This window comes from Thunnus thynnus, chromosome 19 (genome assembly GCF_963924715.1).
Source record: "Thunnus thynnus chromosome 19, fThuThy2.1, whole genome shotgun sequence".
NCBI lineage: Eukaryota > Metazoa > Chordata > Actinopteri > Scombriformes > Scombridae > Thunnus > Thunnus thynnus.
In genome coordinates this window covers 6,445,996-6,581,806 of record NC_089535.1, presented here as the reverse complement: position 1 = coordinate 6,581,806, position 135,811 = coordinate 6,445,996, and the positions used below count along the sequence as shown (strand labels likewise).

At 38.7% G+C, this 135,811-nt stretch overlaps 4 protein-coding genes across 6 annotated transcripts; 3 read left to right on the top strand and 1 right to left on the bottom strand.

The window, feature by feature from the left end:
* The first annotated feature begins 25,998 nt into the window (after positions 1-25,998).
* On the top strand, positions 25,999-42,454 carry tbca (tubulin cofactor a). Its single transcript, XM_067573887.1, has 4 exons — positions 25,999-26,171; positions 34,888-34,993; positions 39,765-39,851; positions 41,862-42,454. The coding sequence occupies exons 1-4, from the start codon at positions 26,119-26,121 to the stop codon at positions 41,940-41,942; spliced, it is 327 nt and encodes a 108-aa protein (XP_067429988.1). The 5' UTR covers positions 25,999-26,118; the 3' UTR covers positions 41,943-42,454.
* An 8,157-nt stretch (positions 42,455-50,611) lies between these two features.
* On the top strand, positions 50,612-56,222 carry otpa (orthopedia homeobox a). 2 transcript variants are annotated; one of them, XM_067574105.1, is made up of 3 exons: positions 50,612-50,850; positions 51,384-51,802; positions 54,311-56,222. In XM_067574105.1, exons 1-3 carry the CDS (start codon positions 50,814-50,816, stop codon positions 54,830-54,832), a joined length of 978 nt encoding a protein of 325 aa, XP_067430206.1. In that variant the 5' UTR covers positions 50,612-50,813; the 3' UTR covers positions 54,833-56,222. The 2 variants fall into 2 exon arrangements, with proteins under 2 accessions (XP_067430206.1, XP_067430207.1); XM_067574106.1 differs by having other exon boundaries at positions 50,612-50,889.
* Positions 56,223-68,791: 12,569 nt separating this feature from the next.
* Positions 68,792-80,179, top strand: wdr41 (WD repeat domain 41). Its single transcript, XM_067573643.1, has 14 exons — positions 68,792-68,926; positions 69,067-69,149; positions 70,475-70,590; positions 71,470-71,518; positions 71,611-71,739; positions 71,856-71,918; positions 73,984-74,095; positions 74,226-74,288; positions 74,404-74,508; positions 74,601-74,785; positions 74,865-74,986; positions 76,051-76,136; positions 78,041-78,174; positions 78,253-80,179. Exons 2-14 carry the CDS (start codon positions 69,102-69,104, stop codon positions 78,391-78,393), a joined length of 1,353 nt encoding a protein of 450 aa, XP_067429744.1. The 5' UTR covers positions 68,792-68,926; positions 69,067-69,101; the 3' UTR covers positions 78,394-80,179.
* pde8b (phosphodiesterase 8B) lies at positions 79,246-134,210 on the bottom strand. 2 transcript variants are annotated; one of them, XM_067573642.1, is made up of 22 exons: positions 133,983-134,210; positions 115,509-115,565; positions 109,232-109,422; positions 106,457-106,516; positions 105,096-105,153; positions 104,705-104,793; positions 104,510-104,588; positions 103,469-103,609; positions 103,289-103,377; positions 103,142-103,196; positions 99,127-99,178; positions 97,420-97,497; positions 96,636-96,712; positions 93,195-93,359; positions 91,523-91,568; positions 89,527-89,656; positions 88,382-88,580; positions 86,722-86,939; positions 86,487-86,625; positions 86,169-86,336; positions 85,824-85,953; positions 79,246-82,556 (listed from the first exon to the last, which is right to left on the bottom strand). In XM_067573642.1, exons 1-22 carry the CDS (start codon positions 134,031-134,033, stop codon positions 82,447-82,449), a joined length of 2,382 nt encoding a protein of 793 aa, XP_067429743.1. In that variant the 5' UTR covers positions 134,034-134,210; the 3' UTR covers positions 79,246-82,446. The 2 variants fall into 2 exon arrangements, with proteins under 2 accessions (XP_067429743.1, XP_067429742.1); XM_067573641.1 differs by lacking the exon at positions 133,983-134,210 and adding an exon at positions 129,763-130,646.
* Between the last annotated feature and the right edge of the window lie 1,601 nt (positions 134,211-135,811).

Sequence of the window (135,811 nt, the reverse complement as noted above, 5' to 3'; positions counted from 1 at the left end):
TGCTTTTTTGTATAATTTCCAGTATTTATTAAGGTTTACAGAGCACAATAGCAGGAGTCTGCTTTGTGCTAAGAGCCTCCTCAGCCATTTTTAAACCCTCAAATGTTCATTTAGCTCTACAAATCGAATCAGCACTAGTGATAAGTCATTCATTCGCCTTTTAAACGTGCTCTCAGTCGATTAGACACAATCTAAAAGCTAAACTGGACAGGGACCTGTGGGCTCTTCCTTGATTGGTCTGCGATTTACATCCCTTTCTGCAGCCTGTACTGTACACAATATGCACCATGGGGACCTGCCATCGATGGTATTGTGCTTGATGTTTTGTTGCACCTTGTATATTTTCAGGTTTGGGTAATAACAGTATAATAATAGTATGAAAGTATGCTGCCAGTATCAAGTAGGGCTACAACATTATTTTCCATTATTTGCTCATTTATACATAACTTTCTCCATTCGTGTTTATCCTTGTTGATAAATTGTGAAAAAAATACCCATTACAGTTTCTCAGAGTCTTGGAATTGCTTGTTTTGTTTGACACACAGTCCAAAACTCAAAGATACTGCAATTTACTATCATATATAACAGAGAAAAGCAGAAAATCCTCACATTTCAGGGGGTGTTTGCTTTAAAAAATGACTGAAACAATTCATCAGTTATCAAGATAGTTGCTGTCAACTAATTGGTTAATTGACAACTTTAATATCAAGTCAGTTTATTATTTATTTAGCCCAATATCACAAATCACAAATTTTCCTCACAGGAGCTTTACAATCTGTACAGCAATACAACATCCTCTATACTCAGACTCTTGATTCAAATAAGGAAAAAAAAACCTTTAACAGGGAAAAACTAGAAGAAACCAAAACTGTAGATGTTGTGTTTACAGAATAGACCGAGATAGTAAAAGTATGGAAAAACTGGATACAATTATAGATAAATTGACATTTTTGCTACCGTCTGTTTGTGCATTTCCCCCAAATCACACTTTTTACTGACTTTATTCCAGTAAATGTCAAAACTACAATTCAGGGAATAATACGCTTCTCATTTCTCTTCAAAGTTGCTGCAGTGTTTTTAGGAAGTGCTGCTGAATCTGTCGTCCCCCCCCCACCCATCCCGCCAACTCCCAACTCCCCATCCCCCCACCTCAAGGCCACTGTCCCCCCCTGAGGTGACGCTCATTGTATGTGACTCCTCAATTTCGCTGCTTCCCTGCATTTACAGCACATTTCTGCCGCTGTATTACCGCGCTATGAACTATCTGGACAACCGGTGTTTGCACCAGGTAATGGATTGTTTTTTTTTTTTTTTCATCCACTGCTGATGTGCTGAGAAGCCATTTCTACCGCAGAAACCCTCCGTCCCCCATAAAAGACCAAACATTATTCTATTTGTTCATTTTCTTGCTGTAGGAATTCACGTCCTTTGTACTGTCCTAAGTGGCACTGTGTAAAAAATTAGTCTCACTGCGGTGTTGATTCTATCACAACAATGACCCATTACAGGATAACTGAAAAACTAACCCAGATAATTGTTTATAGTGGCCTTAATTAATGCAGTAATGACTGCATTTCATGCCTCCTAATGAAAATAAAGTATATTTTCAAGCATATAAAGTTTGTGGCCAATAGGGCGAGTAATTGTCATAATATCTTCTTATTGATATTTATGTAAATAAGCAACTTTCTCTAATCAAACCATTTGAATCAGGTGAAAATGCAGAGATTCATTTACAGCGCGCATGCGGAGAATCTGCACTTACGGCTGAGGACGTATTGGCCAATTTGCATCTAAAACGACTCTGTCAAACATGTTTTGGTAATGCGTTTATGAATGTTATTCAAGCATTAGTGCCTGGGATAAAGAGCGATATTAAGGTGGATTATTTTCCCTCATAACACATGCTACAGTTAAATAGTCTGGACTGGAAGACTGTTGTTAAGTAGCTACTCTTAAAGGGCCTAAAGTTAAAGACTAACACTGACAAACAGGATAATATCACTGCATTGGCACCCAAAAAATAAGATTAAATTAAGACTTTTTAACATAATAGTCCTGTTGGATCTATGCTGAGCTCTCAGGCTTTGCAACACAAATCAGAAAACACAGCAGGTGATCTGTTTTTCTTCCTCTGGAATGATTATAAGCAGTTTTTTTGGGGGGGGGTGGGAACAGGTGGCGTTAATTAAGAAAAGAGTGAAAAATGTAGACATTCCTATCCATTCAGCGACTTTTATGTCAGACAGCACAATTTAATGGCGGCGTCAATGTCCAGAAAATGAATGCTTGCTTTAACTATCACTTTCATCTCCCTGACAAATTGGTTTCTTTTGCCTAACATGCCTCCCATGGCTGCCACTTACGCCCTCCCGGGAAGTAGACTCTGTTTTTCATTTTTCACTTTTCATCACCACTGCAGCAGCTTCCATCATCAGCCTTTCTTCTTCATCAGGCTCCTAATACTGAATTACTGTAAGTGTTCCTTACTGTCTCATCTCATATTTACAGAGCAGGGCCTTCTGTTTATGGTGTGAAAGGACGTATGTGACAAAACTGATGGTAGATTAGTCTTTTATGTAGGTATATGCAGTAGTAGAATGTAACTAAGTACAAAGAAGAAGTACTGTACTTACAATTTTGGTATACTTTACTTGAGTATTTACATTTTATGCAACTTTGTACTTCTTTTTCACTACATTTCAGAGGTAAATATTTTACTTTTTGCTCCAATACAGTTATTTAACCACTACTACTGTTTACTTTACACACAAATACATATTGTTATAGATAAAATCACCCAATAACATTTAAAATAGTTAAAATTAGCTTGCCAAACTAAAATACTACTTACACATTAATGCATCGATAATAATAATAATAATACAGTATATAATATAATACTCAAAGGGGGCATTTTTCTGCATTATTTGTATTTTTAGTAAAATTTGCTACTGAAGCATTTTTACTCAAGTGACATTTTTAATTTAGGAGTATTTTTACATTGTAGTATTGCTACTTTTGGATATGAATACTTCCTCCACTAGTATATAATGTGTATTTTATCATATTTAGATAAGTTATGAGTGAAATCATTCATATATTTTTACAGTGGTGGAAATTATACCAGATGCATTTACTGAAGTACAATTTCGAAGCACTTGTGCTTTACTGGAGTTTTTCCATTTTATGCTGCTTTATACTTCTACAGTGGAAGTATTCCTACTGCTGGATTTCAGAGTGAAATATTACAATAATATTACAATTACCTAACAGCCATATTTACTAGATACTTTATAGGTTAAGATTTTACACACTAAACATATGATGAGCTTATAAAATATGACAATTGAACAGTCTGAAATAGTTAAAATTAACTCAAAATAGACCAGATTAAAATGCTGCTTTGCAGTGGTGGAAGAAGTATTGAGATCTTTTATTTAAGTAAAAGTTGAAACATTCCTCTGTAAAAATACGCAATTACAAGTTAAATTCCTGCAATCAAAACCAAGTAAAAGTACAGAAGTGTTAGTTACAAAATTTACTTGAAGTATCAAAAGTAAAAGTACTCATTATGCAAAATGTCCCCACTGTGCTATACTTATTATATACTGTATATGTATGTATGTACATATATGTATAAAAAATATAAAATACATCATTTGTTTTAGATGTAAAATCTAGTACTGAAAAGTAGCTGTGGAATGAATGTAGTGGAGTAGAAGTATAAAGTATCATAAAATGTAAATACTCAAGTAAACTATCTCGAAATTGTACTTAAGTATACTTTAAATAAATGTACTTTGTTACATTCCACCACTTACACAGTAGCACATCAGTAATGATCAAGTATTATAAAATATAACACCTATAGGAGCCATTCTACTGCATACTAAGTACTTTTAATACTGTAAGAACATTTTGCTGATAATACTTCTGTGCTTTTACTTATGGAAGATTTTTACTTTTAATGTAATACTTTTACTCCAGTAAATGATCTGAATACTTCTTCCATCACTGTATTATTTATCACTGATACACTATTATATAAATGTTACCTAGATTTCAAATGAATAATTCATAATATCCCACATTTTACGCATTTTCCAGATGATAAACAAGAAATACACATAAAAAAACAACGTATTACACGTTCACGTTTTACAATATTATGTAACTACTTTTAACAAGCACGTACATACATGAATCTGTGTGCAAGAGAAATGAGAAGTGCGGAGGGAGATGATTTTTCATTTTGTGTTTCGCTTCAGCTCTGCCCCCTTCTACAGAGGATCCAATCAATCTGCCAGCTATTAAGTTTGTTAATTGATAATGCATACTAATTAGGCTGAGCGCAGTTACTTTGGAGACTCTGAGGAGGTAATTGTAGGCACAAGTCCAAATGGAGTTTAAAACAGTCTGTGCCAGGTAAAAATTCATTAGGCGGATAGATTGGAGAGGACGAGGAGAGGGAGGAGGTGCGGAGCAGAACAGGTGGAGGGGGGGCGGGGGAAGGAGGGAGGATGGGGGTCAATGCTAATGCCAGTCTATGGAGAAATTTCCCACTGTGATCCAATTATTGTTTCTTTACCATGCGGCGCTCCACTTATGGAAAGAATTTGTTGTTATTCTGCAAACTTTTTCCATTCAGCCGTGAGGTCAAAGCACAAACTCCGAGTCGAGTTTTCTTTTTTTCTGCTTGAGTGAAACTTGTTTGATCTTTTCAAACTCTCTAAATATGTAATTCATCTTGCTATTAAACTCGCACATTAGGCCACGAGTCGCTCTCACCGCCGCCGCCGCCGCCGCCTCCTTCACTTTGTTGCCCTGAGGCGTGCGTGATTGACGTGCGTTTAACATAATGAGACCTATCTCCAGGATCTCCGCGTGACGGCTGAGAATCAAAGGCCCCGGCCGCTAATTGAGACGGTTGTGGTGTGTTTACTGTTCCCTTTCGGTGTCAGCCTGACGACCCTTTGAACCGTCTGTCAGTCTCCTCGACAAATGAATGTGTCCCTCACTGTGAGAGGCATGCCTGGGGATCATGTCAAAAGCATGTTTTACAGCTCGTCTCAGTGTCTTTGTCACTGAGACACGGCCGGAGTGACAGAGATATACTGTGTACGCAACGGAGGACTGGAAATAGATTTGGCTTTGTCTGCAAATACCTTCAGGAGTTCAGAGATTTGCAGGCGGGAATTGTGTTACAGTGGACACGAGCGTACAGATTGTCTTATACTAACTGAATTGAGAAGTGCATCTAAAGGCAGCGGAGGTGTACAGTGTGGATCGTTGACTCAGTTTTTTCCCCCCGTTTTTTTCTGTTTTGGTATCTGACAAAGTGAATTAGCTATTCTGTTGCTGTAATATAAAAAAGCAGGACAATTTTTACCATCTCAAACTCAATGAAGAGAGACTGTAAACTCTACAAATTGCTTTGATGTTCTTGCCGTTGTCACATTATTTATCCAGCAATATCCTCCGTTTTGAATATCGCCTGACCCCCTTTTTGTTGGATTAATAATAATTTATAGTGAGGGATTTCACTTGTGACGTGAGCCTATCTCTCACTCTCTCTCTCTCTCTTTTTTTCTCTCCTCGTGGTCACTTGTTAAATAATCTCTCTCTCTTTCTCGCTCCCTCTTATTCTCTGTCTCTCAGTTTTGTTTGTTTCCCGCTCGCCTCATGGGACACCCAGAGACAGACAGCCTTGCCAGATTCATTTTCTGATCAAAGCTGTTTGATTTGGTCAATTTTGCCACATTGGAGACGTTCTCTATTACTGAGATAAATAGCCTCGGGCTAACTGTCAACGAAAACTTGTAAGCTAATAAATTATTCCAATTTCTTCCAGCTGGATTTCTCTTGGGAGTCAGCCTCTAGGAAATACACTTTTTGATTAGTAAATTTCTGCCCGCGTGTGTGTGTGTGTCTGTTTGGGTGTGCGAGCGTGAGCATGTGTATGTCTGGACATTCGGATGTGTCGTTTTTGATTAGCGGGCAGGCTGCTGGAGTGGAAGGCGGCAGAGGGGGCTGTCAGTAGAAGGAGGCCTCTAATGCATTATGCATTGACAAGGCTTGGATCCTGCCACCTTCGCTGGCACGCCTGGGAGAGGAGGCAGAGTCGGCCTCACCTGAGGGGCCTCTGCTCTGCTTTTTTCCCCCCTTCCCCTGCTCCTCAGTCCTAGCGCCGCACTCCTGGGAGGGGTGAAACTTTGACAGAAGCCAGCCCCCCGCCGTCTCACACGCCGCTCCCCTCGGACAACCCCCAGGTGTGCTCTCTGACTGACGCACACACACACACACAAACATGCGCGTTCAAGACAAATACACACACGCCGCTAGACTTTCTTTTTCGCTCTTGGCCTGGAAATGGGCCGATGGGCAGAGAAAGTGTGTCATCAGCAGAAACGGACAGAGTGAGAGGACATGACTGATAGGCTGGAGGGGAAAATTGATCGGCTCCACGTCTCCCGGCCAGGCGGTCTGTCCTCTTTCCATCGCTCCATCCCTCCTCTGAATCCCCCCCCCTCCTCCTCCTCCTCCTCCTCCTCCTCTCCTGGCCTGTCTCTCTGCTCAACTAGCCCTGGTGACTCAATAAGGCTCAGCATGCTCCACATCTCTAGCCCTGCTCGGCTGGGTTTAGGCCGGAGCAGATGAATAGGTGTGCGTGTGTGTACGAGCACTAAAGCCACACACACCATTCATCAACCTACCAAAACTGTCCCTAGATGATTACCTCTTCCAAGCTCCCCAAAACCAGGGGGAGGGAGATAGAAAGGGGGGGGGGAGATGGTAAATGAAACTTTTGAGGGGTCAGTGGTTTTGTACTTTGGCTATTCATCTTCTCTCTCACCTCGCAGGGCTGCAGAACGGCAGGAGTGCTGCTGGGTAATTACCTCTCAGCGTGCCGCACTGCTTCATTATGTCCTGCAACTCCAATCCACTGAAACATTTGTAATTTAGTCTGGGAAGCTTCGCGCAGGCCATGCTGAGAGGAAGATGGTTGTGTGTGTGTGTGTGTGTGTGTGTGTGTATACGCTTGCGAAGGTTGTGTGTGTGTGTGTGATGGTGACTGCGTGCCTCAGAGGGTAATATGTGTATGCATATTATTGGTTGGGATCATTTTTATCTCTACCTAGCCCATTTAGGAAATGAATCGAAATTTAATTCATCAGTTGCAGAGATTGCCCATTATTTTCAATGAGTATTGTTTTTCAAATCAGGGATTGGATTTGGATTTACTGACCCGGGTTGAACGCGTTGTACATGATGCATACAGAAATGTTCTTTCTGCTGAACGCCGTGGTATTTTGACACGCTCCGCAGCCGGTACGAGAAGTAAGAAAACGGTCCGGAACTCGACATCCGTGTTCATGCTTGACTTCTGTGGGATATGAAAGAAAAAACGGAGCTGGACTGGAACAACCATGTCTCCCAAGTTCCACGTCTTCCCCTGACATGACCTTTATTTAATCCTCCTCCGTGTCATTCCAATGACGTCATGGTAAGCTGGAGCCAGCTAGACCGGCGATCAAACCGCTGTCACGCAGACAGACCGGTGACAACACACTCGTACGTCCAAGCCTCACGGGGCCGTCCGACACTCCGGGGGGATGCCGACAGAGCGTCTTGTCCGGGCCGAGGCCCCGTCTCTCAGATGTGGACTCAGATGAGAGGACGGATGGATGAACAGGCCTTTTGTTTTGACAGAACCGGTGGGACTGAGGTTACAGTCCCTGGCAAGATGTGTTTTCTGATCTTCTAAAAGGCTCCGCTCTGACAGGAAACACAGTACTGTCACTGTCACTGTCAGTACTGTCAGATTTCTTTGTGTATGAAACATCTGTTTTAAAACATCTCTCTTAAAACACCCCAAAGCCTGCTCTAACACATCTGATGTACAGTTTAAGTGTGTTTAAACAAAATACTAATGTATTTTAATTAAACACTAATTAAACACTAATGAGATAATAATTTATTAGTTTTATGTAGGCATTTCTAATGTCTAAATAATGTCATATATATTATTATAAGGATGTATTTTTCTTATTGTCAACAAATTAGAAGATGCAAACCAACAATACTGAAGACGTAACATCTTAAAGGGTCATAAATATGTTGTTTCATTTTATAAAAGTCTCAGTAGCTTCCTGAAACAGCTGGTCTTTGTAGTTTTTAATAAGCATTATGCAAACAGGAGGAAATAGAGCATTTGTTTGGGATTATTTTCAGCAGCGGATTGATACACATTTGTTGCTTCAGTGAGTGTTTACTGCAGCAGGACAGTTAAAGGTGCAACGTGTAGGATTTAGTGGCATCCAGCAGTGAGGCAAGAGGTCCTCTCTAGAGTCAGGGTTTGGTTTGTCAGTTCTGGGCTACTGTAGAAACATGGCGGTGCAACATGGCGGCCTCCTTGGAAGAGGAGATGTAGATATAAAGGGCTCATTCTAAGGTAAAAAAACACAATGATTCTTATTTTTAGGTGATTATACACTAATGAAAACATACTTATGAATATTATATTACATCTCTGCCAAGTCCGTTCCGCTAGACGCCACTAAATTCTACACACTAAATTCTACACACTGCACCTTTAATGTGGGATCGACTCAGAATAAACTACAGTGCCTGTGCTCATCATGAATGAACGCGTCTCGTGTGGCTCAAGAATTAAATAAAATAGTCTAATATAAATATAATCTAATATAGAATCTAATATAGAAAATAATCTAATATGGAATAAACAAGAGAATAAAAGGTAAAACTTTAAGTCCCACTATTTAGCATTTATATTCAATATGTAAATACTTTATAGATGATTTATAACATATATAATGTTATAATGTAGTTGTTAGTAGATATAAATGTTTATTTATGTTTTTGTCAACACCTATGACTCCTGTGGAGTCCCATCAACAGATAACAAATGACAACGAATGAAAACACAGTTGTAAAAATATAAAATATGTCTTCATAGGAGAAGTTATAATTGTTGGAATATAATACACATTAATAAACACGTTAAAATTACCTTATATCTGCTTATAACTACATTATAGTGTGTTATAAACCATTTATTAAATTTTTGTATACTGATTATAAATGCTAAATTTGAGGACTTAAAGTGTTAGTGAATAAAAATCACAGTGCAGTGAAAGATATGAACAAATACTCCCAAATTTAAACTAATAAAAGACAGCTGCAAACAGAAAAGTTTAACAATTTAAAAGAGATGAGAGTTGGAGCAGACCTCAAGTTTTCTGGGAGTTTTTCACTGCTTCTATTGCTTCCTCATGTTTAGTTTTGACCCTGAAAACAGATTAGAAGTATATTTGGGCTCTAAACCTGTACTGCTTACCTTCTCAGAGCTTCTTATGTTGTATGTAATGTTGCATGTGCATCATATGGACAAAATATAATCAAATTTGTTAAGTCAATGTTTATATGAGTGTTGGCTCCAGAAAGAATGGGTGATCCCAATAAACAAACCAAACAAACGAGACAGTTGCAGAAAGACGTCTCCTCGTCATTCCCTAAATTCACACTTTTAAAGCCCAGTTTGATCTCTTCCTCACGTCGTTTCCACTCTCTCTCCCCCCTCATTGTCATCTTAGAGCTCCCTCTAACTAAGCAGCACCCAGACACGTCCCTATTAGAGACTGTTGGCCTCTAACCCGCTAATCAGAAAACTCATTTTTCCCCTCTATCCATGAACTCCCTGCAGCCCACAAGCACACATACACATTAGGCTTCCTCACTCCTATGTTTACACACTCACACACATACTCACACAGTCTTCCTGTAAGAGGCGGGGCCTGTACAGTAGGAAGAAGACCCTCCTCGCTCCCTCTCTCCCTCCCTCCCCCCTCCCTCCTCCTCAGTGGAGAGGAGAGAGTGTAGGGAGGGCAGGAGCAGCCAGCTGGGTTGTAGGAGTAATAAAGAAGGAGAATCAATAGGGCATGCAATGGAGCCAAGGTGCTGCCATTCATCACGCCGCCTCCCTGACTCCCATCATTCATCATGCTCAATGAGGCAGCAAATAGGAAAATGACTATTTGTATCAAACACATCTGCACTCATCCACCAAGGTATTTTATTCCCATTAACTCTCAGAGTAAAATACGCACAGGGTTGTTGTTTTTTTCCCCTCCTTCCAGTGATTGTGTGTGTTTGAGTGTGTGTCGTCTTTGTGTTGCACGCGTCTCTCTGTTTGTAAAGAATAGTGGTGAAAAATTTCTCAGGCTAAGAACGTATTTATGGTGGAGTAGCTTCTTTTTTTTTTTTTTTTTTTTAAACCTCCTCCCTTTTTTTTTTTTTTTTTTTGCAGGCAAACATTTTTATGATGCTCCAAATATCTCAACCACACCCACATTCCCACCCAGGTCTCACACCCGCCTCCCCATCATCCTTTATGTGATGTCATTGGCGGCAGGTTTTCATGGATGTCTTCATTTCTGCTGCTTTGCTTTTGAACACCGACTGCAAACACACACACACACACACACACACACACACATACACACATGAGCAGGCCGATTCTATTTGCCTTTTGGGTTTACACTCCTGTAATAAATCTCTGCGCTTGACTCTAAGTGTGGGTTGTATTATTCCAGAGCGGCTTATTCACGCCTTTGCTCTATAAATTACCCGTGCCAGGTAAGATGGAGGTGCAGCTCAGCAGCTAAAGGCTGGATGGGATGCAAATGACGAGGACTATCATCATTATAGTGTAATACCCCATGAAATGGCAGGATCATTACAGTCTATGGCGGGATCATTATTGTCTATGAGCTTTATGAGGTTCTGGGGAAGAGAAGAGCGGCTATACGGGGGGAAAATAGGCCCGTGTGCACGTGCGCTCGTACACACACACACGCGCATGCTCGTGCCTCTTCGGTGCTCTGTGATCCAGCCCCTCAACCTTTACATTAAACTAGTGCTGTTTGTTTTGAGGCTGCTCCCCCGGTGGCAACCCCATCACATCATTATGGGCCTACAGTTTTAATTGGATCTGTCAAATTGTAATTAATGTGGATGATCCTCAAAACACAAAACATAAACAACCAGATTCTCATTAAGATGAAAATAATGCAATCTGAGGTTTTAGGGGCTTGTTTTTTTTCTCTGTCTCATATCAACAGAGAGGCTAAACAGCAGATAACAGTAAGGGATGTATCATCTCAACATACTGTCCATGTTTAACATCTGAATCTTTATCTAAACTAAGTGATACTTCACTCGTTTCACTCACAGGTGTGATAATCTACAGATTTAAAACACGGAGGAGGTAAAAACCTTCAGACATTGTTTGATATTTAGCCGGACTTGGAAATATAACATGATAACAGAAACTGTAAAAAAGTTGTTTTTCTTGCAGCACATGTAAGGAGCTAAAATCTTCACCTGTAAGCTCGGATGAATCACTCAAAGTCACCTCAACTTTATTTATATAACATGTTACACATGACACACGTCATCCAAGGTGCTTTACAGCACACAGAGGAAAAGAAAAGACAGAAAACACAACAGAAGCAAAGAGAAAAGTGAGAATAAAAACAGTGAAGATAATCAAACCTGATAGGTTCGTACCAGGCACAGGCTCGGGGCCCTCAGGAGTCAGGGGCCCCTGAGTTGCAGCCGCTGTATGAAGTTACTAACATTTCTTGTTGGGAAGTCAAAGAGGTTTGTCAAAAGTTGCTGCAATGTTAAAAAAGTATGATTAAGTATATTAAGTCTTTTAATATTGCATCTCAGCTCACTGAGTCTGATCTGATGTTTATTTTTGTTACATTTTTGTTTGTTTTTTTCCTTCCTGATGCAGCTATTTATGCTACAGTATCCCTACATTAAAACAGTAAAGCAATTTAAATACATTGTATAGAAAAACAGCTCTACTTAACAAAACAATTACCGTCATCACAGATTTCAACTTAACATGTTTCATATGTTAATAAGCTGAATTATCCTTTACTATTTCCTTTCTATTCATACAGCTTTGTAGCTTAAATTGTATAAACGTAACAAGCTTCCAGTGCTGTAAACAAAACATTGTGATCTATGGATGATGGGAGAACAAACAATGTTGTTGACAATGTTGGCAATGACTTAATGCGGCTTCAGTCAACTTTTCTCAGAGTTTATTAGCCACAGTTGTAATTGTAATTGTAATTCTGAAAACCTTCAACAGTCACCAGAACAAAGGAGAGTTTTGGATTTAATGTCAACTTTCTAAATGTTTTTTGTGTGGGTGTTTTGATTACAGCAGGAAAATGTTACCATGGCTGCTAATATAACGCTTGACCTTTGACATCCAGTAAGTGTTGCTTCATTAGCAGTTGAACTGTAACTGACTTGTTTTAAAGCTGACCCGATACGGATCACAATGCTTCCCAACAAAAACATTTAAGTAGAAATCCAGTCTACTGTGCAGATGTTTACCTCTAGAAAACAGGTTTATTTAACAGTATATATAGAATTATATATAAAAATTGCATTTTTTGTGAAAGATTTCAAACTAAAACATCATAACCCAGTGTCTGTGTGCTGCAGCAGAAAGCAGCCTACATGTTATGTAACTGTACTCACACAGAATTACATTAACACTGATACATAGTTTGCAAATTGTGAAAATAATTAGTCACATAATTTATTTCATGGCATAAATTTCAAATTGTGCTGTAATAATAATAAAAAAAAAGTCACAAACTCTGCTGTAAAAATAACTTTGTAGTTTCCAGTGGAACAGATGGACACATGATATCTGCTGAATGAGCTTGTTACTTTTAAAGATAGCAATTAACGTTTTGCCAAAAAAACTACAAACGAGCTGCACCGGATGTCACATAGACAGAGACGAGGCCGCGGCCAAGTAGGCACTTGTTGGCCATTATGTTAAAAAGTAATCATGATTCGCACAATTTCTGAACAAATGAGTCCATTCATTCCATTTTCGCCTATTTGTTTGTGACCCCTGCTTCCCAGACTGACTACAGTATAAATCTAAGGACTAGACTGGTGTTATTGTTACTGTCCACAAATCCCATTAAAAAAAAAAACAAAACCAGCTACTTTCTGACTTCCTGCGGGTCTCAGTTCAGGTCATAAATATATAGTTTAATTCCTAAAACAGAAAACTGAAGGAGGAGTAGATGTTGTACTTGTTTTTCCGCTGCTCACAGCAGCAGGACAGCAGGTACGTGAGGTTTAATTTAAAATAAACTACAGTGTGTGTGTTCTTATTAAAGAAGGACTACGGCTCACTTCTAATGTGTTTCTAACCGTCTTTTGGACAAAAATGCAGCTCTACGGCACAGAGGAATATGACGTAGCAGACTTTTATATAGAGTCTTTTTATGGGATTTGTTGACAATAAGAAAAAAAATCACCAGAAATTTAAATGTGAAGACTAACAGAACGAGAAAAAACAACTCCAAATCAAACAGCTCTATTTATTCAGCAGAAGACACTAAACTCATCTCTACACATCTGTACTTAATGTAGTTTACAAATTGGAAGGATGCCCTGAGTTACCTGATTTTTATCGGCATGTGCAGCATCGTTCAAAACTGATGTTGCAAAGAAAACACAATAAAAACAATAGATGCAGGAATAAAAGCAAATGCCAGACACCAGTAAAAAAAAAAACAGTGTTACGAAGTGCTTAAAATAATGTAAATCTAAGAGGTAAGACAGTAAGATGTCATGCATAAAAAAAATTAGCATATGCTATTGGATAAAAACTAGTTTTAAGAAGTTAGGCAGGTCTTCCCAGAGGTTAAGTGCTATTTTTAATCAGTCAAACAACATTTCTCACTAAACTCTCAGTCATAGCAAACATGGACCTTAAATAGCATCTTTCAATAACATCTAACAGCATTAAATTCTCACTGGTGTCAGACTGCAAACATAAAGTTGTATAAAAAATCTTTTGCATCATCTCCTTTTCGTCTCCCTTTTCCCTCTTCTGAATCTCCTCCATTTGGCCCGGCGCCTGTGCCCCACTTTCCACCGGGGGCCCCTCGGGGAGCAGCCGGCAAAGTCACAGACTGCAGGAACAGACCTTTCAAATTCATAAAATTCATAGGATTTTTCACAAATGAATGAACACAATTTTCTACCAATTTCCTCATTATGCAAATATGCAAAATATCGCATTTAAGCCAATTAGGCTTCCACACAGTTCCAAATTTAACCGTTTAAGCCATAATTGCAGAAACTATCAAATAATTACCGCCGCTAATTGTGAATATTTGTGACAGATACAACAAATTCTCACACAAATTACATTTTATTCAAGGAGCCACTGCAACTTTTTTTTTTTTTTTTTTTTTTTTTGGAAGAAGTCTAATTTAACTTGCACAATAAAGCGAATTGAGTGCTTGTTATCAAATTTGAACAGTTCATAAGGCCGTAATGTGGAATGATGAGGTAAATTGGTCCGAGATTCACACAATATTTTACTGATCTTCTTCACTGGCCTTTCTATTTGTGGGAAAATGTCGCCCGCTATTACTGCAGGTGTCACAAAGTCTTTGTGGGAGTGATAGAAGCTGATAGAAGGTGATGGGCGCTCATCACCACGTCTCACTCTTCACTGAAGCTGATTTCAGAAATACCACATTTTATTTGTTCAAATGAGAGATTTAGAAACAATATAATGAAACATCGTTTGGTGATAAACCCTTTTTTCTAGCTTCTTTTTCTTTTCTTTTTTTCCTTTCTTTTTTCCTCTCCCTCCTATAATAAACTGCAGGGAGATCTGGGAGCTGCATTCGGGGAAGGTCATCTTTAGACATGGACATCTATTCTGCCCCTAATACTAGACACAGGCATTTATAACTGTCTTGCTGGTGACCCGTTAGCGGATTATGGATGTCCCCCTCGGGCAGTGATTTGTTTAATCCGTGGAAATGGTCCTGGTGCTATGTAAACAAGCCAAGTGCGGAATGAAGGTGGCCACCCAAGCGTGGCGGGGAGGCCCTATTTGTCAGGGACCCTTCATAAAATACGGGGACGGTGCTGGAGATGTGATGTCTTCATTTTACACAGAGGGCAAAAAGCCTCAAAGACTATTCCAGCGAATTTAACCTACAAGAGGAATTTTAGCTCATTGTGAGTGCTGCTGCTGCAGCTGCTGCAGAAAAACAGATGACATGAAAGCATTTAAGTTTAGATTATATCCAGTAAAGTTAATTAGTTAACAATCACAGAGAAAATTGAATGAGTTACTATTTGTGTTTTCTAAGTAGTGACTAAAATGAGCTTATTTACCTCACTAACTTCAGTCGCTTTGCCTTTTTTTTTGTTATTTCCTGTGAAAATTTGCTTTATTTGTTTGAGTTATTTTGCCAAATTTCCCATCGTCATGTTTGTTTGTCTCTTAAAGGAATAGTTTTATGTTTATTTGCTTTACTGCTGAGATTTAGAAGAGAAGATCAGTTCCACTATTTGTCCACTCATATTTGTCTGTTAAATAGGAAGCTTTAGCCAGCAGCCGGTTAGCTTAGCTTAGCATAAAGACTGACTCCCTGAAGGTAACAAAATCCAGCTACCAACACCTCTAAAGCTCACTAATTAACACGTTACATCCCGTTTGTTTAATGTGTAAAAAAAACAAAGTGTATCTTCAGACAGGGCCAAGCTAGCTGCTTCCTCCTCTTTATGCTAAGCTAACTAGCTGCTAGTGGTAACTTCATATTTAATATATACACATGGGAGTGGTATTGATCCTAATTGATCCACTTTAACACTTAAAATAACATTCAGGTTAAATTTGACTCATTTCTACATTTGAGAGCTAAAGTGACCAAGAATATACAAAAACAACTTTCTTATTTTTGTGCAGCTGATACACATTTTTGCACACAGTAGAGGATGTTCTTGGATAAATCTGACCAGTATTTATAAAGAAACCATCATTGAAAATTGTTGTTTCATTCTTTACATTCAATAACATCCACTGTTCTCCTGTTTCAGGTAACAGAGGGCCATAATATAATGTGATTGTGAGTCTTTTTTCTCTATAAAAAGTAGTATAAAAACTAAAGAATACACTCTCTGCTCTCTGAAAGCTTCATTAAGGATAAATCACCAATTTATCAATGACTGTTGGTGGTATTTATGAATGAAAAATAGAGTTGTGTTTCAGAAATATGGTATAAATCGGTTGATATAGAGACTAATTATGCGCTGATACTGTGAAGGGCCAGAATACAAACAGTATGTCAGGGTTAACAAATGGAGGATGTGCAAGTTAATTTGTTTTTACAGCTTTTCATCACAGCCCATACACATCTGCATAAATATCATTAAATTTTATTTCAGGCATTTAGATCAAACGTACAGTGAGAATCATTATGTTATACGCTACACTGTACGTCTGGATGATTCCTGTATTACCGCAGAGGGCGTGTTTATTCCTCAAAAAACTCATTCTGCCTCCTCGTTTATACCCCCCATCACCCCTTTTTTTTTTTTTTTTTTCCACGTAAACACACATTCGCACATGCGGCCGCAGCGCTGCACCCTCATGGAGAATGATTCTGGGAGTGAATAGAGATGAAGGAGGGGATATTAAGTCACTCTATATAACATCCAGGACACAATGCCGCAGTGATTGATGGGGGACAAAGTGGGAACAGCAGGACGGGGGTGGGAGGTGGGGAAGTGGGGAGGGAGGAGGGGGGGGGGGGGGTCCTTAGAGACAGCAGGGGGTGTAAATATGGGAGAGGAGAGGAAAAGAGAGGAGAGGAGAAGAGGAAAAACACTTTTTTTGGGAGGGACCAGGCGGAGTTTGGAGTCTATTTGTATGAGTAATCAGCCTCCCATCTACCATCTACCACCTAACACACACACACACATACACAGACACACTCCTCTCTCTCTGTCAGCCGTGTTTACTCACTGATTTTCTCAACAAGACAGCCATTGACACTGGATGGATGGGGCTAATCCGACACAGAGAGGAACAGCTCTGCCGGGGTTACAGGTCTGAGATGGAGCGCCCTCGACACACTCCCCTCACCTAATCTTCCGGCAAATATTTATCACTATCAATTTGGCCTGACTCCGTGACATTAAAATACCACGTATAGATAACCTCTCGCTGGAGAATCGATCGGGGCTCCCGCCCGGCCCGTCCGGCTCCCGTCTCCCTGTGTAGCAGACCAGAGGATCAGATGGAGAAGGTCACTTTAGTGGCACATCACACCTGATACCAAACAGGTCATCCGTGCTGCTGATGCGGTGCCCAGGGAGGACCAATATGCATTTTAATAGGGGTTTTGTCAGAGGGTGGTAGATACCAAAGAGGGGCCCAGGAGCCAACAAGGTCCCTGAGAGGAAGGGGGGAGGGGGGGGGCACTATGAGGCCTCCTGGCAACAAAACGAGGGACCTATTTTACTAAAAAAATAATCACAGTTCACAGTTATAGACAAAAAAATCAATAATAATATAGATATAAATAAATCAACAACAGAGTATCTAGTGTGCTTTAAAGTAATACATATTTCACCATTTTACAAATCATCCATTGAGTCGCTTTTAATCTTTGGTCTTCTAGCATTGTATCATAACCTGAAAACAAACAAAAAAACAACTTAAAAATTAATTAATAAAGGCAGCCAGTAAAATTATCGGTGTGCAGTAGTCTACACTTGACATATAATTCACATTTACCCATCTATATTTATATTCTGGGTCTCTACTGGAATATCTTTGCATGATTTACAGTTCAAAACTCCTTATTTATCTTATACTGGCTCTTTATGCAGCCCCTCAGTTCAGCCTCTGTATGAAACAGGCTGTTTTAGCTCCTGTCTCTTTAAGGCCCGCCTCCCTATGAGCTCACTCTGTTCTGATTGGTCGGCTGCCAGAACCTTCTGGTGGCTCCATAGTCTACATAAACAAACACTAGTAATCGGATTTTGCTTCTTTTTCTCGTTATTTCCTCAAAATATAAACTTTTCAAACACATCCATAGATGTTGTGAGCTTGAATCTGATCCGAAATATGTGAGCGAACAACGTGAACAACACATGGAAAAACCATAGCAGCAACCTTAGCACAAAGGCTACGAAACGGACGTCAGTTTGTGGGAACGTGTGAATGATCTGATGTCCGTACAAGCAGGAAGTAGAGGTAACTTTGCAACAAGAACAATCAGAGCAAGTTTTGGAGCTTTGAACATGTTTAAGATCATAACAGCATATAAATTACAGAAAATCACAAAAAGCATAATATATTCCCTTTAAACATGTTTACCCTTCAAACATAATTGCCCCTGATACCCACTAACCCTTAAATAAGAGCTGCTTCTTTTAAAACCCCCTTAAGTAGCTTTAAGTTTGTTAAAAGCATCTCATTCCACACTTTCAGACAGTATCATATTCAGTATATGTATATACGTATGTGTATATATGTATTCACTATGTATTTATATATACTATATGTATGTTGTGTATCAGCTTGTTATATGATGTTTACACTGAGCGAAATATTCAAAGCCAAAGCTCCATGTTTATTTACAGCTGCACCATCCATCAACTAGAAATATTCTAGTTGCTTGTGTGGGTTTGAAAAGTGTTCGGCTGCATATTAAGTTTGTAATGACAGCAGACTCTGCTTCTTAATGGGTTAAAGCAACAGTTTGACATTTTAGGCAATAAACATACTTACTTTCTTGCGGTGAGTTAGATGAGAAGATGAATAACATTCTTGTTTATAGCGAGCTTTTCTAAGCATAAAGACTGGAAACAGTAAAGAAAACCCTCATACCAGCACTTCTGAACATATTATATCTTGTTTGTTTAATCCACAAAAACTGAAGTGTATAAATTACAGTTTGCTTTTTTATGGAGGGTTATGTGCCGGACCATTTCTTTGCTGGGCCATGGATGCATAAAAGAGAACTGGATACAAAAAAGCCACTTCCTGCTTCCGGTTTAGCCCTCCGCTAACTTGAATGGGAATAAAATTGGCTCTTCTAGACTTTCCAAATGTCATCGTACAGAATGGATCAAACTCTGATAGTGAAATGAGTCATTTCAGGGGTGAAATAATGTTGTGATGCTCAAAAAAATGTATCCACTGTTTTACAGCCGCTTCTTTTCCCATGAATATGTGAGGGGAAAAATACTTTTTGGTCCCCTGTTGGACCCTGAAGTTGCAATTCCACAGTTTGGCCACTATGTTAAACTGGCTTCAAAGTCCAGTGCTGTTCCCGGGGTTTCGAGCTGGGCACAGTGACTTCCGGGAGTCTCCACTCGTTGCCTGGCAACTGCCTTCAGCCAAGAAATCAAACTCTCAGCAGGATAGTGAAAAAGCATATTCCCCAAAATGTTAAACTATTTCTTTAAGGTGGAGGTGTGGACTCAACATGGTCAGGTGCACATTCTTATTTTTAGTATCTTCAATAAAATCCCTTCATTTATTTGCCCTACAAGCAAGACAATTATTGTTGTATTGTTTTCTCTTTTATTTAACTTTTTCTTCATTAGTGGTTTTCTACTTTTACTTATTGTTACCACTAATTATTTTTACAGCTACTGTGTGTTACTTTCTCCAACTATTTTTGTTTATCATTCTATTTTACTGATGGATGAATCTAGTATGATGTTTGTGTTTTTGCTTTGCTGCAAGCCAGACGCAGTAAAATAGAGACTGAGACTGAACTTTAAAAATATCATCAGCATTAAACCTTTCCAAAGATGATATCCAGGTTACTGTGGAAAGTCCACAGAACAAACTGTGAACAGATGTGATCGGAGCTATTTTCTAATGAAGAAATAGTCCCTTTAATTAAAACTGTCCTCACACAAATCTCAGAGATGGTTTGATACCATTAGAGGTAATTGAGGAAATGTGTGTGTGGGGTTTTTTTTTTTTTGTAATTTGGTTGAACTGACCCTTTAAAGTGTGTGGCAAAAACGTTTCTGTCGTCATCACAGTCAGAGACATTATTATTTCCCCAACTTTATGACAATTCAGAGGAAATCACATAAAGCTTCAGAGAGAGGAGAGACAGAAGGTTTAGTGTGTGTGTGTGTGTGTGTGTGTGTGTGTGTGTGTGTGTGTGTGTGCGTGCGCGTGCGCGTACCTCCTCTCCAGGCAAATCTGCACTATGAGAGTACCAGCTGATTTTCTCGCCTCCTCCTCCTCCTCCTCCTCCTCCCTGCTCCTCCTCTCGCCTCTCGCTAATTGACCGACGGCGTTCATACACACATTTCTCACTAATTTCACATTTGCTATTCCAGCAGTAGCCGAGGCACGTCTCGAGGAATACATCTCGCCCTCACTACTGCAGAGTCCATCAACGATTTCCCCTCCTTCCCTCCTCACCCAGTTATAAATTAGCTGTTTTGTTTGATAATCAAATCTCTGTGATTCAGCCTTGTTCTCTCCCGAAATGGACACGCGCGCTTTTACGCACATACGCGCGCAGATGCTTTACGCTATTTCTGATGGAGAAAATTGCCAAAGTGAATTGATATCTGATTTTTTTTAAGGTATATAACTAACTCGCAAACACACACTAGCCTATAAAGCTCACATGCATGCTCACGTACACAACACATACCGACAAGTGCACGCGGACACACACACACACACACACACACACACACACACACACACACACACACACACACACACACACACACACACACACACAGGCAACGCATTAGAAAACTCCAAAGTCATCCAGTTTGCTCTAATCATTACAATTAGTCGTGAATTATCACCGGACTCTGACAGACGTTCCTTGTAACTCTCTTTTATTTCCACCCCGCGCTAATCAGCGGCTCTCATTACAAACGCTGATTAAACTGCAAATTACCCAGCAGCGGCCCCGTCCGCGCCTACCAGTGCCTCGCTCAATATCAATTAAGTCTAGCAGCCCGTCTGTAGTCTCACGGCGCTTCCAAATGCTTGATAGTGCCACTTATTAGTTTGGAAAACTCGGAAAATACCAATAATCAACGGCCATGAAGCTGCAGGGAAAGAGCTCAGGGTTTTCCCACCACTCACATACAATCACATGAACTCTGTCCGATATAGGATTCATCTGCTGCTGCTGCTGCTGCTGCTGCTCCCATGCAGGCCTGCACACACTCACACACACACACACACACACTCACACACATATAGAGGGAGAGGGAGGGGAAAAATATATATTGGACAAGCTCATATCTTTTGCTGTAAAGCGATTTTTAGGAAATAATTACTTGCATTAATGCATGGCAAATCTCAAATCTAATCTAATCTAATCTTTCTACCCTCTTGTGTTAACCTATTTAGTCTTGGTATAATTTAAATTAATAGCAACTCATTACCATGATTTGACATTAGAAAGAAGTCCTGGTGCTGTATGTGTCTAAAATAAGCCGCTGAGCCTTTACAGTGTCAGTAGATCAGTGATCAGCAGGTATCTGATTTGAATTTCGTGAAGTTGTTTTGATGTCTGTGTACCTTGATAAAGTTCTTCATGTCTGTTTACCTTCAACAAGCCTTGTCTGTATTTTCTTTTAAGAAAAGAGTTGAGAAACCCTGATGTGTGTAATAAAGACAAGAGTTCTTATTTTAGAATTGAATTTGGGTTTTGTATTCTCAGATATTACACAGCAGATGTGACATTTAATGAGTCTGTCTGTGTTTGCCAGGTCTTAATAATGTCATGTCTAAATGACAAATCACAAGTTCTGGTGGAGAAATAATGAAGCATTCACATAAAACAAATGATTTTTTTTCATGTTTGAGTAAACTTGTGATATTTGCTGAGAATTATTACAATGTTTTTGTGATGTTATTTTTCATTTTTTTTTACCTAAGTTGAGTCCTGATATTGAAAAGATGAGCCACATAAGCCAAAGACAGCAATACACCGATTCTAATGACACTTAACCCACTACAAAAAACAACTCTTGGTATGGTCATATTTGCTTTTTGCATTTTGATTATATTTACGCCATTTGTCAGTTTCCATCCTCTTTTTTTTAAAAATTATTTTTGCGCCACTCAAACTGTACATTGGATTTTTCACTCAAACTTTGTCCGTCACCGTAACTGTTACATGATACAACTTTTGAAAAGACATCAATACCATACAGTCAATTAATGCTAAGAATACTGCAAATTATATGACAGGACAGAATGGAGAAGAAGTGTTTATCACAATATCTTTTTTTTTAATGGAGAAAAGGTGTAAATTTCCTCACTTTGCCATTGAGCAGAAACTGTATTCCTTCCCTCCGACTCTGATTTGACAACTGCTCTGCTCATCAATTATAGATTTTATTATGATCAGCTGTGATGAGCAATTAAGAACCTTTAAGTTTTAACATACTGTATATAATTAGCATTATATTATTGTGGAAAAGCTGCGTTAAAGTTGATACCATCATGTGTAGAGTAGTTGAGTAGCATAAACTTTTAATGGTATCGGCAGCCTGAGGACTCGATTGTAATAAAAATATATATTTTTGATACAAGCTGCCTTGTAAAATACTATGAAATTGATTTTTTTCTCATACATCACGCAAATCAATATCAGATGCACAAAGATTCAAATGATATTGAATGTGCTGTCTTTTTAACGCAGCTTTATAAGCCATGTCAATTGTTTAGCTTAAATGATATACTGTGTAAATAAAGAAATGGGCTTAACCTATATTCTGAGGCGTAAAAAAAAACCTTAACGTCTTCAAATATTTGTCCGTATAAAGAGTTTAATGCTCAGTGAGACTGAAAGCCAAGATAATGCAAAAAATAGTTAAATACACTGGCTTGCGAATAGATCTGTATTACTTTTAAATATATCACAGTGAACAAGATGTACATCAAACTGGCAGACTATGATTTTAGATATCTGATTTTTGATCAGATTAGTGAAGAGGAGAAAATATGTAGAACAGGATAATATCAGGGGATACCTGAGTATTTGAGTATGTATTTTTTATCATGTTCTTCTACAGGTGATCCAAGATGAGTAGACAACAAAGACAAAACGCCAACATATACTTAATCACTACCACTTTATGAAAAAAAAGAATAAAGAAAAAAAGACAGAAAATTGACTCTTTATGTGAACATTTGTCAGATAAAAAGCCATGTACATAAAGGCAGGAGACTGTATGTGAACTTCAATAAATAGCTAGAAAATAATTAAAACATAAATAAGTAAAATCTTTATAAACTAGGACTCTAACTTAGAGTTTGGAGTGTTAGAGAAAATAGATTTGTAATCTCTACATGGTTGGTGCAAGTGTACTGAGTATTGTTTTGTATTGAAGGTGCTTCGTGGAATTGCACAGATGAGTATTGGTATTAACTACACAGTGAAACTATATACACACACATAGAGATATGTGCAGGTATAATAAACAGGTAAGTATACCATATAGATCAACAGACAAGACATTGGATAATAATGATAAAAATAAACACAAATTCAGGGTTATGGTTATAATTTAAACGTGAAATAGTCTATTTAACTTGGCTAAATAATAAGAGCAAAACAGTTATAACATGGCTCTCTCAGCTAGACTTGATGACAGTAACTATACAGAAAACAAACACTGGGGATTAAAGTTTATCTAGAGTGATGTTATTGATGTTATTGACATCACTCTAGATAAACTTTAATCCCCTTTAGTCCCCAAAACCAAGTTCATAAAACAGGCTAAATATAGTTATATGCTGAGGTCCGACTGAGCTCAAAACTCAGCAATTATGAGAAGTCAGCGCTCTGCAGATACTGTATAACGTCACAAACAAGTGAAATCAGTGGTCAGTCATTGGCTAAATGATCCTGCCAACTGTTAATAAAGGTGCGAGTACCCTGGACAGCTCCCCCGCCGCTGGCAGTCGCAGGCAGGTGCAGGACTCTAACCTTAACCCTAACCCTAATCCTAACCCCTAACCCTGGTCAGCGCCATGGCATGCGGTTCTGATGCTTTGAGCTGCAATAAAAAACAAAGATTGTTTAGTTTTTTTGGCTTGGTAACAATTCAGATAAAAATACAGTAAAAAGCCAGAGTTGCAATGTTTTTTTTTCATGATTTCCTACAGTATGTGATTTTCATGATTATAGCTGATAACATGTATTTAAATAGTTAACTCAATACTACATTTAATGTTTTACTGCTCATATGATGATTTAAGGGCTCCACTATTTAGTAAAATGTCTTTAATTTCTGATGATTTTTTCTGGATGAATGATTATAGGAAACTTGAGCTGTGTTTCAGGAAGGGAACCTTTTGTGAGTAATGTTATTTGTAGATTTTGGTATCGAAGACAAAGTTCTTTTTTTTTTTTACAATGTAATGTAAGAAGTTTTGTTCTTGTCTATGTTTGACAAATGTTTCACCACCGCAACTGTATTTTGGTATCTTCAAGTCCATACAGCATCTTGCCTCCATAATGTGATCTATTCCTGTTGATTCAGGGTGTTGGAAGAGGACTTTACCATATGTGGGATACATTGGTCAGATGTATCAATATTGATTAAGTGACAGACAGCTTTAGTGGGAGATGCATAGCAGCATAATTGTGCAAAAGTTCTAAAGACACAAAGATTTCCAGTAAAGAGATATCAATCTAGAAGTGTTGAGAAAAACCTAATATATAAAAATTACTTTTATAAATGTTATTCCCCGAAATGAATGGTGTGTAAATTTAAATGTAAGTTTTCTCAATCTCAACACTTTTCCATCACTTTTAACCCGCCTGTACTTTCTTGTTTGAATTAAAACTATTGCACACCGCAATTGCTGTGACACAAATTGTCAAATCTGTAATACACAACATGCATTTTGTGACTACTATTTGTGTACCAATGGGACCACATCTATATCAGATTTATCAAAGGGCTCCTAAATTACCAAAGACAGCACAGAGGTCATAGTTTCAAGTTTACCTGCGGAGGAAAAGGAGCTTACCACTGCTGTCTGTAGATTTTATATTAAATTCTTAATTTATACTCTTCCATTTCACCTTTCACTACATGAGGGTATGCAATTACAGTATATCTTCTCATTTCATGCAAATTTAGCGGGCAAGTATCACTTTTATAAATCTGGGAGACTGCTATCAAATTAATATAATGAATCTATTAACCTAAAGTTACAAAAATATACAGAGATAGCACTAATTAATGCTAATTGTTTCATATTTTGTTAAGACAGTCTGCTATGGAGAGAATAAACTGCCAGTGTTGTCTGTAGTTAACACTATGTTAACATCTTAATTGGGCTAATTGTTTTAGTCTCCCATTTAAGTTTTCAGGGCACCGAGAGGTTGGGCAATCACATTATTGTTTTATTATACAAGTAGACAGTTGATTATAAAACAAATATTAAAGGAAAACATGAAGTTGTGGGAGTGTGGCTCAACTTGCGTGTCAAAAATTGTTGTCCAATGGTCATAACACTAATTCTCCATGTGTTTTGTCCTCCTCTGATTGCCAAATCTGCTGCTCTGTGATAACATGTGACTTATTTATATCTTTATACTTTATTTTTTCTCTATAAATGAAGTTACAAGGCACTTGTGATTAAACGCAGTGGTAAATAACTAAGTACATTTACTCAAGCACTGTACTTAAACATAATTTACTTGTACTTTACTTAAAGTACAGGGTCTGAATACTTCTTCCACCACTGACTAAATACTACTACTACTAATACTACTACTGATAATAATAATAATAGCACCTTTCATACATAAAATGCAGCTCAAAGTGCTTAAAGGAGAAAATAAAATCAAAGACACAGGTATTAAAAAGAAGACATGAAGAGAAATTCTATAAATAAAAAAGAGCAATAAAACAATAAAAAAGCACAAAACGGGTATAAAGGTACAAAAGAGGTATCAAATGAAAATAATGATGTTAAAAAAAAATTAAAAACAAGTGTAGCTTTAAGGACCAGAACTCAGTCATCAGTGTTTTTCTTGCTGAATCAGTCTTTCTGATCCAAGCACTCGACAATCATCCGCTCAGCAGTATCGATTTATCTGCGAGCAGCTACTCTTCACTGACTTCCACCTGCACATCGTTCACACAGTTAGCTGCGTTTAGCTCCAGGACGCTACAACAGTGGTAATAACACCATCTACAGCCATGGCAGACCCAAGAATACGGCAAATTAAGATTAAAACCGGCATCGTTAAGAGGTAAGGCTTGTTTTTGTTTCAGTTTAATATTTCTTAACGCGTCAAACAAGATGCTAACGTTAGCTAGCGCGCAGCTAAGGCTAACAAGCTAATTAGCTTAGCCGTGCGGACAGGCTGGCGCAGCATTAAATAAAGCCGGGTACGGAAGTCTGTTTACGCCGGAGGTTTTTACTTTAGTCCGGCTTGAGCGGGCCTATAGGGAGTGAATGGATGGCTAAGCAGTTTCCTTTTATTCTCTTCATTGTTGTTTGATGGTAACGTTACCTAGCTAACACTTCTTGTGATAATGCAAGCTAATTGTACAAGGAACGATAGCGGTGTACTGTATTAATGTTTGTAATGTAACTTGCAGCGATAGCTAACATTGCTATTAGCCAATGACTGCTTGCTAGCCAGCAACACATTGCTAAGAAAAAGTCTGTTTTGCAACGCAAATAAAGCTTGTGGCTCTGTAAGTAAAACTGTCATGTATGCTGATGGAAGAGGTCATTCGCAGCCAAGCTTCTTAACGTTTTATTTTTGAGCTAATATAGTTAGCTGTAGTGTAATATTAAATAATTCACAACTAGCTACAGAGACGCTTACAGTGACAATGTCTTACCTAAGTTAACGTTAACCTAGATAATCTAACATTATAATGCTACCTTTGACACAGCTCTTTCTAGGCGGTGTTTTGTCTTTTTTAATCTCTACATAACAACACTTTCCCCAGCTAGTCTGAATCCATAGGGGGACGTTTGTGGTGATGTTGGAAAAACCTGCAAAGTCATGATACAACAATGGAAAAGCCCTCATCATGTAGTAGAGCAGGGGTCAGCAGTTAGGTTTCACTATGGGCCAGGGATTTTCAGCACTGTTTATTTGGGAGGCCGACGTTGTCAACATGTTTGTTTGTTTATTTCTTTGAATAAATAAAAACAATTATAATTGGTTCATAAAACAGTTCTTTAGGATTGTATCTGAAGGCAGATATCATCATAATTCCTCAACAGAGTGACAGCAGCATGTTGATACTCATTTGGTAAAAAAAAAAAAAAAGACTCAAACATAAACATATTGTGTTACACTTCAAGGCTACAAATGTAATTGATATCTTATCCACACACAGTAAACAGTGGCCTGCTTCATTTATGGTTGAAGCTAAATACTGTTATTGACACAAATCTTTTTTGGCCACAGAGGCCAAATTATGTTACGTGTCTGTTTTTAATTCATCTTTAGTTTATCAGATGTTATGAGTTCATATGTAATGTAATTTACATGAGACTGGTGTTTACATTGTTATGATAAATCATGTAGAAAATCTGATGTAATGTTTAAAGGGGAAAACTTTTGTTAAGTGGCCAAATATTTTGTTTTGGAGGGCTGGATTTGGCCCACGGGTGCTGTTTGCCTACCACTGTGCTGCAGTGTGGCAGTCCATCACAGGCCAGTAATATAGGATACTATTAGTTTTGTCACTTGAATGACATTATCATAATTATCCTATGAGATGTAAAATGCTGTCTTTTTTTCTCAAAAACATTTACTTTGACTTCTCTGCACCCCTCTTTATATACAAATGTAAATTTGAATGTGATGTTGAAATCCATTTCAAATTCCAGCTCATTATTATTTTTGTTATCGATTAATCTCCTTACAGCTGCAGGGCCGCACCAAGTACTGGTTTCCAAGTGGAAATTAGCCTTAAAATGCCCTATAAATTTTGCTATGATATGAAATCCAGCTGTATATATTTAGGGCTGCATCTAACAATTATTTGCACCATCGATTCATATGTTGATTATTTTCTCAATTAATCAATTAGTCATTTGGTCCTTAAAATATCAGCAAATGGTGAAAAATGTTGATCACTGTTTCTCCAAAACCCAAGATGACATCCTCAGATGTCCACAACACAAAGATAATCAGTTTGAAGACTGAAGAAGTCAGAAAATATTCACATTTGAGAAGCTGGAATCGACTCCAAACGATTAATCGATTTATCAAAATAGTCTGCGATTGATTTAATAGTTGGCGACTAATGGATTAATCGACTAACTGATGAATCTCTAATTTGGATCCTTTTTATTCCAGGTCTACTACTGTTTATTTGAAGTCCTCCTCTCTATACCAAACCTATCTTAGAAACACTAAGACACCTCTAATGTCTCAGTTTCAGGTGACGTCTGTTGTTTATTGCCACTCTCCACATTTTTCACCCTTCTCATACTTTCCTGTTGACAGAAAAGTTCGGCAGTCGTATCGTTTGTTTCATTATGTTTAAATGAAGTAGGAAGTGATCATGTTTATAAATGTGGCAGAGGAATATTAAAGGACTACAGTGATGTGAGGGAATTTGGACCATTACTAAAGCTTTTCACTGAGTGACCAGAGAAATGTAAACACCTGTATGATGAGATTTAATGTAATAAATACTATCTAACTTAAATGTCCTAGAACTTCACCTCTTACATATGGAGAATCAAAAATATTAGAAACAATTAATAGTTTACGTCAATTCGATGCAACAAAACTTTAACCTATGGCTTCAAAACATCTTTCTCACAAAGTGTCAAGTATCACAAAGATGAGATTGATGACAGGACCGTTTTATTGGACTTCATTATTCTGTTTTTGACACCTGTAATGTTTGGATTGTCTAGTATTGAGTGTAATAGCTTTGTCTGTAAGGTTTAATGTTCAGTATATATTAACCTCCAGTTTCTCTGACCACAGAAATTAACTATTATATCGTCTTTATATCTATCGTATAAAGACGTTTTATTATTATCTTTTACGGGAAAGGTTGTTACTCATATTTTTACCTTTTTATACATTTCTTGATTAGGTCTCCTTTTAAGGTGCTGTATCAAAAAAATATTGTAAGATTATTATGACATTTGTATAATTACTATAATCAAAGACGACCACTGCTCATCACTGAACTGTCTTGTTTTGACTTACTGGCACTCAGTCTTTAAATTTGATAGTGTCAGTGTGTGGTAGTAGGAGAGAGTCCTTAGTTTTGTTAGTTTTGCTTTATTCATTATCTTCAATCTTGTACAGGCAGTTTTCTTCAGATTCTGTTTGACTGAAAGCTAGAAAACACAACAGTATTACATCTTATTATTATTTGTGTAGCAGCAGATGTGATGGACATGGATTAATTAAATAAATCCTATGACAATAGATGATAAAAGTATCCAAATGTAGAGAAAAGACCAAATTCTAACCTTTTAGTTAAATCATAAATTGCCTATACTAGACTGCTTGTATTAGGCAGGTAGCTTCACTTAAGATTTGGCTTCTTATCAATAAAAGCAATACATAATTCCTTGTGTTAGAAGGCTTTTACTGTAAAAAGCAATGACAGGAAATGTGGAGTTTGCAGTAAGAGCATGTTAACATTTGATAAGGTCTGCTCCATCTCTCATACTTACTCTTGTGCTTTAGGAACACTCTGTCCCTGTTATGCTTGTGCTCGAGTTTTCTTCTAACTTGGCTTTTTACCTATTGGAACTAAAACATGCTGTGTTAAATTTAGACAGACATGGAAAACACATTTTAAAGCTGAAAACTTGAGTTTACTTGCAAAATTATAAATTGGCATGTTGTGATCTGTAGAGAAGCCTTACATACAGTACATTCACTAGTTTAAGTTCTCTGTTCACTTTGCTTGTCATATGTTTGTATAATTTTCACAAGCTGACGAGAGCTGCAAAGATTAATTGATAAATCAATCAACAGAAAATTGATTGGCACCTATTTTTTATAATTTAAAGGGGACATATTATGCTCTTAATTGTCATACATATATAGGCTACTGTATATAATGTTACCATGTGGGATGTTCATATTAAATGTGACCAACGTGTCAAATAATGAGGTAAAGTATGTAGAAGTAATCCCTATGAGCAAAAAGCACTGGCTTCAGACTACTATGAACTCTCGGTTTCCAACGTTTTTTTCTACTTTCAGCCTGAGCTGACGTCGATTTGTGACGGATTTCTTTTTATGGTCATCTGCTCGATGCCCAGTGCCGAGTTCACTGCTCTGCTCTGCTAACATTGTGGCATTTTTCCATTGTTTTGGGGTTAGTCACGCTGAGCCATGACGTGAGTCGAGCTGGCACGCTGTGAGTGTTTTTCCATTACACAGCAGGGCAAAGTAAAATAAGTTGCTTACTTGTTGGAGGTGTGCTGGTCGTCTGCAGCTCTTCATCAAACATCATCATTACTGTGGCTGTTTCTGCTTGTACTATTCCTCCATGCATTATTTCTAACTGATCTGCTCAACAAAGAGCTACATATATGTCCATATGTTGTTGTATTGACTGCTAACAAAGTTCTGCTAATTTGGTGATGAACATGTTTAATTTCCTGCAAATTCTTCACAATAAAAGTCTCCCGATATTTAGCCATTTAATAGCTTTTACTATGAGGTAGTAAAGCAGGAAATGTTGGGTTCGCATCAGCGGTAACTTAACACAACTCGGATACGGCTGCCCCTCCGCAGACTTCCAGAAAGCTGGCCAATCAGAACAAAGTGGACTCCTCGAGAGGGGGGTCTTAAGGGGCTGCATGAAGGGCCAGTAAAGATAAATAAGTATGTTTTTGAACTGTGAATCATGCAAAGCTACTCCAGTTGAGTCCAAAAATAAAAATATTTTTATTTTTCCAAGCAGAAATGCCCAACATTTTCTATTTCCAGCTTCTCAAATGTGATAATTTGATGTTTTTTCTCTGTCATATATGACAGTAAATTGAATGAATCTTAAGGTTTTGGACTGTTAGTCAGACAAAACCAAGCAAATTGAAATAGAGCTGTAACAATTAGTCGGTATGTCCGTTGACAGAAAATTTATCAGCAACTATTTTTATAACTAAATCTTTGTTTAAGTTATTTTTTTAGAGAAAAAAAAGCCAAATATTTGCTGGTTGCAGCTTCTCAGATGTGGGAACTTGAAACATTTCTGTGTCATATATCACAGTAAACTGAATATCTTTGGATTTTGGGCTGTTTATCAAACAAAACAAGACATTTGAAGATGTCACCTTTGGCTCTAACAAGAATTTTTATTTTTATAGACCAAACTATTAATGGAATAATTGAAAAAATAATCAATGGATTCATTGATATGTGGCCTCTGACAAATTGTAAATACAACTTTTTTCACTATTTTCTAACATTTCATAGACTTAATGATTAATTTATTACTGATGATGGATGTAGCTGTTGAATTTGCCACGCTACCAGGAAAATTCTCCCACACTACAAAAGACTGATAAGTAGAAAACCCAAATACGTACCCAAATAAATTCTGTGTGTGGGGAAACACTGCTCATTTATAACGGTTTAGTTTGTACATTACGTGTATGTGAAATGGGACAAAACAGGCATTTTGATGTAGGACCTTTCAAGCTCATCATCCAGTTTAAGCCGGCCTATTTATACCGTTGGCATCCATTCGGAGGTTACATCTGAATTTGTGCAACGGCTAAATTCACCGTGCCGCAATAGAAAATATCTCAGATATTATGAGGTGTGTTGAGATAATGGGCTCGGTATAGTAGTCTGCGTGATGATCTCTCGTCGATCAGACGGACCTCTAATTCCCTCCTGTCAATGGTGTTTCTGTAATGTGCTATCGATTGTGTTTTGATGAGGGTCAGATTACTAAGAGGATCCCTGAGGTGGTAATGATGGGGGCTGGATTTCCCTCAGAGAATAATGTCACACAGTGTAGGAAAAACAACAGTGCAACGGTGTACTTCATCAACCCGCACTGTCCCTAACCAATGTAGCTGATATTTTTGAGGTTGAATATACTGTTTGAACATAAGTAAGGAGTTATTACAGCAGACTCATAGTACTACCTTGACATGGAGTCTTAATAAAGTAGTTAGGGTTAAATGTACGGACTGTCATTGCTTTGTCTCTTCATAATCTTGTGTCCCTCCCATTCAGTCTCTTTCTCCTGCTTTTCTTTCTCCTCTTTCCTCGCTCACTCCCTCCTCTCTTTTTCTATATTGGAGTTTAGAGGAAACCTGCCTGCTCTTTTAGCCAGGGTCTATTTCCAGTGGCTTTTGCACATTCCAGTCAGTGCCTTTCTGCTCTAGCAAGGCGGATGCCCTTAATAAAATGACAACAGTAATTTGCCTTTGTCATTCCGGTCCCAGCACAGACTACATCGTGGCTCAAAAATACAGTGCTAGAGGAGGCGGCCGAATGTGTGTGTCGGCTGGCTCTAATTCCCTTTTTTTTCTATTTTCCAGAGAGCTGCCTTTTCCATTAAGCCTGAGGTGGCAGGTCTATTTAAAACCAGCCACGACCCCACCCCTCATTCACAGCGCTCCAAGTCTGGGAGAAATAAGAAATTAACATCAGGACTGGAAGGGGAGGAATGGACATTTTGTTATTAGACTGTCCTTCAGTTTTATTCAAATTATTCAAGCTTTCTTTCCTCCAATCCCCCCCCCCCCACTGCCCGCCCCCCTTCCTTCTCTTTGCCACCTTCTTTTTACTCTAAACAGGTGACATCACTCACCGTGCATCAAGCATCAGAGTGAAAGGCAGGAGCTGCTATTGCATATGGTGCCTGTTTAAAAGCTTCTTGATGGAACCGTATTAGAATGAGTGGTAATTGATGTAAAATATGACAGAGTGCTGTCGGCTTCCTTGGCTAAGCAAGGAGCAGTGCAACACGGAGGGAAGGGTCTCCAGTAATGTGGCTGATTAATGAAGGATCACTCACTTACGCACACGCAGCTGATTTTATGAAAAATGAAATTTGTGTTGTCACTCCGACAAGCAGGCACAGCCGGAAAAAGACTATTAGTTGGGAATCATTATCAATAGCGATATTTTCAAACTCCATTATGCCAATCAGGGTCGGAATCTGTTTAATAGATTTAGTTCCATTTGGCCCGTAATTGATAAATAATCAAAATTTATCAATGTACTCAAGCCCATTTTCACTAACAATCAAGGAAAAGAGGCCCATTTACCACCTGACTTGGTCCAAATTAGGGACTAAATTGATGATCAATTAATCTCTAAAAAGGACTAGTAGTGTGTGTGTGTGTGTGTTGGAGGTGGATAAAGGAGTCAGATAAGCGTGGTGATAAGGTGCGAGCTGGGAGGCTTGATGCCGGACAGGAAAAGGTTTTGAATTTGTTTGGCTGCGACGTGTTTACTCAACACTTCAAAAGTTGAGAAACTGTCAAGGAGGACAAGATTTACGTTAAAGTTTAGAGCTGCAGGAAATCTATCTGCAACTATTTTTGATTATAGATTAATAGTTTTAGTCATTTTTTAAAAGCAAAATATGCCAAATTTTTTCCCAGCTTCTCATATGCCAGGGTGTTTTTGCTTTTCTCTGTTTTTTTTAATCATAGTAAACAAAATAACTTGTGGTTTTGAACTGTTGGTCGGATAAAACAAGATATTTGAAGACGCCACCTTGGACTAACAGGCATTTTTCACTATTATCTGACATTTTATAGGCCAAATGATCAATCAAGAAACTAATTATCAGATTACACGATAATGAAAATAATTGTTCGCTGCAGTCTTATTAAAGTTGGAACATTATCTGCATTTAGTTTGTTTCATAGAGGAGATGGTCAAGAAAGATCAATGTCCAAATGTATGTTTAATGAGCTTGATCAAACTCATTGAATCAAGCTAATTAATGTCGGTATCGATGTGGAAATTATCATCTTAGTCTTCTTACCTTGAATGTTTTAGAGGAGAAAAAAAAAGAGATTTAACTGCATAAAAAAGGCAGCTATGGATCTAAATGCACTGAATATTTTCACATGGCTGAATTAAAGGGAATCAAAGTTCATAGTTGCCTGTGCTGCGTAATATTTAATAGTTATCGTCTTGTACTTACAGTCTGTGGCCACATGTTCATGTTAGTTCAGCTGAAATGATCAAATCGCCTCAGTAGTGTACATTTAGAAGACAGCATAGAGGCTTTTGATTGCACAGACCTTTACAAAGACTTTGTATCATGTGATCATTGTGTGAACAGCCATTAAACTGCTGTTTTTTAAATATTAATTTCATGTCAAATAAGCATAGTAATAATAATTTATCACAGATATTTGGGGACATTTTCAGATATGCTAGTACATCCCATCCTAAGTTGCTTTAGATCAAAATATACTAGAACTGCAGTGATCAACAGAACATTAATTGCCAACTATTTTGACAATTGATTAATAGGTTGGAGTCTTTTTTTTTTAAAGAAAAAATGTCAAAATTAGTCCTCTGTGACAGTAAACAGAATATCTCTGGGTTGTGAACTGTTGGTGGAGACAGAACAAGATGTTTTTAGGCAGCAAAATAATTTTTACTTGCAGCCTTAAAATATACTGCACATGATAAGCTGAATTTCATATCATAGTATGATTTAAGGCTGATCTTTGTGCGGCCGTCAGGAGGAACGTTGGGTGGTTGTTATTGAGGTGTGTGTCTTGCCATCCTTCGGGAGATGATCTCACTGTGTCCCCTCAGTCAGAGAAACGTAGGAGAGAATGAGGATGGATGGCCTTGTCTTTTTAAAAGGTGACCATCACAGCCCGCCTTTTTTCACGGTTCTGCCTGTATTATCTGTCTGGGAGGCTGTGCATGTATGTTTCATGTGTGATGGAACAACACCGTGTCACTGCCTTTTTTTTTAACTATGAACTGTCTTTTCCTCTCTTCCCGTTCTTGTCGTCTGCAGGCTGGCGAAAGAGGAGACTGCGTACATAACTGAGGCAAAGCAGCAGGAGGAGAAGATTGAGCGCCTGAAAGCAGAGGCAGAAGATGATTATGTTATCAAGAAACAGGTATGTTGATCCTGTGGTCGCTGCTTTGATCAACTGTACAACAATTATGCATCTTAATTAGGGCTGAGTATCGGTACTCGATACCTTTTTTTTGAGATATCGACCGAAATCACCCAGCACCAAGTAGTATTGAAACTTCTCCAGTTAAACAATACCTGCATTCAATCCTTTTTGTACCCAGATTTAGAAAAAATGACTATTTGTATGCAGTGTTTCCCCTAGAATGTTTTTCAGGCCTGGTGGTACGTACCAAAAAACACCCTAAAGGGACGAGGCACGCGGGATGGCTTATTCATGCGGTCAGGTGGTGCAGTAGGCCGTCTGCAATTTGCTCAGTATATTCAAGACTTAAAACAAAGTGTTCACAAGGAGAAACTGACTTTTATTAAATAAAAATAAGCTGCCCCTCTCCTTTCTTCCCTATCCATATTTTTGCTTGACTCTAGAGTTTTTGGAGAAAAACGTTGATATATTTGTTTGTCTTTCACCAGCGTTAGAGCTTTTTTCTAGTTTCAGGCGGTGCCACGCTCACGTTAGCTAACCTGCATCCCATACACGCTTGCTCTCGCTCTGCAGTAATTTAAAGGGACTCTGATAGCAGTGGCACTCGCATCACATCAAGAGTTTCCCAGGCAACGAAACAGAGGTTGACTCACGTTTCAGAACAACGTCGCACAGAGACTCCCAAACGCACTTGATTATTTATTTCTGAATGAACGAATGAATTGATATTTGGCGTTATTTTTGGCATTAAAAAAAAGATTTTTTTTGCCCGGTGGTCCACCAGGCCTGTGCAATTAAAGGGGAAACACTGGTATGGTTTTGCTCTCAGCCAATCACTGCGAGTGTTCTTCGATTTAATGCGATGTGTGATTGGCTCATTACCGCAGCAGCTACAACCCGTACAGTCTGTGGTGATTGTACAGTTTTGTACAGTTATTTAATAAATATTTCAATAATTTGAACACTTTAAAAATGTATTTGTGTAAAAATCGTTTGGATGGGGAGGAGTGGCAGCATTTTACGCAACATACAGATGATGGGTATCGAATGACGTACTCTTTTGGTGTCGGTATCACTTTAAGGGGACTGGTATTGGTACTGGTGTCATAATTTATTAAACGATACCCAGCTCTAGTCCTAATTTGAAAACTTTCTCCATTTATTACCATTTTTTTTTCTGTTGATCTCAACCAGTGAGTGATGGAGGTTTTGCTCTCCCGTAGTTAGGAAGTGAATTCTATCTTGATGATTTGAGTAGCCCCTCATTCATGTAATGAGGTTAGTCCACAGTGATAATGAAGAATTAGGTTTTGAGAGGAGAATCATTAGTGATTTTGTAATGTGCTTGATGCAGATGTAATTATATCATGTTACTTTAGAAGGAGTTTGATAATTACTGACACATGCTGGTAATTTAGTGTCCCTAACAGATCACTGGCCCATATCCTGCTCTCCATTCTCTCTCACTGTACCCGCAGACCTCCATCATTTGCCTGTTCACTGGAGAAAGCAGTGCGGAGAGTATAGTGAAAATCTGTGTGGAGCGTTGTCACTGGTTTCCACATCGTGATAGCATTTTAAACACTAGTCTTATCCGTCGGCGGGGACTTTTTAAACTTCTACATTTCTATTTTGTTGTTGTTGTTGTTTTAATATTTTGAATTTAAAAGAGAAGCTGAAATGCAGACTGGAAACATGAGGACTAGGATGGGGGTCATCAATTAACACAGAGGAACAGTTCATTACACAGGGACTTAGGGGACGTTGCCCCTTATTATTGCAAATGAAAAGGATAAATAAAGAATAATGTTTTTAAAAGGCATCAATCAGAGTCTGTTTCCTGAGAGTAACAATCCAGTTTCATGCAGTATTTTTAGCTGCTAGCAGTCAGTTGGTCCAAACTGAAATATCTCAACAACTATTAAATGGATTGCTATGAATCTTGGGACAGACATTCGTGTTCACCAGAGAATAACGCCGACTAACTTTGGTGATCTCCTGACTTTTCCTCTAGCGTCACCAGCAGGTCAAAGTTTTTACTTATTCCGTGAAATATCTCAACGTCATACGGATGAAACGGCACGAAATTTTGTACATTTGTGACACTCCTGTTAGCCTCAGCTGTACTTTGTGTTTAGTGCTAAGACTGTGCTCAGACAATAAAATATGATTCAGGAAGTTCAGTTGGAGCTACAGATTAATGCATTTAAAGACACATTAGATCACAGCGGTTTGTAATACTAACAGACAAGATTTTACAACTCTGGAGAGTTATCACGGCTGCAACTGTTTTATCTTTTGCCATGACAATCGCAAGGTAAACAGCAGAAACACTGCGTTAATGTTACAAAGTAGGAATGTGCGCTTCCATTTAGGGCTGGGCGATATGACCAAAATTTCATATCCCGATAATGATACCTATCCCGATATAGCACATTTTAATTCAATGAATAAATAGTTGATCCGTCCCCTTCATCTCCCCCCGCCTGCATAAAGCCGCCTCCGTGTGTGCTTTTACATAGCATTCAGAGGTGTGACGGATATCAGACGGATCAGAGCTGTAAACTCTGCCATGAGGGAGGACAAACATGTTACTAGGACGAGGGGAGGACTTTTCTCTTCGTTTGATATTGTTAAAAGTTAAGTTAGACTTTTCCGTTGGCTCTCCGACTCATTTTAAAAGAAAAAGAGAGAGAGAGCAGCTGTGGTCAAGTGAGCTTGAGAGTGAATGAAGGGAGGGAGCGCTGGTAGTGAGAAAGCCGGTGAATCAAATCAATGAAACGTTATTTTCTGATTGTTTCACAGCGGTTAAGTTCTAAAGCACAAACACCCCCACACACCTCCGCTCAACACTGCGGCTGCAGCAGAGACTCTCACACACTGAGCTGAAATTAAAACAATGAACATAAATTTGGTAAATAACACAAATAAAGACAGTCTCTACTGCATTTTGCTGTCATTTATAGTCGCCGTCTCGCTGCTTCTCTGCTCTTTCGCAGCGCTGCGGGGCTGAGCCCTCCATGTATGTGCAGTGCAGCAGAGTAGAGACAGACAGCGGTGGAGAGTTGACAACAACTAAACTCAATATGTTACTGTAAGTGCAATAAAAGCTTCGCGAGGAAAAAGACAAGAAGAGTAATTTATCAATGTAATCTGCACAAAAGATGGACAGACTGCAAATGAAGAAAAATATTGCCGTAAAAATAAACAATAGACGATATAAACAATAGAGCATAATATGAAACGATAGACATTTTTTCACTCCTCACACGATATATATCGTCATATTGCACAGCCCTATTTGCATTTATGTGATTGGCACCTTGCTTTATGACATTGCGTTGTAAAAGTTGAGCCCAGTTCAACTTTTTTACTGGACGACCCTGTGTTGTTTTGCCCTCTGCGTCTTCACCCCCACTGCATCAACGCACTGATGCAAATGTCGATCTCTCTCTTAGTCATATTTTTATTTAATCATTGATAGCTGACAGTGTCTATGCAAATGTCCATAGCACAGGGTTTCTCTGAAGCCAGCATTTGGGAACAGTTTTTTTTTTTTTTTTTTTTACTCGCAGCCGTAAAGATCCTCTGAAGATATCAGTTTTATGCAAACCTTTTAGACATCGAAACAAAACATCAACACTAAAACTCAGCATCCTTGATATTAAATGCTTCAGTTTCTCCTAAAGAAGAAAAAAAAAGGTTGATAAATGGACCATACCAAAAAAATATGTGTGCACGGTTCAGCTGTACTGGTCCCGATTAATTTGGATTTCACTCGTACATGTTTCTGTCAGGGAGGAACTGCAGAGCCGGCACCACATCTGATTATGTTTACTGGTAACATTAAAATTCTGTGTGTGTTTTGTTTTGTTTGTTCATTCATAGAGCGGTGGCTCAGGCTGAGCGGCAGGCTTGGCTGGTGTTAAATGGGGAGATTGGGAGGCCAGATGGATTATGGTTGGAGATGAGAGGTCTGAGGCAGGATGGATTAGAGGTTTTTATTTTAATGGAATCAATACGCTGTAAGTGTCATCTTTATCCAGCGCTGATGGGATCATTCCACTGCACTGGGAGGGCACCGTGACTTTTCTCTGTTCCAGCACTCGTCTGCTTAGTTCTAGCTCACCTTGTCACATCTAGACATCTAGGCAACCAACTCGACTAGTTGTCTACCGTCTTTCAGTGAGTCAGCTGGTCCGCCAGCCTCTGCCTGCGTATGAGTTCATCTGAGTGCAGAGCCGTGTAATGTACATGTGTGTAACTGCCTCCATGTTTTGACTTTCCAGCGCCGACAGAGGGCTAGGTGAGGAAGCATCTGTCATGAGTGAGTGTGTCTGACAGCGTTAGCCAACTCTTCTCTGCTCTTTAGGGTGCCAGCTGGGGGAATTCCACATTATCCGCGGCTGTGAAAGTTCCCCAGGCTGTAACACACTTTCACTCCAGGCGTAGTAATACCTCTTTACGCCTGATCACTGTGCCCTCGGCTCAGGGTTTCTTCATTCATCCAGGTGTGCAGTCAGATCGAGGTGGTCCCCCGCTGCCCAACTCCCTGCCCGATCGATAACTCAATAACATTTTTCATACCGCCGGCTTGTTGGGAGATGTTAACCACAGCAGAGTATGTGTGGGGTACCCTGCACGTTATTGTCAGGAACAAGGCTACAGTCGCTGAATATTTCAGTGTGACTCTTTAAATTAATAATACACTTGGAAGTCTTATTAATAAAAGATGGTGATGGCTCTAAAGTGGTCTGTGTGGTTTCAGATGGAGGTGTTGCAGGAGTCCAGAATGATGATCCCAGACTGCCACCGCCGTCTGACCATAGCACACGGAGATCTACATCAGCTCCTAGTAAGTAACGCCATTAAATCAAAGTGTAAAAAAATCTTTTTTTCATCTCACAACAGGACAAAAACTGCATTGATGAAAGTCTTGATCCATTTATTTAGTTGCTGATACCAATTTATGGCCTTGTTGAGAAATGACATTGCAGGTGTAATTGTGTCTGTGGGATATTACAGACACATGGTGACAAAAACACATTTTCACAATGTGTTTCACTTTCAAATTACAACAGCACTTGAGTAAAATGGGTTGCACCTTGTGATCAAACGGTGTACGTTTAGTCTTTGTTGCTTTTGTATATTTGATAGGAGAGAGAGAGTAGGCATCGCTACAAGTCATTTCATCGGTTACAAGCATACAGACAGCTTGTACTTCAATTTTGGAAATGTGAGAAATTGAATAAAAGTAAAATCAGTAAAGCAACAAAAACAGAAACAAACATTTAGGGCTGCATCTAACGATTATTTTCATTGTCGTTAATCAGTTGCTTATTTTCTCAATTATTCGATTAACTGTTTGGTCCATAAAATGTCAAAAAATGGTGAAAAATGACTGTTTCCCAGAGCCCGAGGCGAAGTCTTCAAATGTCTCGTTTTGTCTCCAACCAACAGTCCACAACCCAAAATATTCAGTTTACTATGTGGAAGGCTAAATTGGGATTAATTCAGTAGTTGGCAGCTCATCAATATATCAACTAATTGTTGCTGCTCTAAACATACTGTTGGTCCACCACTTTGGACTGAAATATAACAACTGTTGGATGGATTTCCATGAAACTTGTTACAGACATATTTATGGTTCTCAATCAATGATTCCTAATGACTTTGATGATGCCCTGAGGTCATATTATCATCTCTACCACCACCATGACGTTCACAATTATGGTTTTGAGTGAAATGTCTCAACAGCTGTTGGACGGATTGCCATCAGTAAAATTTGGTTCAGACATTAACTGTACTTTGTGTTTATTGCAAATTAGCAAATGTTAGCATGCCAAACTGGATGGTAAACATTATACTTGCTAAGCATCTGCATGTATATGCTATTATTTTTAGCATGCTGGTGTTAGCATTTAGCTCAAAGCATCACTGTGCCTCACTGAGCTGCTAGCCTGGATGTAGACTTTTAGTCTACAAGCCTCTCATATGGTTTTCTTGCCATCTATGGTAGTAAAATGAATATCTTTGGATTTTGGAGTGTTGGTTAGACAAAACATGACATTTGAAGAAGTCAGCTTCTTTAATTTCTGATATTTTATGGTCCAAACAATTAATCGAGACAGTAATTCACAGATAGTGAAAGTTACAACCACAACTTGTATGGAGAAAAACCTTTTTTGTGATTTTGGTGAACTGCATATTTGAATGTGCATATGTATTGCTTGTTATGTCCATTGTTTTGTAGCATCAAGAGCGCTAATCCCTTCAGGCCTCAAGTTGATATAGTGAGAACAAACATAAGCATGCATGTCTCAGGGTCATCTCAATTAATGCAGAGCAACAGTCAGGCAGCTGCTGGTGTGAGTCACTCACATGAGAGCTGGATGGTAGGCAGAGGAAGCTAACCTGGAATTAGCGTCATGTCCCCGTCCCTATCACTCATCCTCCCTTCTTTTTTCCTTTTAGACAAACATGCACACGTGCACGCGCTCATCACAGTTCATTAGCGGCGCTGTCACCGCGGTGACCACCACAGGAACTCACACACACTTGATTAGTAAAGGACACGGATACCATACAGTCACGTTATCCCTTGGTCCGACCCTGTACTGCTAAATTTAGATCCCAGTAATAGAATACAGACAGAAATATGACCTCAGGTAAAAGTTTGATGGTGACAATATGACAATCAAATAGGTTTACTCATATATATTTTTTTTATGTAGACAGTTACACCAAAAAAAGTTGTGGATTTATTCTTCTGTTTTCTTATTTTTTAACGTAGGAAGATGGCAGTATACTTCTAAAATGGCAATGAATATAACAAAACTGTGTGTGTGTGTTTGTGTCTTTTCAGGAAACAGAAGAGGATTTGGCTGAAACAGAGGAGTACAAAGAGGCCAGAAACATATTGGACTCAGTGAAGCTTGAAGGATGATTTCTGATGTGTTTCTGTTCTCACTGTGAGACTCACTTGCTTAAATGTCCATTCCTTTCGTCAGGCCTTGTTTGGAACCGTGGAGGCAAACTGAATCGTTCAAAGTCTCTGTTCTTGATGTAATTATTTCTACTGTTTACAGTTAACGTGCCACCACATTTCACCATGCTTCTCCTGTGTGTAAAATCCCACAAGAAATATGATAAACATTGACTTTATTGCAATAGAGAGGTAGAGTTTGTCTTAGCGTTTTATTCATCAAACTAATACACAATCTGGATTTAAAGACTTGATTAAATACACAGTCATGTTTGTCTGTTGTCTTTTCCACAATAATATTAATTTTAATGGTGTGTGGCCTCTGCTGAAAACAGTAAATCACTGAGGGTTTTATGAAGTGACAGTTTTCCTTAATTAATTTTGCATTCCTTTTATATGTATCTGGATATGGAAGATTTAAAATGCCTAAATTAAAGCAAATTAAACAAAGAAATAAAGTGAGATAGAATACACATTGTTACAGCGATTTCCTTTTTTTTTTTGCATTTACTGTGCCATAATTAAATGAAAAACAATGTTTTTTGTGTTTCACAACTGAATGAATTGTTTTTCACTGTGACACAAATATCCCATGCCAAATTAAAATCATATTGTAACACAGGAAACAAAGTGAAGAGGTGAAATTGCATTTTAGTGTTGTCCAGCAGAGAGCAGCATAGAGCAGGCAGTATTAAATGCAAAACGCTGTAGTTAGTTTTCACGAGGAGGTGCAAGGGAACTTTTTCTCTTCTGTTCATGCTAAAGAAACAAACGATCAACTATCCAAACAGCTTGGGGGAAGGACCAACTTTTTCTTTGTTGTGATTTAAATTTAATGAATGTAGCATGTCACAATGAAAAACAATTCACTAAGATTTTAAAGATCAGCAGTGAAATAATTGTCCTTTTAAAGGGGACATATGTGTTTTGTGGTTTTCTGTTATAAACATTGTAAAAGTTCCAAAATGTTCCTTCCTTGCTGCCTGCAAGTCAAAAACCAGGGCATCAACCTGCTCTGAACGCTTCATTTCACAACAAAGTTATGTCTACCTTTTCCTCGTGATGACGGCAGATTGTTCGCACATGCCCATAAATGGCCGTCTGCTCAGTAGCCTTTGTTGCTAAAGTTGTTCCACAGGTTGTTCGGGTCATATTTCAGATCAGACTCGGGCACTAATATGTACGGATGTATTTCAGAAGTTTCCATTTTGAGTAAAGAACGAGAAAAGGAAAAGACTTTACCTAACCTCCGGAGTCGCTGGCCAATCAGAACAGAGTGGGCTCATCGGGAGGAGGGCCTTAAAGAGACAGGAGCTAAAACAGCCTGTTTCAGATAGAGGCTGAACTGAGGGGCTGCATAAAGACTCAGTATGAGATAAATATAGATACATAATTTATTTCAAATCATGCTAAGATATTCCAGTAGAGCCCAAGAACATAAATATAGACCTGGAATTGTGCACAATGCCACTTTTCACATATGTTTTCATTCCATTATGACACAGTAAATGCATTTATAAAATGTAAATACATATAACAATGTATATTGTATTTCACATTATTTAATTTGTTTTAATTTAGCCATTTTATATCTTCCATACATGAGTTGGTTAAGCATGCTGGACTTTTATTGGCTTTGACGCTTAAGGATGATGTATCCCAGAATACTAACTGCAGCTTCAATTAACAATTATTTTCATTATCTATTAACATATGGATTTAATTTTTTGATTAATTGATTCAATCATTTAGTCTGTAAAATGTCAATTTGTCCAACCAGCAGTCCAAATCCCAAAGATAGGCAATTTTTACAACCACACAAAACAGAGAAAAGCAGCAAATCCTCTCATTTGAAAAGCTGAAACTAATATATATTTTTTCTTTTGCCTGGAAATGACATACACGATTAATCAATTATTCAAATTGTTGCTGATTAACTTTCTTTTGATCACTGACTGATCATTTCAGCACTAACACTACCTGATGGATTTAATTGCAGTGTATGCACCTGCTTGTATTTCTGTAACAGCAGTGAAATGGATTGTGTCTTGATACCTACAATAAAGACAAGAGCACTTTGGACAACCCTGTCAGTCAAATGACAAATGTTGGTTATGGTCATGAATGACAAAACAGGCCTGTCTGATGTCCCTGCAGCAGTTAGATCTATTATCCAAATGGCTTAAAATAACGACACCTTGTATTAAGGCTGAGAGAGTCCTTCCTAAATAGTCATACTAATAAATGAACTCAATTGCCAGACAAATTAAGGTTACATTTGACTTGATCCTTATTTTACAGATTTCGATAATTATCAGGATCACCCCAAAGTCTCATTACCGCCCTAATGAGGCGCTGCTACTCCGTGACATCTACCCCGCTCCATCTCGTTAAGGAAATCGCTCTTCAATGCTGATTATTTTATTTGGAGGTATAATTATATTTCTTTCGGATAAATCACGGCCTAATCGAGTCCATACAGAGGGCAGCAGTGCTAATTGAGGCATGAGATGCGGCGGCGGGGAGCTACACCTGGGTTTATGTGACCAGAGGACCCATGCAGGCTGCTGGTACTCTGAACCTGCAGTGTCTGGAGAGGGGGAAGTATTCACATCCTATTCTCAAGTAAACAACAGCAGTACAATGATGTAAAATATTTCATGCTTTAAGTAAAAGCAGTAGGTGATTTGAGGAGTGATGCCATCCCCCTTGTTAGCAAAATGACCAAAATGCATCCCCCTTATTAACCTGCCATCCCTCCTTCTACATCCTCTGGTAGCAGAGAGAGTTTTCAGGGGCAGAGGGGTTGTTTAGTTGAATATGTTAGTCTAGTCTGCCTGACTCATTGATCCTTTATCTGACTGAGGTTTGTGCAAGTTAGAATCTATGGCCCCGACTATGGCTCTGAAATATCAGCAGCCTAACTGTGCTGTGTATTGATAAATCCATGGCGCTGTCCGTGGTGCTGAAGTAGCAGACGGATTTATAATTGCGCCTTTTTCTCTCAGTCCCGTTCTGTCAGTTTTGTGTTGGATCTATAATATTTCCTAAACTATATACTATAAATTCTACACTGTATTGTAGCCTATATACTTTATAGAGTAGTGTCATCTTCATGATCAAAGTGACAAGTAGCAATGGGTTGTCACGGAAGAGCGAGAGGATCATAGAAACACACTGCTGCCTGTAGTATTCCTATAATATTTCTATAATATTTCTATGATCATTCAGTAGCATCTGTGCTGCTGAATATACACCCCCAGTCCAAGCCACCTCTTAATAAGATGTTTTAGGGGAGACTACAGATATAGTTTTTACTATAGATGTTTGTTGTAACCTGGGAGTGGAGCATGTAATGTAACTGAAGAAATTAACCTGCACTGATGGCATCACACTCAGCTGCTACAGCTACATAATTCAAGGTAAAATTTATACTGTCAAAACTGCAGTGTGTTTTGAATAATATGCTTAAGCATTAAAATACTCAATGTCCACATCCAGTTAAAGAATAGGCCTGCACAAAATATGTATTTAGCCTAATAGCAGTTTTATTAAATTGAAATTATAATCACAATTATAATATCAAGAATTAGGCTAGGCCTATATGATAATCCTGCAGTCCCTAACCCTCCCATTGGGCCATCCCCCCTGTTAAAAATGAACAAATCACCTACTGAGTAAACGTATGGAAGTATTAGCAGCAAAATGTGCTTAAAGTGTAAAATGTAAAAGTACCCATTAAGGCAGCAGAATGGCCCCTTTCAGAGTGTTAATATATTATGTAATTGGATTTTTATTACCCATAATGCATTAACTTGTACAGGTAGAGCACATTTTAATGATCTTATATACTGTGAGATAGTTTTATCTCTTGAATTACATCGCATTTCTACAACCTGATCAGAGAAAACATGAAGTAACTACAGGTGTCAGATAAATGTGTAGGCTACAGTATTTCTCTCTGAAATATAGTGGAATAGAAGAGTAGCGTAAAAAGGAAATACTCAAAGTACAAGTAGGCTACCTCAAAATTGTACTTAGGCTAAGCAGCCTACAGTACTTGAGTAACTGTAGGCCTACTTTCTACCGTTGTTCATTACTCATTCAATTCAAGAGTAATTTATCGGGGCTGCATTATTAGTTTGCAGCACATATCCTATACATTTAATTTCTCAAAGCATAGTATTTTGTCCCTTAACTTATTAGCTGTAGGCTTCCTAAAATAAACCCAGAATGAACCAATTGGCCTACATATAGTCCATCCTTGGAGCTAGTTGCCTGACATTTCTGGTCTAATAATGGGAGATAATAATGAGTGGAAATAGCACAAAAGGTTATTTTGTTCAGCAAAGGAAAGTAACTAAAGAAGCTAATTCTGAGGTAGGCTGTAGGACTTAACTTGAGTATTTGAATTTTAAGTTACTTTGCATTTAACTACAATTCAGGTGGGGGCATTGCACATTAGTTATTTGGCCTACTTTTCAGATGAAGATTTTTAAAAATTATGACCACAATATAGGCTATAAAATATTTAAATTAGCTATAGGCCTACCAAATCTAGCTACAACATTAAAATAGCCTACTGTTAGGCTCCATGTTAATGCTGTAAGAATAGGCCTAATAGTTATATATTTAACGTAACAATGGCAGAGCACATTTTGTCTGCACAGTAAGTACTTTCACGTTTATACAGTAGTGCATTTTGCTGATAGTAGCCTACTACTGCATTTTTTACTTAAGTAAAATTTTGAATGCAGGGTTTTTATGTAGCATATATGGAGTATTTTTAAATGGTGGCATTGCACAAAATTTTTACCCAGTTTGGATCAATATAACACCAATGTAACACTGGGTCAACTTTACCCAATAGCAATAGTCCTATGTTATTTTGACCCAGTAGGTTAGACACAACAAGCTCAAGTTTTAGCTGAAAACCGTCACAAATCAATTGTTTCTTGTACAAAATGATGTGAACATGACATTCAAAAGATACACAAGTTATTAACAGTCAATAACAAACCGTGACACATAAGTTTAAAAAGAGTGGATGATAACAAGCTAATAACCAAACTGTAAAATAAAAAATAACACTAAAACTTAGTCAGAACAACCTCTTGTCTTGAGTGGCTTTCTGGGTAAAGTATTGTAATATTGATCCAAATTGGGTAAATTTTGACGCAGTGATTTTTAATGTGTGCCTCTTTCACTCAAGTCAAGGATCAGAATACTTCCTCCACCACTAATGTTGTTGATAATTTACATAGTATAAGACAAAGTACAGCCTATCATCAAGTCTATTGATATTAAAAGTGCATCTGCAAGAGAAATAAACCCTAATTTTGGTTTCCCAATTTTTTCTGCCTCTGAAGTCTGACCATGTCAAACTTTCTTTACCGCTGCCTGGACGCACAGCAGACCGCTGTGTTTGCAGCATCAGCGGCAGCCGCTCCTTCTCTTCTTCAACACAGTAATTTATTACTCCTAATCCCCCAGACTGTCACCAAATCAGCTGCATGAAACAAGAATCTCATTTGTTAAACTGGGGCTTGTGCAGATGGAAGATCGATTATTTTTCTCCTAAGAAATCTCTAATTGAGTGAATGCAGAGAGCAAAAGGCGGATCAGGGAGAGAGGAAGGCAACGGGAGAGGAAGAGTTTGGAAAGCCTGTACTGTAACCTGGAGGTCACAGGTTCAAGCCCCGCCAGGTTATCACCTGTGAACCATCAGCAACAATCACACACACACGCGTGAATCTTCTCCCTCACTTCTGTGCAAAAATGGCCTCAAACACACCATCTACATAACATTTTTTTTTTCTGTTGTTTTCGTGCAGTTTTATTAAAAGTCACTCCTCATCTCCACAACTGCGTGAAAATGTCTACTTTCCACTCAGATGCACCGCATTAACTTGCAGGGGGCGAATTTGTTTGTTTGTCTATTTTTATTTATATCATGGATAAGATTGATGTGAGCATGTTAGTGGAATCTGCCGGGGAGAGACGTTAACCGTGCTCTGGTCCTTGTTTACCCTAATTACAGCCCTATCAGCTCAGCAAAACCAAGACCTTCATCACACACACACACACACACACACACACACACACACACACACACACACACACACACACACACACACACACACACACACACACACACACAATCTATTGGCACTGTTAAGTGAAAAGATGCCTTTGAATTAGTTGAACTAATCCTAAATACACTGCACAATAGGAGTAACAACTTCCAGGGAGAGTCATTTATCAAGCAGCAAATTGGTTCACGTGGAGAAAAACAATCACACAATAATAATAAAATAATAATAATAATTTAAAAAAAAGTTAGAATAATAACGATAATTTAGTTTTTGTCATTTAAGTCTGAAATGAAATAAGCGTTGTCTCATTCAGCTTTTCCAAAGAAATGTTGCATTTTCAGCAGCCAATCAGCTAAATAAATTGTATTACAGGTTTGGAGCAATCAAACGGAGATTAAAGCTCTTAATCTACCATGAAAAATAAAAATATGCTGCCCCCCCCCCCCCCCCCCCCCCCCCCCCCCTTCTTTTTTAGTCTTGCAGCTTTTACACACAAAAAAAGTCAAATAAACTGATGTTTGTTTTGGAGTATTTTAGCACAAATCTGCTTCCTGACATCTCATGATCTCCTCTCTCTCTCTCTCTCTCTCTCTCTCTCTCTCTCTCTCTCTCTCTCTCTCTCTCTGTCTCTCTCTCTCTCGTTGTTTGGGTTAAATATGACCTGCTGCTATGAGAGGAGTCATTCACTTTTGTTTGCGCAGCTATAAAAGCAGTGAGCTATTGAAAAGTCGTAAAATGAAGCGCGCAATCCATCATCCCGCAATGTGATGATATTAAATTATCCTTACATGGCTTTCAGCGCGCCAGGAAAAAAAGCTGCATAAAATAAGGAAAACGCTATAAAGTTTTTTTTTTTACATAGTAATAATTTCGAATAGCGGAGGCTATATAATTTCATAAATCTTTTTAAAAATATATAATTCTGTGAAATAAACAAACCAGTTGATGTTTCCTTGGCTACATCCTCATTTTAAGAGAATAAAATAGCTATAACAGGATTATTTTTGAATTAATGGCGCGTAATTCCAGTTTTTAACCTCCAAGTCCAGCTTCTAAGAAAAAAAAAAAAAAGATATACAGACAGGACAAGAAATTATCTCCCAAAGTGCGCATCTTCTTCTCTCTTCTTTTTCCTCCTTTTTGAAGAAAGACGCAGCGCAAATCTCCACATCCCGGTGCTTTTCCCGAAAAGCAAGACTCCCGCGCACAACGACTCCGCTCCATCCATCCATCCCGGTCTGTCGTGCCACCAGATTGCAGACAAATAAAAAGATGAGCAGAGGCAATTGAAAGCCTGGATGGATGAAGAAAAGAAACCCCAAAAAACGAGCCCCGGGGTTCACGCTCGGACGCCTCCTTTGTGCCACTTTCCCCCCGCGCACATAATAAATAAACCTGCTCTCTCAAAAACGTCCCGACATCTGTCTAAAGCATGTCTGATTTTTTTTTCTTCTCTTTTTTTTTGTCCTTAAATATTTAGCAGACTGGTTGGTGTGTGTTGCAAAAAAAAAAAAAAAAGCTGTTGAGCTAATTGAGTTTAATTCACTGACAAAAGGAGTTTTTTTAAGCTTTTCTTGTCTGACTGAAAATAAATTGGAGACATTATGAAACAAAAAATAAAGAACCTGCCCTCCTCCACGACCGTGTGTTTGCTCATGTAAGACTATTTATCTGTTCAGGTGTCAGGTTATTCGCAGCCTGCGGTGTTATTAACTGTGTCCCTTTATCAAAGGCGAGCATTCATGTTAAACTCTCCCTCCACTTTCCGCCGAATTATGCACTTAATTTGCTCACACATCATTTACACCAAGTCCCTCCCTTCTTGACAGTTGGGCCTAAATACTAGTAAATTACCACTAATGTATACTGATTTTACTCTGATATTTGCAATAAAAGCCTATAGATTTGCCACTAATTACATAAAAGCTTAATGGCCTTGAAAATGAGCCTGGTTGGAATTATATAAAGTTTGTTGTTTGGCTGACTGGGAAATCATGGATATTAGAGGAGGTTCACTTCGTCTCCAAGAGGTATTTAGTGTCGTAAAGAGGTCGAGAATATCAACAGGGAGGCTACAAATGTCATAAGAAGAAGAAGAAAAGGAAATAATGAGGCCTAATAATAGTAATAATAATAATAATAATAAATGAAGCTTTATAGAGTTCATATTCAAGGTGTACAGTGTGATGTTCCTGCAGCCATGTGGTCCTTCTTCATACGAATAACTCCCAATTCTCGTTCACGCAGCTGACTATACAAACGAGAGCAGAGCAGCATGCACAATTAAACAAATATTGTGGTGATCCAACATTTCTTGAACGGGTCGACGCTTTCACACAGATATTAAATCAGGTTATTTTATTGGATGTAATTTGGAGGAGAAATCAAAGCCAATTACAGGAATGAGGAGGAATGAACTTGTGGATGTGAGAAGGATGGAGAAGAGGAGGGTGGAGGGTGGAGGAGGGAGGAGGAGGAGGAGGGCTGCCGGGGGTCTCGGGCTAAAGCTGATATACCTTCAGGCTTCAACTCTGATTGGTCCTCGTTTGGAGAAGCTCACGGGTTCATTCCGTTGTTAAGCGCCTCCCCATTTCTCTAAACTACATTATAATGCAACGAACCTCCCTTTTAACCACAAACCGAATTTGCTTTCATTTAGGCGATATATATTTCTTAAATAGGTTAAAGTCATAGAGATTTTTTTTGGAATAGCATTTTCGCCCTGGAGCGGTGCGCAATGCTATCTCATGCCGACCTCCTGGATGCTCGCCTCGGTGAGTTATCATCACCAAACTCCGGTCTTCAACTCTACTGTAAGCTGGAGGCACTTCTAATCTTAAATCAAGCTCAGAAAATTGTCAATTTGCTTCTTATATCATCTTAATGCGACTGGAGTGAAGCTAAACTCGCTTAATTCATTGGAAAAGTAATTATTATTATATTACTGCGTAATTTGATTTAACAATTTTCTAAGATATCAGTCTGATCGAATTGAATTAAGAGTATTTAAGGAGCAGATTGTAATGTGCATGCTGTGGTTGTGTCTATTAAAAAGAGCTGCAGTCTTTTTTTTTTTTTTTTAATTTCTGCATTTGTGTGCTAAGTTTGAACTGGGTTGTTTATTGCATGTGCAGCATTTTCTACTGCAGTAAAAAAAAATAACGCTTCAGCAGCTCTTGATTTGTGTCTATTGCCTGTAAAGTGTGTTGCTTGCCTGCAATATTTGTCTAACCATGTTCTTTTCCCTCCTGTGCTGTAGAGGAACTATTTACAGTTCAAATCTCACCAGGTGTGGTTGTCTGTGCAGGGATGAAGGATGCCGCGGCGGAGCTCCTGGGCCACAGGGAGGCTTTGAAGTGCAGGCTCGGCGGAGGGGGACCTGACCCGGGACACTCCGGGGAGCTCGGCCCCGGCCCGGACGGCGTGGAAGGGGCCACGATGCTCCCGGGTGACGATATCAGCAGCGGCGGAGGATCCAACCCGGTGCAGGTGAACAGCAAAGAGCAAGAGAAGCAGCAGCAGCAACAACAGCAGCAGCAGCAGAACAACAACAACTCCAACCAGTCTGCGAGCCAGCAGTCCCAGAAACAGAAGCGGCACCGGACCCGTTTCACTCCGGCGCAGCTCAACGAGCTGGAGAGGAGCTTCGCCAAAACGCACTACCCAGATATCTTCATGCGGGAGGAGCTGGCTCTGAGGATCGGCCTGACGGAGTCCAGAGTGCAGGTAGGACGGCTGGAAATGTGCTTTCAAGCGTCTGTGGATGATGAGTTAAAAACTAAACGCTGCACAAACTGTTGAGATGCTTTTTCACATCAAAAAATCACACAATCTGTGCCGGCTCACACTCATAAGGCTCACATATCATTTAAAAGCAGCGTCACATACAATTTATTATTGTCAATGATTTTAAAAAAAGGCATTAAAAATTAAATATCAGCTGTTTATTATCACTAAATCACCTTCAACTCCAAAAACACAACAACGAATAAAAAGCAGCTCACAGCCAACAGCGTCACACTAATGAAACAATTAAAAAGTGCAGCGTGTGTAAATGAAATCTAACGGGAAGCTTTTCATTCCTCATTTTGTGACTCAACAATTCAACTTATCGCGTTGACTCGTTGTTTACATGATGAACCTTTCAGTTGTAAATTCAAACTGCATTATTTGAAGACGCGTCACTCGTTCATTTCCTTTCAATAAACAAAAACAAAGTGAAGCTGCTTTAATAAAATGGCTTTTTAATTGTTTCGTAATTGTAAAATTAAAGTTTGAATTTCAGCCGTCGGTGATGGAATATTTTTGGAGAAACAAAATGTTTTTTTTAATTGCTATTGAGGACATTTTTTGTAACATTTAATAATGGATTAAAATTAATTAAACTATTTACACACACACACACACACACACTCACACACACAACATTTATTTATCATCTTCATTCAGCTGTGAAGAATTTATTTCAAGGGGAAAACACAACTATTAAAATACTAAATAAACATCTTCAGGCTCGCCGAGAATTTTAAACTCTATCCCGCAAAAAAAAAAAAAAAAAAAAAAAAAAATCAAGACTTCCACACGACTATTGCAGCTTTAATAATCTTCCATATTTAGTCATTTGATTAAAGGTCACAGGTGTGATGAGTTCAGTCTTACCTGGATTCGAACCGGCGACCCTGTGGATTAAACACCTGCTTCAACATGACAGATGTTATCACAAGTTCACTTACTTTCCTGGTGCAACCTTAATACTCTACCGGCATCAAACAAATCATGCTGACATTTCACTTTTACTAGATTTTAAACTCAAGAAAAAAAAAATTATGATATAAAAACAACTTAAGTGTCTTTTTGTCTTATTTAACTAAAGATCTAGTTGTAGCGATTTGTTTTATTCTTAGACTTTAACCTCTGTGTGATTTAAAACTGGCGTATTTCACCATCTGTAAATGAATCTACAGGGAACCAAATGATGATTGCAGCTTTATTACAGCCGTCTGATAAATATGGCTGATATGTTAACACAGTGATGATCATCTCTAGTCTTCACTAAACTGTATTTCACTCGCCATAATAATAATAATAATAATAATACTCTCTATCTTAAGTGGCTTATTCTCACATCCGGTCTGCACAAATACCAAACTCATAAAACATCAGGAATTAAAGCGTCGCCGCCTTATTAACTAGCAAATGCGCTCAAGTCGCTCACATGTGAAATAATACCCCGATAATCATTTTTATGACTGTATGGGTCCATTCAGTCTCTATATTTACATAAAAGAAGAATTAGTGAAATGATGCTGAAGGAGAGAAGCCGGTTTAGCGATGGGCCTGTCTGTCACTGCTCTCTGTGCGTCTTCATGCCGGACGCGCTGAGGCTGCACTCTTGTCTTTTTTTTTTTTTTTTAAAACGGAATGAGAAATTGCATTTTCTTTCCTTTGAAGTGTAATGCATTTCAGGCCGGATTTCACGGCTGGCTACACTGGGAGGGAGAGGGGAGGAAGAGAGTGAGATTGTCCCGTTCTTATTACTGCGCCCCACTTTCTCAACCAAATCTCCACATTAATCATAGACTGGCTGCTTACAACCAAACCTGCAGAGGCTCAAGGACTCCCGGAATAAAGTCTTGTTTTGCGAGCAGGCTGTGTGTCACAGCAGTAACGTTGTCTTTATTATGTGAGCGCGTGGGTTTTTCAGTGGCTTCTTACAAAGAAAAATAATCATTTTGTTTAAAAAAAAAAAAGATGTATTCTGCACCAAAATCAAACTGTCCTCAGCAATTAAAAACATAATTTCAAATCTCTTATATTAAAAATATGAGGTATGTAAAGGAAATAGTCAAATTAGATTCTCCAATTCTTAAAATTCACACTAAATTATAAAAATAGCAAACAAAACAAATGCTTATTATGACATTTTTGGAGATGTGACTTCTGTTTTTTTGGACGTTTTTCAGTGTTAAGCGTAATAACCTTTAATAATAGGCTTAATGAATTAATTTATTTGTTTATTGAGAACCTTTACACGTGCGTCTGAACAATGTCAATAGATGACAGCTGATAGGATCCTGGAGAAAAAGCATAAATCAGTGTTTTTCTTCGACTGATTTATTGTTCACATTATGATGATGATGTCCTAACCTTTTTATGTGCAGTAACATGGCCTGTCAGTGCACCAGCAGACATGACATCTGCTCCTCCTAAAACTCATCATGTGTCTGTCTGCAGGTCTGGTTTCAGAACCGACGCGCCAAATGGAAGAAGCGCAAGAAGACCACCAATGTGTTCCGGGCTCCGGGGACGCTCCTGCCGACGCACCACGGCCTGCCTCAGTTCCCGTCAGCCGCGGCGGCAGCAGCGGCCATGGGCGACAGCCTCTGCTCCTTCCACGCTAACGACACCCGCTGGGCCACGGCAGGGATGCCCGGCGTGTCCCAGCTGCAGCTACCGCCGGCTCTGGGCCGCCAGCAGGCCATGGCGCAGTCACTGTCTCAGTGCAGCCTCGGCGCCGGGCCGCCGCCCAACTCCATGGGTCTATCCAACATGTCGTCGAACGGCTCCGGGCTTCAGTCGCACCTCTACCAACCCACTTTCCCCGGGATGGTACCCGCATCCCTGTCCGGCCCGACCAACGTGACCGGCTCGCCTCAGCTGTGTAGTTCCCCGGACAGTGACGTCTGGAGAGGGACAAGCATCGCGTCTCTGCGCCGCAAAGCGCTGGAGCACACAGTATCCATGAGTTTCACCTAGTGACGAGGTTCCACCGCCAAGAGCTTTTCTTTCTCTCATACAGAGATCTTCTGCATTTAGTTCCTATTCATCCAATGCACCGGGAAAAATACAACCAGGAATTCTTGTTCACATCACAAATCGCAGAACACACCTGGCGTCTTTTTCTCCCGTTAACGACCAATCACAAACAAGAGGGAAAACTGAAGCTATTTATCAGGCCTGCAGGCCGTTATCAAGCATAGGGCTGGTTCTGTTTTAAGCTATAATTTATTATTTCGCATGTAGCCATGTGGCAGTTATTTATTTGTCTATTTAAATTAACTTATTCATTTGTTCAGTATTTATTTCCTTGACACACGCAGCCCTCGCCTTGCAGGGCTTTCAGTGACATTTGCCTGGTGACTGACGGTTTTATTTTTGAGGACAAATTCTGTGGATACTTTGAGATACAAAAACTAGGTTACAGATTCCCTTTTTTTCCACTGGCTGCACAGCAGGCAGCTCTGAAGGGGCCAAAGGGATGCACAGTGGACATGCAGAAAACAAGGCACCTGGAGGTTTTAAAAGAATGAGAATATGAAAGTTTCACCATGAGGACAGAGAAGGAAACTGGTTTGAAAGGAATCAGGACAACATGGAAAATGACTTGACTGCATGTGCTGTCCAAGGCAAAAAAAAAAAAAAAATTAAATAAATAAATAAGGGAAACAGTATAAATTAAGACATGGAAACTGACTTAACTATAATCTGTTATATAGGATGTTTTGTGTAGCGGAAGCACTCTTGTTCCCATTTGGTCAGTTTGTGATAACTTATGTTTCCAAATTATGTCTGTGCTTATGATCAAATATGACTTTTCTTAAATGTTTGAACCGTTTTTGTTTCATGGACATGTTTATATCAATTAAATGTAAATGATCAAATAAAAATCATTTTCAATTATGTCACATCATGAATCAAACCTCCTTTCTTGAAGCAGATGAAGGGCTCATGTTAAAAAAACAAACAAAAAAACTTGATCCTTCTGATGGTTTTCACTGGACAGCGTCAAGATGTAAGATTTAAAAAATATATATTATAAGCAGCTTTAATCGACTCCAACACGACCTTAATGTCCCGACTCCACAGTGTCACTCGATTTAAACCTCTAATCCAAACATATTATATCAGGTAACCTTCAAATTTTTATCTGTGGTGGATTTAAATTGCAGGTTTCGCCTCCTACTTTTCTGTATCATGTGTCAGATGTGTGATCTCAACTATAAGTCAACAGCGAAATGGTGAAAAGCCATTTAAAGGCTTTAAACAGCAACACAGATCAAACAAGTAAAGCGAAGATAAAGCAGTCAAATGTAAATGTTCTTTAACAACATAACTTCAGTCTAAAACATGTAGATATCTAAGAAATGCAGACCTCTGGGTAGTCGATGGATCAAGTGCTGGACTTAATGTTTTGGTATTGTACTTTACTTGAAGACATAAGATATTTTTATTGTCATTGTAGATGCTGCAATGGAATTTTGTTTGGCAACTCTCTAAAATGCAGCAGTGGTGAAACTCTAAGATAAACAGTGTTCAAGTGTTCAAGTTTCAAGACATAGAGTGCATGGATAAGTTGTGCAAAAACAGTGTTTAATATCTCCATTTAATGCTACTTTATACTTGCAGTGCTTTAACTCACTACTAAATATTTTACTTTTTACTCGTCTACATTTATTGGATATTTATGTGATAAAATATGCATAAAAGATGCATTATTAAAGATTAAACCAGCCGATATTATACAAAGTTGTCAGAAATAAAACCCACCTCAACCAGCTACATTAAAATGCTGCTTATATGTTAATGCATCAATAATATATATATAAAATATATCCCAGTAATTTATATATAACACGCTGAAAGTGGTCATTTTGGATTATGAGTACTTTTACTGTTAACATTTTACATGTTTAGTTTAGTTGGTTTATTACATTTATTTGCCAGTGATGATGTACAAAAGAAACTCTAACACAGTGAGATGAGTTGCACCAGATTTAGCTTCTAGCTAATTTCCATCTGCAGTCCCTCAGCAGGTAGACACAAACAAAATACTGCTAATAATACTTTTGTAATTTTACTTTTACTTACTTACTTAAGTAAAGAGTCTCAGTATTTCTTCTTCTGCTTCTGGGTCCAGGGTCTTTAAAAACAGTGATGAGATCAATCATGTGTTGACACCTGAAAATAGATAATAGTTCATTATCTTTATGCTAAAATGACAAAATAATAATAATACCATATAAAAGCTGAAACAAAAGGAAAAACCAGTTGCTGTGAACCTTGTGTGATATTTCAACCAAAATCATGACTACTGTCGAATCAATCAGCTGATTTTTTAAAGGCATTTTTTTGACACTGAAATAATGAAATAATAAATCCCGTGTTTGGAAAAAAATCTTAATCAGATTTCCACAGCTCATATGTTAATAATAAAACAACGGCCAACAGGATTTGTTCACATAATGACTGAAGGAGGCTTCAATCATCGAGGCAGAGCTATAAATGCACAGAAGTTGACAATCTTCTCATCATTTTCTCTTGCTGACACAAAACAAACAATAGTGTAGAGCGTGTAGATCAGCATCACCAGCAATGAAAGCAATGCTTGGATGTGTGGGTTATGTGCGGTGGACGTGCAAAAGGTGATTCAGGGTGGATGTCAGCTGTAGGAGGGGACAGAAAGAACGGGCCAGTATTTATAACCTGTAAAGCCCAGGTGAACTAACCTGACTGTAGCGAGGAAATCTTTGAATACTATCTAATAATTATGAAAATCCAAGAAAAAAAAGTATAAATTAATTAATTTATACACACCTGCAGTATATAAAGAACAAATTAAGTGGATCTAATTAATCAGCTGTCAGACCCAAATTAAACTGCATGTTGAAATGATATTACAAACGTACAAAGCCTGGTTAACCAGTTTTATGCCACCTGCCTTTAGACAGTTGAAGATGTGCAACAACCATGAGCTCCTCTTGTTCCTCCATGGAGAACACTATTATTATTATTATATTATTATCATCATCACAATGTAGAAGAATCTCACGCATCAATTGGTCCACAAGTTACATACTTCTGTGACACCGTATGGCATGAGATTAAACCCTCAAAACCTGCGTGAGGATGTAAAAAGGCGTCTCAGGTTTGTGTGATTGTTCATATGCCTAATAGTCACCATCTGTTTAAGGATGAAACCTCCAACTGCTTTAAAGGGGACATAAAACGCACATTTCTAGGTCTATATTTATATTCTGGGGCTCTAGTGGAATATCTTTGCATGATTTACAGTTTAAAAAACTCGTTATTTATCTTATACTGGCCCTTTATGCAGCCCCTCAGTTCAGCCTCTGTCTGAAACAGGCCGTTTTAGTGCCTGTCTCTTTAAGGCCACCCTCTTGCTGAGTCCACTCTGGCCTGATTGGCCAACACTTGGCAGACTTTCACCAGCTCTGGAGATTATGTCAACAAAGAGTATTGGGATTTCACTTCTTTTTCTTGTTCTTTACTCAAAATGGAAACTTCTCATATACATCCGTACATGTTCGAACCTGAATCCGATTTGAAATATGAAAGTGGGCAACATGAACAACCCATGGAACAACCTTAGCAAGAAAGGCTACCGATGGATGGCCGTTTGTGGGCATGTGTGTGAAGCAACTAGTGGTAACTTTGCACACGAAGCGTTCAGAGCAGGTTAAAGCCCCGGCTTTTGACTTGCAGGCAACATTTTTACATATGTTCACCTTAAGTTTTGGAACTTTGACCATGTTTAACATCCGACATCATAACTGTAAAAATAACAGAAAATCACAAAAAGCATGATATGTCCCCTTTAAGACATACTAGTTTTTTGCTAATTCATATATAATAACCTGCTTCAGCTACTGTTGACTATTGGAACTGAATTAGGCAGCTGGTATTGTCCTATAAATGATGTTCCAGATGGTAAATGTTTCCCATTCTTTAGACCTTTAATTTAACCATGTCTCTTTGAGTGGTTAAGTACAGTGGTCATATTCGCTATTGCTGATCATGTATTGTACTGAGCATGTGCATTTTAAAGTAATTAAATACCTACACATAAAAAGGCTTCATGTGTGACTGATGTGTTTATGCTACATGCATTGACTTTTTAGTCTTAGGGTCCTTAGATTCATTCTATTCTATTATCTTTTGCTTTTAACCCACAAACTACACCATTTGTTCCCATTTCCCTTTTGCATTTCTTTCCATACTTGTGTTTGTTTAGCCAGTTTAACATCTAGATTTGTAGCCTTGCTGTCAAATACTATCCCAGGTTTTCTTTGTGTTTAGTATTTTTGTTAGATTTACATCTGCATTTATGGTTTAATCAAGACTGACAAGTATTTAAGTCCATTTACTGTTTATTGATTTATGTCTTGAGTTTCTTGAATTATTGATTAGCTTGGGTTGTAACTTACCAGATACCCATCATGCTTTCAGGAAACAAAAGTGGGAGGCAACAAACCACTTCCTGTTTTTAAGCTCTCGCTGACATCACCAGTGATGTCATGGGTTAGACCAAGTATAGGGGGATTTGTTTTATTTAGTTAAATGTTTAGTTTTGTATTTATGTTATTTCTACTTGTTTTGGCTTATGGTGAGGACTATGCTGTGATTGATGTGTGTGTAAACAATCTTAACTGATACCAGTTGTTGTTATATTATAGTTGTATTATACCAGTTGTTGGTATAAAGGAAAGGACACCCCTTAAAGAAATATGGTTCTGCCTAGATAGACTGGAGGGCCTATTTAAGTTGTTGGTTTGAGAAAGAGCGAAAGGAGAGAGGATGTTCATGTAGCTGTTTGCACATGATCATGCCTAAGTTCGAGTTTTCTTGAGTTAAGATAAGTTTAATTTGTTTGTTTTCATTTTTTGGGAGAAACCTGTATTTGGTTAAATTGGTCAGAATAAATCAATTCAATAAGTCTCTGAGTCTGTCTTTTATCACCTCCCTTGACACTCTGGCAAAGCTTCTTCACAGATAAAACTTTATTTTACAATAAAACAACAAATAACTGTAAAAAACCTGAAAGTGTTTCAGAAATATTTTTTGTTTTTCTTGTTTCCTATCTTGTCGATTGTCTCGTGACTCCTCAGATATATCTTGTGATCCTTGAAGGAGTCCTGATCCCCATGTTGGAAACCATTGCACTACGTGCTTGTTAACCTATATAAATACACTTTTACAATTACAAGAAATTTCAGTTTTATTTTTAAAATGCTGAAATAGAGTGAACTCCTTTATGAAAATACAATCTTCGTGTACTATGCTACGGATGCATACAGTATGCGTAGGCTTTAATGATGTCTGTATGTGATTATAATCACAGAGAAGAAGAAGCGATCAGGGGGCGGGGAAGCGTGGGGATAAAGATTTTTGCAGTCTAGCGACAGATGTGAAATAATATTACATAAATGTAATAATTTGTTTCACTATCACCCAGGTTAATTAGTTTGTGGAAATGGGTAACCTATTTCTCATTGGGTAATTCGTCACACACTGACGAGGTAGCCAATCAGTGACCCTGCTGTTGGTGGGATCATTTCTCCCAGAATGCTGAGCAGTGAGTGTGTCGCAGAAAATGTGAGCGCGAGCCAATGTTTACCTCCTATTTATTCCACACAAATAAATGAAATCAGTCAATAAACCATCCAAGGGTGAATATGGCTCTCTCTATCCTGGATTATGAATGAGAGCTCATTAATTTTCCTGTGTGTGGGTTTGTGTATGTGTGCGTGTGTGTGTGAGACAGAGAATTTGTGTGTGCGTTTGTATGCATGTATAGGTGTGCATGAATGTGTGTTTGTTTGTGTGTGTATGTGATTGTTATGTTGGCAAGGGGGAGATAACAAGCCTGAATGAAATGATGTGAATTCATATTCATGAATATGCATTAGAAATTAAAACAATTCCATATCAATAGTCCACATATTTGTGATTATCTTACCAAAATGACAATTAAAGGAATTTGATATTTTGGGAAATATTCAGTTTCTTTCTGAGCGTTAGCTTAGCTTAGCTTAGCTTAGCATGATAACTGGAAATAGGGGGGAAAAGCTAGCCTGGCTCTGTCCAAAGGTAACAAAGTCTGCATACCAGCACCTCTAGAGCTCACTAATTAACACAGTATATCTCATTTGTATAATCTGTACAAAAATGACAACACTACATGAAGTCAATGAGCCCATTCAAGTCTTGCACAAAGCGATAACGTGTTGTTCAATCATAGGCAGAGTAGACGGTCACACTGAGCCTGATAGCATCCTGCTACACAAGCACCACAGACCCACATTAGCTTTCCTGCTAAAGTCTCCTTCTTATTCAACTTACCAACATGAACACACATCTTGTCCTGCACCTTAGCTTGTTGAAGGAGCCACCAAACAAACGTTCACCAGGAAAAAGTCCTGCTAATATCAGTTAGCAGGCAAGATAGCTAATTAGCTACTCAGCTGTTGCACATTAAATAGCATGTAAACATACTTGCAAATGTCACTTCCGACCTGTTAGATGCTGGTTTGGTTGTTGCTCTTCAAAATTCCTGTTAGCGACACTGTCCATGACTTGTAGCAACAGCATTTATGTTTACCTTGTCTCCGTTCTGTATGGTATAACATTGGTAGGCTGCCAGATAATGTCAATCAACCACAGACACCGACAACCCCCCCTCCGGCCGGCTGAGACAAAAAGGAACATCTTTGATATTTTTTCTGGTATTTAATTTACAGCCCCATGCTACCCTTGAACTTTGCCCTTAGTGACAGGTAGTTATAACGCAGACTAACTTTTAAAATTTTTACAGGCTTCAAAGACCTTCTGCTCTGTTTCTGTATCGCCTAGAGTGTTTCTAAGACTTTCACAAGAAACTTTGAGAGTTTCCCTTTCTGGGAAGACCTTATGTATGCATATAGTCACCATGGTTCAGGAGCTACATTTTGGGTATGTCATTTTAGTCATTTTTGCTCTAAAATAGCAGTGGAATGGAAGAGGTTAAGTAGAAATGAACTGCAATTGCAATAATCTGAACCTGGAGCTGATATTATTGTACCTGCATAAAGCCAGAAGTCACCAATACTTTCAGCACCTGGGCTGGACCTTTTTTCCAAAGTTTATGTTTCCAATGTCTGTCCTTAAATCAACTCAAGAGAAAGAGAGAAATTGATCTATGAAGTCAGTTTGGGGCCATACATCCCATTATTACTGATGGAAAAAAAATCTAATCCTCTGGGTTTTGGGGGGTATAGAGGTATGTTGGTGGCTTCACATCCTCGTTATGAGTTCAAATTCATGAGAACTTTAATTTTATTTGACAGCCAGAGTCTAAGAGTGTCTCGGCGATTGTTATTCCAGATGGTGGTGAGAAAATTCCATTTGAAGGTTTTATTAATTTTCGTTAAAATGGAGAGGTTCGCCGATGCTGTCTTTGCCTTCTCACTGATGAGGCTGACTGACATCTCGCTGCTCCCTCCATTTGTCATTGTTTGAAAAGGTCTTAATTGTATTACATGCAAATGAAGAGATTTGATTTTTGCCCATTATCTATTCATAAGAGAAAATGAACAGAACATTAGTGGGTCACCAAATGAGAGAGGGGAGGGGAGGGAAAGGGAGAGGAGAGGAGGGGTGAGAGACAGACAGTGATGATCAGTAGATACAGAGTAAAAGAAAATGGGGCAGCTTCACATTATGGCGCTGTAATATCTCTTAACTTTTGGGATTATACAAAAACAATCCTGTCATCCACATGTCTAAACTGTGTGAGTGTCAACATCAGTGTACGTAACACTGTAGGTCAAGGCTGATAATTAACCTATGATGACTGAAACACAGCAATTACAGTCATACTCATGTGAGAAATCAAAGTGACAGAAGCTTGAATACACTCACACATCCTTCCTGGTCAGCTTTAGACCATCATCCTCTTCATCATGAGCCATATAGTATATTCTAGTCAGATCCACATCTTTTTTTTTTGTTTTAATTTTGCCTCACCAAAGGGTTGGTTCATCCAAATTCCAAAAAACAGAATATGTATATATTTGTCTCTGTGATTTCTGCCTCTACACCATTACAATGGGACACAACGGGTTAAAAATGTGTTGTTTTGTCTGGAGCTCCAATGATTAGTCGATTATATGATTAGTAGATTGACAGAAACTGAATTCCCAACTATCTGAATAATCAAATCATAGTTTTAAGTCATTTTTTAAGAGAAAAATACAAAGATTCTCTGGTTCCAGCTTCTTGAACGTTGAATATTTTCTGGTTTATTTAGTCTTCTGTAAACTGAATATCTTTGGGTTATGGACTGTTGATTGGGACAAAACAAGAAATTTAAGGTTGTATCTTTGGGAAACAGTGACATTTTTCTCCATTTGGTGACATTTTATAGACCACACGATGAACTGATTAATCGAGAAAATATAAATCAGCTTAATCGATAATGAATATAACTGTTAGTTGCAGCCCTAGTTTTGTCCCACCAACAGTCCGAACTAAGTTTACTATAATGTAAGACAAAGAGGAAGCAGCAAATTCTACGCCGTCTTAAGAAGGTGGAACCAACAAATGTTTGGCATTTCGCTTGAAAGATGACTTAATGTCTCAGCATTTAAAATGTTTAATTTCTCTGGATAATTAGCAGACCTGTGGATTCAGTTTTCCTGTAGGAATGCTTTCTCCAGGATTATCCAGAGAATCCAGGACACATGTTTTTGGCAATTTAGATCCCATTCACCTCTATACTATATTGGTGTGGGGCTCAAATCTCAGCAATTAAAAGCAAAACTATATCCGTTGCCTTTTGGTTTTCATGTCATCATTCAGTCAGAGAATAATGAATGAATGAATATTCAGTGTTCATGTGGGCCCTTTTTCTGGTTTGTTTCTGTTTGCCCTAACCAGGAAGTCTAACATATCTGTCCCATCAATGTCATTTTCAGTCAAAGAAACTGTGGCAACAGTTGCAAAGAGCAATTAACTTAACATTTGTCATTCTGTTCAGAGAAATATTCAGATGTTATTTCTTTTTGGGTTTTTTTGTTATCCCTTTATTAGATAATGACAGTTGAGAGATGACAGGAATCAAGGGGAGAGAAAGAGAGACAGGATATGACATGCAACAAGGGTCCATGACTGGAGTTGAACCACGGACGTTGCAGTAACATGGCATGTGTCTTAACCAGTAGGCTACTGGGATGCCAGTTATTATTTATTTTAGTGCTGTGTTGATGTCAGCCATACTTGTGGCCATTTTTTGGTCACTATTTTTTATTTTTGCTCTGACACTAGAGGTGTTCAGCACATGTGTGAACATATCTACTGAACCACTATTGTCACTAGTGAATCAGTAGCTTTTTAGACATCTGTTTTAGACGTACAGTACGTCAGCTCAGTTGTGATATGTTACTTCCTTAAAAGCTTATTAAAAGACATACATCCACACACAATCATGATGTGTCGACTCTGTTGCAAATAAGTGACTGCTGAGCCATTAACCTTATAAAACAATACTTGTTTGAGTCTAGGTTTGTACCGAACTGAATGTAACAGTTCAGTACAAAAGTCTTGGCCTCTGCCCAGGGAATACATTGATTTATTGATTTGTTTATTTGAGTGTCCTACACCTTTTCTGGCGCCTGGCCCATATGAGCTTACAAGACACTAGACAGCAACAATAACAAGGACGGCCACATGACGAATCATAATGTACGGTTCCAAAAATTCAAAAAGACTCATTTAAAAATATTCAGTTTACATGACAGAAATATCTTGTTATGATGGATACAGTGTTCTCTGTCTCAGTGTCAATGCATTTTATATAAATCTCATCAAAACAAAAATCTTAACATTAAAACTCAACATACTCTACATATCACCGTCAGTCAACCAAAACAAATCAGGAACCTTCGATCTTTTCAAACAAGAATTCAGTGCATATATGGAAAAACATGTAAATGAGCATTTAGCTATATCTGGTACAGTTAGTGTATTGTGCATCGTTCCTGTTAAATAACAGTTTGAACCAGCAACAGATCTTACGCCTGAACTGAAAAACGTCACAGCATCACGAAGGATGATGTGTTCCCTATTTGACGTACATACTGAAGAGCATTTGAACAATTATGCAATCACTTCTTTCCAAAAACACATTTGCGGCTGCACCAACCTGTCCATATTCAAACTCACTTTTTTAAAGCTGCCTTTAATGTTTAATGTCCCCTGCTGATAAATGTACTTTTAGTATGTTTTATATAGAGATTATTTTTCCTTCTGTGTGACGTGTCTTTAAAGCGCTCTATAAATAAAATGTAGTTATTGCTCTTAGCTTATAAAAAAGTGAATAATAGTGAACGAAATGTCTACGTCTATCAGGTACAGGAAGATGATGGCTCCATTCTTACTCCCACCAACAAAGCTCTGATTGGCTTGTTTGGTTTTCCATGCAGGGAAACAGCCATCAATGAGAACAACACCAGACTTATTTAAAACAGTTGTTGGCCGCGAATTAGAGAACTTTTTCCCTCTCTTTAAGGGTGAACTGACAGAAATAGGTAGCATTACAATTGAGTGAAACCTGTGTTATTAACATACAAAACAAATCCTGCAGACTTATGAAGGTGCTACCCTGCGTGTTGAGGTCTGAGTGCAGATCCCACGTGGAGGAAGCGCCCCGCAGTAGGTAAAGCAGAACACAGTGAAAGCCTGATGAAGAGGGACAGTGAAGTGTGTTGGTCAGGAATGAGCCTCTCTCTTCTACAAGAGCCCGCCGGACAGCGTTGGAGGGAACCCGTTATTGAATACTGTTGTTGCCCATTGTTAAATTACAGCTTAATTCCTTTTCCATCATCATAACCATTTGTTTTCCTTACAGGGCGGAGATAGGGGATGAGATCAGAGGGAGCAGGCAGACTTTTTTCCTTTGCGCTGACTCTGTTTAGTGCATCATGACTTCACCTCTTAGCTGATTCCTGCCATTGGTCATATCTGACACCTCGTCTACTCCAGACCAAGGCCGCCGCACTGAGGAACCACTTGCTTCTTTTTTTTCCTCCCATTTCTTCCCATATGAACTACTGAATCTCTATCTCACTTCCCCTTCTCTTCTCGCCGGGTTTTTCATAAACTCTCTTCATCTTTTCTCTCATCCCTATAATGTGTTTTTGAAATTTTTACTCTCACACCTCATTTCCTGGCACCATCCTGGTCTTATTGCATTTTCTACGTCCCTTTTAGCAATCCTGGTCTGTATATCAGTCTGTCTTTTGGTCAATCAGACCACTTTGGTCCAGACTGAAGTATCTCAACTACTATTAGATGAACTATGAAGAAATGTTATACAGAGATTCGTGGTTCCCAGTGGATGAATCCTAATGAGGCTGGCGATGCTCTGACTTTTCCTCTGAAGCCAATTGAGTAGAGCTGCAACGATGAGCTGCATCGATTAATTGATTAGTAGATCAAGAGAAAATTAATCGGCAACTATTGATAATCTCATAATCCTTTTAGTAATTTTTTAAGGAAAATTGCCAGAAGTTTGCTTGTTTCAGCGTCTCAAATATGAAGATTAGATGCTTTTCTTTGTCATACATGATAGTAAACTGAATAGTTGGGGTTTTGACTGTTGTTCAGGACGAAAACAATTTGAGGATGTCACCTTGGGCTTTGGGAAAAGGGAGATCAACATTTTATAGACCGAATGACACATCGATTAATCGATAAAATAACCAACAGATTAATCTATAATTGTTACTTGCTGCCCTACATGTACACAATGTCATTGCGAGCATGTTAGCTTGCTGATGTAGCATGACTGTAGACTCTCGGATCACATTCCTTCACATCTTTCGAGTTAATTATTTACTGAAAACATTTCTCTACAGTCTACATGTTCTTTCACATATCTGACAGATAGTTAAACAAACAGAGCCTCACCCATTCCTCGCATCTAAAACCCATTCACTCCACCTCATCCAAGCCCTCTCCCTATAACCCTCCTCCTTTTTCTCTAGCTGCCCTTGAGCTTTTCTATTACCGCATGGAAAGCACCTCGCAGCCCCTGACAAGCGCGGCGGATTGACACTAAATCAGAAATCAGTGCCAGCCACAGATCTGAGCCACCATGAAGGTCACAGGCCCTACACCGCGTGTCGTCTCAATCGGGGGAGCAGGAGTAGACACAGCTAGGGTGATGTGTGACTGTGTGTCTGGTGTTTGTGTGTATTTGTGTGTTAACAGGGGAGACACAGCGAGGGATAGCATGTAGAGTGGAGGTAGAAGATGCGGAGGGAGAGCGGGTCAACATAAACGCAGAAGTCATGGGAGAGAGCAGAGAAATAAAGGGGAAGCAAAAAAGAGAAACTGTAGTCACAAGGTGTTGAAATCATACAAGAGAAACAAATAATCACAAGAATTGTACTTATAATCTGAATAAATGCAAGGGGAGACAACTGGAAAACCCCAAATGATATGGTTTTCCCTGGCAAATGGAGGTTTGAGTCTTCCTCTGATCTCATGGGATTGTTACGTACTGCCATCTAGTTGTGAAAAGGAGAACAACATCCATTTTAATACAGGATGCTGCCATTAAAGTCCCTCTCCACTCAAATATGTGTTAAAGTCAACATTTCATCTAAGAGAGGAAGTGAGGAGAATTTAACGGTTTTCTCATCATTTATTTGCTTTTGTCAAACCTCTCGCCTGACATAGAAACAGTAAGATTAATTGTAATAATTTCTTCCAAAGATGTGTCAAGAAACATCATACTCCCTGTGTGTGTCACTAAATCATTACCTCCTGTGTTATTGCTTTTTAAACTTTATTTTTATTGATGTTTTGTTTTGGTTGACTTGTGCAATATTGCATATACATGCATGTATATGCATATAGCACTTTCTTTTTCTTATCTCTATTTTCCTTGTTGCTGTTTTTCTTGCTTTTAACTTACATTGTTACTGTTTGAATTGTGTGTATAGTACGGGCACTTTTAATGTCTTTTGTCTTGTGGATTTTTTTGTGATATGTTTTCATCATGGTTTTGTGTTTTTATGATTTTATCAATAAATTTACCAAAAATCAAAGATTAGAGAAAAAATCCAAAACCTGAAAACAGATTTGTGTATCAGAACTTTGTTTTTTTCTCCTTTCCTCTCCCATTAATCATCTCACCTCAGATTTATCTGGTGACCCTTTGGAGGGGACCGACCCCTAGGTTGGGAACCACTGGACTAAACTAGCTAACTGTATATAAAGTAGTTGAAACTAGCTCCACCTCCAGCAGCTACAACAATAACATGCTGCTCTAACACTGATGCTTCACTATTAATAATCTAATGATGTCATATATAATAATATATCAGTCAGAGGGACCAAACCACTACTTTTACTGCAATACTTTAACTACATTTGGCTTCTAATACTTAGTCTATGTACTTTTACTTAAGTAGGATTTTTCATGCAGGACTTTTACTTATAATGGAGCATATTTACATTGTTTTATTGCTTGTTTTTATTTACTTAAGTGAATGATCTGAATGCCTTTCCATCACTGGTGAGGAGTAGGCTAGATATCTAGATTTTTTTCTAATTAAGTAATTTAACAAATTAGTGTTCAAAGCAGAGCATTTGGGAGAGATTTTTAAGCAAAACACGATAAAGCAGAAGGTAGAATAACTTACCACACTTGTGAATGTCGTTGAGCTCTCTAAAATCTGCACAGGAACACCAAACAGCTAAATGTTAGCCGCGGGAGTTTTAACACTGACTTCCTAAATAATAATAATAATCGACCTGCGTACGTCTTGTCCATCAAAAGCTTCCGTAGTTTCAGTCACATGAATGGTTTGTTGTGGTCGGGACTGCAGCAGAATAATTCGCCTTTTTAATCATGTAACTTAAATACATACGATATTAACGTAATAGTCACACCTTTGTCAATAATATCTAATCATCAGAACGACGCGTTACATCAAATTGTGTCGATAAATCGGACGAAAACACAACAACAGTCGAAACGGTGTTTTCTGTTTACGTCAATGACTGGTAAGATATAATGTAACGGTTAAATGTAAGCTAACGTTAGCTGTTTTTGTGCTTTCGGCTTTTGCAAACGTACATGTTAAGCTACGTTTTTGGTTTATATTTAGACAAATATCTGAATTGGCTTCATTGTTTTCCTTCAGCCAACGTTAGTCGCTAAAGAAACGAGGAGGAAGTCATGCTACGGTGGATTCTCGGTGGTCGGGAGGCTCAGAGCTCCGTGGAGGTGAGATGACTTCGGTACAGTGAAGCTAATGTTTTTAGCTGTAGGTGAAGCCTGCTCTGCCCGCAGCGGTGGAAGAAATACTCGAGATCCTTTACTCAAGTAAAAGTACCAATTTCAAAATGATCCATCACAAATACAAATGTCTCATTCAAAATCCTAATTATACAAAAGTATCATCAGCAAATCGTACTTAAAGGATGGTTCACAGTTTTTAAAGTCTGTCTTAAAGGTGCCCATATGAATAGTGAAAGAGGTTTTCCTTGCTGTAATCATTCCTCCTGTTCATACTGGCTGTTAAAAGATCCCCTTCAATGTAAGTGATGGGGAACAAAATCCACAATCCACAAATTCCTCCTTCAGCGTCCAAATGAGTCAAATCAAGTAGATATCTTTCAACGTTACAGTCTTTTTAGTGCCAAATTCCCTCTTTTTGTTACTATATTTCCACCGCAGCTCAACAGAGAAACATAAAGAGGGAATTTGATATTAAAAAGATTGTAAATGTGTCAGATATCCACTTGATATGACTAACTCAGACTGCTGAAGCCTCATATAAACTTCACATCAACTTTTAAATGTGTTTTTGCACTAAACGACTGTGTGGACACGCTGTGGATTTTGGCCTCCATCACTTCCACTGAAAGCACATTTGAAGAGGGATCTTTTAACAGCCAGTATGAACAGGAGGAATGATTACAGCGAAGAAAACCTCTTCCACTGTTCATATAAACACCTAACTGTTGTTTTAAGACACACTTGAAAAATTGTGAACCTGTTCTTAAATGTTTCAAATAGAGCTGCAACGATTAGTCGATTAATCGATTGACAAACAAATTAATGTGTATAAATAGTTCAAATTCTCTTGATTCCAGCTTCTCAAATGTGAATATTTTCTGGTTTCTACAATTAGGGCAGCAACTAACGATTATTTTCATTATCGATTATCCTCACATGTGAGAAGCTGAAACTAGAGAATATTTGGCCTTTTTGCTTTAAAAAGTACTAAAATAGAATAATTTAGCTGATTTAGTAATTGATTCATTGACTTATAATAGCAGCTGCACTGTTTGTTTTATTTGTGAGGGGTTACCAGTCAAAAAGATTTATTTGTTAACAATGATTTGTATTTTATAATCTTGTTGTAATGTAATTTCTTAATCTGAGATAAATGTAGTGCAGTAAAGAGGACAATATTTAAAAAAAAAAATGGAAAAACTGTTAAATACTCAAGTGAAGCACAAGTCCCTCAAAACTGTACTTAAGTAGACTGTCTGCCTGTGAAGCGCAGCCTGTTTGTCTCACTACTTTCCCTCTTATGTCTGCAGAAAAGCCCCGTGTTGTGCATTGGAGAGGAACAGCCCAAAAACTGGTTCACTGAGCTGCAGGTGCTGAAAGGACATTTTGACATTGTTCGATTTCTGGTGCAGATTGATGACTTCAGGTAAGCAGACCACAAACCCACCCTCCCCTCCCTCGCTCCCCCCCCCCCCCCCCCCCTTTTTTCCTCCCTCTCTAACCTCACTCCTCTCTACCCTTGACTGGCCTCTATCCCTCTGTGATTGACAGGAGATCCTCACCTACAGCAAACTTACAGAGCATGACAAGAGCCCGATCATCACCACTATGTGATTGTCTGCGCACAGTACAGTAGAACCAAAAGCCTTTTAATGCCGTCCATGCACACATGCAGGCACACGTATAAAGGGTTTTTTGCACCTGCTCTCCTCTCTCCGCCCTGCTTTTGTGGAAGTGTGCTGCACACTGGCATGGTAGAGTGCGTCTGCATAAGTGCTCAGATTGGGATTTATAAGTACGTGTGTGTGTGTGTGTGTGTCAGGAGGTGGGGGGTTGCTTCACGCCTGGTCTCCTCCAGTAATAACCCCCTCCTCTGGGTCTCGTCCTCTCCGCGCACAGGTCCGCAGTCGGGGGCAAAGGCCAGAAAATTCTCTCCAGATTGCTTTTGAAGTCCGAAAATGTATCCTGGACAGTTCCTTTCTTCTCATTTTATCTCTCTTTTTTATCCACTCATCCTGTCTGTTGATTTTGGGAACAGGTAGCGTGGATGGTTGAGGGTCAGAGGGCAAGTGAAGGTGGTAAGCCCCAGAACAGATATTTTTTTTTTTTTAAGGCTTCTCAGGTGGAAATGGACCTACGGGAAATGATCCCTCACACAGATAGAGATTGTCTGGCTGTGTTTGGCAAGTCGGCCCGCTAAAGATGAGGCCTGCTGCCAAGTGCACATCTCCGCTGAGGTATTTATGTCACGTATAAGTCCAGCTTCCCAAGAAACAACTCATACTTCTCATCTTATGTTTTCCAGATGTGCCTCAGCGGGGGACGATGGCCTGGTTTTGGTGTGGAATGTGGAGGTAATATGCTGCAAGTTGATTAGTTCACATTGCACACAACACAGAGCCACTAATTGCTATTTTTTTATTTTTTTTTTTTGTCTGACTGTTAGACCGGCGAGAGGCTGCAGGAGCTGAGGGGACATTCCCAGCAAATAACAGCCATGACCACCTTCACCTGTGATAACGGACTCATGTCGCACACTTCGCTCATCACTGCCTCCTCAGACCGAAGTCTCAGTGTATCCTCAATCAATACCAAAGGCCGAGCAAACATTTTAAACACTTGCTAAAACCATCCGTATGTGATTGTTGTGTTTGGAATTCAGGCTTGATTCTCCTTAATCTTATTTGTCAGTTGTGGGATCCTGATACAGGCAACAGGGTTCAGACCATTTCAGATCTGCAGTCTTCTGTAAAGGTAATTGATAAGCTCCTTCCAGACGTGCACATTGTTATGTAAACATGATGGCAATTTTGCATCTTGGTCTCATGTTTGAATAAATGCTCAAATCACTTGTATGCAAAAGTCGATCATAGTAGGTTGATCTAGTGATGTTTCCGTAAAACTTCAAACCCACAAGTCTGAACTGAGTGTCATCAGATTAATTAATGATTAATGAAATGCTTGAATTCATCACTTAATTATGCACACAGAAAAAAAAACAGTTAAGAGAAAAAATCTCAAGAGCTCCTGCTTTCTTTGAAGTTATTTTCTACTTAAATTATTTAGAAGGTTCTTCTCATGTCACTTCAGACTGAAAAATCTTTTTTTTCCCCCCCGTGGTGCAGGCAAAAGAGGAGAAAAAAAAACACCCTTGTAGTATAATGAACAGACAAGCACTACTCTATATACATTTGATTTTCATTCAGCCAATTGCATGGATTCTATTATCATCATCTTTGCAGAATTGGAAACATAAAGCTAATTGAAAAACACAGTAAAACACACTGAATGTTCTCATATCTAAAGTTATGTACCGAGTACTGATATGATACCAGTCCTCTATGTCTTTATTCTTTTTAGGCTTGTGCAGATATTAATGACTGTATATTGCTCCAGACAGTTAGTGCGATTGTGTTATTGATGCACATATAGTCTGTGATCTAGTCTATGATTTAAATGTATTTATGATGAAGCACAAGCAGGAAGTATCAGCAGTAGCTTGAACATGTGGTCACCTGGCATTTGTTGAACTGAAACTGAAATTTCCCTGCACTCAGCTCCAAAAAAAGGACGTTTCTGATGTGGGTGATAAATAAATAAATATTGATCGTAGTTGTCACAAGTCTTGTAGTGTGATAATGTACTAAATGTGTTGCAGTGTTTCTGCCTGGTCAAAGTTAAAAAAAAAACTCTGAACAGCTGATCCGCCGCACGGAAACAGGAAACACGTGCTTGAATTGTAATGTGATGGGAATGTAATGTGACTGCAACTTTACACAACAAAATTAACTCACTGTAACAAATGAACAGAGCAGAACAGAAAATGTAAAAGTGTTTAATATTGATTGGCTATCAGTCAGACATGATCAATCTCCAGTCCCTTTAATAAGGTCGATATCTGGACTGATACTGATGCCAAATCTCTTAACACATTCTCATCCCAACTAAGGTTCCATTAAGGTTACATCTATCGCAAACTATTGGATTGGATTAAAAGTGTTTATGATATTACATTCACCCTCTGCATTTCACCATTTGATATGTTTTAATGTTAAAATAACAATTAGCAAGTTTTCTTGTTAAAATTACCCAACATGCACTGAGATATGTCAGAATGCTGCAACACACTGTCTTTAATTATGAATCTAATGCGGAACAGAAGCAAGAAGATTATTAGTTCAAGGCTCACAGAATTTTATATTAAAATCCAGTTTAATCTTGCTATTTATGTAATTTCTAATAATCCAAGTTTCCTGTTGTTGAAGCTGTATTTATGCTTTGTGCAGTTCAGGGCTTCATGTTGCATCTGGTTTTTGTGTTGATCATTATTCTCTGATAAGAACCAGCCTGAAAAACATCCCACAAACCTTTGAAAAGATTTAAAAGATCATTCATTTAAAGTAATTTTCACATTTTTCAGTCACCACAGCTGCAGATATGTTGACTCTGCTCAGTTCATACTAATATAGAACATATACAGCACATCTCGGTCCCTCATATTACATTTTCTTGGTTATTCCAGTCGTGTCATCAGACTCTGGGCAATTAAGTTTGTGTTGGCAAGATAATGTAACACACTAATTAAAATATTTGACAGTAAAGGTTGTTCTGCCAATTATAATTTAAGATAAAATGGTAATTGCCTCCTCTTGATCTTAGATTAAGGTTAATTGCAGCATCTATAGGTTAATTATATTTGATTTCTTTTCGTCACTGTGATATTTTGTGCGTGTGCGTCCGTGCGTTTGATGCGTGTACCTGCGTGCGTGTCCAAATTAAAGATAGCACATGTCCTTATATTCATGTGTTTTTCTCTCAGTGTTTGCTGGTGCTGGAGCGGTTATGTGTGTGGGTCTCCGGCGGGGAGGAACTGTGTGTGTGGAACAAAGACTTTCAGCTTCAGTGTCACAGACAGAACCACAGTGACACCGGTAAGGAGCAAGAACAACCGTCACAAAACACTTTTCATGTGTCGGTTGTTGCGCCAACTATGCTCACCCCTGACACTGCTGTTTGCACACAAACTGATTAATGTTGTTATTGTAATTTGGCATTTTGCAGGAATTACTGCTTTGATAGAGCTGCCCAAGAACTGTATAGCAGCTGCTATGGATAAAGAGATCGGTAAGAGAGAGATGTCTGATCATCTCCTTTGACTGGAATGAATGTTTGTCTCAAATACATGAAATCTACATGACATAAAATTAATCTGAAGCTTTATTTTTTATTTTCTTTGCAGTGATCTACAGGCTGACGGTCTCTACTGATTCCTCTCTGTCGGTGGCTGAGATCCGCTGTCTGTCCGACCACCAGGATCAGATTCGAGCTCTTATCAACGTCAACGGTCGGTCTGTCAGGAAACTCTGAAACATCACCGAAAATCCAAGCGACTCCATTCGATAACTTCTGTTCTGGTTGTTGCTGTGTGTTCCTCAGACGGACTCTTCGCCAGCGGTTCCCACATGGGTGAGCTGATTCTCTGGGACGCGATTGATTGGAACATCCTGGCCTATGAGCACATCCTGTGGGAGGAGTCTCAGGCCTGCACCCAGGCTGAAATACGAATGGGCGCTCCCAAACCCAGCGAGATGTCCATTCAGCATCTGACCACCAACGGAAAGGTGAGGAGGACAGGATGGTGTGAGTATGTTGTTCTGTTATTGTGATCCATGAGATGCTTGATGTTTGTGTGTTTTATAGCTCATCCTGGCAGCTGTGGGCAGCGGTCTGTATGTGTACAGCGTTCTGACAAAGACGGTTGTGGCGTACAGGAAGGTCGCCCACGACTCAAACATCTTACACACCATGCTGCTATCTGACAGGTAAGATATCCGACTCATTCTTATCTCCAACCTCTTCAAAGTGTGACAGGAAATTAAGGGCTGAAGTACTGATTGCCTCCATGAATGATCTGCTGTGTCTGTGATGATAATAGTCTAGACTCAACAGTGCAACAAGCCTGCACTCCATTTTTTATCCACATGGGTGCGCCACTGCCCTGATTTTTTTTTGCTAGAAAATTTAAAAAATGCAAGTTCCTATGTGCTGCAGACCCAGACAATGCAGTTAAAAATCTTCAATATATGTCTGTCAGATTTAAAATTAAAGCCTCAGTGCTTTTGCTTCATTCATATAGTTTATTTATATTTTATCATATATTTTTGCTGTCAGTTTATGGTATCTGGATCCATGTTGTACCTGCAAAAACTGACTGGAAATTTTTTTGTTACTCTGAAATATGGAGACAAGAATTTTTGTGTATTTCATTTGAGATACATTTAAAAATGAAAATTAATAGATGCAGTATCAATAAAACATCCATTTGTTTTTTTTTATTAGCAAAAGGAAGCAAATAACATACTGATTACATGGCAAATCATAATTTATAATTTCAAAAGATTTGGTTTATATGACAAAAATGTCTTTAAATTTCACCAAAATGAAGTTTTTCTTATTAAAAAGCCAACTAAACAAACAGTATCACCCTCAGACAACCAAAACAAATCAACAAAGTGATTATTTTTCAAACAGCAGACTCCATGAGGTCATGATACAAAATTAAATTAATCCTCAACAACACTAAGATCACTGCAGTGGTTTTATATCTGCTGACTTCAGTTGCCAGTTGTAATGTACCAGTTCTTTACAAGGCACACAAAGACCTTTATGACCTGTGAGATATAGTTTTTCAGCTGTTCTGTATTCCAGATATCCTGGAGGTGAAAAGACAATACAAACACATATAAAGAGGCCTGTAAAAAAACAGGAGACTGCAAATCTGTATCCTAATTGAACCTGCATCTAGACATGTGAGTCCAATACAGTCATAGTAGAACTGCTTCAGATTATTATCAGCTGTTAGATTAGACTGTTGTCTCTGTTTCAGCGAGCTGATGTCCTGCTCTGAAGACGGCAGCGTGAGAATGTGGGAGATACAAGACCTGCCTTTGCCCGCTGAACCGGCCACTCCAGGTGACACACACACACACACATAAACATGCAATTTCAGGTCTGTCACACCTCTGATAGGATGGTAAGTAGCTCACATGCTCTGTACAAACATGCAGACACATCAGGGGAGAAGACTATCGTCCCATTTCCCCCCCTGTGGATTTGCCATCTTATGAAAACTAGATGTTGTTCCTGGTGATAGAACAAAAGTATGAATCAGAAAGTTCAAAGACTGAGTAAAATTGCCTGCACTCAGGTTGTGTGTGTGTGTGTGTGTGTGTGTGTGTGTGTGTGTGTGTGTGTAGTCGATTGTCTTGATATGTGGGTGGCTTGGAGGTGCAGTAATGCAGTCCAGATGTGGTATTGTGTATATCAAAGGAAAGTGGACTGCACCAGCGCTCAGAGAGGCTGTGTTTTCTACTTAAGTGGGGTGGTCTAAAGTTGAGTGTGTGTCTGTGTGGTCATGCCGTCTTTGATGGTTTTAACTGTCTGCAGTTGGTGTGTAGATGTGGTTTGATTGCGGATACATCTTGGCTAGCGACAACACTCGGGCTGCATCTCCTGCTAATCATCACCACAGGCCAATTATTTGTCTTTAGTTTGTTCAGTGTTTCCAGGAAACCGATCAGAAATCAATCACTTGCATCTCGTGTGGTCTTTTAGCTTCCCCTGTGTGTGTGTGTGTGTGTGTGTGTGTGTATGTGTGTCTGTTCATCATCTCCTGCTCTTCTAGTGAGATTTGCACATCTGGAATTCCAGCTCATCTGCATTAACTCATGTTTTTGGCCACTCGGGGCAGCGGAAAACAAGCTGTAAACAAAACATTGACATATTATCACCTTATAAATATATTGATTAGGCGAACTTGCAAACAGTTGTATATTTACACATCTGGCAGACACAGAGCAAATTTAGCATTCATGTATCCGGTGACCTGACAAATATGTGTCCAGTATTTAACTTCCTTTTTAGCTCTACTTTGCTCTCCTACTCCATTGAAAAAATATCTTGATTTACGGTCGATCAGAACTGGTTCTGGTGGAACCGCCGGTGGAGCGGAAAGCTAACGGTTACAGATAGAGGAGAAGGGGGAAACAGGGAGAAGTGATATCGTTTCAATACAGGGATAATGGCGCATATTTTCAGACTGTTTCTCCTGGATCATAGTGCTGCGCTCAGTTGTTCACATAAAAAGTGACAAATAGTTGTGTCAAAAATGAAAAGGGAGAGCTAGAGAGAGAGAAGTTGAAACGCTGGCTCCTCTCTCACCTCCGCACAGCTGGCCAATAACGGCGAGAAGTGGGCGTTAATGATGGATTGTCAGTTTCGGAACGTTATAGAAATGGCCTTGCATAGCCCCCCCCCCCCCTAATCTGACATCGGAAATGTGTAGAGGGAGGGGATTACTGAAGATCTTCGACCATCTGACAATCACATCTGACGGAGCTCACCTTTCAGCTCTGTTTCGGTCTCTTAATCCTGTGTAAAATATCCGATACTTAAGCTGCTAAATGCTCTGCTGTGTTCACAAGCTAGTTGCTAATTTTGTCTGTCTAACAAGAGTAGCGAGAGTGAAAAAACCAGTAGATTTACAGTCTGTGAAACCAAAACAATGAGCTGAGAGTTGAGTGGAACTGCAGATATATTTGATTATATTAGTTTTAAATTCAGAGACAGACTATAAAAATATTTTCACCCTCAAACATGTTGAGAAATTCTGGTCGATGTCTTGCTGTGATGATGTAATTCCCATTTTTAGCCGATCCTGCCTGACTTCCACCTCCATCTGAATACACCGAAAAACATTTGTTCATGCAGTTCATGTAACAGCCACTGCAGAACAGAACGTACAGACTCACCTTTCTTATTTATGTCTTCTTTCATTCATTATTCTAAGCTAGTTTTTGCACTCTGCATTAAACCAGGGTTCTTTGGGATGTGGACTTTCGGCCGGTCAAGCAAACAGACCGGTCCTCCGTCGAAGAAGATCATAGATGTCCCAAACATCAGGATGCTGGAGTTGACGGGTGATCTGATCGGACACTCAGGAGCCGTCCAGGTACAGTTTCATCCCTTACAAACTAACGTTCCACCTCAAAATACGGCTCTAATAATCCCTTTTTTACGCTTCTGTCAGATGTTCGTCAGCTTCAAGGAGAACGGGTTGGTGACGTGCTCCACAGATCACCTGCTGATCCTGTGGAAGAACGGAGAAAGGCAGTCTCACCTGCGCAGCCTTGCACTTTTCCAAAAACTGGAGGAGAACGGAGGACTCTGACCTTTAACCTTTTGAATCGCTGCCTTAAGAAAGGAGAGTTTGTTGTTGATGTTGTTGTTGTCGGTTTGGATGTTTGTTGCAAATCATTTGAGTTTACTGTGATGATTGTTTGTTGCCTTATGATTTATGTAAAGAAGTATTTAATTTTTATTTTTCAAACCTAGTAAATACCTCACCTCAGAAACAACATGTAAATAGTTTTATTTCCAGCCTGGAATGTTTTAGAGGTGATGTGATTAACAACTGACAATTACCGTTTTCCAAAACCAAACAGTATTTGTATTATTATCCTAAATGACAAAGAAAAGCAACAAATCCTCGCATCTGTGAGGCTTTTTTGCTTGAAAAGTGACTGATACAGTTACTCTATTATCAAAGTAGTTGCCAATTACAATTCTCTCGATCAACTAATCCTCGCAGCTTTAGATGTGATGTCAGCGGAGTAGGACGTCTCGTACCGGACGTTCCCCGTTGCGGGTCACATGCCGGTACATTCAGGAGGCTTGTCAAGGCTTAACGGGTACGCTGTCTACTACTGCTGTCTAAGCACCTTCAGCCCTCATTTCCTGCTCCTCTTCATGTTTGGTGTATGAGCCTGTTTCACGGCTCTTTGTAGAGATTTTGGGTGATTTTTTTCAGCTTCAAGCTACAGTCAGTCATTTGCATAATTCGCCAAACCAAAGCAACCCGTTGACCATCAGTTGACGACTGCCAGGGGAAATGTCACAGCTTCATCCTGCAGGTTTTTCTCTGTGTCACATCTGCACCAATCTCTTCACCATCACCATGCTTTAACTCGCATCTGTGTATTTTGTCTCAGTTTAGATTGTCTGCTGCCATTCATGTAACAACTTCATATTTAAACGCTTTAATTGTCTCTCACAATACATTTTTTTTTGTGTGTCTGACAGAGAACATCAAAATAAGACATCATAATCCAGAGAGGAGCAAAATACATTAAACTTTTCAAACAAACATGGTTGATTTTTAAGTGACTCTGACGGAAAGCTTTTGTCACTACTATGCATGAGGCAGTAAAATCCTTCAAAACACACATTACAGTTCTCATGGCCAATAATAATAATGAATGATGGGTTTTTTTTGTTTCCTTCTTTGAAAAATAATGTACCGTTTATAACAGCGCTTTCTAATTATTGTTCTGTTTTATAAATGATACAAAACAACAAAGAGTTGGCACGTCGTCCGCGGCCACAGCCATCAGTGTCAGAGATGAAAGAAACAGAGGAAATAGAAATGACTGTGAGCGATGAAGGCTTATCATTACATAACAAGCAGTTATACAATCTGGTTCTGCCTCGAGTAGAATCAAAGCGAGGCTGTCATCTGATCTAATTGATATCATCACATTCCAGTCATTGCCGCTCACAGAAAAGGCATGTTCGTCTGACATGTAAATCTGAAATATTTAAATTGTCTTTGTGAGTAGAAATCTTCATTATCGGTTAGCAAAAATATCTTCTCATGATCCGTGAGAGCGGTCATGAAACATTCAGAAGTGGAGCCACGTTTCAAGTCGCTGTAAAAAAGTGAATTTTTTTTTTTTTTTTTTGAGTTTTTGGAAATCATCCCTGCAACATATAACACCTCAAAAAAAACAAAAAGTTACATAAAGAAATGATGTAAAATGCAAAGCAAAAATCATATATTGGCTGAGTATTTACAGTAACAGCAGGTACATTAGGTAGTTTACAGTGTATTGCAACAATAGCAGACCTAAACAGTGAGACGTGAGAAGATTAAGGCATTGATTAAGACCTTGATCGTCGATTTAAAAAAAAAAAAAAAAAAAGATTACATCATCATGAATACATTAAACGTGGATGTGATCAGCTCTGTCTCGTTAAAGTGAAAACCGTAACTGTGGATTTCACCGCACCTGATTCGGTTTCTGTCCTTTTAAGAACTTCATAGGTGTACAAAACAGAAAAGATCAAACGTCAGGACCAGAACTGTTAACACTGACTCACCAAGTCAACTCAAAAACTGTAGCACAGACCGTAAAGCAACATTCCCAAAGTCATATATATATATTTATATACTGTATATTTTGATCTCAAAGGTTTCTTTAAATAAAACATGTATGGCTTTTCTTATATATATTTTTGTCTTTAGAGGAGAGGAGGAGATACTTCAACCAACTTTTGTTTCTGTAAAGATGACCAAAGAATAAGGCACCTGTAAAAAGCTCTCTGTGCCTTTGGTTAATACTGTAATGTGCGTTTCCTGGATTAACACACACACACTCTCTCTCACACACACACACACATGTCCTGCTTCACTCATTCAGATGGAGTCTTGGGACAAGAACTGGTAATACGTAATGATGATTCAGCTCAGGCAGTGGATGGATATCTGCAAATCCAGTATTCTTACTTCATAAATTGATTTCTTGGTATTCTCTCTGCTGCTGGCAACAGTGCTCTTCAATACTCACCTTCATGTGTCAAAATACAAAGAAAAAGTGCTCTGAAGGAGACGGGAACACATAAACTATCACTGCTGCACTTCTCAAATTTCCCCATTTCTGTTTAGAAATGCTCACTTTTTGATAAATCATTGTCTTTTTTACTCCCAATCACTTTAGGGTAATAATTTATTTCCTGTGGATCCCTCTCTGAAAGATTTAATTTATCTACCACTTCTGCAACACCCCCTTTCAGCCACTAGAGAGCAGACATATCACTCAAATCTCATAGCACGATGGCCTTTAAAAATAATGTGCAACTAGATTTCCCCCCCCCCCCCTTAAAGAAAGAGCCAAATGGCAGCAAGGTGTATTGCGGCAGAGGGGTTTGAGATACAGTAAAAGTGGTTTAAGAGAAAATATGTGAGAGCAGGAGCTGATAAGTGTTTGGAGCAGACAGCCTGGCTCTGCAGCTGCTGTATTTTTACAAGCTGGATCTAAAACATGGTTCAGCTGCTCCTTCATACGTCTGTCAACCCGCTTTGAGGTCCGTTTCAACCTTGAACGTACAGCTACGTGCTACTTTAACAGCAGCACTGCAAGTATATTGTTAAGCTTCTTATTTGGGTGTAAGTGTCTACAGTTTGTGTCCTTTCCAGTGTCACATAACTGAATATGCAACATCTGATATATTTGTATTGAAAGCTCTGATACAGTGCAATTCTTTTCCTCCATTTGTTCTGACACGGAGGTGGTTTTGCGTCATTGCCGGAGCATAACAGTAGGTTTACATAGCAACAAGATCTTCACAGTCCCTCCTCAATCTCTCCTCTGTATGTGGGACTTTGTATTTAGAAAACCTTCTGACTGGACCCTGGTACTTGGCTAACCAGCAAGGACCTCTGATTGCTAAGAATTTGGTCCCTGACACAAGTCAAAGTGTCTCTCGTATTGTATGACTGTATCACAGCTCATAAGAATGAAAAAAATCCAGCTGAGCACCTTCACAAGTTTTCAATCAGTGCGTCTAGCTTAGGTCACCAACCTCCTCACCACATTGCTTTTACACCAACAGACAGATGCAGAATGGGAAATATTTGTGAAAAGAAAATTAACAAGAGAGACGAAAATGCAAAAAGCAAAAAGTAGCAAGAAGGAGCTCGAAATTAAAAATGTCTTGATTAGCTAAAGTGCAGGTTTCTGGTGTGTTACACTGTATGGTACAGATTGTCAGGTGAGCCATGAGGTCCACACAGTTTCATAGAGGTGCTATAAGGAATACTTAACAGAGCCATAAAGTGGCAACAGAGAGTCGACAGGGAGGGGAGAGGGAGGGGGGTGGGGGGGCTTCAAATGACAACCTATTCTCCACTGAACCACACAAGAAAAGAGGCTGTGATTTGAGATGGAAACAGCGTCTCAGTGTTCATCAGCCGGTGACGTCTGCTCTCAGGGTTCCCCCCGGTCGCCCAGCTTCAGGTTGCGAACGTGTCCTGGGTTAAACGGGAGGGTACACAGAGCTCCGTCGAATCACAGCTGAAGAGACTTAATTGTTCCACCGCGGGGCCACGTTCGCTGTCATACCCTGCTCGGAGTGACGGATGAGAGGAGGCCGGACGAGGGTTCGGTCAAGAAGGAGGGGGAGGGCGAAGGCTCTTACACTTCATCTCGTCCAAGCTCTTCCAGTACTTGTAATTCTCCGACAGGTGTTCCATGAGACCAGGCAGGCTGGCGAAGGCTGAGAAGAGATAAAGAGGTTGAGTTGAAGAAGAAACGAACAAGGACGCACATACAGTAGCCGTGTTTTGGTGGATTAAATATGACCATATGTACATTGAAACTGATTTTGTTCCTCATGTCTGTGCTAGATGTAAGAAAATCCCTTCATGATGCAATTCCAACATGGAGGACAAAATCCACCGTCCTTATTCTGTACAAACACGCAATCAAAGCTGAAGCTACAATAATACTTCAGCAGTCTGAGTCAAATCAAGTGGGTATCTCCCAAAGACAGAAAATAGTCTTTATTTTGAAATTACTTCCTTTTTTAAATATGCTTCTACTGTGGCACAACAAGAAAAGGGAAACAAAAAAAGAGGGACTTTTGTAGGGATGTAACTAACGACACTGTCAAAAAATAGTGCAAAAACAATCATCACAATTTTTCCAAGGTGAAATGTCTTAAAATGTCTTGTGGAGCTGCAGCGATTAGTCGATTCGTTAATTAGTCGACAGGAAATTAACTATTTTGATAATCGGATGATCACTTCAGTCATTATTTAAGCAAAAAATTCCCAAAATTTGCTGGTTTCAGCTTCTCAAATGTGAAGATTTGATGCTTTTCTTTGTCATACATGATAGCAAACTGAAGGCGTCACCTTTAAAGGACCAGTGTGTAGGATTTAGTTCCATAAAGGGCTCATTCTAAGGTAACTAAAACACAACGATTCTTATTTTCAGCTGATTATACACTAATTACACCTTTCACTCTGGCAAATTTAAATGGTCATTTTGTGTTTTCTGCCATTTTATAGATGATAAACGATTAATCAATGAAATAATCAACAGAATAATCAATGACAGTAATCGTTAGTTGCAGCCTTAATGGTCCAAAACACAAAAATATTCCGTTTACAATGATATAAAACCAAGAAAAGCAGCAAATCCTCACATTGGAGAGGCAGCAACCAGAGAATAGTTGACATTAAAAATGAAATACAAAATGACTGAAACGATTTTTTAAATTAAAAATTTTGCAGATTAATTTTCTGTCGATCAACTAATCATTTCAGCTCTAGAATTTATTCTGTGCTTTAAGGACTTTGGAAAATAACAACCTGATTTGGTAAACATTGACTGCTGCTGCCTCATATTAGCTTCAGGTGTGATTGTATGTTTACTCAGAATGAGGACTGTGCACTTTGTCCCACATCTCTTAAAATCACATTATAAAAGAATTTCTTCAGAGCCAGCATGGACAGCAGTGAGTTGTTTTAAGACAGACTTGAGAAAATGTGAGCATATCCTTCAAGGCTTCTGTAAAAAAAATTAAATTCTTCAGGAACAAACCCCTACAGTGAAATGTCAACTGACAAGACACCTGCTCATCAGTCATTTCCTGTTATCGTTCCACATGAGCTATTAGGGAGGAAGATGTGTGTTTGTATGAGGGTGTTTGTGTGTGTGTGTGTGTGTGTGGTTAGTTCATGTACAGTGGTTAATGTTATGTACACTCTGCAATGTTGCTCCCACATATAAAAAAAAACAAAAAAAAAATGAGACAGCTGGGGTTGAAAGGTCTCTCTGCCTTTTCTCTCTCTCTCTCTCACACACACACACACACACAGCGTATGTTCTGCAGTGTTTGTGTTCTTGTGTTGTTTACATCCTGATTTCCGGCTTGTTGTTGGCCCGCGCTGCATCTCTGCTCGTAGCCTGGAACTAACAATGACCCCCACTGTGACCTCAAAATGACCCTGGTGAATTGAAAGCGGCTGCGTGAGTGTTTTTGTGTTTAGGTGTAAGTGAAGTTCTGCTTGACTGCTCGTCCCTCCCCGAACCGAGTGATCGTAAACCCCCATCCCCTCTCATATTTTCCCAACTTCCCACTCCCCTGGCGCCCTCGCAATTTCTCTCCGTCCCACTGGCATTTGGAATCTTTCCGTGACATCAGAGCTGTGTTGACAGTAAACAAGTTCCCTCTTGGGGAGACTAAACTAAAAGAGAACTTCAGTGGGAATGGGGAGCTATAAGGACCATACTATCCCTCCCCATTTCTTGTGACTCCTCCTCCTCCTCACCACTTTCCTGCATTTTCCTATCCTGCGATCTGCCAAGAAAAATGAAAAAGTCATAGAAGGCTGGAGTAAATTTTTTTGGGGAGTTGTCTCTGAAGAGCGATATTTCAAAAGGTTGTTAAAATGTGGTTTAGGGTTGCAACTGAAATGGAAATCCCATCAAGGAAACAGATCTGTATGAGGATCAGAAAGTCTCTGAACTTCTTTGACAAAAAAATGAATATTTGACTGCATACAAAGCTAGTAAATGAAACTTGAGTGAAGATTTTTTTTTTTTTCCCCCCCCAAAATCAAACCCCCTTGTTTTCAAGGTTGAGAATGAACTTTGAAGCTTAATCTCTGTACTTCATTTAATCATAAACTAGGGAACGAAACTTCTTGGACTAATAGAGGATTGCTTGTGAGCTTGAGACGTTTATCAAAAAGGACGGAACATTTGCAATCAACTGAGGATGTGAAACAATATTCATTATAAGCAAACTTGACATCAAACATACTGTACAGAGTAAAAGCAGGTGAGGAAGCATCACCAGGCAAACAGGTACTTTAGTTCTTTGAAAGTAAACATTTAAGCATTTAAAGAGGACATATCATGCACATTTCCAGGTATATATTTATATTCTGGGGCTCTTCTGGAATATCTATACATAATTTACAGTTAAAATAACTCCTTATTTATCTTATACCGGCTCTTTATGCAGCCCCTCAGTTCAGCCTCTGTCTAAAACAGGCTGTTTTAGCTCCTGTCTCTTTAAGGCCTCCTGATCTGACGTCATCACGAGGAGGAAGTAGCAGTAACTGAAACCCTGGCTTTTGACTTTCAGGGAGCATTTTTATACATGTTCACCTCAAGGTTTGTAACTTTGACCATGTTTAACATAGACATTTGACATCATAACATTATATAAATCACAAAAAAAACATGATATGTCCCCTTTAAAGTAGTGCGATTTGCCGTAAATAACTTTAAACATAAACTGCTGCCTGTGTGTCTGACTCACAGTCTATGACTTGTGACCCTTACGTTTTACTAACATAATCAGACTTAATAGTAAAATGTACACTAGCTTACTTGGGAATAAAGTGGAAAAGGAAATGACTAAACACGGAACAGTACATATAAACACCCCACACACACAGAGAAAAGCAAAGAAGAGAAGACACGCAAGCACACCAGCAGAGAAAATGAACGAACACGTTGTTCTTACCATCCAAGGCGTCAAACATGTCAGTGATGAAGTAGTCGATGAAGGAAATCTGAGATTTGGGCACACTACAGGTGTTTCTGTCAAACACTGGCATCACCACCGGCAGTCCTTGTCTCTTCTCCTCATCTGTCTGCAGGGAACACACACACACACACACACACGCACACACACGCATACACACATGGATCATAATGAGGTAACAAAAGCAAAGATAAACGCACACTCAAGCTAAATCTGCAGCTCGGGAGATGAGGTGCCATAAATGTGTTTAATTATACAAAGTGAGACAATGAAAACAATCCGAAGAAACAAAAGAGCGGGGTTGCGTTAGCGACGTCCACACACCTGTGCAAAGTACTCCTCAGAGATCCGCCCGGCCCACTCGATGCAGAGCTCGAGCGGCCTGCAGGGGTTTGCCACATCTGCACATTTGATCAACATCCTCTTTATCAGCAGACGGTTCTCTGGAGAGTTCCTGATGTTAGCCTGACCCTCACAGTCGCTGTTCATGCTCTGTAGGAACGACACGAAAAACATAAACATCTGCACATATAGAAAAAAATAATATATGCACACTTTTCAGTACATACACAGTAACCAGACCAGCAAAATAAAGCTTTACTGCATTTTGAGGCCTTTCTGGGAGATTTAATTGAATCTTACACTTGTGCTGGTCTCTTCTATGGCAGCCATCGGCTTGTTGACGCTGTTGACGAATTTGCTGACGTGCTCAAAGTGTCTGGTCATCTCTGTGGCCAGCACCATGTCAATGATGGCCTGCCGCAGCGTTCGGAACTGATTCCTGTCAGCAATGAAGGCAAGAAGAGGGTAAAGTAAGATTTTGAGTCTTTTGAGTGGTGAATATATTAAAATGGCCCCAGTATCTGCTACGGCCGACCTGTCGATGTTCTTGAAGATGTTGCTCTTGCTGTCTCGGACGGTGAGCTGGAAGGCGAGGGCCGCGTGGTGGCTCTCCAGCACTGCGGTGTCGTTGTACAGGATCGCCAGTTCACTGCTGGCGTTACACAAGAAGGAGTTGGTCCTGCCCGGGTGGTCCACATCGTGCACTGTGGCTGCTATCAGCGCGGCCACCTCGTCCAGCTGGTCCAGACTGCTCTGAATAAAACACCACAGACACAGAATCATGTCAGTACTGGACTGAATATATCATTCTGTACTGTGGATTGCAGTGGTTGTACATGCTTTTCATTATGTTGATTGGCTTTTTTTGGACAGCTGGGGTCTGTCGTGGATGATAATGCTAATAAATCATGTTCAGAACAGAGCCAGAGTACACAGAGATAAGTTTTACACCATATTTGTGTTTTCATGGACTTTAACAGCATCCCTGTAATCTTTGACATTTTGCAGCAGCTCACTCAGAGACTCAGAGACAACTCTTTCATATTTTGGCCATCTCGTTATATAGAATATGCTTTGGTATGATTTTCTGTTCAGTTACAAATGCTAATAAAATGTATACACTGGTTTAAACACATCTAATAATTCATATATGTATACAAACATGTCAAATCATTTTTTTTTAAAGTTTTCCAAACAAGCACATGTCCAGAATTTGCAGAGGCCAAAAAAACAGGGAGTTACTTTTGTTTATTTTGGTGCCTTAGTTCCTTGTTAGTTTACATAATCCAGATTCTTGTAAGCAAGGTTTCGCATGTGGGTAAATTTATTGGGTAAAATCTATGTAGCACAAGTCAAGTCAATTTTATTTAAATAGCCCAAAATCACAAAATCACAATTTTCCTCAAAGGGTGTTACAATCTATACAGCAAACGACATCCTCTGTCCTTAGACCCTTGAAGAAAAACCTCCCAGAGAAAAACCTTTAATGGGAAAGAAGGAAGAAACCACAGGAGGTGCCCTCATCAATAAACATCTTTTGTCTTTGACATAATCAATAGAAGTTATGACATGCATTAAATGTTTCACATTAGTAGAATGAATACTAAGAAAGTATGTTTCGTAGTCATCGTATAGCACATAGTATATTTAAAACATTGCATTCGGTTGTGATGATTAACATATGTTTAACCCAAAGTAAAATATATGTTAATATAATGTGGAGGATCTCTGCAGCTGTGGGGGGAAGGAACAACCTGCTTAAGCTTAACTGAGCGAATGACTAAAGCAACAAATGGAGCATAACGTTATTTCAGGCAGAGCACTGAAATTGTTGTTGCATTAGCTGTTTTTCATTAGTGTTTCATTCAACTTCACCCTCAGCAGCTCATTCATCAGCTGCTTGGCTACCAGCTGACTTGGTTTTTCTGCTAAAAGTGAAGTAATATATTTTTTTTGCAGTCTGCTAACATCATTCTCTGCAACAACACGACACTTTACCCACCACCCAATTTTATATCCTCAAGTGCGAGTGTTGTATTTAACTTTTTATTGCAACTTCAATGCTCCAATTTCTGTCTAAACACACTTTATAGTTGCTATTTATGTTTGTGTATATAGTATTCTACTTTTTTCATCCTTCATCTGCATATACTGCGAGTATGTCAGTCATTCCAGATGTGTGTTTTTCCTCTAACCTTGACTCTCTCTTTGCGCAGGAAGTAGGCAGTAGCGTGCAGCACGTCTGCAGCGTGTGTGGAGTTGTGGTAGGAGTTGGACGAGTGATAGCTGGCCTCAATGAGCTGGAGCCAGGAGCGCAGCGAGGCCTCCGAACAGTTGAGGAACTCACACACTCCGAAGCTCGTGAAGATCTTCAGCCCGAGGTAAGTCAGCGGTCTGCAGGGATCACACACAAGACAGTGTGAACGGACAGATTAAACACAAAAAGTAATGTACTTTACATTCATGTTTTCCTAAATTTCACCCATGTTCTTGTCTTTTTGCTTCTTCATGACGCATTTGTTATCCTGTCTTCTTGTATCTTCATCTACTATGACTGTGATTATTAGTTGAACTGTTACTGTAGTTTTAAATGTTAGAGAAGTTGACTTTCTGTAGGTAGAAATATTCTTAAAGGAACAGTTTGACATTTTGGGACTTATACTTTTTCGCTTTCTTGCTGGGAGTTAAATGAGAAGATCCATCCTCTCATGTCTGGAGAGAGTGGTATCGATTTATCTTCTCATTAAGTGTTTTCTCAAAATGTTGAACTATTCCTTTAATGCTTGTATTTTATGAAGTAAAATGACAAAAACTATTTAGTTTCCTTGACCGTTCTCATAAAAGGGAGAAGATTTAACCACATTTCTTAAGGTTAACAGATATCATCTGCCAATTCTGAGGATGCAAAAGACAAGTGATGTAACAGTTATTATAAATGTATTTGATCTGGTGTTCTCATTGACATCAAGATCACAGAGATAAGACTGACATCTCTTAAATGTCCAAAATTAATAGTTTAAATTCATCCAGTGGGTTGAGATTTTGAATTTTTAATATCCTCTGTAATTAATTAAATTTATATGGTTTTAAGTACTGGAAGACACTTTTCCCAAGTCCAGTATTCACTCGCAGTGTATCCTGTGATCTGGTTTGAGGAGCAGTAGTTTTAAATTGTGTGATTTACTGCACCGAAACAGCTTTACTAGGAGACACTCATAAACAAAAATGATATCCACAAACAAATGAACTATCTGCTGAAATGATAACTAAGTGAAATCGTTTCCATTCTGAGCCCAAATTTAAAGTCTTCCTCCTCGTCTTGGCTCCGTCGTCTCCGTACCTCTTGTGTGTAGCCGCCTCCAGCTCCAGGATGTTGAACTCCCAGCACTCCTCATCATTCAGCATCTCGGCGATGGACGGAGGGACATCATTCAGAGTGATCGGGATGGCCAGCTGGCTCTGGCTCATATCTAGGGAACAAACAGGAGCGTGCGCACACACACATACACAGCTCAATGTGATTTGACCATAAAAGGGGGCAAACCAAGAGGGAGCGCTGTGTGGGATTTGACAGATGAATAAATGAATGACTGTATCAACCTTGGCTCTCTAATTTCTATATACATGTGCAAACACACTGACTAAGTGTCTTACTTTGTAAATCTGGTCCTTTGAGACCGCGGTAGAAAGATGGTGTGAGATAAGATTGTTTGAAGAACTGTATGAGCAGAGCTGAGATAAGGATACTGTTTCCAACTTGATGAAGACAAAGACCGTTTCTTGGAACATAGACCCTTGATTTAGATCTTCTCTGAGTTAACTTGTCTTGTGACTTTAATCATCATAATGGGGTTACATAACAAGCTCAAATGGAGAAATTCACACTGTTGAAAGCTAAAAGAATATTATTCACTCAAGGCAGCAGACCTCATGTTCCATAATCTCAGTGGTGATTAAGGCCACAGGCTACAACTCCTGCCTGTTCTTGACTCACCCTCTCATTAACATTAAGTGCTGTTTGGCTTGTCTTAGTCATCTTTTAGAGTGTGTAAATTACTGAGCTTTAGAGGTGCTGGTAGGTGTATTGTTGAACTTTGGACAGAACCAGGCTAGCTATTTCCCCCCTTTTTCTAGTCTTTATTCAAAGCTAAGCTAACTGACTCCTGGCTTCATAATTAATATACAGACATGAGAGTGGAATCAATACTCTCATTTTACTCACAGAGAGAATCAAAAACACATATTTCCCAAAATATCAAGCTATCTCTGTAAAGGATGGGTTCACAATTTTTCAAGTCTGTCTTAAATCAACAGTCAGGTGCCCATATGAACACTGATATAGGTTTTGTTTGCTTCAATCATTCCTCCTGTTCATACTGGCCTTTAGAAGATCTTCTCCCAACACATTTACAATATAAGCGACGGGAGACAAAATCCACAGTCTTTGTTTTGAGTGAAAAATGTGTTTAAAAGTTTATCTGAAGATAATATGAGGCTTCAGCTGTCTGAGATAGTCAAATAAAGTAGAAATCATCCACGTTTACAGTTTTTTTAGTGCCAAATTCCCTCTTTGTGTGTCAGTGTTTTCCTGTTCAGCTGCGATGGAAGTATAGTGACAAAAAGAAGGAGTCTGGCAGTAAAAAGACTGTAACTTTGAAAGATATTGATTTGATTTGACTCATTTGGACGGCTTATCTTCGGATAAACTTTTATATACATTTTTGCACAGAAGGAGGACTGTGGATTTTGTCCCTCATCACTTACATTGTAAGATCATCATGAAGTGATCTTCTAATGGTCAGTATGAACAGGAGGAATGATTTCAACAATGTTCATCTGGCGCCTCGCTATTTCTTTAAGAAAACTGTGAATCTATTCTTTAATCTATTCATTTTTCCAGGAACTCCATCTTTATAATCATCTTTAAACCAAGCTATGTTTACTGATTGACTTAATGTGTATTATGAGAGCGTTTCAGTCGTACCGTGAGTGAAAGGCACTTAATTACATCACAGTCCCTGCACACCAGTTCACCCACACAGGAGTTTCCACTTATTCCTGATTGGGCCTCTTCTCAGAGCTGTTAATCTTGCTGTATCTGTACACGCAGGATAACTTAACACCTTTTTCTCTCTTATCAGCACATCAAGTTTGGGGCGGAGATAACCTGCGTATGTCCACCCCAACTTCAACCTGAAGATAAGTCGAATGAACCGCAATAAGTGAAAACACCTGTGAGGGTGTGCAAGGCATTTAAGAGGTAATTATGACATTGTTTTATATTGATACATGATCAGTGACATAATGTGATGATTCGTGGGTGCTTTAAGACTTACTTTTCGAGAAAACATACTCATTCCCAGAGAGTCTCCGCAGCCCATCCTGGAGAGAAAATAAAGACAGAAATTGTTCAGTTAATTAAAACTATAAAAGGAATTATGAAAAAAGTGTTATTTGGTTAATCTCAAGCTAGTAATAACACATCATTGAACCTGCATGAACTGATATTTTGGCCACATTGGGGCAACGGAAAAAAGCTGTGAACACAACATTGACATTCAATTGGAGTCGTGTCCACCTGGTGAACAGAAGTCCAATATTTGCTCTCTTTTAGCTCTGTTTTTGCTCTCTACCAACTCCTGAGGGAAATATCTGGCGCTTTAGCTGTTAAATGTTCCACTATGTTCACCAGCTAGTCTACAGCTAACTGTGTCTGTTTGCGGTTTGGTGCTGAGCAGGTAGTGTAAAATTTAGAGCCTATTCTGTGAAAACAGCTGCCTGCAGCTGGACAGCTAAACAATGTGCTGAAACTCGCTATAAATCTCCGTTGGAGGGGAGCTGCAGAGTTGCTGATAATTCTTTGTAGGTTCACCACTACAAGTAAAACCTCTTATATTACATGCTGTTATCTGATACACTATTATTATAAAAATATATATTATAAATATTAATATATGCTATAAAACATTTTCTGCAAAAAAATCTTTACTATTAACAGGAATAACAAGAATGGCAGAATGAGGTTAAAGGATAAGGCTGACGTTCTTTTTTCAAAAATTTCAACAAATCCCATTAAAAAGACCAAAACCAACAATGTGCTGTCCATATCTTAATACTTTCAGACTTCCCCTCCCTGTCTGCGGCAAAGCCCCTGGCCTATTCTCTTCTACTGAAGATGTAAATCTTAAAAACGGCTCACAAATATATTGTAGATGCAGTAGTTTCCCAAAACAGTGGGGCACTATAGTTTTTAGCAAACGTTATTCAAACAGTGCATTTGTTGGGGACTATTTTCAGCTGTGGATTAACACACATTTAGTTGGCAAGTATTTTGGCAGCTGGCCAGTGTATGCGGGATTGACTCGCTCGAACTACAGTGTACATGTTCGTGGTAATGAAGGAACATGTCACCTTGTGCAACAATGTGGCTCACTGATGTGTTTTTAGAGCTCTTTGGCACAGAGTAATAAGCTGCTATACATCAAGCTTTGGCTACAGGAAAGATACTACTACTTAGTGTGATTCATTTATTGTTGGTTATTGTTGATAGTTTTGGTCTTTTCATGGATTTTTTTTGACTATAAGAAAACAAAGAATATTGTCAGCTTTATCTTTTAAATTGCCCAGGATCCGTGGAATAATTTGATATACAAAAGTTCTTCTTGCTGGAAGTTGATGGATTTGAAAATGTACAATCAACTTTGATTTCATAACAGACATTGACATCTGCGTACAGTGACTCACCCCAAAGTTGGACTTATTCAACAAATAAGAAAAAAAAACACATAGCCTCTCTTGGCACTCCAAAAATACACATTTGATTTAATTATGGAGGGCAAAGAATCCTTGGTTCAACAAGAATGCATGTTCAGTTTCATACGCATGAGGTAAGAACATTTTTAAAAAAAAGACTCTTTCTAACCTCTCCTTATAAAGTGTTTCCAGCATCTATACTTACGAATGAACTCAAGCGCATACACTGTATGAAATATCTACACTGCCTCTTACACTCATGAGCCCCCCAACCAGGTCGTTGGTGTGGGGGTCGTCTTCTTTGGAGGCGAGCTGAGGGGAGTAGAGCTCAGTGGTCCTCAGGATCTCCAGCACACGGTCAAGAGCCTCCGCCACCGTTACCGGACTGCTCTCCTGGGCTGCGTTGATGATGTTTATTACCTGGGGAAGAGGAAAAAGAAAAAAAAAAGTCCCTTTTCTGCTGCAAAACAGACTCTACATACAAACAAATGCAGGAAGCTCTCTGCAAGAAATGCCATAACAGAGTGCTCCTTTCTTTGTGCATGTGATGCTGGAGAAATCTCATCTGGAGCAAAACAGCTAATAAAGCTGCTTCTCAAACACAAAAGAGCATCACAGGACTCGCAGCGGGAGGTCGAATGAGACAACGTGGCATACTGTACGCTGTATATGAGATCTCAAAGCACTGTATGATCCAGCCTACAGCCTGACCTTTACATTACGACAGCAGAGTCATGGAGGATTCAGAGAAGCCCTATTACAATAGCAATTCTGAACATTCTCATTAAAATTTGAAGGACATAAATAAACGCTGTTACAAATCTCCCCGTATTGACAACATCAACCATCAATAGCGGTGTGAAACAATAAATCCAAAGACATACTGTGGTGCTGTTTCATAACAATATTATTAATTCCTACAATGCACAAACAAAACATCATCTACCAAATAATGTCAAACATTCAGTTTTACCTCAAAACAGCTTTTGATTTGGAATATTTTAATTCCTATTCACTCTTTTCATTCTTAATCTATATTTTGGTGAGAAGTGTAGACGCCAAATGTGACTTCCTGATTAAAGAGTGGTACTCAATCAGAATTACTGACCTTTCCTAAAGTTGTTAATTATTGTAAAATACACTGAAATCATCTCAGCAATAGGAGTTGGACGGGGTTTATGTTTTTGTTTAGTATTTGTGTCGATAGGTAGGTATACATAGGTATACTATGCAGGATTTGTCAGCCCCTCCTCCCCGGCTCAACTAGCAAGAGAGAGAGAGAGAGAAAGAGAGAGAGCAGCTGTGGTCAAGCGAGCTAGAGAGTGAATGAAGAGAGCGAACAGCACTCTTCACAAAGCCGTGAATCAGATAAATAAAACGTTATTTTCTGATTGTTTCACAGCATTCTAAAGCACAAATAAACACATTCACACCTCTGCACAACCCTGCAGGAAGGTGCCACATTGCCGGATTTGGTGTGAATGCGGAGTTTCATCCTGTCCGCTGTGGCCTCTCTGCTCTGTGTGTGTGTGTGTAGCTCAGCCTCGCCCTCGGTCAGCAGACCTGCAGCTCTTTATGCATCCATGACACAGAAAGCAGAGAGCAGAGCAGAGCAGAGGAGAGAGGAGAGACAGTGACCTAGTTGCTATGCTACAAGTCCTGACCTCACACCCTGCACGCTGTTATTGGCTGGGGGCTACACGCCTACTGCCCAAAGGTCGACGCCCAGAAGCGTCCTGAACACAGCAAAATAATAAGAAAATATAGGCAGAGGGCAGGGTTTCTGCAGATAAATACACCGCCACACACTTCTAATGGATCATAAGTGATGATTGAGAGGGATTCCTTTTGTGTGAGTCTATACATTGTTTTTTTAGGAAAAATCCTGCATAGTTTACCTTTAAAATATTTTAAAATGTGGATACATTTCTGTAAAGTTTGGTTCCAGGGAATGATTACAATGAGGAAATATAAATAGGAAAAAGAGAGGCAAGGCAGTACACACATCTTGTCACTATTAGTTGTTATGTCTGCCTTTTAGCAGCCATAAGAGATAAACCCTTCATTATTGTCTCAATCAGACAAAATGAAGGCTGTAAAGGCAGCTCTAATGGCTAGTGATTAGCTAAGCGTTGTTGCAATAATACACTAAAATGCTTAAAAGAGGCTTAAATCTGAACAGGCAGATCTCATGTTCCATTTTAGGCATCGGCTGATGGGAAACAAGCTGCAAATGGGCCATAAAAGAACTTAATTCATGGTGGAAATCCGACACGTGCAACCTGGTGACTGCTGCTGGTGGAAGAATGAGCTCTACTGATTGATTCCTACATTGGAAGAAACAACAGGAGTAATGTGTGTTTTAAAGTGCTTAAGGCATAACTTAAATAAAGGATTCAATATGAAATAGTTCACTGGAAGAAAGCTCCTGCTGTTCCAGCTGCTAGTTTTCCTTTAACCCTTTAGTGGTTTTCTCAACAGTTTGGTAGAGCACAACTTGTGTCATGATCTCTTGTTTAAAAATTTGTTAAATTTAATTCAACCTGACTGAAACCCAAGGTGGCTTTTTTGATGTAGTTTAATTTCAGAATTATTTAAATCCATAGCCCCCCAAAAGTCTGACAACTTACTAATATTTCTTAAAAACATGTATAATCAATCAGTTAAGATTTCCAGTTTGCTGATTGTTGATCTTCATTTGTTGAAATAAATGCATCTGAGTGTTTTCCTTCAGTTTTTTAAAAGTAGTTTTGCTGACATTTTTTAATTAACTTGAAAATTGCCACCGAATACAAACTTTTCTGATTATTAACTGTTGTCAGTATGATCAATCTAATGTAACCACATTGTATATTATTGAAATGATTAGATCAGTATGATATTTCAGACATTTTGTGGATGTTTCTAATGAAAATACAGTAATGGATTCTGCAAATCCGGGTTGATGCAGCTAATGCTGCTAATAAAAGTTGTGGACATCGACCACTTCACTCTCATCACTGAGGGCAGTGCAACGAGTGTGTCCACATTGAAATGTATGGGAAATACTTAGTTTTCTTGTGTTTGAATACAAGTCAGCAATGGTCTGTATAAATCCACAAAAAATAATCCATCCATTGAAAACCATTGAAATTTTATACTATCACACCCAACTTAATTGTATTTTAATGCTTTGTTTGCCCCACATCTAATTGATTTGTTATTTTTTTTTTAGATTTTCTTTTAATTGCTTTTATTTTCTTTACATACAATTTGAGGTAAACTACTTTGAGCTGCATTTTATGTATGAAAGGTGTTAAGTTATCATTATTACCCAAAAAACTGTTGTGCTGTTGCACCAAAACACAAATGAACAAGTCTGAGTTATAGTTATATACTGCATATTATGACTTTTTGTTGTTTTGATGACCATTAGTTATATTATATATAAAATGTTTTATTTCTCATGTTTTACACATTTCTCTAGTCCATAAAATAGATGTGTAATTAAAATAGTCTTTTATTTCAATATAGATATGCAGATTGTTGTGAAGTAATGTTCCATTTTTCTGTATATTGACATTTTTATCATTTACCTCATAATCAAAAAACTGTGTGGTCAGTTGAAAAAAACAAACAAACAAATAAACATTGCTTTTTTCTGTGTGGGTGGGATCATTAGGTGTGCAAAATGGCTAAATGCTGAAAGCAGCGTACCTTGGTGATGGGAGCCTCGATAGTCATGGAATGAATCCTGGCGACGGAGGAATATCTTCGGTTCTGTAAACTGGGAGCTGCAATTCAGACAATAATAATTTTATGTACTGTATTACGATAACTGAGGCTTGTTGTTTGCCAAACCCACATAGTCTGTTGATTACTTAAGTTCACAGAGCCTGCAATTATCAGCCCTCATCAAAGCTTATGAATGAAAGACCAAAAAAAGGGAAAGGATGTACAGTACAGAAAAATGTACAAAAAAAGGAGTGAAAATGTAAATGTAGAGCAAATGTTAATACAAAGGGTGATGGAGGATGAGAAGGGTGTGCAGTGAGAAAGAAGTAAAAGTGGTTTTGATTGAAGAAGAGAGAAGCAGAGTAGAAGCAGCACTCAGCTGAGATACCTGAAAATAGCAGCAGCTGCGTCAAAGTGAGTTGAGGAGGGAGGTACGTAATGTCACCGAGCCCACGACATCTCTCTTTAGGATCTCTTTAATTCAAGTACCTACCATAACACAATCTGACTCATTCTCTGATTTGCCTTCTCCAATCATCTCCCTCCAATCTTCATTTCTTTTCTTGCCCTGTTCTTCCTTTGTGTTCCCGCTTTTATCATCTTACTTTATTCCCATCACATAGTTATCTCATTTCTCTTGTCCTCTTTCCCTATCATTTTCTGACTCTCCTGCTTATCTTTCCCTCAGAATGGCACAAACTGGGGCTCCATCTGTTCACTGGAACAGAGGCTCAAATACAAGATAATGAATTTTGAATGGTCTTACCGTCGCTGCCACGCGAACTGAGTGATCTGGCATCAATCGAATCTTTCCTCCTGTCCCGGTGACGTAGAGAATGGCACTCTGTAGAGAGGTAGAAGGGAGTAATGGACATTAAATGTACAGTATATGCTTAGACTGGTGGAGGCACAGATTTATACTGATATAGACGAGTCTCACTGCTCTGTTTCATTTCAAAGATAGTATGTTTTGCTTCTGAAGCTAATCTAAATCCTTCCCCGGTTTGTGCCTTTCATGTATTTAAATCACGTTTACGTCACAGAGCTGCTGTAAGTGTCTGTTGTTTCTGAAAAATAGATACCCAGCGATCTTTGAGGATTCTGGAAATACCTTCTGAACAGTGGTCATTGATTTTGGGTTTTTCAAAGACTCATCTGGATCAAAAAATATTGTGTCCTGTGCTTGATAAAAGTTTTTTAACCTGTACCCCAAGTTGCAACTCTTCTCTACCTATCAAGGTACAGGAAAATACATTTGTCTTGTACGACACAAGAAAAATATGAAAATGTTATTTCTGTATGAAATTATGAAATAATACAAAGTAACATCAATATAGAGAATTATAATTGACGAAAAAGAGCTTATAAATTAAAGGACAGGTTCACAGTTTTTCAAGTGTGTCTTAAAGCAACAGTCAGGTGTCCATATGAACAGTGAAAGAGGTTTTCCTCGCTGTAATCATTCCTCCTGTTCATACTGGATATTAAAAGTTCCCCTTCATAATGCACTTACAATGTAAGCGATGGAGGCCAAAATCCACAGTCCTCCTTCTGTGCAAAAATGTATTTAAAAGTTTATCTGAAGCTGATATGAAGCTTCAGCCGTCCAAATGAGTCAAATCAAGTAAAAATCTGTCAATGTATGTGCCAAATTCCCTCTTTTTGTTACCATCCCTCCACTGCAGCTGAACAGGAAAACACTGACACACTAAGAGAGAATTTGGCACTAAAAACACTGTAAACGTGGAAGATTTCCACTTTATTTGACTAACTCAGACTGCTGAAGCCTCATATTAACTCCAAGTGGATATCTGCCACATTTACACTCTTTTTAGTAAAAAATTCCCTCTTTGTGTTTCCTCGGACAGTGTTTCCCTGTTGAGCTGTGACTAAAAAGACTGTAATGTTGAAACATATCTACTTAATTTGACTAATTTGAACAGCTGAAGCTTCAGATACATTTTTAAATAAATTTTTTTTTCACAGAAGGAGGCTTGTGGGTTTTGCATTATGAAGGCGATCTTTTAATAGCCAGTACGAACAGGAGGAATAATTACAGTGTTTCATTGTTCATTTGGGCACCTGACTGTTGTTTTCAGACAGACTTTAAAAATAGTCAACACGGCCTTTAAGCAAGGAGACATGTCATTCTAACCCTAACCCTACAGCAGACAGAATAATTTTTAATCTATATTGTTAAAAGAGTCTTTGAGGATTTTGGAAATACCTTCAGAAAAGTAGTAAGTATTGTTAAACAACCTTATGAGTTTTGCAAAGGTTGTCGGGTAATTCATTTTGGGAAAAATACTACCTCTGTGACACGAAATGTAATGTTAATACACAAGAGGCACACATGGGAGCTAATCTAAATCATGCTATTCCACAATTATCTGTAAGGTTTCTTTACATAAAAATATATCTGTCCATCTATGAGAAACCAACAACATTAAAAAAATATGACGTTGTAAGTTACCTGACTGAGAATGTTCTCCGCTGCATCTCTCTTCCTTGTTGAACTTGTGAACCTGAGAGACAGAAAGTGGGAGCTGATTAAAGTCCAAGTCTGGACTACAACCAAGAATCACTGTTGGTTTGCTTTCGCTGTGAGGAATATAATCAACCTAATTTCCTGCTCCTTGAAAGCAACACACTAACAGGATTACTTCTGTTGATTAAAGACTTAATGTGAACCAGCGATCGGACGCTCTTTGAAGATAACTCACCGCAACAACCTGTTGTTTCTTAAAAATACAGCAAAGTATATTAATGCGCCTGATTAATGGGCATTTAAAGTGCACATGCAACAGAGGTTTGTACATTCATATGTTTTTAAAATGTTGATATTTCAACACTTAAGTCTCTTTTAACCTGGATGCTGTGTCACTACAGTTAAGTGTAACTTTTTTAAAGGCCCCATGAAATGAAAAATACATTTTCCCAGTTTTAATCCTGTGTCGAAGTGTTAATGGTTTATTTATCTCTTGTTATATGCCAAATATGTGTCAAAAAAATCTGTATCACAGTATTTTTCTTTTCTTTTCTCTTGCTGTAAAATGGTTTCCAATGTTTGATGATTCATCTTGCACTCAGGGACGCTTACAAAAGTTCATCCAATCAAATGTGACTTTGGGTGAGTAGCTAGCTACACCAGTCATATAAAACTGCAGTTCACTGTTTGTGGGTCGTAGTAGTTCACAGGGCAATATGGAGACAGACAGGAAGAGTGTGTTCAGATATCAGTGGGCAAAAACTGTTTTCATTTCCAACACAATGTGGCTGAGGTCTAATTCATTCATCTCTCCCTCGTCTTCCTCCTGTTCTAACAACAGGTAAGGGAGGTGTTTGTGAAGCCTCTGTAGCTCCGTTTCTCTCTGCAGCTCCGTATTGCACTAAACTCAAAGCCTTGCTCACTTTTAGCGGTCAAATCAAATGTAAAGAATTTGAGTTAAATCCCTCTTGTAACTGTACACCGCTCATATTTCACTGGGAAATATGTCACAGTACAGAAGCTAAAGGCGATCTAACTTCTGTTTCATGGGGCCTTTTAGCATTAAAATATTCTCTAAACAGCAACCTGTGACTTAAGAATAAGGGAAAGTAGTTGATTGAAATAGTAGAGAAAGCACTGCTATACAAAGCCAAAAATACTAACAAAGATGCAGCCAAGAGGTAGCTTGTCAGCTAAAGCAAGAATTTGCCTAAATCGACACTTTGATAACTCAGTTTGCTATCCAATATAACAAGGTGATACAGTAGCTAAATCTAGTTATGATGATAAAAACAACAAACAGCTAAATTAGTTGAGCTAAAAGCTAGTTTAGCAGACTAGCAGTATGCTAACTGTCATCTCAGTTTAACTCTAGTGCAATTCATGCAATTTTTTGTTGTTTTTGTAATTGTAGATTCATTTTTATATTGATTTTAGTATATATTTCAATAGTAGATAGAAAGACACACAGCAAAACAGTGATATACTTAATATGAACTATGATCATTTGTAATTTAATGGACAATGGTTAAATGATTTCAATGGACAAATAAGCTGAAAGAACACTATGTATATTATATTATGTTGCACTGCATTTACTGAACGTTGTACCTCCATTTTTAGATATATATGGTCTATGCTGATTTTGGCAAAATAATCAGCTATCAATCTATAAATGCAACTCTAAAGCCTTTTCTTTCCACTCCACCCTTACTGTAGGGCAAAGCAGATTAAGAAAATAAGACAAATTAATCTGTTCCATCACTAGCAAGTGAGCTAAACCAAAAACTAAATGTTATTATGAGATGTGTAGACCAAATTCTGATTTGTTATTTATCCCACTTTTTTAAAAGGGGGGATTATGTCTCTAACTGTGATATATTTTTGTATGACTATCACATAATTCACAATTATAAGTACATATACTTGTAAATAATGTAATAAACACACCTCATGTCAATATATTGGTCCTGAGATATTTTTATAAGTGCACCTTATAGCACATTTTCTGCTCATAATAATATATTTGTACAGTACATCCAGTTGGGCACACTGAGGTTATGTAGATATGGATATGTAGAGCCTCTAATCCTGTTACACAAGATTTTCCTCTCCCCGAGTGACTCACTGCACCTTTACATCATGCAAATTTATGAAATGATGAATGCGTAGATCCAGACATACTGTATATTCATTAATTCAAGTACAAAATCAAAAAAAAAAAAAATGATACAGAGAAAGTCAACTAAATGTTCAACAATTACATAAAATTTTTAGAATCCATGTCATTTTTTTTCTTTTTACAGGCCTTCTCTCTACATTTGCCCGCTCTCAGGTCTCCAGTACCTCCCATACTGAGTAAATAGGATTAAGACGGTATAAACACTCCTAATGACATACAAGGTTGCCAGATTTAGCTGGCTGCATCCTAATGGGCTTCTTGGGCTGCAAAGCACAAACAGACATCTAAAAAAAACATCTTTTGAATTAACTTGACTAAAGCTGGGAAATAGCTGAGATTATGATGGCCCTTAATTGAGAGGGAAAGTCAAACAAAACTGACCCTAAACCTGCTGCAAGTCTGGAGTGGTTAGACAAATACTGCTAACTAAACAACACAATGAAATGGAAACCGTGGTCTACAGCCAAACGTCTGGGTGGGAAAAGACGAGGAATAATGTGTGGTTTTAAGTGCTCAGAGGAAAATGTCCCAACCAAGGATATCAGATCAGTGGTATCCTGAAAGAACCTCTGTGGCCTTGGGTTGTCAGATGGATAATGGTGTCTCAGTGAAGATGCATTACATGCCTGACAACATGATTCGGTTGAAAATGTCAACAAATACTAAACTTTTATTCCTCCTTTGCATTGGTTTTGTATTATAATGTGCGGTGAAAATTAATTTAGAAGGAAGGCACGAAAATACCAGTCAGTTTGACATTGCACAATTCAGGTTGTGGGGGATGACTTTTCGCTTCCCTGATTTTCGGGAACTGGATCAGTCACTACCATGTCTAAGGATTCCCAATCCCAACATGCAGGAATGAATGCCATTTGGCTTTGGCAGGCAGATGCCAATGGCTGAATCACCTTATGTACACACGATGAAAGAGAGCAATGAGCTAAAGCTAGCGCCTGTGCAGCTTTGCTTGGGGTATAAATAGCCCTGGCGCCTGGCTGCTAGCCCTCACAGGCCTTAGCAGGGGATCCTGGTGCTTAGCTGTAGCTTAGCATAGTATGACGTTATTGGCCTGGAACCCAGCTGAGAGCAGCGACACACCTGCTTCAGGCACACTGCTCAACAGAGCTGGAAGCCAGTGAGGCTGCACGCCTGGTTGAAGTATTTAAATCTGACACTTTAGCCTACAGTTCATTTGATGTATTTATGTAAAAGTAACTGCCAGCAGAGTTTGCAATCCATGCCTGTTTGGACTGCAGAAACATTAATTTCTCTCCCGGGCTTGATTGGGCCAAGATTTACTGTAGCATTGCTGATGGACTGACATTTGTTTAAGCTCCACAACATAACAGAAAAAAACAAGCCCACTGTGATCCTCAAAAGTGGTATTATTTAAGTCTAAGGCTTTTGTCAATTAAACTTCATAGGAGCGTTCATTTTAACTTGCAAATTAGCATTTTTGGGCAGATTTAAGAGGTTTAAGATCTCAAAGTGCTGCTAATAGGCAGGCGCTATTAATTTAACGTTGGAACAGTACAGGCAAAGAAAGGGTGGTCCAGGTTTGAATTTTTGCCCCGGGTACCTGAATGAGTCAGTGTCTGATCAGTGATCCAGATTTTTATTGCCACTTTTGAAATGCTTTTCAAAGCTCTTATTTAACTCCTTGTTAGAAGAACCTCTGCTTCTCTCAGGAGGCCTCCGGATTTTGTTAGAGCAAACAATTAATGACGACTGAAATCATCATTGAGTACAGCATTTCATCATTACCAAAAGGATAACTAAAAGAAGACTGAAAGGAATTTAGAGTATTAATCCACTCACTTGATTATTGTTGTCTATGTGAGGTCTCTTGATGGCTACGAAATGCCGAATTTTCCTGTTAGGATAAAGAAAAGAATCTGTGAGTGATGTCTGATTTCTTGGAAATGTACAGTACGTAACCACTTTCAGTTGTTTAAGTTGGCTCACCCTCCTTGACCGATGACAGGTGTTATCTTCACATGTTGTTGTATACTGTCGCCTGACTTCTTTCTGGCATAGTATATTCCCTGCCATTCCTTCAGAGAGAACAGAACAATCATGCAATGAAACACTGTCCTCGTATTTCATAGGTGGGTTGATGGATAACTGAATGGATGTATGACTGACCTTTCCTTTTTTGATACAGGTGTTGATGGTGTCCAGCAGGTCAGCTCTGTTCTTGTCGCTCTTGGGGAGTTCGGTCAGTTCTTTACCGATCAACTCCCCCTTATGGTAGCCCATCATGCGCTCAAACGCCGGGTTCACATACTGGGATAAAACCAGGAAGATGTTACAGTAGTATTTATGGAGAAGTTCGGTATTCTCCATTTTTCTTATTGTCAACAAATCCCATGAAAAGATCCAAACCAGTAATGAATTCATCCTACTAACGTGTATTGTCTGCACAGCTAAAGCCTGATAAAAGCCTCTGTGCCATAGAGCTCAATTGTTGTCCAAAAATGTTTCATGTTTCATGACATTCTTTTTTTACAATTAACATGGGAGCTGTTTTTTACTTTAAATTGATTCCACATACACTGTCCTACTGCCATAAATACTCACTACTGCATCATATCCACAGCTGAAAATAGTCCCCAACAAATGCATTATTTACACCTGTGAGAAACCTTTATTGACAACTACAGCAGCCAGGGTAGAGAAATCAGAAGGTATTTAGAGACGTACTAACATACTGGGCCTCATGCAAGAACCACTCGTGAGAACAGATTTATTCTTAAGAGGTATGTACAGTGATACAAGTGATTTAAGAAAACGGGTAGCGTTCATCAATTGTCTTGTAGGTACAAATGAAATTTACGAGTGGTCTAGACCTGTCGTACAAATCATGAACAGATAGTCTCAGCCTTTATTCACGAGGGGAGAAACACTTGTTTGACTTGGAATTGTAATGTCTTAATCTGAACGAATTTGGAGTTTGCTGATTTCTGAAAGTGTAGCTTGAAACTCTGCGGTGTGAAATTCTTGTTTTTACTCTTTGGTAACATTTTTGTGAATGAAACTTGCCCACAAATCTCAAAAACATGCACCACCATGAGATTTGTTTACAATAACAAAAATAAAGAATATCACCAGCATTATCTCTTAACAGACAGGTATTAGGTTTTGTATGTATGCATGTGCATGTATTTATGTGTGTATTATCCATACCTGTATAATGTGGTCCTCACTTGTGATCTCCACAGCCTCTTGACAGTGCTCCAAAGCAGTGAAGACAGAGTTACACGCCCTGTGGATGAATAACTCTGGATGATCAGTGCCAAAACCACTTAGTATACGTATTGTCTGCGTGTATGTATGACCACATAGTGCATGCGTGGTTAAGGTGTTTTTCCTCTGCTGTACCTGAGTTTGAACTGGCAGCGCACCTCTCCATGTTCAATCTGTATGAGCTCATTATAGCAGGCTGACACACTGCTGTTCTCCACAAACCTCTGGAGGCCAAACAAGGTTAAGTGGTGTTTGACGGAGACGGAGAGACAGAGGTGTAGAAAATTGAATGAGTCAGGATTTACTCAGTAGTGACTTGTTTTGCAACCTCCTACGTCATTTTCACACCATCAGAGACTACTGACAATAAGTGCCTCTTTCAAACTGGCAACATGCTGCTATTTTAGTGTCTGAAGTCTCTAAGAGGGCCAATAAATAAGCATCTATCAAAAACAAGGATAACACATTCAGGCCTACGTCTATTATAAACACACAGTCACAAGCGAAGGCAAGTTGTTGGACATACTCTGCTAAATCCAGCACAGAGGAGAGGAAGAACAGATGGCTCATCCTGGTCAGGCGGTCTATACAATGACAGAAAAAGAATAATTACCATCTGCTACCATCATTTATGTTTGTAGAGGTCCACATCTACATGGAAAACTATGTAGTTTAAAGGCCCTGAAAACTTGTTGTCTTAATCAGCTTCTTATTATGAGTGATGGAATCTGGAACTGTTCTGGTTCTTCCACATGAGAGATTTCTAGTGCAATATATATACTGTATATATGTATTTTCGCCCTGTCAACCCTGTCTCCTAAAAATCACATTTTTCTATGCTAAATATACTTTATTTCCCAATTACATTGCAATGTCAAACATAAGTGATGCCTGGATTATGTTCACAGGCAATGTTTTTTGAATTAATGAAACGCTACAGTTATGGGAGAAGGAGATCAGGGTGGATGGAGGATGTCTAAAACACAGGACACTAACACCAGAGACGAAGTTATGCAGTCCCATATGTGGTTGGGTTTAGACAACAAAAAAACATTGATTAGGACATTGATTAAATTGCGATTTTAATTTAAATGTTAATAAACACGTAATGTCTCATGCTTCAACACTTTGCAGACTTTTTTTCTGTATGAAACTAAGATTATTTTTCTCTAAACTTAACCAAGTGCTGCCAGTGCTTAAACATAACCATAAAAAAGTTTAATAATACTGTAGTCACCACAAGCAGATATTATATTGCAAGATTAAAACACTGTACATTTTCTCATATATTCAGTATCAACATTTTTCGACTTACTAGATACCTTAATTAAAAAAATGTGCTCATTACATTGATAGAAAACATAATTCAGGCGACATTATGTTTTTCTTCAAAATGTAGTTCCTGTTGCAAATTAGTTGTATATAAATGTAATTTTTGAGAGAAAAGGTTGATATGTTATAGAGAAATACCTCCATTCAAAAATGTGTTTTGCTTATTGTTCATTCAGTTTGAACTTTGAGCTTCACTGTGTAGAATGATGTATGTGCAGAGTTTGACACTAGAAGGCAGTTTTCACATTTATCTGTTGAAGGGGGAAAGTTTCTTTGTACTCACTGAAAATCAAGTTAAAGGTGTGGACTTACGTGCATGATTTGTGACATCACAATTAGTTTGGAAGCCAACTAGGTAATTCAATCTTTTTATGGAAAAACCGTATCAGACAAAAATTATTCAAAGCAGAGTATTTTTATATGTCTTCAAACATGTCTGAAAGGGATCTTTGAGATTTGAAGCTTTGAAGTTTTCAGGGGCTTTAAAGCACAATCTCACAGAACTCCTATAACACAGAGGATATTAAAATCTACAAATGGTAAAATCGAACTTACTTTTGTGGCACAACGGCTAGAATAACTGTGTTTTCTGAGGGCTTTGTGGCGCGGATCAACCTGGAACGAAAACAAAAAGCAGATTAAAAGTCAGCAGGAGTGTCAACAGGAGTTCAATTCGTCCACACTTTGAGCTCATAAGAAGTGGCTTGGACTCAGGTACAGAATAAACATGTGGGCAGATTGGGGGTGATGTCATTGCCACAAAAGAAGGACAGAACATTTCTGTGCTTTACACAGGAACACCATGCACAACATCTGCTTCAGAGGTTCGACCACAAAGCCGCACCGCTGGAAGAACATACGGGAAAGTGGCCAAGAGGTGGAGGAGGAAAGAAGACAGTGATGGAGGATGAAAGGAGGAGCAGAAGGAACAAATGATGGCAGAGATCCTTGAGAGGTATGAGGAGGGAAAAGGAAAGACGAGGAGAAAAAATGGTGACGAGGAGAGGAGTGAAGGAGCTATGAACAGACAAGGAGCAGCTGCCAAACTGTGGTAATCAGGAGACAGGAGAGACAAATGGATCTGTTCCTTTACTTGGGGAAATAATGAAGCACTTATAATAAATCACTCTACAAAATATATGGTGGTGGCTTTTAGTGTATCCAAGAACTCTGGATGGGTTAGTACTGTATCTAACAATAACTACAACCCAAAAAGTCTGCAGAAATTCCCGACAAAATTAAACATAGAAGTATAGCATTCACTTGTCTTAGCTAAAAATAACGAGGCATATGCACTATTTCACCAAGACTGTGAAAAGTGAGAATGTTTAAAACATACATAAAAGGTCTTTAGAGACATCCTTGTAATGATGCCTGTAAGGTATTCACACAGGCATTAAAACAACCATGGGACACATATTAAACAGTTTCATCCTTGGGAATCCCCATTCAAAAACCCTTTAACAAAAGGCCTTTGTTTGTACATGTCACATAACAGAATCCAGCTTTTATTAGTTATTTGCAGTAATAAGAGCTTGGTTATAATTTAAATGTCATTACAACTTAGCTTAACCTCTAGTAACAACTGTTTGTCTTCAATGTCAGCATTCAATTTCCCAATGAAGGAATTTGACATGAAAACCAGCGTGTTTGAAATGTTCTTGAGAGACTCTGTTTTACGCTGTCCAAATCTGTGCCAAACATAGATATATAAAAGTATTTCCTGAATAAATCTTCAAATGCCCATGCACACATGAGAGTTGTGTATATAGGGGACAAACACAGACCAGTACAACCAGTATGAACTTCACATTTGGCAAGTTCAAGGAGTGAATGGGTTTATGTTACAATCAAAGAGGAATCTGAAAAGTGGCCAGGGGCTTTTTCTGTGGAAAAACATGGACAAGAAAAAAAAAAAAAAGGACCTTAGCTCTTTTTCAAGCTTCTACATCTGAACTACTCTTGGTACCACTGGGCCACTATCCAGCTTTCATGTCAACAAACGCTCTCAAGCTTTGTAGTTCAGGCTCACTCAAGTGCCACTTATTAATACTGATATCCATTATCCACTACTTCCTCTTTTCAGCGCAAAACATTGAATTCAGAAACCTTTTGAACTCCTGTTTACAGACTACAGGAACTCAACAGTGTGCAGCTTTGGGTTGCAGATGCCTGCAGTGCTTCCAGTGGACACCAGATGGCGCCAACAATCCCTCCACTACAGTGCCCCAAAGCTATTTACAGTGCAGCTGCTTTCAAGCAAACTGAACATTCTTGTATATTGCTGATTTTAGATTGAACCTCATTATTTCAGTATTGATTATTTTTGATTGAAGTGAATAGTTACATGATTTTTGCTATAAAAATTCTCTGACATTTTTGGCCGATGAAACCCTTTCCAACAGTTTAAAGTCAAACATACTTGTTGGTCTGGTTGAAACAGTAAAAGAAAAGAAGGTAACTGTGCCAGTTCAAGTTGTTGGAGTAATCACAGCACAGTTTTAAACTCACAGGAATATGTCGACATTTTGGTAAATAGACTTATTCACTTTCTTGCCAAGAGTTGGATGAGAAGGTCGATACCACTTTCATGTCTGTATGTTAACTATGAAGCTACAGGCAGCAACTGGTTAGCTTAGCTTAGCCTAAAGACTGGAAACTGGAGGAAATAGCTTGCCTGGCTCTGTTTAAAGGTAAAAAATGACTTAACAGCACATCTCAATCTTACTAATTAACACAGAATATATTATTTGTTTAATACATACAAAAACCGAAGTGTAAAGATGACAAGTTGTGGTTTTACAAGGATTATGTGCAGGACTGTTTTTTTTGGCTTAGCAGAGAGGTGCTGGTAGATGGGTTTTGTTACCTTTGGACAGAGTCAGGCTAGCTGTTTCCAGTATGTGTGAGCTAAGCTAACCAGTTGCAGCTGTCAAGTCAATTTTTAACTATTTTAACCCAATCACAAAAATTACAAATTTGCCTCAGGGGGCTTTACAATCTGTACAACATACAGCATCCTCTATCCTTGGGCCCTTGATTCAGATAAGGGAAAAACTCCCCACAAAAATCCTTTACAGGGGAAAAAATGGAAGAAACCTTAGGAAGAGCAACTGAGGAGGGATCCATCTTCAGCTGTCGCTTCATATTGTATTTGACATGAGAGTAGTATCAATCTCCTCATCTTACTCTTGGCAAGATGCGTAAATCCCAAAACTATTCCTCTAAGCAACTTTCTAGGAGGAGATATTCCACAAATGTCAGTCCATTGAAGACAAAATGAGACAACAACACAGAAGCAGTGACAACAGTCCCCAAAGTAAGGCTCACCGGCAGACAGCTTCAGGCTCAAAGTAGCGCGAGTTGCGTCCATCAATGACTATAATCTCATGGTGCTTGTCTAGGAAACACTCAACGGCAGACTCAGGCGTCCGTGCGATGTTACACCTGAACCCAGCACGGTCGCAGGCCCACCAGAAGGCATCACTTTGGCTGTCCTCCTTGGCGAACACCAGCAGGACCTGAGGGGACAGGAGAGAACGGACACCTGGGTGAGACAGTGCTGCTACTACGGTGATAATTATAGAATATATATGTTAGTAGGTCTACACAACATTTACTACTCAGACAGGACATTCTCCAGAGCAGCAGAACCAGACATCAGCTGACACCATTTATGGGCCTGAATAATAACTGGTGCAACTGCTGAACATCTTTCTTTAAGATCTAGATAATAAATTTGCAATTAGATTGAGCTCATTGCCAAAACCCCCCAGTGTGACAGCAGCTCTTGGGGGTATTTAACCCTTAACACCCACCTCCCTTTTGAAGGTGGACCATTCTTGATTGTTAGACCCTTTCAGTGAAGTTGGACATAATGTTTTTTAATGCTTTGTTTAATTTTATTTTGTTTTTCAAGGATTGTTGGCCTGCCAAACAGCTTTGAAGGTAGGGAGACACCATATTTTTAAGATTTGAGTTATAATCTCTCAGCATTGTACCTGGAAGATTTTTATGACAGAGATTTGTTTTTGAAAATGACCACAATTATAGAAAAGAAGGGTACTTTTCATAGTACTAGCAGTCTGTGACATTATTGTGCAAGTGTGATTTAGATGGATGGATGAATTAAATTCTGTACAACCTATGCTGAATAATAATAACAGCTTACTCAGATGTATCAAATATACAAACAACTCTAAATCTGATACTGAAAAGGAGGGCATACCCACCTACTGACAGAGAAATAAATAGTAAAAAAAAAAAAAAAAAAAAGATTGTTGCTTACATATAGATATCACAAGGCATGGTGGGTAAGTGGTTAACTATGTAGCCTCATAGCAAGAAAGTCCTGATTTTTTTTAATCTCAGCACTGCTTCTTTCCTCACAAATTTTATATTATATATTCATATATACAGTACCAGTCAAAAGTTTGGATACACTTCCCGTTCACTTGAATGAGAAAGTGTGGTACTGTTTGTTAATCCTTACAGCTTGTTACTGCACCTAATTGCATTGTTGACAATAAAAATAAACTGGAGTTCAGGGATGTAAGTGACTCAACAGCAAGAATACCAGCTCTTATAAAAGTTATGAGAGGAACCTTTCAATATGTATTTACAGATCTCCTCCAAATGTGTTTTAAGACACATAATACTCTGCTCTGAACGATAATTTGTGACTGAAATGATTTTTCTCCAAAACAAGTTTGTTTATCTCATTTAAATCCTTAAAATTACATCTTCTCCTTCTCCCTCAATCCAGAATCTCTGAATATGCAAATATTTTTCAATTCCAAAGTTTAACTGCTGCACACAAGATGTCTCCTCCTCCTCCATTCTCAGTGTTTATACACTGGAGGTTCAAGTTTCCACATCACACTTGTGTAAGTTGCATACTGGACCACGAATGGCTTCCAAACTAGTTGTGATGTCACAAATCATGCTTGTAGGTACATGCTTTGAACTGAGATTTAAACTGAGCACAGAGAAACTTTCCTCCTTCGGCAGATGAATGTGAAAACAAACTCTGCACAAACATCATTTTGCACAGTGAAACTCAAACATCCAACTGAAGGAACAAGAAGCAAAACATTTTTTTTTGAGTGGAGGGGGAACTTTCAAGTTTTATAAATGTAGGAAAGACATCAAATTCTTTAGTCAAGAGGAGGCAGAGGGTGGTTTTGTTCTGCTCCGTTCTGTGCAGAGTTTGCATGTTTTCTCTCTTGAGTATATGTGAATTTCCTCCCACAGTCCCCAGACTTGCACAACTCAGGGGAGCTGCAGACTATGAACAGTCCATAATTGTGAGTGTGTTCATCTATCTGCTTGTTTTCTCTGTGATAGGCTGGCAACCTGTGCAGGGTGTCTCTCTGCCTTTTGCTCAGTGCATGCTGGGATAGACTCCAGCCCCCTCCATGACCCCGAATAGGGGTATTTAAAATGAAGGGGTGGAAGAGCTAAAACAGACATCATGTAATGTCATGACAATGTCTTCTCCCATTGAGTTATTATGGAGCAGCGCATAATCACAAATGAATTCTGTGTTTCGCACCAACAGACATGAAGCCTGCGGAGCGTGGACACATGTTTTTGATCCCACACTGAGTTTTGACCACGAACACACCACAGCCACCTTTGGTACAGTTGTGAGGAAACACAACACTGTTAAGAGGCACATAAAGACACACACACGCACACACTCACACACACAGGCAGCTGGGCGGCAGCCAGAACCAACAGTGCTCAGCTCTGCCTCACAGCAGCATCACCTCCTGACTCCCTCTAAGGACAACAAAGGATAGAGTGACAGAGGGAGTGCATGGAGGTGCAGCAGAGAGAGAGGGAAAAGAGAATGAGTGAGTGGGTGAAAAAAGTAGAAGGGAGCTAAAGTCATGACTCCCCACTCATCCTGCACAGTTTTAAAATGAGAAGTAGAGGAAGGGAGTAGTTCAGGGTGTGAAATCTATCTATGGAGTCGTTCACACCTGGAAATAGAACAGACAGAATATGGAAAAAGAAAGGTGAGAAAAGAAAAATGGCAGAAGAACAAGATGTAAAAGGAGAGGACAGAGGGAGAAAATGAGGTAGTATTGGTGAGTGCCTGTGAAAGGTCCACAGTCTTTGATCCTGTGCTGGCTTGTGTAACCATGGCACTGGTTTGTGTAACCATGGTGCTAGCATGTGAAATTCCACACACACAGTGCCCAGTCGACTCTGGGACGAAGCCGACCGCACAGATCTCTGACCTGCCACCCAAATATGTCACCAACGACGAGCCTGGTAGGAGGCGCCATTGGTCTTAATACCCCATCTGATGTACAAACAGTCAAACACATGGCTGCACTCCATCATACCGCCATCATAACTGTCTTAGACACACACTTCCTTGCATGTAACTCACTGTTAATGGTACACAAATGAACGTAGGTTTACACAATTACCGTACAGCGTTCTTAAACTGAACACATATTTTAAATTTGAACATTTAGTTACACACAGTGACTTATTGGATTCGAGGTTTGTATGGAAACACTGTTCAATTGGCACAAAGCTTATCCCCAACTGCTGCTGCGAGCTGACTCACATTTTCAGAGTTCAGGGGTTAATCTGCCATGTTTGCACACCCAGGCCAGATGCCATCTAAAGTTAAGAGATTCACAAACACACAGGTGTCATTGGGCCGACTAGCTTTGAGCACTTTATCTTTGTGGTAGCGTAAGACAACCTAAGCCTATCAGAGATAGTATATGAAGGTAAAGAAGGGCCATTTAGAGTCGATGTTACTGCTTTTATCTCCATTTTTATGCTGTAACCTATAAAAATATGAGCTCATTGAGCTTAATGTGTACCAGTGCTGTGTGTACGAATTTTACCAGTTTGAGGACAGAGACATCATAAACCAGAAAACCAGACATGATCTGTTCTCTTAACTGTATACTTTTATATGCTTTGCTAAGCATGTGATAAAGGTCTACCAACAAGCTTTGTCCAGAGTAGAGTTGAAACGATTAGTCGATTAATGGATTTGTTAATTGACAGAAAATTAATCTGCAACTATTTTAATCATTCATTTGTCCCTTAAGTAATTTTTTAAACAAAAATGACAAAAATCTACTGGTTCCAGCTTCTCAAATATATCAGTATTGGCTGGTTTTTATTAGTCTTCTATGACACTAAACTTTAGGTTTTGTACTGTTTCTTGGACAAATCAAACAATCTGATTTTGTAAACTCGACAACTGACATTTAGTATTTTCTAAATGAGTGTTTTCTGACACTTAATAGAAACAAATGTATCAATTATTTGAGAGCGTAATTGTCATCGATAATGAACATAATTGTCAGTTACAGCCGAAGAAGCTGTAAGTGAACCTGAAGCCTCAGAGAAGACGGTTAAAACACGCATACAGTGTCATTAAGGCTATAAAGCCCTTTGGATATGAATCAAGTCGTTAACCCTTTGACACACACCCCTGAATTAAAACGAGTGATCTATTTAAGATTGTTAGACCCTCGCAGTGAATTTGGACTTAAGTTTTTCAAGGATTTATTATACTGTTGGAAGAAGGGAGAGACTACGCTAGGGCGTATTGTACCTGAATATTTTTATGACAGGGAATTCTTTTTGAAAACAACCATAATGACAATCTGATTTATCATTGCAAATATTACATGTTCATATCAAATTTCCCTTGTACTAGTCAGTGAAAGTTCAACATACTAGCCTCCTGCGGGCCAGACGGTGGGTAGTAAAAGGTTAAAGTGGCACAAAGACAACTTTTGGGGATTTTTCAACAAGATATACAGACTGTGTATGCAGGTATGAGAGATATGATAACATACAACATGTGTGTTACTTTGTCTTCGCTTATCTGTGTTGTGTGTGAAGCACATGAATCATTAGAGGAGCTGAAGGAGGTGGTATCTGGAGCCGTTGAAACTCTCCAGAGCTGTGAGGCAACAGTAAACGTCAAGGAAAATTCACAATATATAACTCTCTCCTGCAGAGCATTTTATCTCTCTCTTTTCATCTCTCTGTTCTGTGGAAAGAGTGAAGCGGGAATGGGGCGGGCTGGGTTACGGATCCAGCAGAAGGCTTGAGGTACAAGTTCAGTGTGCTGCTTTCAGAGAGAAGTTTAAGGGTTTTACGGGGCATAAGACGAGGTCTTAGAAGGCTTTTTAATAAAGCCCCTGGTCCCTTCACCTGCCTGCATGCTGCCAGAGATTCCTGTTGTGATGTTATTTCGAAGGGATAGAGCAGGATACTGTAGCGCAGCATGAACATGAGTGGCATGCCAGGCCTCTCACATCACTGCACTGGAGTGGGAACTGAGCTGAACTCAGAAACCCCTGGAGATCGGTCAAAACAGCACAGCTCAAACCGAAGCAAATTAAATCAAAGCAATAAACAAGCACCTAATAAAGTAGCTGATTCCTGAGGTAGGAACTGCCAAAACAGAGGAATTCTTTGTGCATCTACAGTACCTGTATCCCAAGCAGCTGGTAACCTCTAGGACTCATACTTTCTTTGTTACATAAGGGCAAATCTGACTAGCACATGGCCTAATCCCTAACCAGAGGATGAGCACAGACAATCCCTGACTCAACCCTGTCTAACCTTGCAATATTCCCAAGTTCTTGACGGACAAGATAAGAGCCCAGCAAGACAGAGGAGAAAGATAAGGTAATCAGTTTGAGGTGAACTCTGGTCCTTCACAAAAATACAATAAACTTTGAAAGCCATGAAAGTACACTTAATGAAACATTTCAGTAAATAGGTCAAATTTTCTTTAGGATTTTTTTCCAGTTTTGGGCCATATTAAGAGCAGAGGCGCATAAAATCCAAATCCATCCATTTGTATTTATATATTTTAAATGTAGACATGTTTCTGTAATACAAGGCAGGCGGTGTAAAATATCACGTCCGTCTTCATGCCTGGTTACTACTGTGATGTTGATGTGTACGTTTTTTCCTTGTGAAAGGTCAAATTTACAGAATAAACTGAAATACAACACAAGAAAATGTTCGCTTTTGTTTAACGGCCATGCTATAGACACACAAGTTAAAGACCATTGGACAGTTGGATGCAAATAGATTCATTAGTTGCATTGTTCCTTTTAAAACATAATTAAAGATTACACTCTTCATTCAGCTGTTGCCAATTGCCAATACATTACTGCATTCATTGTAATAAGCAAAACAATTTGGAACGAAAAACAATTACTATAACAGCAAAGCCGTGCAAGGGTTTAAAATAACAGAAATTATGATTAAACTGAGAATTATATAAAAGGTTAGCTAAGAAACTCAATCTAGCTGAATTTAGGGTGTTAAAGTTCCCAGAAAGAAACTAATTGGGTAGTCAAGAGAAAAGAGAAACATTTTCTAATCAGCCTCTGGTGTTAGAGGGATATATTATGCAAGACTTACAACTACCTATTTTGATATTATTTTCCAATTACTGTCTACTGTCTTAAGTACAAAGAGATCAATTTGTGTTAGACTGAACAAAAACATTGGTGTTCAAGCCCCCGCTGTTCAAAATGCAATCTGTTAACATTCAAGAACATGATTCCAGATGTTACAAAATCTGCTTCACTCTCACCTGAATTGGCTCTTGAGTCAGTCTCATAGGTCCTACACATTCTTCTGTAGCAGAAACCTGTGGAGCAAAAGATGAGGATGTGTGAATCGCTGTCACAAACTGAGCATGTAAAAACAAACACACAAAGCAAACAAGACGTGAACGCTTCTTACCATTTTACCATTGCTGTCCAGAAGCATTTTGGCATATTTGGCTTTTTTTCCCCCCTTGCAAGACCTATCTCTCCCTGCTGCACTTCAGAGTAAACAGTAAACAAAATTGCAATATCTGGTACAGGTTTTCTGGTACAGAAAGGTTTCGTGATCGCCTCTCCTACACTGTGGCCATGGATATTTAGATGCAGTATTAGCAGCTCAGAATGGAGCTGTCCACCGCAAACCTCTTTAGAAGGAATTAGCAGCCAGCCACAGATTGAACTCACAGGTTTACTTGCATAATCCTCCTGCAGGAGCATCACATAACACTCCCTATGTACGTGTGTTTTTTTGCAGCCTGTCTGGGCAGCTTCAACAGGCTTCTTAACCACATGCGTCATTCCGGTGTGAATAAGCAACGGCTCGGCTACATGTGTATCCTTTAAGCATATGCCCACACACACACGCACATGCTTGCAACACACTTCAAGCACACGGTGAATCAGCCATTTGTCTCATAGTGGACACCAAATTACCTCCGTGTGTCATGCTTTGGAATTAACCATCGAGGTCTCCAGTTATTCTCTGAGCAAAAATTGTTTTGGTGAGTCATTTTTTTTATTGAATGGTTTGTTGGAATATGTGGTTTATCCCACATACGTGTTCATAAACCCACGGGAGAATGTCCAGGTATTAAGGACTGTCTCCAGCTGAAGAGAAATTTCCACAAAAACAGAGGACAGATAAGGAAAAAAGGGGGAAGGGGGGTTTTAGTTAATTCTACTTGAGGTAAGAGCTTCTCAATAATGCATGCTACGCACAAACTCTACTCACAGTCATACAGAAGCTTTATGACTAAAGCGGTGAGGTAGACGTGAGTTGGTGACTCAACCACCAGTCAGTGTTATTTGTCAGGGGTAATTAGGCAAAAAGGGGGACATACTTAAAACCCACATGTAGTCTCAACTAACCGCTACCGACCACTAACTAAACGTCATCAAGGGTCATCAAGTGCTACATTTGAAGAAATATCAGTAGACTAATTTTGGGTACCAGCCACTAACATACTAACAGAGCAGTGTAATAATAATTTGTCTGAACTGACTATCACAGACATATAAATTAGATATAGTGTTGACAAGGGCTGCAACTAATGATAATTTTCATTATTGATTAATCATTTAGCTAGTGAAATGTTATATTGAAAAAATTGCATTCACATTTTTCAGAGGCCAGAGTAATGTCTTCAATCTGCTCAATATTATTATGCTTAAGAAAAGATCTTTGTTAAATTTGTTTTTAAATATTAAACGCTTCAAATTTGTCCAAGAAAATGGAAAGTAAACCTCAGGAACACGCTTCATTTTTTCATAAAGATCATTGAAAAAAAAGCTGGATGGGAGATAGAGCCACAAAGTCCGCAGAGGGAGGTCGGGAAGGTTGAATGGGTTCAACAAAATTGAGTTTGACACAGGAGATCATTCCCTAAGCGTTTACTTGAACCCAAACCAAGTTATTTTTGCGCCTAAACCAAACTAAACCTTAAGTGAGAAGTGTCAGATCAGAAAACACTTTCATTTTTGTAATAGTTATTTTTGTCAGCTTTTTGTCTTTCTGGAAGGGCAGTTGCAAACTACAGTATTTTGTTGTTTGATTTGTAGGACTTGCTATTCATTGAAACATTTTGTAAATTATGCATATTACAGTTTGTGGGGCACTATTAGGTTGCTCTGCAAAACATAAGAGTGTAGACTGTATGGAGTTGAAAGAGGTAAAACATCTATCTAAGGTACTTTGTTGACAATAGCAGACTTGCAGGATAGTGTTGTCACTGTCATGTGGACCTCACATCACAGTTGTTTGTCTCTAAATACAAAGAGATTCTTGGCGGTCTGAGCAGGAATCACAGAGAGGTCTAACAGAGCTGAACCAAACTGTGTTCAGTGTTGAAGGCAAAAGACTGGCGAGATAAAAAAGACTGAGGAGGCTCAATCACTGTTGAGTGCTTCAGTGACAACGAGAAGCAAAGATTCCAAAGATGTGGATTGAGGGTTGGCCTCATGAGAAAATGAGTAATTCTGTTTTACTTGAGGAGGACACAGCCAGATGTGAACCAGAACAGGAAGGAAGGCAGTGGAAATGGACAGCTCAGTAATCATGGCTGAGAGAACAATTTGGAGAGAGATCAGTCAGCCGTTAAGATTAGGAGATGATGGAGGAAGTGCTAGAGGAAGTTGTCATAAGACACCAACTCTTATTAGAGTAGGTGACAAAGTCCACTTGGAAGATTTAGGATCGAGTACAGGGACAAGAGCATCTGGGGAGTTCAAAAAAAGAGTGAAGCAAGCAAGATGAATGTGGCGAAGAATGAGAAAGGCAAACACTTGATTCATAAGGTTTGAGACGGCCAAGAGGGAGGTGAAGAATGACAGGAAAGAGGACAGAAATGTTCAAAGAGAGGTGAGAAAGTAGGAGTTTGTAGAAAGTTAGAGGACCGATAAGTGGAAAGAATAAAAAAGAAGAACATAACCACAGTGAAAGACCTTTTCACAATTTTTCTTGGTGAGAATATAAACTACTGCAAAGACTTGTTATTTTTTAAATGAGTTGATATTTTTTAAATTATCAGTAATTCTGAATCTGTATATTTGCATCAAATACATGATATATAGTGAATAGATAGATAGGTACTATAGGGTTAATCCCACTAGGACACTGCAGTGTTACAGCAGCCAAGTCACATAAACCACAGAACAAACAACACATTCTAAGGAGCTCAAAGAGGTTAATAAGAAATAAAATGAACTTTAACAAAATAAACTAAATTTCCTTCAATTAGAAACTGAACTGAAACTATTGTACTGTAGGTAATGTAATCTAATGTAATGTACTGGTATGTATTGTGACTGCTAAGGTGTAGCCCCTGATCACGCTACCTCACACGCTTTTCATTCATTGGCTGGACTGGATGAGGAGGAGGCGGTTGGGTTTGCGTGTTGCTGCGAGCATCAGGAGAAGTGAAAACACCTGCGGATCAGAGGAGAACGAGAAACGGCCTGTGCATCGACTGATGAACTGGCGTGATGTGACTTTCCCCTCGTTATTCAGTTGTTTGGTTTTTCTTTTGGTTCTCATCTACTCTGAAGAAGAGATTTTAATAAAACTTGAACACTGAGCCAGATAGGCGAGGCCGTGCAGCAGTTTGGGCTTGCTGTGGATCGGACGAAGCCGCAGGTTGGGGCCCCAGTGTGCTTTGGATCGTTGGAGTCTGGTAAGCCCGCATTCCTAGTCCTCCATTTGGTCCAACCTAAATCCCACACACTGATTTCCACCAACATCTCACATTATAGGTCCAGTCTGGGTACGTAACATATGGCAAGACATCAATATTTGATTAGGCAGGCCTACTAATAAAAAAGTAAGTTATGGCTACAATGATTAATTGATAAGTCAATCGGCAGAAAATTAATTGGCAACTGCTTTGATAAATGATTAATTGTTTAAAATTATTTCCAACTATGATAATTTGCTGCTTTTTCTTGTCTTACATCATATTAAATTAAAGTAAACATATTTAGGTTGCAGACTGTTGGCCAGGCATCTGTTGAAAATAATCATTAGCTGCAGCCCAAAGTTCAGCTGTTCTGTGCTTAAAGAACAAATCCTAATGAGCTCCTCAATTAAAGGGATATTTCAGCAATTAAGCGTTGCAATTCACTCAAGTTGTAGGACTCATAAAAGATAGATTAAAAAATAAAGTCAAAATTAAAGCAGAAGAGGCTGAAATATCCTGATTTAAGCTCCAAAAACACTGGATCCTACATTTCCCATAATGCAACTAATAGTCTCTTTTAATTAGACCCTCCCTGTCTGGTAAATTCTTCATCTTTCAAACTCCACATCTCCAGTTTCCAACACTAACTTCCTGTTAACTTGACAAAGCTCCTCCAGAGTCAGAGACGACATTAAACAACTATTTTCACAGGCTGAGTAGTACTCCCTGCCTGCCTATAATTAAATGTATAAAGCTACTGTCATTAGTAAAGTAGGGCATTTTGTATTCCCAAGATCTTATACTTGTCACGCACAGCAGCAGAGACTCACTTCCAAGGAACACCACTGGCTATATTTCCAGTTGGGAAGCCAGTGAGGGATCATGTCTTTGTTGCTGCTTAATAAATGCATTTTTACTAAACTGGAAGGACCTGATTGTATAATGTGAACTAATTTTCCATAATTCTTGTTTATTTATTATGTATGTTTACAATTGTAAGTGCTTGGTATCCTGTTTGCTTTTGTATTGGAAGAGTTCATTAACCTTAACCTTAAAACAGATGGACTTTATCTGGATGATGCTGTTTGCATGGTGCGTTTTGTTTGTATGAATTTTGCTTGATGAAGTTCTGAGGACCAAAAAGTTGTTATTAAAGTGAGTTTAAGTGATGGACAGTGTGTGGGATTCTTTGGTTTTCTTTTCTAGAGAAACAGGGGGGAAAATCCCTCTTATAAAAAAAACTGATACTATATTCTCCACCTCAGAGGACTATTTTAGAAATTGTTGTCTTTGTTTCTGTGAAGCACTTGTCTTGAAAGGCGCTGGATGAATAAACCCTTACTTACTTGGTCCCAGGTACATAATGTCATTGCACACACTGTATACACATTGTGATGATACAGATTAAACATTGCTTTCATTGCACATTTTTTGGAGCCGTTTGTTCTTCAGAATGCAATCAGCGTAACAAAGTTATGGCATGTTTAATGTACTCTTTTGAAGGTGTTTTCACTGTTTACGATGATGTTAGATTATAAAGATGACAAGTTAGTTTACACTATGGCGGGAGAACAGAAAAAGTTGTTTTCACTTAACCACATGCCAATGTCTAATCATTGTGAGTAAGTGACGAAGAGGGGTGTGTTTCTCATCTAGACCTGACCTTGTGTGTGTGGCTCTAACTTTAAAACTCAGAATCAGAAACGATGACGTTATTGCAGCCTTCAGAGCGTGGCTAAATCCTCCCCTGATCCTATGCATTATGTCATTTTCATTGTATATGAACCAGTGGTGAAATGTTATTTGATTTATTTTGTATATTGCCAGTTAAATGCCAAGCAGTCAGCTTTCATTGTATGATATTCCTCATCATTAACAGCGGGCCTTGGTGTTTACATGAATCACCGTCCTTGCAACAAGGTCTCAGAACATCTTATCTGCCGAGCAGGTGGCCTTCCTGTCGAGCCTCAGTCTGCGCACGGCTACAGTTATCATCTTCCTTATCATTTAGACTTCTTTCCCCACTACGAGGTCTGTGATAAACTCACATTGATCAACTCATATTTTGATGCTGGTTAACTTTGCCATGTGAGCAGGTTTCTTTACTGCAACCTTCAAATTTGATGATCACGTTGCCAATAACAGCACACTGTAGAGGCCATTACTGTACATAGTGACAGTAGTTGTTCAAATCCCCCTTTTTATATGGGTTTTTAGCATTCATTGTTGAAAATAATTACAAATTATAGTGCAAAGGAGCTCCTACTCTAACATTTTCTTCTCAACATTATGAGAGAATGTGCAATTATTGCATTTAACACAGTAATCCAGCAACCGTGATTGACCCTCTCTGTTTGAAGTTGCTCCAAAGGAGAGCTAGACCAACGCATCAGCTGATATTTCCTTAGACTATACACACTTGACAGACGGACTCTGGTCCGTATTGGAATCAAATAACAATTCAGTCCGGACTAGGAATAAAATTTTATCACAACCTGACGCAGATCACTTTTGAGTGACAGTCACTTCAGTTAGCAAGGCTGCTGTTGGATGTAGGATCTCTGGTTGATAAAGTAAATAAAAAAAACAATAGCAACTACAAAAAAAGAAACGTTGACAGTTAAAGTCGTGTGTTTAAGGATGAGCTGACTGAGGAAAATGTGTTCATTTGAAGAATGTAAAACACGACTTTGATACCAAACATGCCAATTTTGAACAAAACTATCCCTAGAATACAGACGTAAGAACCACAAAACTGAACCAGTTAAAGTCATGATATCAAGACTCCAGCAGAATAATTGTAAAATCAAATATTTTTGACAATGACTACAATGAAGAACTCATTAATGGACACTTACACCAGTGTCTCCACTTGGCCATCACACCTTTTTATGCTCAAGTTTAAAGACTCGGTTACACAACAAAGGTGTCACGTTTAATAAAAATGCCGTTCATATACAGAATTCTGGAATTTTTGTAGTGAAACATCATTATTTAATGCACCCTTACTGGACCTTTGATGTGGTTTGATAAGTGAACCTCTGAGACTGTTCAACTGTAAAATGTCCCACTCAGGACATACTGTATGTTCATCACAAATAACCAAATTTAAAGTGTACAAATCAAAAACTTCTGAGATTGTTATGTGTTTATGTAAACACTCAAATACGATATTGGTATTGGCCGTGAAAGTCTATTGATCAGGCTCTAGTCTAAACATGCAAATCAGGTGGATTGAAGGATCTAATTTGAACAAATTTTGAATACAGACTGTGTTCAAGTCTAAAAGTATCCAGCCTGATCCTGGTGAAAAATCTCCAGTGTCCATATTAATCTCAAAAAGGCTGAATGCTGCTTTATGTTCAGTAAAGTAAATACTTTTCCCAACCTGCGGATTATCATTTTCTAGATAAAATCCACAATTTGAGATGTAAAAGTCAACATTTAGTAGTCAAAAATCAGCATCCGGAGTACCGATCATTCCTCTTTACCACATCATTTCTCACTTCCAAAAAAGAGCATGGAAACATGACTGTGCACAACATAAATTTAGACTTCACTCGAATGAGATAACATGCATTTAAACACACACCTACAGGAACTTCCGTGCATGTAAACAGTTATTCCAGTCCAACATTCAAACTATTTTCCACTTCACAGCCTGGGTGACATTCCTGCTCTAGCACACCTCCCTCTTATATCCAAACCCAGACTACATCCGCACTAAGAAGCTGCTGTTTTCAGGTCATTTTCATACAGATCTTCATCCACACTAACTCTAAAATAATACTAAACTGTTGAATCTTTTCTTTGTTGTCATTTTTCAGATGACACAAATTCATCACAGCTAACACTGTCACATTAAAAAAAAAACTCTACTGTGTCCTCTGCTGCTCTCCACCAGCACTTACATACAGCAGGGTCTCAATAGCTGAACTCCCAGATAAGTCGTCGTTATTTATATATTTTTCCTTTTTTTCGTCAGACTGTTGAACAAGCATAAAACAGTGATTTGATCACTTTTAACAACTTTTAATATTATTCAAATGAAATGAGACGAAGACCAAAAAGTTAAGTTTTATTAAAGTGAGTTCAAGTGATGGACAGTGTGTGGGATTCTTTGGTTTTCTTTTCTAGAGGGGGGGGGGGAATCCCTCTTATAAAAAAAACTGACACTATATTCTCCACCTCAGAGGACTATTTTAGAAATTGTTGTCTTTGTTTCTGTGAAGCACTTGTCTTGAAAGGCCCTCGATAAATAAACCCTTACTTACTAGGTCCCAGGTACATAATGTCATTGCACACTGTATACACATTGTGATGATACAGATTAAACATTGCTTTCATTGCTGTTTATTCTTCGGAATGCAATCAGCGTAACACATTTACGGCATGTTTAATGTACTCTTTTGAAGGTGTTTTCACTGTTTACGATGATGTTAGATTATAAAGATGACAAGTTAGTTTACATTATGGCGGGAGAACAGAAAAAGTTGTTTTCTTTGCTGCAGCTGGACTGTCGGCATTAAATTACTCTATGATCACAGCATCATCTGACAAATTAAACATAATAAACATTAATACAGGTTAATGGTGACATCACCTGTATTATACTGACTGTGAGAAAGTGAGATTTTTTAGTAGCTGGTTCAAGTTAGAGTCTCCAGTTAAAGCAACCAGATAACCAGAGAGCGGGAGAACTTGTTTATTTTCACTTCTATTTACTTTGATGACTGTTACAGATGATTTTGAAGCTATAAAGCAAATGAAATGAAAACTGATTTAAAAAAAAGGTGCTCATATAATTCAGAAATAACAATAACATCAATAATGATGACAAATGATCATAACTTTGACAAAAAATGCATCCATTTACAGTCGACGGGTTCACTGTTAAACACTTATAGATTCAGAAATATGCTCCAGAAAACCAACACAGTGTGGTCTGAGCTATCAGTTCAGCAGTTCCTTGTAATGCTGCAGTCACACTGAAATTCTCTTCCCGTTCATGTCTATGTGGAACAGGGAGAGACACATTTGCTTCCTGTCACAGACTGACCCACCTCTTACGCTTTGCACAATCTCGTTGAACTTTGACTTGTGAAATCACAAGAGAGGGGAGGGAGGGACTGACATCTCATTCAGGAAGTATTGTTTGTTTATATTCTTGTTTTCATAACTGCACTGCAGACTGATACTAGCAGCAGTGTAAAGACAGTGACAGAGGTTAATGACATGATGAAATGTTTGAGAAAAATGTTGTACAATTCACAACTTTGTGGAGCTTTGGTGTTGGTGTTGGTACGTAAGCCATGCTAGCTAACATAGTTTATGTTTACCCACGCTATTTCCTGTCCCCCCCTGCTCTTGGCCACATCATTAAGTTGAGGATGGGTCCAGCCCTCTTCAGGATTTTATTCAGGATTTTGAGGATGCTCATAGTGGATCAGAGGCAACAGCTAAAAAGCCCACAGACTATGTCTGAACAGACATACGCTAACATTTCCTAAAGCAAATTTTTCCCTCTCCACATGAAAACAGATTCAGATGTATCACTCTGGAGGGAGTTTTTGAAAATATACATTTTAAATTGTGAAAAACGCTGGTTCAGTGTGGATGAAAACGGGGAGAAAAAAGATCAGAACATGTTTCTGTAGCACGGGTTCAAATAGCACAAGAGATAGTTACACCATGTACCGTTCAAACTGTATTATTGTGCATGTTACTGCTCTAGTGATGTGTGCCAACGAGATGAATTATCTGTTATGGTAAGGAGATGATGTCTAGATGAACACAGATCTTAACAGACAATGATGAGCGTCTGAAGAGTAAAAAAGTGTAAGAATCATTTGTAAATATATAAAAGAAAACGTCTACATGTCATTTATGATTCAGGCTTTGCAAACATTCAACTTTGTGAAAACAAAAATTTAAAATCGGAAAGTCTTTATAGGTCATCTTAATATCATCTTGCTGAGCCTGCTTTAAGCTGAATCTTAACACCTCTTTTCCTTTCAAAACTCTTGTACTAGAATCTACACTGTTATACTCTTCAGACGCTCGTCTTCATTACTGTGTAGTATTCTTGCCCCTTGACTGTGTGTTAAGATGTGTGTTCATCTAGACATCATCTCCAACCAGCATAACTTATGTTTGTTGTCATCATGACGTTGGTATTCTCCTACTGTTATTTGTTGCTGACGTGCAACTTTATGTTTTCTCATGTATTTTATCACTTGTCCTGCATATTTGCTATTTTATCACGTACTTTTTTCCCCCCAAAAATAAACAAATAAACAAAGATAATCTCTAGAAAGATAGTGTCATCCTAGAAGAACTATGTTAATTGGGCTTGGTTTGATCGGTTTGCTCTCATCTCTTTTTCCGAACACACAACCTGTGTTGTCGATGATCATTGAACTTTTGTACGTCCAGATGAGAGGTTGTTACGACGACACTGATGAACTGCCAATTCAGGCTCTCGTCTGTATATTCTTATAAGTCGCTAACTGTGTAGGAGGCCCTGTAGGCATATCTGTACGGGCCACCAGCATCAGCTCCTTCACATGTGACTGTTCACACTCCTGCTGCACTGACCAGAGGGGTAAACAAATGACTTGTGTTTATAAAACATGCACACACACACACACCAACACACATGGGAGCGTGATCAACACCATGGCAGATTATCAAGATCCTGCAGGGAAAGGCAGATGATTTTAATAATAAATGGTATCATTGATCCTCGCTTCGTCCTCGGAGATAGAGAGGAACTGAGGGGGAGCGAAGGAACAGCTGACAAACCAACGCACTCTACATACACACACACACACACACACACACACACACTGTCTGTGGCACCCTGAACTCATGATACACATCTATAAAAGGTATAAAATCACTGGACTTAAATATTATTATTATTATTTTTTCCCGATTTTAATCAGTAAAAGACAGAAAATGCTATCTATCTATCTATCTATACTGTACATGCATGCACACACATATACACACCATACATACACACATATACAAACACATATAATCTACATACACTATTTTCAAATATTAATATATAACATTTAAATTAAAAAGAGAAATAAATAATCTAGCACCATTTCTATATAACTTTCCCGAGCCTCGGTGGTATCTATACTAGCTCTGTTTAATTTGATGATGAATATTGCATGATTCAAACGTCTAATAGACTGTAAGACCATTGATTCATCAATAGAGAATGAAGGAGCTGCCATCTTAATGCCAGCAATTTCTTTGCGGCTGTACAACCAGCGAGCCGGAGACGTTTCTGATAAGTTCCTATCGAATCTGACATATAGAAGCTACAGTTTGGTGTTGTTTTTTATATATGATGTGTGTTCACTGGAGTCAAATGAAACCTATGGATGCATTTAAAATGTATTAGTTGATCATTCAAGCTACGGGATGAAAAGATAAGAGTCCCCCAGACTCTACTCCAATTTATGGTCTTCCCAGACACTGAGAGGTCTGTGCTCCAGGCTTGTGTAATCCCTGGAGGTGTGAGTGTTCTACTCTGTAAAATTTTATAACATGATGTTTTTGGAAGTTTAAGTAATGTCTCAATCTGGTCATAAAGTGGATGATCTAGAGTTCGGGAATCCCCAGAAATTCCTACAGACGACAGAGAGGATCTAAGCTGTAAGTACATAAAGAGAGAATTACTTGGGAGGTTATATGCATTCTGCGGGTCTTGAAATGATCTTAAACCTCTACCATCTATGATATCACCGAGGCAGCAAACGGTTGATTTTCCCCACAGGGATAGGGAAAAAGGATGTCATCTGTTCTTAATAGACGGTTATGAAAAATTGGGGTTTTTCTGTGCCATTTTGTTGTCCATTTATTCAGGTTTTCAAAATGTCGCCAAACAGAAATGATTCGGGCTATTAATGGACCGAATTTCTGTTTGCACTGCATAAGAGATAGGTCTGTATATACTATCTCCTTGAGAGGAACTGGTGTTATAATACTGGTTTCCCTGTCTACCCATGGGGTCGTTGAGGAATTAAACAAGTTTGTTATAGAACAAAACTGGAAGGCTTGAAAGTACAGTTTAAAATTTGGAATCGAAAGGCCTGTTCTCTGTAGACGGACTAATTTAATTCTTGACTACTCCCAGATGAACCTCTTGCTAAAGCAGCGCTGATCACGGATAAGAGAGGTGATCCTAAATCACGCCAAAATGTCAGATATACTTCTACTTGCAACCTTCTGGCTGGACTTAAATATTATTACGCTACTACAACATGTTGTATGAGTACTGCTGATGATGAAAAGCATCCTGTTTGGATGACTAAATATTTTCATTCAATCCAATGACTCATATCGCGCCAATTTTCTTCCATATTAGGACCAAACAAGACAAGAATATGCCAAAAAAATAATGAAAAGTGAGAATTTAAGAGCATGAGACTTAAACCTCTCAAGAAATTACACAATATTTCAAAAAAAACGATCCACAAATGTCAAATAAAGCCAGTTTTATTAAACAAAGATCTAAAAGTATAAACTACCTTTACAAAAATCAAATGTTTGTTGTTTCAATCTTCCAGTATGTCTGTTACATTTTGTAATATTATCCAAATCTCATTCATGCTTGAATGGGTTAATCTGTTCTGAGGGCCTGATGACATGATCATCTGCTACACTACTTCCTAACAAAACACAGCTACATCCTCTAGGGTTCAATCATAAATATGAAGAAGTATCTGTTCACATGCTCCCTCATGAGAGGGATCCATCAACAAGTAAAAAAATACACAAATAATATGATAAGACGTGTACACAACTCCACAAGTTTCTGATCTTCATTCTGACTGTTTGTCATGACTGGGCTACTCTCAGTTTTCACTTTGATGTTCTCAAAACTCACATTTCATATATTTATTTAATAACTAATAACTTAAATTTGGTATATTAAGTGAAGAACATCTCCCATGTTAAATGTATAAATATCTAACTTGATTTTTTAGTGCTAAAGTTGTCTTGTAGACAGTACTTTGACAAAAAAATAAAAAAACCTTAAAAGGTTAGATTCACAATCTTTCACGTGTCTTAAAGCAACAGTCAGGTGTCCATATGAAAAGTGAAAGAGGTTTTCCTCACTGTAATCATTCCTCCTGTTCATACTGGCTTTTAAAAGATCCTTCAAATGTGCTTTCAATGGAAGTGATGGAGGCCAAAATCCACAGCGTCTCCACACAGTCATTTTCTGCAAAAATACAACTTGATGTGAAGCTTATATGAGGCTTCAACAGTCTGAGTTAGTCATATCAAATGGATATCTGCCACATTTACTCTTTTTAGCATCAAATTTCCTCTTTGTGTTTCCTCAGACAGTGTTTCCCTGTTGAGCTGCGGTGGAAGTAACAATAAGAGGAACTTTGGCACTAAAAGTACTGTAACGTTGAAAGATAATTTGGACGGCTGAAGCTTCATATTAGCTTCAGATACACTTTTGAATACATTTTTACACAGAAGGAGGATTGTGGATTTTGTCCCCCATCACCCACATCAACACTTTGTAAGTGCATTATGAAGGGATCTTTAAATGTCAGTATGAACAGGAGGAATGATTATGGAAATAAAAACCTGTTTCAACATTCATTTGGGCTCCTGACTGTTGTTTTAAGACAGACTTGAAATATTGTGAACCCATCCCTTAACTCAAAGTCAACTTTTTTAGCTTTTTCCACACTTTTCTTTGTCATGGAGATACTGTCGCTGATTTTTAACCACAAAGCTCACCCGCTGAGGACGACCTTGAGAAGTGGTTGAAAGCTTGTCAAACAACTTGATTTTTGTTTTGTAGCTTATTAATTTGGTTAATAAATTAAGTTTGATGATTTTTAACTTCAAGGCAAATCTGCGGGATGCCATAAAAAGGGAAAATAATTCTTCTTTATTGTTATAACTTCAGCGCAACGCCATAACCGGCTAAGCGGTTAACTTAATTTAAGGGATGGACACAAGTTGTCAAACCACAAGCCACTTTGATGCACGCTTTCTTTGTTTGTTCCTTACTAACCATATTGGATGCACATTTTCGCTCATCTGACAATACGTTCAGCCTCTGAGAACCTTTGCCCAGAGGCTGTAGGGCTGCGCTTAGGGATAACAAACAACAATCTGTAAACAATCTTTTGTTATAGCTTACATTTAGAGTTTACTGCCTCATGAGAGAGCTGATAGTGACTGAAAATGCAAAGTAGGGATCTCTGGCACAACTTCACCTGTACTTCCAAGGTACATGGAGAAGGGAAATAGTCCCCATGCAACACAGTTTATTGTTAAAGTTGTTCTTTATACTACAAGTTTTGACCTCTTCAGAGAAATAAAACCCTGCCAGACAATCACAGGACATACATGTTGTATTCTTTACAGTCCACTTAAAGCCAGATCCTTGCTAAACTGCATCATTTTTATCCATAAATAACTGACTCTGTTATTCTTCCTGTCATACATGCATCTTAAGGAGAAATATGCCACAGTGTGAGTAGTGAATCATATCTGATGTTTTACTAACACACACCACTGTCATCACATGTAGGCTAACACAGTCAATTATTATCACTATTGAAACACTAATTGCAGGCTGCAGTGAATACGAGGAGACTGATTGAACTACAGTCATTACAGAATTGTAATTTGACAGGCTTGGGCCTCCGCTGGTAACAAACAAACAAACAAAACAAACAAACAAAAAAGGCCTCCTCACATGTGATTTTCACTCACGACCCTGGTGATGATGCTGTGACTGTGCATCGTTTTTGGTTTTTATTCCAACGCGCCCCACCACTAACCGTACCTTGACGCTGGTGTGGCTGGTCTGCGTCTCGGCCTCGATGCGGATGTGTCCCCCGCTGTTCTCCTTGCGATCCCGGCACGAGTTGTTGCGCGAGTGCCGGCTCTGGTAGGTGATGACGGAGGGGATGGTCTCGGCCGCATCGGTCTTGATGAAGAGCCCGTGTAGCGTGGCCGCGGTGCCCTGAGAGATGGTGGTGGTCTGGTGGGGGGAGTTGGATTCGTCTGAGTCTCGGCAGTAGATCACCCCGCTCTGAGAGACGTGGATACTGGGAGCGCAGCCCATGCCTCAGCGACGCGCCTCCGGAGTCAGATCCCAGATAATAAACACCGACACTTTGGTACCACCTTCCTGTCTTCCACAGCTGCCTGCACACAGGCTGCTGTTTTCTCCGGGCATCGGCTGCGGGCTCAAGTCGCTCTCTCCTCCACACACCTCCGGTTGAGCACATTAAGGGACGGAAACGTGAGGTGTGGATGATTCTTTAATTCATGCGTCCCGTGAATCCGGTTCCTCCTCTGCCGCCGCTATTGTAGGATCTTGGATTTCGATGTCATATTTAGGACAAACGTGTTCCAGGCTATAATCTAAACCTTGCTGATGGCCTGCACCGCCCGCTAGCGCATCAATGAAATGACCCGGACTAATGACTAAAATTAATAAATGGACTGGATCACCTGGCTGCTCTTATACACTTCTTGCTTCATATCCGGCTTTGTATCTCATCCTCGCTCATCCTCTGTGACATGCTCGCATTTTAGGCCTGTTGGGAGTAACTGGCTTTATGAAACCTCTTCTGTGTCTCTACTTTAGTTATTCTGCTTGCTGATCATTGGCCACGGTCCATCTCCTCTCTCTCTCTCTCTCTCTCTCTCTCTCTCTCTCTCTCTCTCTCTCTCTCTCTCTCTCTCTCTCTCTCTCTCTCTCTCTCTCCCTCCCTCCCTCTCTCTGTCACACTAACATTATATCACTTCTCTCCATCATGACCCTCAAGTCTCCCCAGAGGCTTTGCTCTGACTCCACGGGTCATTTAAAACCTCACTATGCTGAATTATGATAGAAAAAATAATAAATGGTAGAAAAACACGTACTGTCTTCTCTTTCAACTTTATTTAGATTTCTTGAGCACATAGTGTAAAAATAGTCAGAAATAATCTTATCTGTTCTGCCAAAATTGTGAACTGTGTGCTCAGGGTGACCCACTGACATCTGACCTATGACAATACTGTTAGGTTTTAAAAGGGAATCATAAGCACCAAGATTGTGACATAATAAAGAGGACAGGGGTCACAACTGATGATTATTTTCTTTATGGATTAATCTTCCTATTGTTTTTTTTTATTCATCAATTAATCGTTTGTCTGAATAAAATGTCAAAAAATACTCAAGATACCCTTTTTACTACAGATGCCTGTTTGCTTAAAAATGATACTTAAATGATGAATCAATAGTTAATTAATAGTTCATGAATCAATTAAGACAATTAGACAATCAGCTAAGCTGTAGATTAATTTAACTGTAAGGTACCACATACTAATAATGCTGAGTTTATGAATTGGAACAAATAGTTTTGATTAATTGTTGCTTTAACTGTGACCTTTCTTTACTCAGCGATGACCCCTCAAAGAGGTATATGGACATGTGTAAAGTCAAAGGAAACAGGAATAAAGTACGTGGACAGTGACGCCTGTTTCCCAGTTATGAGTGGAGCATTTCAGTGTCTTTTAGACAGTAGTTTTGGTTTTTTTTTTTTACAGCCTACAACTTTATTGTTTAGATTCACTCTCATCACCATCATCTCCAGCCACAGCAGACATCTCCCCAAACCATCCTGAACTCAAACACCTACTGTATGTACAATAAATACAGCTTTTATTTCTGTGTAATATACTCCTCACAGTATTTTTAGCATTTAGCTTTTAGCATTCTTATTGTGCTGATACAACTATACCTGACTTGTCTGTGTGTTGTTCGGCCACTTTGTTACTGTTTAGCTGTTGATTTATAATTGTCTGGTTATCTATTATATTTGTCTGGCTGTGTAAGATTATGTATATATATATATATATTCACATGGGTTAGCTTGGTAATTATATCTGTATTGCTGTTAACTGCTTGTTGTCAGTGAGCCAGGTAAAGTCATTTCATTCTGCTGTGAACCTCTTGAGTGTGTGGTTTGAAACTGACAATAAAGTTATCCTTGAACCTTTATCTGTTTTTAGTGAAAAGCTCTGATAAACTCCCTCTACACTACATGCTCAGAACCAGACAGACATAGTTATCGACTAGCTGGTGAACATAGAGGAGTGTCTAGCAGCTAAAGAGCCAGATATTTCCCTCAGGAGTTGGTGGAGAACAAAAACAGAGCTAAAAGGAGAGTGAATACCACAAACACGTCTCCACATGAATGATAATGTTGCTCCGTAACTGCTGGATGTGTTAAAAAGCAAATGTTTGCTAACATGTCCACCATAAAAAAAGACTGTCAGTGTTGTGTTTAAAGATTGTTTCTGCTGCCTCCTAGTGGCCAATAAATCAGTTAAAGCAGGTTAAATAATGTTGTACTTGATGTCTAATTAGCCTTCAAGCATACAGTTATACATTTTTGTAAATTGTTAATAAAGTTCATGGGTTTTTTTACTATCTAATATCCACCCAACCCGTAGTTGTAAATGTTAGTAAGTTGTTAAAAAATGGAAGATACACCGGCCAAACTGATTTTACACAACCTTACAATCCAAATGTTTGCGTCTTTGGCGTATTACTATATATAAAATCTTAATAAATGTCTCTAATAAACCATTAATAAAGTTATTTATAACATATTAAGCTTTGAAAGATCTGTTATAAAGTTAAAATATCTTCTCAGCATCACAGGAAACACTGGAGCAACCTGTGAAATTTACCTATCACTAAACTCAGTTCATCTGTCAGGAAACAGAAGTATGTCTTAAAACTTAAAAGATTTTTTTCTATAATATAATGTTTTCTGCCTTGAACAGAGTTCAGAGAAGCACTTTAACACTGCATGTAGGAGCAGGCCTGGCTTGGTTGGGATTTTAGCAAAGCATATAATTTCAGTGAGTGACACTGAACAGACTGTCAGCATCACTTCATCCACAGTTTAGCCACATGAGCCACATAACCATACAAAGAGTCAGATTTGATTTATTGACTCTCTGTGGATCCCTTGGGACAGATACCCTAGAAATAAGAGATGGAAAAGTAGTCCGAACACTGTCTATAACTCAAATGTACAAAATGAAAGATAAAAAAAAGCCACATTATAGGAGCTGCACTGTAGCATTAAGGTAAAGAAGGTAAACCATATCCTCAGTTGTCTCTCTGATTAATTTGTATATGAGTACACTGTGCATTAGAGATCTTATTTAGCATGCTCAGCACTATTAAAATATCTCCTGTTGAGACTGCAGACCGCCCCCTGGTGGCAGGCCTCATACATTTATTAACTGGTGTCCAAACTGTAAATAGTAACCAGCTCTCTGTCAAACCAGCACAGTCTAGTGAACATAAACTGTACATGCCCCAAAACATCCTCATACATGTCAGAGATCACTATCATAGCTGTGAAATTGTCTCTAGTTCTTTTCAAACATTTAAGCCTACAGCACCTATTTTTGTGTGTGTGTATAGCCTGGCAGACCACAATTACAAATTTCAGCAAGTTGACAAAAGCTGTCAACAACTAGGCTATAATGACCATATTAGCATATTACCATGATCACCATATCATCCAACCGTTTTGATACTGTTTAAGCACATACATGCACAATTTAAGAACACATTTTTATTTTAGTCATAGAAATCAACCCCAGATATGTTTTTCTTAAGTTCTTGAGCTTTAGAGTTGTTTACTTTTCTTTGGAAATAAAAAGCAAAGTGTGAAGCATATCTATTTTCATCATTGAGAACCATTTAGTAGGAACTGCCGGACAAAATAACACTATATGTAATGCTAGAGGACAAAAATTGTGCTCTAAAATAGAATTTTTCCTGTCATCACTCCACACTCTCTCGTCCACATACTCTGCTCCATATCTCCATTACGCGCGTAAATTTTATTGCAGTATTACAATTTAATTTTTGGCTCATTAAGGATTAAAAGATGTGTGACAGTTGTGTTAACATGAATTACCCTATATGAACAATTATATGCATTAAAGTTCAACTTTGTTCCAAGTTATTCCACTAGAAGCTCCTACCTTTCGTGGTCCATTGGGAACAGCACTTTCCTCTGTTGACAGTCCACTCATGTCTTAAAGCCACGATGTTTTGTCCTTTAATGTGAAGTTAAAAATAATGGGGAATACAAGTTTGAACAGTGTACACGGTACATACATACGCAATATTGCATCTGTTGACCGCTTAAATAGCTGCCGAGGGACTTGGAGTCCGAGCGGTGGATAGTTAGTTAGATGTCGGCCTCTGAACTTCATAACCTGCCTTCAGCCTCGGTGTCCGTGCGGCCCTAGTGTCCTCACAGTACAGCAACTACAACACAACAGTGGTGCATCAAGTATTCAAATATTTTAACTCGAGTACCCTAAAAACATCAACAAAACAATGCAAAAAATATTTAAACGGAAGTAAAAGTCCTGCATTCAGACTTTTATATAATCAGTGGTTGAAGTATCAACTCAAGTGTTGTAGGAATACTTGCACTTTCCATTTTATGCTATGATTCTTCATTCTTCTATTTGACTACATTTCAGTTGCAAATAGTGTACTTTTTACTCCACTGCATCCATCTGAGAGCTACTACTTCACAGATTAAGATTTTTCATACAAAAATATGATTAAATTCAACCATAAAATTAGCCCCAATTTGCTGATAATATTTATCCACGTTTACTCAAGTAACATTTTGAATGCAGGACTTGAATTATTATACTCCATGTACCAGGGGTACAATAGTGTATTTGTAAGTGTATGGACATATGAAGATTAATGTATATTGTGTGTATCTTGTATTTTTCCATATGCAGCTGTATGCAACATCTTATCCTTTGAATAACACATGTCCATAATGTGTTAAATTGTCAAAATGTATTAAAAATGACAATGTCTAAGCACTCTATGTGAAATTAACAATAGCAATACAAGTTTCTAAAAATACTCAATTGCAAATAAGATAAAATAAGATAAGATAAAATAAGATAAGATAAGATAAGATAAGATAAGATAAGATAAGATAAGATAAGATAAGATAAATCTACCAAAATAACCTATAAAACAACAAGGGCATCAACTAACTTTTCATTTTCGATTAAGCTCACCCTAAAAAACCTAAATTCTGAGCCTAAACCTGTCAATTATTTAAAAGATTAATTGATTATTTATCAATAGACAACACATATTGAGCCCAAAGAGTGATGTGAGCAAGATGCTGAATCTGGAAAAAAGAGTTTTGTATTTTGAGTAAGAAGTGAGGCCACAATCAGAGACACAGCAATGATGTGATGATGTTGTGATGAAGTGGTTGGTCAGTGAACCTCAACACAAATGAATCCTGTTTGGTTGAAGTGAACATAGTGAAGTGGACCACTTTTTAACCTGCATTAACTGGTATTTCTGGCCACATGGGGGCAGCAGAAATGACCTGTAAACACAACACTCACATGTTTATAGTTGATATGTTGAACTTGTTAGCAAACAGTTGCTTAGTTCCACATCCAGCTGATATGGAGCAACATTATCAGTCTGTTTTAGCTCAGTTTTTGGGGAAATATCTGACTCTTTGGCTGCTAAATGCTCCACTATATTCACCTGCAAGTCAATTAACAACAACTAACTGTATCTATTTGCTGTTTGGTGCTGGTCAGGTAGTTAGCAGTCAGGTTATCATTTCCTGTGGACTTACCTTAAAGTGCAGTTCCACTGATGGCCACTAGATGCTCCAACTGACTCCCATTCAAAAAGCGCCAACTTCTCTTTAGAAATAGTAAGTCAATAATTTTTTTCAACGAGTCATTATGGTCTCAATCTCTAAATTCAGGCCCTCTAATAAGTGTGCTGGTGGTCATTTTGGAAA

Bases quoted from the DNA above. Each gene is read 5' to 3' on its own strand.
- pde8b (XM_067573641.1), bottom strand. From the start codon at position 130,044: ATGGGCTGCGCTCCCAGTATCCACGTCTCTCAGAGCGGGGTGATCTAC. The intron at 106,517-109,231 runs GTGAGCCTTACT...TTTTCGTTCCAG, and splicing joins GAGCCTGAAGCTGTCTGCCG to GTTGATCCGCGCCACAAAGC. The intron at 91,569-93,194 runs GTAAGAGGCAGT...TTTTCTCTCCAG, and splicing joins TGGTTGGGGGGCTCATGAGT to GATGGGCTGCGGAGACTCTC.
- tbca (XM_067573887.1), top strand. From the start codon at position 26,119: ATGGCAGACCCAAGAATACGGCAAATTAAGATTAAAACCGGCATCGTT. The intron at 26,172-34,887 runs GTAAGGCTTGTT...TGTCGTCTGCAG, and splicing joins AAAACCGGCATCGTTAAGAG to GCTGGCGAAAGAGGAGACTG. The intron at 34,994-39,764 runs GTATGTTGATCC...GTGTGGTTTCAG, and splicing joins ATTATGTTATCAAGAAACAG to ATGGAGGTGTTGCAGGAGTC.
- wdr41 (XM_067573643.1), top strand. From the start codon at position 69,102: ATGCTACGGTGGATTCTCGGTGGTCGGGAGGCTCAGAGCTCCGTGGAG. The intron at 69,150-70,474 runs GTGAGATGACTT...TTATGTCTGCAG, and splicing joins AGGCTCAGAGCTCCGTGGAG to AAAAGCCCCGTGTTGTGCAT. The intron at 74,987-76,050 runs GTAAGATATCCG...TCTCTGTTTCAG, and splicing joins ACCATGCTGCTATCTGACAG to CGAGCTGATGTCCTGCTCTG.
- otpa (XM_067574106.1), top strand. From the start codon at position 50,814: ATGCTATCTCATGCCGACCTCCTGGATGCTCGCCTCGGTGAGTTATCA. The intron at 50,890-51,383 runs GTAAGCTGGAGG...TTGTCTGTGCAG, and splicing joins CTCCGGTCTTCAACTCTACT to GGATGAAGGATGCCGCGGCG. The intron at 51,803-54,310 runs GTAGGACGGCTG...GTCTGTCTGCAG, and splicing joins TGACGGAGTCCAGAGTGCAG to GTCTGGTTTCAGAACCGACG.